Source organism: Onychostruthus taczanowskii, unplaced genomic scaffold (genome assembly GCF_017590055.1).
Source record: "Onychostruthus taczanowskii isolate IOZ18803 unplaced genomic scaffold, ASM1759005v1 scaffold31, whole genome shotgun sequence".
Lineage (NCBI taxonomy): Eukaryota > Metazoa > Chordata > Aves > Passeriformes > Passeridae > Onychostruthus > Onychostruthus taczanowskii.
Genome location: NW_024500461.1, coordinates 8,541,410 through 8,662,956, shown reverse-complemented (window position 1 = coordinate 8,662,956; position 121,547 = coordinate 8,541,410). Strand labels below are relative to the sequence as shown.

General features: G+C 38.2%; 1 protein-coding gene across 1 annotated transcript; it reads right to left on the bottom strand.

The window, feature by feature from the left end:
• Positions 1 to 6,357: 6,357 nt before the first annotated feature.
• ANO4 (anoctamin 4) lies at positions 6,358 to 108,525 on the bottom strand. Its single transcript, XM_041409747.1, has 27 exons — positions 108,396 to 108,525; positions 108,145 to 108,255; positions 102,572 to 102,708; positions 97,395 to 97,553; positions 72,622 to 72,722; positions 72,264 to 72,365; positions 69,464 to 69,508; positions 64,844 to 64,975; positions 55,196 to 55,302; positions 53,281 to 53,336; positions 52,641 to 52,762; positions 46,158 to 46,292; positions 45,324 to 45,420; positions 44,743 to 44,803; positions 37,398 to 37,480; positions 32,018 to 32,158; positions 29,812 to 29,976; positions 26,260 to 26,296; positions 23,763 to 23,874; positions 22,673 to 22,730; positions 19,806 to 19,903; positions 17,326 to 17,468; positions 16,173 to 16,325; positions 14,777 to 14,924; positions 12,236 to 12,355; positions 9,160 to 9,265; positions 6,358 to 6,549 (listed from the first exon to the last, which is right to left on the bottom strand). Exons 1-27 carry the CDS (start codon positions 108,523 to 108,525, stop codon positions 6,358 to 6,360), a joined length of 3,051 nt encoding a protein of 1,016 aa, XP_041265681.1.
• Between the last annotated feature and the right edge of the window lie 13,022 nt (positions 108,526 to 121,547).

Here is a 121,547-nt window from a genome sequence, read left to right as displayed (position 1 = left end):
CTGCTGGGAGCTGCAAGAATGACTTTGGTGGTGGTAGAGGCAAGAGTCAATACTGTCTTTCCCTTCATGCCCTATCTCCCTGTTCTCCTCTGTCTTGCCCTTGCAGAGCTGGTCCTCATGAAGGAAATAATCTATTTACACTTTTTATTCAGTGCCATAGACCAGAACCACAGCCTTCTGCTGCATGCCCAGCTTGCTGGCCTAGGATTGTTCTTGCACTGGGCTGGGCACAGTGCAGCAGAGATGTTAATAAAGAAGATTCCCTTTTGGCTCTACTGGACAAGAGTGAAGGCTGCATCTGCATTTGCCACAGCAGTTCTCTCCAGAGCTATGAGCTGAAACTTTCTTAGTCCTTTGTGTTCTTGCAGTCCTTGTTTTCACTCTGGGAATTCATGTTCAAAGTTGGTTCAAATCAGGCAAGTGCATACTGTGTTTTGGCAGGTGTCCAGAGCCCCTGCACAATTCTCCAGGATGGAGAAGGGATCACAGACAATGCCATATGGTGGAGGCTTCTCCAGGGCTGCAGGGCTTATGGAATAGCCTATCCTCTGGTGGGGCTTCAAAGAGAAGGTTAACAGCCCATCCACATGAGACAGTGCCCTGTGCTGGTGTTTTGGGAGGGTGAAAACCCCCATTACTTTCTTCTTCTGCTTGCTTTTGGGTACAGTGGGGAACAGACTGACCCACTGTGTTGTTTTTGTGAATCAGACTTTTACTGTGTCTATACAGGAGTGTTTAAAATTCTTCTACAACAGCAAAATTAAGCTGGAAAATTAAAACCATTGCAGGAAAGCTGAGCTGTGATGCTTAGAAGGCAGTCATGCTTGGGAATCAAGTGAAAAACTGACTGCATGCCTTAAACACTTTCTAAAAATTATACTGCATTTGTGCCAAGTCCTGAGCTGCTGTAACTTGGAAAATGCACAGTGCTAGCTTAGTTACCTTGACTGGGGCCCCGTAGCATCTAAATCAATTTTTTCCTGTGCCCTTATGACAGAATGCACTTGATGATCTGCTGCATAAGATGAACTGTTAGGATCAGAAAACAAAGGTGAAAAAATGGGCTCCAAGGACCAGACCAGAAGAAGAGGCCAGCCAGACACTCTGTGGGTGCCACCACGGCCATGACTCCATCGGCTAACCCAGCGCAAAACTATGTGGTGATGGAGGCAGATTTCCCCCATGCCTCCTGGAGCATTTTTTTGTAGTATCCAGTGCAGAGTTTAGAGCCAGCCCCTTTTCTCACTCCTCTGCTGTAGCTCTGGTTAAGGTCAGTGCCTAAAGCTACTGTGTGGAAGGGCTGTGATCAAGTGGGTTAGATCCCATGAGTTATATTGTGTCCCTTTATCTGAGATCTGAGACAAACAACAGCATCCTGAATAATAATTCTAGTATTCAGGACAGTCCCAAAACAGAGATATTTTGGGACTATCCAAGTTACTCTGAGACAATTAGCCCATTGACTGAAGCAGCTGGTTATGCTTCTCAAGTCTCAGAAGATTAAGTGCAGCTCATTCACCCTTGTGCCTTGTCTTTGTGACCCAGAAACAGATACTGCATTCTGTGCTGTGTAATACTTCTTCAGCCTTGAAATATAACAGTTAATACTTACCGGGTACTCTCAGCCCACAGATCCGAAAGAGGGTAAGTACTGCTAACCTCACACTGCTGCAGAGTGCTGGAGTGGACTGGTGTGCCTCTGTATACCTGTGCTTGTGAGTAAGCTGTAACAGAGAACAGAACCCTGCAGCAAGCACTTATCTGTGTGCCTGCCAGTATGGCTACAGCCCTCCCAATCCAAATGCTGAATTCCCACCTGACTGTGCTTCTCCAGAGGGTGACTGGACTGCTGTGTGAAACAGCATCAGCATGTTCTTTCTGCATCACTCTGTGCTGAAGTTACTGTGCTGTAGTTGATGCTGCCTTAGATGATCTGTGACTTCTACCTGTTTTGTTCATGAAGACTAATCTTCCTGGCTATCAGACTTAAAAAATGTAGTTTTCTTCTCCGTGTTTTGAATTCACTTAGTTGTTTAAAACAGAGGAAATGTGTAAATTACCATCTTACCTCCCCTTTATTGCTGAAGTCACTATTTAAGCACTGAGCATTTAACTCGAATTTTGGTATGAAGTGAAAGTTTGGGCCACGTGATATTTATTGGTCCACAATTATCACATCAAGATGACTTTTCACTGGGAAGTATATCTTGCTGTAAGCTGTTTAGAGACAAACACCCTTACGCATCACAGGTGACCTAAGCAGCTACCCCATTTCTTGCTATCTAACCTCCCATGACTGCTCCAGAGCTATAAAGTGACACTTTTGGCTGTATTTTTTCCTATATTCGTCTTAATTGGCATCATTAATTAAAACAATTAATTGATTTTCAATAATATTTTCTCTGGGAAAATATACTGTCCTCTGCTAGCTGAACTCCAAGCCAGGGCCTTCCTTGTCTTGTAAAGGCAAGAAAATTCATGGAGTGTCCACCATAGTCCTGCACCCTGATCCTTCATCTCTCCCAGCTAAAAGCTCACCTGATAAAGAAATGTGGGATGCTCAAAACTGACTCATTTCACAGGAGTGGGAGCACTCCACAGTTTCCAAATTACATGCAGCATCTGGCAGGGTCACGAGACAAAACAATTAGGAACCTGTTTAAGTAAAAACTTTAAAAAACCCCAACTGTAAAACCACAACAGTAACAATATTTGACTATGTGAATACACAAAAGAACCACAGAGAGAAAATAGTGACAGATTTTGTCTCTTTTTGGTCTGCATTTAATTTTTACTTCTATCTGACTGGTCAGTTTGCTTGTTGAACAAATAAGGTAAACAGAAAGAAACTAATGAATGACAAGCAGTAAATATTTCATATGCATAATTTATTTTTAAAGTTTATTACATCACATTATACAAGCATTAAACATGGCTTTATGTTGATGATTTTTTAAAGTGTGAAAACTTGACATTCTTCTCCATAGAATTTTTCTATTTACAAATAAACAATCTATATACTTTATATATATATATATATAATATATATATGTTCAGTAATGTAACTCCCCTCAGAAAGATTTAAAATAAAAAAGAACTGATTTGTAAACACAGTTTCTGTTGTAGTATTTGGTGGCTTGAATGTAGATGATGCTCTATGCCTAGATTTTTCTTTTGTCAGAGTATCCAGGTTGTTCATTTACGTTTTTATTCTAAGATCTATAAAACCAGCATGGGACAGAATGCAAAAAACTTAGCAAACAGGCTGAAAAACAGTCCCAGTATACATTTTTTCCTTGGTTTTAAAAACTGGCATGTAACTGCTCATGAAGTACATGCTGCTGTCAAGAATGGCCTATGGAGAACAATCCTATGCTGATTGCAAGATGATATCACAGTAAATCCTCTGATGTGTGCTGTCCTGCTTGCTATGTAAAATATCTGTGTCATGCATTGAAGTTGCAGTTTTTTCTCATTCTCTAGAAGGTACTATTCTTGTGGAGCTGGAATAAGTAAACAACATACAGGACTGTCACATGGAGATTTAAACAAAACCCATCATCAGATCAAGAAGAGAATGGCATAAATTAGTTCTCGAGAGATTAGTAAAATTTCATTTATTATTATACTATTATTTGTATTTTATTTTTCTAGAAAATAAAAAGGGGGCATCTTTCCTGAGTGTTCTGCTATGTAGCTCTGAAGGACTCCAGGGAAATCTGTTCATCAGACCAGCAGCAGAGAAACCTCCATGGGTTGGCTGGTCAAACTGAAGTGACAAAGATGTACTCAGGGTCTGCCAGGGAGGTCAGAGCCCCTTGCAGCATCATAGCCAGCACAAGCTTGGCAAGCAGCCAACCTATGGTCTCATTTAGAGCAGAGTGGGATGCATCTTCTAGCAATGTGTTGTCAGGAAAATTCATCCTAATGCAGCAATCTTGAAAACTACTCGCAAAAGCAATCATTATCTATGGCATTTCTGCTGCACATTATTTGTTTTGGCACATTTTATTGCAGTGGTTTCTCTGGAGTGGAAGTCAATTTATATTCTACTGTGTTTCAGTTCAGTTCTTGAAGTTACTGAGATCTAAATTGACACAGCTGCATCTTACTGCAGGGATTTGCAAAGGTCCATTTTACTCATAGGGGTGACACTGATTTTATGCATGGCTCACGTCTCACTTTACTACTTAGTAAACAGTTTCTAAGCTCTGGTCATCTGTTGGTTTAGACATTAAACAGAGGGTATCCAAAATAATCCAATTATTCATGAGAATTTGGTCTGAATATGATTTTGCACAGTGATCCTGCCCCAAAATTCCCAAGCTGCAGCTGTAGGTGGTGGATGATAAATGCTAACCCATCTGGCATGTGTGTATTGGAGATCAACACTGCCTGATCCCCACCCCCTATTTAGAGAGACAGAAATATTCCTATTTCCCCAATGTCCTGTGGGCTGTGTCCACAGCTGCTATGAGCAGAAGCAAAGATGAACAAATTCACTTCCCCATTAGTCAGGAATTTACCCCACAACCACTACGTGTGCTCCCCACTCAGTCTGGCACCAAGCCAACATAGAACAGACAAATCCTGAAATTCCCTAAGTGCTCATGTTGTTTCATGGGACTTTCAGGCTTGGGCCAGGAGCAGCTGATAAAGGGAGTTGCTATGTCATTTATCCTCTTCAGGTAGGATGGTGGGCTGCTACTGGAGGAGGTTCCTTGCTTTTTTGTGTAGGCAGGCAGTTGTTACAGAGAGGAGGAGGCTCAGATTTTCTTTCTTTCCCTCTCCTTCCTCAAGTCATATTGCCTTTCATCAAAGCTCCCCCCACTCATGCAAATAGCACAGTTCTCCTTTGCAGTGGAATAAAGTTAATAGATCTAATCTGGTGCAATTTGTCTTGGTGCAAATGGTCCTGTTGTCATGTGGAGCTTGAGGTATCCATCTGTAGAATCTTGCATTGTGTGGTCTCTCCAGAAGGGCAATTTCTACTCCTTCAATCAAATTACTTCCAGAACAACTTTTAGAAACAACTGATTGAAGAGCTTTCACAACACTCAGTATTTTGATTCATTACTACATCCAACACTTATGATATCTTCAAAGCTACAAGTCCACTCTTTTGGATTAACAGTCTGGAAATTTTGAATTTCTTAATTAAATCAGAAATTTAAAATTTCTCAATATTAAGGAATTTGCTAAAGGATATTGACAGTGGCTTATTTTGCCCAAGTTTAATTTCCAGCCTGTGTAGAATTGCACTGCATTAAGAATTTCAAGCTGTTTCATACTACACTCTGTTGTTTTGTTTTTTCCCTCCACCCCTTCATAGACAATGGAATGATGAATACAGAAAGTGCTACAAGTGTAGATATTCTGGATGACTGCGTTTTATTCGGCTCACCTTGTTCATCTGCCTTTTTTTGTTTATTTTACTTAGGCAGATAGGTCTATAAGATGCTGTCTGCCATGTGTTACGTGTGTGAGTACACCCTAATTCCTGACTAGGCCTCAATGTGATCTGGCAACACAAATACATGGGCAGTTCTGGGCAAGATGCCCTAACCTGATTTGATTCCTTCAGACACCAGACAGTCCTATAGCTGAAAAGGCACTGTTCAAAACTTTAACATGTATTACTGACTTTTCACAGTGTCATTTCCAAATGAATGACCCTACAGCTAGATACCTCTGGCCACATTTAGATGCTTGGCTGTCTGCCTGCGCTTCTGATGCCTACATTTTTCAGCTTTATTAGGCCAGTTGATCAGACTCATGGTCATGCATCTCCTTCTAGATAATACTTCAGTATTGTTGAGCAATGGAAATGATCCACCTACATGACCTTAACTGGTGGCAAATGCAAACTAATGCAGTTGGGTCCGCTGTGGAAGGGAGCAATGCTGCCATGCACGTGCTGCAGGTGGTGGCCACACACACAAACACTGCCACGTTGCCAAGGCGCAGTCACTGCTGATGAAGTAGCAACTCCATGAGAATGAGCTGTAAGATCACCAAGTTCTGTAAAGCACTGGAATTGTGTAACTGCTTTGAAGTTCAGGGCCTTGAATTTTAGTCAGGGCCTGGGAGCTTCCTGGCAAGAGTGCAGACTTAGTATTGGTCTGATGTGCTCGTGTTGACATCAGCTCTGGAGATGACTAAGCCTTGGAAACACCTCTAATTTCAAAAGGCTTATGACAAAATCCACCCTATTGAAGAGGGGCACACGTGCTAAATGCACACAACATTACTGACTATTTCTTTCAGTGCACTCTCTGCTGTAGAAAACCAGGATTTTTTTTTTTTTTTATCAACAAGAGTTCTTATCTTCTTTTAAGCAGTTTCTTCCTCATCCTGTCATGGCCACTCATTGTGATAAGATTTTCCATTCTTTTTCCTTTCCTTCCTCTCTTTTTGCAGACGTTCTAGCTCAGCTTCATACATCATTTCCTGAATCAGGTACTTCTCTCTCCTCATTCGATCTCTCAGATCTTTTGGAAGATCTGGAATTAAGTAGGAGATCAGATGCTTTATGCAAAAGACAAGGTGCTGTGAACACAAAAAAAAGGAAAGAAAAATGTAAAACCTCAGGAAGAAAACTAGTACTTTTCGTATCTTCTGAAAACCATCTCTTTCTGATATGCAGAGAGATTATATGTTTAAACTAAATCCATTACTAAATTTCAAGATAAAAAACCATGACATTTTTTTCCCCAAAAAACTCCAGCCAGTCAATGGAGTGTGGGTCACAGCAGAAATTATGAGCAGGTGGATTAAAACAAAACATAAACATTTTTTCTTACATGGTGTCTCTTATCCAAAGACATATTCCTGTTTAGCAAACACCACAATTAAATACAAGTTGACTGATCCTTTGTCCCTCCTATTTTAGGCATGACACAGTAAAACTTGAGTTTGACTGCATGAGTGTCCTTTTCTGTTTGATCAAAAATGCTGCTTGAAGATTTACTCACTTCACTTAAGAGGAGGAACAGATAAACAGAAAAATCCTCCATGTCAGAAAGGACATACATTCTAGATTGGAGAAAATTCTTCTCCAAGCAGAACCCTTCTTTTGAAAGCTGACTGAAAAGAGAATGTAAAATGTTTTCCCATGTATTCTTCCCTCATGATAAATAAACTCACAATACCCTAATTGTTGTTTTTTTTTTTTTTTTTGCCAAACCTAAAAAGAGAAAAAAAAAGCCTCTTCTGCCTTTTTAGCCTGGACAAAGAATTCCTTTTGCAGTGATAGGAAATACTTTTGTTTGTTTTCAAAGGAGGTTAAGTTATCCAAAACAAACCACACTCAGAATGCCAAAAAAGGGCCTGAGCCTAAGCAGTTACTTAATTTATGAAAAGCCCTACCTTGAATCCCCCATCTCTTTGTGCAATCTTTATTGTAAGCATGCAGCAATCACAATACAACCATTAGTATTTTCAAATAAAAAAGGTGTTGTTTCTGCTGCAATTACCTTTTTGATTTCATAGATATAGTTAACTTATAGTTATAACTTGCAGTATGAGTGGCTCATGTTGAGAGAGGCAGATATGAGCCAGCCTATGGCTTTGGTTGAGCAAAGCAAAGTCAACTCAGACGTGCCCAGTAACACTCAAAGTTATTCCACAGTTGGTCACAAATTTATTTGGACACTGAGACTTGAACAGGGCTCATTTTTCTTGCCTCACTTCTCTTTGTGCCTACGCTGGGCTGCCTTTATGTCAAGTGTGTATCAAGAGGCCAGACTCTCTTCAGTCTTTAAAATTCGTAGGCTGACCTGCCAAGACCATTCTTGTAGTCCTTTTTGGACATGCATACCCTGACTTTCAGTTCTGACTTCTCATGAAACTAGAAGGGGTTAAGCCCAGCAGGCCGCAATCAAATCTTTCTCTCTTTCTTTCACTTAATATTTCCCTGAGTGCGGAACAGATGATGGAAGAAATGATCTCCTTGGAAACCAGCTGCTGATAAGTTATCCAGTGTAAAGGAAGAAGAGAGCCCAACCTGCAGCGCCATATTCTTTTGCCTGGGAAGGTCTGAAAATTGCAATCATGGGGAACTTGCTGAAGTCCTTGGGCTTCTGCTGAGCCACAAATAATAGAAATAATAATCTAGAAAATGCTTCTTCTCCACCTTGCTCTAACACAAATGCTTCTGTTGTGTTATCCAAAAAGGTGTGTTGAAAGCTCAGTTCAGAATGAAATTACACTCTTCTGTGAGTCAGAATGCAGTGTGTGCTCATGAACATTACATATATGCCAGTATGGTGACTAGAATTTCCATATCTGTGTTGAATACCCCATTGCAATGATTTCAGAGCAGAGGACTGAGTAAAGTTTTTTAAAATCATGTGTTCCGTCTTTGGCTTCTTCACTGTGTAAAAGGAACCAGGATTCTGGTGGGGATATTCAGGCACTTGAAATTAGTCCTTAAGAGCTGCATTTTTTTTTTTTTTGGTAAATCATCTTGTCCCATTTTTCTACCCTTCTGGCTCCCTTTTTAAAAATCAATGTGGGAATACCAGTCATGTGAAGTTGGTATTATCTCCTTTGCTTTGCCTTAAAATACCTGAGATACTGACAATAAATACTAATATTATGAACATAGACAAAGGTGTTGAATCCTTTTCATTGTCATCATCTCTGTGATGCCAACCATTCTGGAGGAATGAAGGTCATTTAAAAAAAAAAAAAAAGAAAAAGAAAAAGAAAAAGAAAAAGAAAAAGAAAAAGAAAAAGAAAAAGAAAAAGAAAAAGAGCTAGATGTATAAATACTGTAACTTCAATTGTCATTGTTCCTCAGTTGCTCAGATTTAATATTTTCTTCTCATGTTCCTTCACCCCTGTCCTTACACAACAGTCAGCATAGAGCTTCCCAACCTAGACAAGTTTCCAAAAAAGTAAATAAAAGCTTCATTTATTCCCCTCTTTATAAAATCACTGCTACAGTTTTCAGTGTTATATTCCCTTTTCTATAAGAACCTACATTCCTGTGACTGTTCAGAAAACAAAGCCGAGAATGCAAACCAAAATGTAAGTAGAAGAAACTAAGACAAAAACCACTTCAACACCTGCCATCATAGATCAGCCCAATGCAAAGCTTCAGAGGGAAATTTGTTTTCTTTTTGGTTTTGTTCTGCCACCTGAATGGTCACTGACCTCAAAGACAATAATGAAGGCCAGGCGTGCTGCTAAGACGTGCCAGAACTGCAGCGTGTAACCGTAGGGCACGGGCGAGTGCGGAGGGTCTCGGTAGTCCCTGTACCTGAAAGACAAGTACACTATGGGAGTTAGCAAGCTCTGCACTGCTGCCTGGGCCAAGGCAAAACCAAAACTCACCTTCTTTTGATCATTACATTCTCTGCACCAAAAATGAGCTCAGTCTATCCTAATGCTGCTTGCTTCTAAGGCTGGGCCTGTGCCAGTGTTTGATTTCAGGTCAGGTGCCTGCTTTTGGAGCAAGTGTCCTTATCACCTCCACTTACCACGCTTTTCTTCATGCAGATGGACTTACTTTCAGCTGAAACCTACCAGTAAGATGCACTCCAGGAGTTCTAATGGAAATTGGGTACAAAGGACCCAAACCAGTGTCTGTCTGAAGAAAACCCCTGAAACAAATACACAGGATGGGAGGTGCTTTGCCCCTACAGCATCTCCCTTGGCAGCACGACATGTGCCTTTCAGGCATCTCTTCAGAACTTGGAGAAGGGTGGGATGCTCTGCTCATTTAAGGGACACTTTAGTCCCTTTATTCAAGGGCATTTTAAAGCTGTAAATGTCCCCAGTTTTGTCAGCCTGATAGTTCTCCCAAAATCCAAATAAAAATGCCCCATGGACTTCACCTGGACCTTAATCAATTAGTTGGCCATCCCTGGTGTAAAACATGTCTCATCCTGACTTCAGCAAAGCCAGCACTGCACCTCTTGGTATATCAAGAGGTGAGGACCATGTGAGAAAGTGATCTAGTGTCTTTTGTCACAGTGTTATTTGGAAGACTTTAGGTCTCCAAAATTTAACTGTAGATATTTATAGGGAAAGTTGGATCCAGGAATACTCCAAGATTGTAGTTACAAACCATGAATCTGTTTAAGTCACACATTCTGGAGTCCATTTTTACTAGCAGTTTGTTAATTCTAAAATAGAACTGTGGAAACCTTATTTAAAAGTAGTGTAAAAATTTTTTGCTTCTTCATCTGTTTCCTAGATGGGACAGAAAACCCATTGTAAAAAGATATTGAAAATACCATAGTAAATAATACAGGTTGATCACTAAGTTAGTTTTAAGAAACTAAAGAAAATGCAGATGAATAAAAGAAATAAACATTATTTAATCTCTGACAATCTGTATTTCTCCATGAAGCTTCACCTTCTTAGATTGCAGAGGGTGCTATACAAACTGAAATAAACTGTCAGCATCAAATCTCTCAGAAATTGCAGTATTTCTAGAATAAGTTCTAAAAACTGAGATGGTCTTTCCTTGTGCAAGTAGCATTCTGACTTCATAGTTTAGGATGCTTTACAATATCCTAAGCATTCCAAAAACAGAAATCCCTGGACCAAGTCCCAGTAGAGTATATATTTTCTTTTTTTTTTTTTTACTTGCTAGGAATCCATTGTTAGGAAAAAATAGGGAAACCTTCTATAAACAACCAGAACAGCACAGCACTATCTGTGTTCCAGGTGATCAGAAGTTAACTGGGACTTTTTTTCACACAAACTGTCTTCCTGGAAAAATGCCTACACTATTACACAGTAGAAAGTAATATTTCCTTACCTGCCTATCAATATCTGCCCTGAAATGCAATTAAAATGACTGATGCTTTAGCAGAATGCATTTTGGTAAGAAGCTGATAAACTCAGATAAAGAAAGATGTTAATTTTCTTTTAAGGGTAGATATACATAACAATTCAGTGTCTCCCAAAAGGACAGATATAATAGCATTCTGTTTAGGGGATATTGAGCAGACATTTTTTTTTTTATTGTGGGATTTCCATCATGAAATTTAAGGAGCAGCAACTTCATGCTAGAAGTTGGGGAAGAAAGGAATTGAAGGGGGGGAAGAGAATGGTCAGAATGACAAAAAATTATTAAATTATGCTATAGCAAACAATGTGGAATGGAATATTCTCACTGTGGTTCTGCTCCACAGGTGAATTCAGCATTGGCATACACTTTCTGCCAAATAAGTTGCAACAATCTTAAATATCAGCTAGTTAAATGGAAGCATTGATGCCACCCCCTTCTCACATTTATTATGGTGTACCACTCAAAATTCTTCCTATTCACAAAAACATTGCAATATTGCAAATACCACTGACTTTTTCTGTATCACAGACCTTTGTCGTATCACAGAGTACCTTTTGTTCTTTAGGCACTTATAAATAAAAGGATATTTTAATTCTTCACAGTGAATAATATTGGGACTAAGTGTATCTGCTAAAGACTACCAGGTCTCATGCTTGTAATGTAACATTGCAATTAAAAAGTGTTAGCTGCATTTGTTTGGTATTTTTGGTTGGGACACTATTTAAGACCTTTATGTAGACCCTTGAGGTTTTTGGCCATTAAATTCACTCATGTACAAATCTGCCATTACAGACTTTTCTCAGACTGCAATTTCTCCAATCTGTTGTTGAGGACAAAGACATGCAGATAATTAGCTGTGCATCTTCTTTTTATTCAAACACAGATATATGATTATTACTAATAATTACACCAGTAAGCAATGACATAAATGTATTACCAATTCAACAATTTGGAAATGCTGGATTTGAGGTTTCATAAAGGCAGCTTATGACAGAGCCTGTTTATGTCTGGCAGACCTGTGAAATACCCCAGTGTGGCCTCTCCTGGGCAACCTTGATTTCCTGTGCATGCCCTGTGATATCATCTCATCACAACTGGGTCTCACTGGTACCTAAGTAATCAGGCACCTGTTACTGGCCCTTTGATACCGTATTTATCCATGATGATTGTGTCTGAATCAAGATATGACACCATGAAAATCTTGCATTAGGAACACCCTCCAGATACCAACTTTTTGGCTTCTCTTTTATCTGAGGAAGGAATCATTCAGGTAACAGCCAAACAGTACCAAGAAGAGCAGAGCCCTGAACAGCACAGTTAAAACTTTCAGTTTTTAACTTCTAAAAATCAGTTTCAACTCCAGATTTATTATGATGCTTCTCCATTTCAATGTCCTAAAGCAGAGAATTAGGTTGACCAGAAACTTACCTGCAATATTTTAATGGGGAACCAGAGAACTCACTTCCATTTGATGTTGGCTCTGAACGGTTTTCAAAGTCAGACACCAGAAATACTGATAAACTGGCATTAACATAGCCAACCATACACCTAGAGGGGACAAAATGCTGTCAGCAGGACACAGCAAGGTTTTTCCATTAACTGTTGTACCCAGGAGGATGCCCTTTGGGTTTCATAAAATCCAAAAGTACAATTTTGATGCTTATTAATATTTGAAAAGGATGTTGAGGCAATATAAAAGAAATGCTAAAGTAGGTCAAATGAACAATAAAAGTGAAGCAATGGTAGATTTCTATGGGAGAAGGAATGGTGAAGATTGGGACTGGTTACTTTTCAAAAGTCACCTAAATGGTGAACAGTAGGGGCAGAAAAAATAATGAGGAGTGTTACAAAGATAATCAGAATATTCCCACTGTTACAGTCATGTACTAGCACAAAGGGACACTAAATCAGATGGAAAGATAACACACTTAAAACAGCTTTTTAGAAAATGTCCAGTTAATCAGAGGAACTCCATTCTAGAAGAACCCAGCATGACTGAACACTGTGAGGGCCAGGCAAAATTTAGAGAACACTGAGTAGAAGTTATGTCCCCTGTTGAAGGGCTGTGGGTGTCAATAGAGGGCTCAGGTTTGGTGTTAATAAAGCTAAGGAGATCTGGCCAAAATGTGTTGTGCTGTTCATGCTGCACTGCCCAACACAGCTAAGTGTAGGCACACTACTTATCTTGGTGTAGAGTACAATGCACAGTAAGGGTTGGGGGATTTTGGTTTTGGGTTGGGTTTTTCTAAATATGGAATTTACAGTCTTTTAGAAATTATATTCAAACAACATCTGGTTTTGTCTCCATACTGATTTCATTTGGAACTTAATTTACTTCCAGTATTTTTCTAGTATCACTGTGTGTCATGTGGATCTAATACCTACAGTTGTTTTTTGAAAGAAAAGAGTACCTCTTTCTTTTAAGCTATTCAATAACAGATGGTGTTCACACCTTAATTTGAGAAAACTCACTATTCCTGTGGATTTTTGAATACCTTCCTGCTTTTGTTACAGTACCTACTAATAACATTATTCAGAATGCTGACATAAACAGTTCAAATACAGGTTAGCTCCTTCAAAATATTACTACCTGACAGCTTCATCTAGAAATTCACTCAAAGAAGCAGCAGAAGTGTGAAAACATTGTATAGAGGTTTGTGAAAAGAAGATAAGATCCAAACAGTGAGCCGAACTGCTTCCCTTGTGCAGAACTTGTTTCAAAGCCACTGAGTCATATTTGAGTCTTAAGAGAAATATTTCTAAAGGTGTTGTTTTTCATCCACAGTGGTCCTGAGAAAATCCTTCCTTATGCTTTCCTTAGCAATGAGAGTTGCTTACAGTATAAAGCCTGTAGGTCTTTATACTGGCACGAGCAGAGGCACATGCTCAGGAACAACTGGCACCAGACAACTTTGCCCCTGAAGGGATTTTAACTCTTCATGAAAGTAAACAGAACGTCCTCCCTAGCCCCAGCTAAAACGCCCAAATCCTTGCAGGACAGGAGTTAGCACATCTGCTAATCGGGAGCTGCCACACCAGATGCCCTTCTTCTGTCAGGATGATTAAATGTATTGACAGTCAAAAGATGTCAAAGAAGCAGCAACAGATGAACTCACTTTCTGCAGCAGGGAGTAAAAAAATCGATCTGCCATATGTCCAATACAGAACGCAAGCTCTCTGTCACTGTCTACTGTTTAGCCTGGGTTTCTTTGCACAGCAGGGTTCCTCGCTAATGGCACTGCCAGAGCATTTGCAAACGGTGTCTGTGTTTGGCTGGATTCAGTGACCTTCCCGGAGCCCAGCAGCTGAGATTTCACAAGTGGCCATGCAGCAACTATCTCATGTTTGTTGATAGCGTGCACATGCTAATATAATCTCAGTGTTTAGCAACACTGAAAGAAAATCCACTTAGGCAGCAGGGATTCAGATCACAAATGTTTCCTGGAAGATTTAATCTAAGAACTCTAGTTTTAGAAGAAAAACAAATTGCTTTTCTCTATAAGTATGTATTGTTGTCTTAGTTGGAAATTTCTTCCTCTTGCTAGACACTACTTTTTAAAGTAATACATGCTGAATATTACATAAGGAAAAAAACCCAGTGTACAAGTTTAAGATGCTTAGCAAATTCTTTACTGATTCATATCAGCATTGCTTCAGAAAAAACCCAGGATTATATCCATGTACTTCCAGCTGGGAAGTATAGCTTGGGCAGCATCCTCTCACACACACAAAATCCCTGAAATAGTTCTGCCATGTTTGCCTTGAAGTACCATCATGGATCACAGTCACTCAGCAACCCATTCTGTGAATATGCAGAGCATCAGTATCTATGGTATCTGGTGCTTAAACACAAACAACACTCTTGATTTAGTGGAATCAGAACATACACAGACAGTAATACTGCATCTATTCAAATAATAAGTGATTTTTGTGCACATCTGTTTCCCCCCACCAAAAATAAAGCCTTACTTTTGTCCTGCTTCTCCTTGGCCAGCACAAGGTCCGTATTTGTAAGCATAAACAAGGCGAGGGATGAAATCTGATGTCACTGCTATGACAAATGCGTTTGTGATAACCGAAAGAATTCCAATGCCTTCCAGGATCCCGTACCAGATGCCTGTTCAACAAGGACAGTATGTTTGCTCCAGGAAAAACCAGAACCAAAGTACTTGAAATACTGCATGATCAGAAGTAGTTTTCCTCACTGCACAAGGTGTTTTTATGTATCAAGAGTCACTGAGTAAAAATAAATTTTCTTATTGAATAGCTGATCACTGTTCTCATCACTGTGAATCACACCAAAGGAAGGTTAAACATACCCACTGATTTAATGAGGCATTGAATTGCCCCTGAAACTTTGCTAGAATGCAGTTTATTGCATCTGAATCAACATAAAAAATGGTATTCTTCTGTGCTTCTATTAATTACCTTATACAACTGGTATTTTACAAATTGTGTCTGTAGTGTATACTATGTACGACTTGTCCAGGCTTGTGCCAGAACCCACATATTCACACTGTTGTCATTTAAAGCTTTAATCAGACACAGACTTTAGGCACGTGGTAGAATGTTCTAAGAGCACAAAGCCTAAGCTTCTCCTATTTCTTGGTGTGGGCTATGGACTTTTGCAATGCAGCTGGTTAGAGATGTTTCCTATTTACCCCTCTGAAAACACCAGGGATTCAGCACTGGGCAGATGCATTTACTTTTGAGCTCTCCCTAAAGGTGCTGTGCTTTTGCATACTGCAAGGACAGAAGAGATTTGTAGTCAAAATAAGTTCAGAGATCCTTTGCAATAGTGTGTGGCTGGATGACCGCAGAGTTATGTGGACCTTGTGTTTAGCAATGTAGGTGTGACTCACTGAGAGCAAGTTTTCTGCTGGGATCCAGACCCACCCTGTCTGACCCACCAGGGACCCGGTGGGCACTTCCCCTGAGTCACAGGGGAGCTTGGTTTTGGCCAGGTAAACATAAAACATACAGGTTCCTTACAGCTCCTATGGTGGCCACTTCAACTTGACTTTCATGTACCATCTGATTGATCTGTCTGGTTATTATATTCAAGTTGAGCAGCAACATGTGTTGGCACAGTGTGTCTGCCACAATAGAGCACCTGCAGAGATCACTGATCTTTTTACATCTTGGCTGTTAAGTCCTCCAGAAAAATCATTAAAATACATTTTCCGACATAGACTATTAATTGCATAAGTAGATTGCTATCAGATACTTGAAGTTTTTTTAACAATCAAGGGTGTATTATTAATTGGGTAGATGACTGAAAATACCTTAATCTGCTCTTGTTTGAAGTGGTCAAAGCTTTGACAAATAACACATATATATAACAAACACCAAACAAAGAGCTCACCTATATCTTTGGCTCTTGAAGCTAAAGGTCTTCTCCACTGAGTAACAAATTTGTAAGCATCAAGCCGAATTTCAATAATATTGTTTAGTAAGGCCAGAAGTGGTGCCAGTGGAAAAGCTGCCACAAAAATGGTTGTGAACCCAAACTGAAGAACTGGGGGAAAAAAAAGGAAATATCACAGAAAAACTCTTAGGATCCAATCCCAAGATCTAAGATACCAAACAGTGTATGCAAATAAGCAGTTTGTACAAGGTATACAGACAATTCTTGTTATGACATACTATATAATGGTCTAGTGGCACTTGTACAGCAAGTCCTTGTCAAAAGTTAGAAGAAAGAATGAAAGGACCCTGGAATGGACAGCACCATCTAAATTTTCTAATTTGGAATAAAGTTCTGAGATGGACAAACTGTGCTTTTAGAAAGGGACATTTTTACTCCAGTATTGACCAGGATCTCTCAATACTTGTAAAGATTAGGGATGAATACATTCCTTTTAATAGTTCAGATGGGAAGCAGTTTGAAATTCTGTTTAAGTTTCCAGAGGTAGGTTTTCAGAGTATCAGATTTCCCATTAATTTGAAAATAATTTTGTGAGGGAGAAAAGAAAAAAAGCAATTATGACATATGCAGTTCAGTCACATAGGGCAAAATTTCATGGTTTTTTAATATCCTTTTTTGAGCAGTTATTCTTCTCTCTTCTGGATAGAGCAGTGCCTTTTTGGCAGTAAATTACTTTGTAAATGTGAGGTAGTAAATGAGGGAGGATTTTAAGCATAAACAAGCATGCTGGTCTTTACCCTGAACTTCAAAGGAAAAACACAAGACAGCTTTCTTTAGAAAAGAGCAGAAAATTTCTTCAGAAATGCATGCAGTCAATGAACTGGGCTCTGGTTTGGAAAAACAAATCCAGAATGGGAAGTGTTTCATAGATTGGAGGTTAGCAAACTATCAGCAGCATGCTTAACTACATTGGTTTGGTTCTTAAAAACTGACTCCCATTCTTCACCTGACCTGTGAGAATGAAAACCTTTTTGCAGTCTCCTTAGCTTCATATAGTGATAATTAAAAGAATTCACCAGCTCATATCAACAAAAAAAACCAACAGCATCAAACTATAGTGAAAGAGAGAGAATGAAGGTTAGATCCATACTCATTTCTAGGTATTCATCAAAGAGTCCATAAGCATTCATAGGCTGCAGATTATAGTCCTTTTCCCACTGTGGGAAGCTTGTTTTTCCATGTGTGCCATACTCTTGCCGTAGTTTTCTCCTGGTCCACCAGTTTTGAATTAGCCTACATTTCAAATTAAATAAAAGAAACAAAGTAAAGAATATGAATGGCTATTTATCACAAAATTGGAAGATGTTAAGTGGGCACAACATATCCTACAAAATTCATTTCCCGATGTACAGGAAAATAGAGCATTGTTAATACACGTGGATGATGACACAGCATAATAGGTATGAAAACAGATGCAGCTGATAAGCTGTAATCCCAGCCTATATGTTGTTAAAATGGTGAAAGGATTTTGACATATCTTCATTATTTATTTACTTATTTTTCTCTGCACAGAATACCAATTCACTTCAGGGTTTGTTTATGTGGCAGAATGCAATGCTGTGTGGAGATAGCTGAGCTCAGTAAATAAGAGTGCTAATGCTCCTTGATTCTTTCCTCTGTGCGTGACCTGGCATCTCTGCACGGCTCTACAGCGTGCAGGGTAAAAGCCTCTGGGCAACCCTGGAAGGGAAAAGGCAACCCTGAAAACGGTGTCTGCAGCCAAATATTGAGAGGAGAAAGAGGCAGAAAGAAATGTCTGAATTACCATGGTGGCTGAGAGATGGGTGGCTGACATGGGAGCCACCTCCACCTCAAGAAATGGGGAACCTGTACTGGACATGGAGGGAAGATGCTGCTCCCAAAGAAATGCACGTGTGAGACCACTGAGAAAGGCAGTGAGCCAAAAGTGAAATGAATTCTCACATCTGAGATAAATACCTTTTCAGGGAGTTGCACTGATTTGGCCTACAAAGGACACCAGTTAAGAGTTATTGTAGAAGAAAAAAAAGCCCGAACCACAATGACAGGTTTTCTCTGAAGCTGGGGTTGGCCACTTTGTCTCAGTAAGAAAAAATGTGATAGATCACCCAAATAATTCAGTCCTTTTCCTGACAGTGCTTCACTTCTTGCCCTCACAGTGGCCTGGTCTGGTCTGTGAACGGCGCAAAGTGACTGCAAATCGTAATTTGATTTGCATAAGGATTTGGACAGCTACTTGTTTTCTTGAATCTTAGAGATTATTTTTTCAATTACGTAATTTATCAGAAAGATTACAGCTTTTCATGTCTTCCTTAAAGAAGTGTAGCTGAAATTGAGTGCAGTTCAACCGAATTCAGGTACAGATTGCAGGGTTGCCTCCAAGTCCTCTCGCCATCCACATTGGGTTGGTTGTTATCAAGTTCTTAGCAGAAAGGTGTTTTGCACACAAAAAAAGAAATGCACCTTCTTGCAGCATTTCAGGGCTAGAAGGTGAACTGAAGGGTCTGGAGAGCAAACACATCTCTCATCAGAATAAGTTGAAGCATTTCACAATGTTGTGACTCTGTCTTTTATGTTGTGGTTTTCCTTGTGACTCTGAAGTGATTAATTTCACCTAAAGCGGTTTATTCCTATTAAACCACTTGTTCTTAAACAATCTCATTGTTAAGTTTCAAGATCTGTATTAATAGAAAGCAGAGAGTTCTAATGAAAACTGGCAAAAGTGGTAGGGAGTGGAAAGGGAAGGATCAATACTGCTGCTACTGTTTCCTCCTGCCCATCCCAACTAATCCCTGCAGCCCTAACAGCTGCAAAATACTGGCAAGAAGTGCTAGGCCCAGGAAAGATGGAGAAATAGCAAATCCCTCTGAACTTTGCAAGGGCAAACTTTCTGACAATGTCAGCTCTCTCTTAGATTTTGACTCTTGCTAATTTCCCTTGATGACCATCCACACTCTCTCTAGCATCAACAACACTGATAATATTAAACGTACATAAATCATATTAAACATGCTCATTAAATACTAATCAATAAGGAATGAACCAATAGGAAATGAGTAATTGCCAACCTTTTAGCTAGGGCACAGCTTCATGTTACCTTGAAAATCACAAGGGAACCTGTCTACATACCAGTCAGTACATTTTTCTCTCTTTCAGAGTGCATGTGCCAGCAGTGCATTTTTTCCAGCTCATATCTGCTCTTTCAGGCATCTTTTATCACCCAACAAAAATAGAATTTAGAACTTACTAGTATAGCTAAGAAATGATACATATAATATTTTTCATGTAAGCAACATAATGGTCACACAGTTACTTTTAAGGAGTTTTAGAACACAGAATACAATTTAACAAAATTAAGTACTTCCCATGTATTACTTATTTGTTAATATTTATATTACACTTTCACTTTTCCAAACTATGTCCAACATGGAAAAAAGCCTCAGGCATCATCTTTGTATCTGGAGTTCTGCATCCTTGGGGGGATTTTCTGTTGCAACGGCTGCTGCATCTTGTTTTTATAAACTGATGATAAGGAGAACATAAACTTAGTATTCTGTGACCTACAGAAGCACAGGTATTATGTTCACTTACGGATATCCCAATTCCATGAAATTATTCCATGTCTGCTTTAACACCATTATAATACCCATTTGCATACAGAGATCAATAAGGCATCCACTAGGGTGGCACTAGAGGAAAAAAAATAAACAAAATGTTAAATAGGAATTATGCTGAGTTTTAAAACATTTATTAAATGCTATAAATGATACTGGATCATTTACTAAAAGGGAATTAAATTAATTTTCCTTATTTTTTTAAAGAAGTGTAACCTCATGGGAACAGATGACACTGTATCATACTGTCAGCATTTTAAGCTTATCACCTAATTCTCTGCAGAGGTCAGAGTCAGCTGAAACCAATGCAGTTTTCACAGTAGTTCTTCTAACGTGCTGTGCAGCTGTGGGCAGGGCAGAGGCAAAGACCACCAAGTTTCTCCATTGATTTTAATTGTTTTTGGGGAGGGTGGCTGTGCATCATGTCAAAGAATGAAGAGAAAATTTCTCCTGGCTGCGCATAAACCAGTTTATGCTTAGAGGATAGACTTAGAACTATTAATTGAGTGCTGTGTAACATCTATGACTGAGTAGACCATGCAAAGCTGTTCTCTTCTCGAAGAACTAAAAATCTCACTGCTGAGCAACAATTCTTAGCGTTTCTTGCTGAGTGCTTGCTTGCTTTAGCAGTGGCTCCAGACCCTGAAGCTGTGGTGCTCCTTTTGGGAGACATCTTCAGATAGTACAAATTTAGGTAATTTTTTATCTGTTATTGTAAAAAGAACAAAGGGATCAAAAGGCTTCAACGCTCAAAAAGCACTTTGTACAATTGGCTTTGCAGTTCCAAACAGTGTAGTTCAAACTGTATTTTAAAATCTTGGGTATTACAGATAAGTCAAAAAAAGTCACTGTCACAGAACTGGAATTATTTCTCTCTAACTTTTAGGGAGACAAAATAATTATGACCTGGAATAAAATGCGACATTAATTTCTTGTACATGATTCATTATCCAGCTCTCAGAAAATGGATCACTGCTGAAGGTTCTGCTGACGTAATTTAGCATTATTGGGATGACTGGGTTGGTTTTTTTGTTGTTTCTGGTGGGGGGGTCTGGTAGGTGTTTTTTTTTTTTTTTTTTTTTTTTTTTTGTTTTTTTTTTTCCTTTTTTTTTTTTACTTCTCCGTCATTATTACTAAATCATCATCCTTCTGTTTTTTGGAATCGGTAGCATGAGTGAATACACCCTGAGAGAGGTGGGTGCAGTGTCAATGAACTAGCAGCAATGTTACAACCATAACAGCAATAATATGTAACTGGGGTCTGAGCATGTCCATGGGCACTGGATTAGTGTTACTAAATGTCTTAGACTTGGCAAAATTCGACAGGTGAAGAGAGGGGTATTGGAGGGATATCTGGACATGGTATTCTACAGCAGGTTAGTTCTAATAAGACCTGGCAGAGATACAGTCAATAAATTTAAGACTTTTCTATTAGATTATTTTTAAAAAGTATTATTATTAGACTCTTTTTTTTTTTCTCTGAAAAAAGCTAAACAGAGACTACTAAGAGTAGCTTCCACCAGCAACTGACCCAACCTGTAACACCTCATTGTTGCACTTTCCTCACAAACCTGGCTCTCTTCTCCTTCCATCTCTTCTCCTGCAGAAAGATGAGTTTCTTTCCATGTTCTCTGATCCCTCTGTGAAATTAATCAGCCCACTGAATCAGCAGAAGACTAATTCAGCCAGCAAAAGGAAGTTTACTGCTGATACAAGGAACTGAATAGGCTCCTCACAGGGTTGGACAGGTGAGAGCCAATGCAGAGGAAGAGAAAGGAGCAAGCCTCAGGGTGAGGAAGGACGACCAGAACTGCTTTCCTTTGACACCAGCAAGTTTTTAGGTCAGCTCAGCCCCAGACAGACTTTGGAGGGATGTTAAGCAAAATTCTGTGGGCCCATTTATCAAGTATTCTTCCCTTAAAAGAACAGAATTCTCTACAAAATTAAGATGGTTTTAATAAAATTCAAATCCTTTTGTTTGTTTTGCTAATATTTGAATGGCCTTTCTTAACCAAAATATTTATGTATCCAGATGTGTTTGGAAATTCAAGCTGGCAGGCATTTTCCACTTACCATTTGTCATTTATCTGCAAACTTGTTTCAATTATTCATCTGTGAAGCAGGAAAGAAACCATGGGATTTCAGTGTGCACACAGCAGCACTGGAAAGTAAATGACTGGTCCAGAAACTGCTGCTGTTCACCTCCTATAACTGTCAAATGGGCTTTGAATTCTGAATGTATTTATTTTAAAAAATTAAAAAAATTAAATTGGTCCTTGAGCAATTTGCAAAGCCAAACTCTCATTGCTTTTCATATTAATTTGATTTTATAGACGTGGGACATTATGCCAGTAGCTTGTTTGGGAAGTTTTTCAGTTGTTTTGGTCAAATTTCACATACATTTTATGTGTCTGGATTTTTAATTTGTTACTTTAGTATTTTAGCTCTCTGGTCTTCAAGGCTAGAAAAGCTGAGAAGAAAGGACTTTTTTTGAAGAAAAAGTTGCCAGATTCATGTTTGATTTTGATTCATTCCAAGGATGAAATATTTCCAATGTGAGGAATCTTTAAACCATCTGATACCACTGTTTGAATGTGACGCAAACACTAGAGCTGCTAGCATTGAAAAGGAAATACATATATATATATATATATATATATATATATATATCAATATGTAGATGCTTTTGTAGCAGATGGTAGTGTCAATAGTTGGGATTAGGCAGCAACTGAAGACCCAATAACACACTCAGAACTGCCTAGGCAGATTTACGTGTCTGCCTCTGCTTGCATCCATGGCATTGTGGGCAGCAGCTAAATCAGCATGCGGTTATGGAACACTCACCTCTTCCAGCCTCCACCGGTTTATCAGCCTTAAGTAGGCACCAGGGTGTCCTGTAAATCTTTAACACAGGAATATAGATCAACCATGTTGTGTAAGCAGTCTGTTCACAGCAGTACAAGAAAGCTCACACTCTTATTTTAATCTGGTATTATCTTAATGTGATGGTATAACTATAAAAGATGTTATGCTGCAAAAAGTTTTATGGGTATTCCTGGAATAATCTCATGAAGGACTAAAGATATTTTTACTTCAGTTTTATTTCAATACCAACACTCTGCTGTTGGATATTCAACATAGGCAGAGCAGAGGGAAAATCTGACTGAAAATACTCATGTCTGTTTGGAAAATGGCTCTCAACTGTCAGTCCATTTCCTTACAACATAAAATGCTCTGTGATGTCTGCCTTCCTGTGAAATCGTTGAAAATTTTAGTTTTCAGTAAAAATAATAATTTTCTAACTATTCTCCCATGTTTTCCCCCAAAGTTTTTCCCAGATGTAAATAATCCATACTAATGGATTCTTCTACTCAAACCTTCTTTACTAAAAAGGTCTTTTTTTAGGAGACTGACAGAAAGAGATATACAAATAATATATATTTAGATAGATTCATAAATACACAAAAATACATGTATATAAAATATAAAATAAAAATATAATATATATAATAAATATATATGTGGAATCCCCTCAAATGGTAGCTCATAACTCACTCTTAACCATTCAGATCATGTAATCAGAGCAGGTCCCTTCCAACTGAAATATCCTATCCTATCCTATCCTATCCTACATTTATCCATACAAATAACACACATAAAACCAGAGTGAAATGACCTGTATGTATAATATTGTGAGATGCATCTGTTTCCAATAGTGAAATTGTTAAGTTAATATTGAGACCATGTGGTGATAGGAAATGAAAACTGCATCTGTTTCTGGGCTTTTGAAAGGAGTATAAAACTGCAATCTGTTCTGCTGGAATTTGCATTTTGATATGTGTGATAATATGGTCCATTTTGTTTCATTACAAACAATTTCATTTCTTCTCTCTACTTCATTTTGCACATATGAGTGTGCAGACATCAATCCTACCTTCCAAGGAAGAATGCTATATAAAAGGTAGAGCTGTTCAGATTGACAAACTGAAAAAGAAACATTTTCAGAGTGAAGCTGTTCTCCCACTCCGACTCGGTACGAGGCTGCTCTGTGAAGAAAATGACCAGAGTTTCAGAGGCTTATTCAGAATATCAATTTCCCTTGGCACAAAGGCTGCACACACCTGTAAGGGCTGGCAATATATTTTTAAATTAGCCTGCTGTTTTCAAAATATAACCTGGCAGAGGAAATTGTTTCCAGAAGCAGCACTCAGCAAGTGATCTTGTAGAGACATAGAAATCTATTCTGGTGCCTGCATACATCTGTATGTTCCCCTGAGACTGTAACAAAGTGGTCGAGGTAATGTGTATATTAAACATCCCACCTCTATTTAAGTGGTCTTTACAGGCTTGGAGTTTTGCTTCCTTTTCTGTATGCCACCACGATGACATTGCCACTCCACCAAAGCTATTTAAATGCCTTTTTTTTTTTTTTAGAGATGTCACACTGAACTGAATAAAATCCTCCTGGTAATTCTGTTTTATGGATTTGCTCACATATATCAGTGGAGTGCCACTGCATGACTCTCCTTCCTTGTCCCAGGGATCTTGTCACGGAAATCCAAGAACAAATATTTCTCAGTGGATGGGCTAAGGCAAACAGGGAAGGGGAACACATATTCTTGCCTTTGGGTACTGTTACCTTATTCTCCATCTCAAGAAATACCAAGACAGAAGTTAACAAAACAATGTCCATGCCAACACACCGGTTCCATATTCTGGAACTACTTTCCAGCTGTCAGGAATTTGTTGTTAGCTGATCATTGCTGTGAACGGGATTAATCAGAGAAGTGGAGTTGCTAATGGTGATTCTGAGTATCATAATGATAGTAATCACATACTGCTTCCAAAACAGCCTCCAGTAAAGTACTAGAAGTAAAAAAAAAAAAGCAATAAACTTGATTCTCTTTACTTAGAGCTGCCCTTTCATTGGGCATAGATGCCACTCTGCAGAAAGGACAAGTTTGACTACAACAAGGCTGCTGCAGTTGAAGCTTTGCTCACATGCCCATCAGAGACAACGGTGATGCTCTGGAGGAGCACAGATGTGAGTTCTGAAAAAGGTAATGTAAAAGATGAAGAAGGACATCCTCAGTGTCCTCAGTGTTGTTTTGCTGCGAGTCCTTCTTTGAGCTTCTTACACTGATGAAGATAATACGGATCAAATCAGTTCTTTAGGCCACCAGAATAAAAATTACAAAACCGTCTGAACAGGATTGGAAAAACTTGATCTGCTGAATTTTCATACAAGTGCTTTCTGCAAAAAGCAGACCTACCTAACAGAAAGTAATCAAGCTTCAAGGTCTCTAGAATGTATCTTACTGTCTGTCCCCAGGCTGTCAGGACATAGCTTGTACAATTCACAAACTTGAAAGTCGTATTTCTCAGCTGTAGCTAGCAGGTATCTTCTCCATGGATACAGGATAGCAAAAATATTTTAAAATTACAGCATACAAATGAGGACTCTCAGTTTACTAAGAAACAAAATAATAAAATTCTATTGTACACAGATATGTTTTGAACACTTTACCAATGACTTCTGGGATGTAGAAAAGCCCAGCGAGCAGCTAAAGTCAATTGTTTCCTTTGAGCATCAAAGCATCAAAATCTGCCTATCTGGTCCAAAATAATTTACTGAGCATCATCAATGTACACAGGTTTCCAGGAGCTCAAAATAACCTCAAACCACTGGTATATATTCAATAATATGGTTTGTTTAATAGGCCTTCAGCCAGAGTCTCATTTCAGGCTTCTTGACACTAAGGAGCCCTTGCCAATTGCCACCAACTACTGCAATCTTTCAAATATATCAGGATCTCCACAGATCCTGTCTCAGCCATGGATATATGAATCACAGCCTGTTGCTACCCCATTGACATTGGATGCTCTCCTTAGAAAACAGGTTTCCTTGCTCTAGCATAAAGTCTGCCTTTGCAAGTGAGCAGAAAGGATCACTGAAATTTAGATCATCATATAGTTTAGGTGTAGGTAGAGTTGATGATTCACCTAGTCATTTTCCCTCCTTACTGCCCTTCTTAAAGGCAAATATTTGATAGGCAATCAGCACCTTAGTTTCAAGTTATGGATTTGTTTTCCAGAAGCGACTCTCCTTTTCCATGTTTACAGACTCTGGAGGTTGCGAGTGCTAAGTCTGTCTGAAAACTCATGCGTTTTCCTCCAAGGTAAAAATTTTACATGTACTTTTAGTAAACAATTTATTTACATTGTTAGGTGGTAGAGGGTTGAAACAAGAACAAAGGTGGATTATTGTTGCCACCACTTTCTTATTAGAAACTTAAGAAAAACATTAATTCCTATAGATTGCAAATTAGTTAAGATTTTTCATATTTATGCAAACATTTTGAATTTTATCATGGTGTATGGACCAATAAATCAGTAAAATATTATTCGATTTTATATTTAACATTACTTACCTAAATTTGTCAGGAAAAGAGCAACTTTTTCATACAGCTGTAACAGAGAACAAACAGTCTCTTAGTTACATGGCCAGCTCAAAAATGTAGAACTACTTTCTAGGGAGAGAACATGTGAAATCTGACATGCAGATGATTTCTCTCATGTTCTAAAACTACATAATAAAGCAGTGATATAATCAAACAATGAAAAATAAAGTTTTTATATCTAATGCTCATGTATATATGATATATGCAGAGGAAATGCTGTCATTGTCCCTATTTTATATACAGAGTGAAAATGGATGAGAGAACTTTTCCAAAAAGAAAAGCAGAAACAGCACGACTGAGATTTTTTTGTTTTAGTTACTTATGGAACATTCACCTCACAAGGAAAAAATCACCCTAGAAGAGCATGCTATGGTATGTTGGATGTGATGGTTATTTGGGGCTTTTTGGTTTTGCTTGGCACTTTGGTGCTGAGAGAAAAGACACAGGGGGGGTCAGGGTTACTTCAGAGAAAATCTCTAGTAATCCCCACCACCAGACACTTCTTACTCTGAGCCAGTGCCATTTTTCTAAATCCTAGGTGGTACTTTCCTCACTTTCAGGTACCGTGCTCTCAAACTCTCCAGGAGACTCCAAACTTTGTTAAGATGACAAAACTAACTTGGAGGGTTTTCACAATCAGCATGTGCAAAGGAGTTTTGAACCTATTACCTACATCACCAACACCATCAGTATTAGAGTAAAGTAATACAATTATTTCCATTTGCTTTAAATTAGTCTGGAGCCTGTTCCTGCAAATTGCTAAATGCCCTTAACTCTCACTGATGCCTGCAGGATTACAACACTCTCATATTTCAGGCTCAAGTATTTACTTACTCCTACAGTGCATATCAGCAAAGTTTATTTTTATTTGCAGTTATCCTTAGAATCTCTTGCTTAAATTGAGTTATGTATTGTTTACAGATCAAACTGCCTGCTTAAGAGCTGAAGTCATCCTGAAATCTCTCATCCATGTTAACAACCACTTCATGCTTAGAATAGCTTTCCACTGCCTTTGGAGTAAATGGTTTTGTTTCAAGTAATGAAAAAGGTAGTTTCTTCTGGGTTTAAAAGTATCTCTTAAGGGCAACTGTAAATGTGCTAAATGTCTGGGTCATTTATATCCTGATCCCACCAGGGAGTGTGGTTTTTTTACAAATGTTCACTGCTCTACAGAAGGGTTTATTAAAATTTCAATTTGTTGCCATTCCATTTGGAACAGTAAGACTGTGTTAGAGATTCTGTTAGCAATGTTTGGATCTAATTGTCTGCTACTGTCATTTATCAGTACTACACTCAAGGGGCCCTGTTTGGGATCATACTCTGTTCACTGTTCATATTTTCCAAGGGCAATATTACTGGAATTAACAGTTTTACATAGCCTAGGTAAAGCTAGTGCTTGTTTCCAGGTCAGGCTGCAAGATTATCTGGGAGACATTATTCTTGAGGGTCATTTTGTTTTGTTGTGTGCTCAGAACCTCTGGTCTGGAATTTACTTGTGGTCTAGACCTTTTCTCTGATGCTTTGAGAGGGTGTCAGCTTGTATCAGAATCACTGCTGGTTTTCAAGGCTTCTAGCAGTGAATTCTCTACTGCTATGCACATCTTGGTCCATTCTGCTTTTATTACTGTATCTTTTCTTGCTCTTCTGACACTTGAGTCACAGTTCGTGCAGGATTCTACTACCTGAATTGCTTCTGGGGATTTTTCTTCTCCCAAAAGAAATCCCACGATTGCCCTTCAGTAAACTACATTAATCCATCATGGGAAGCAAGGGATTATGCTCCTAAAACCTTCCTTTGAAAAACTCCTGCAGTTTCATATTTGTGGATCTTTTTCTTCCATGAGCTATATCCAGATCTAAGGTTGTGGTGTTTTTTGAATGGTGATGAGTATGAGGCTAGAGAAACCCATATTTGCTGTGCTCCATTTATGTGATAATTTTAAGAAATAAAACAAAGTTTCTCAAAAGGCACCTTCAAACAATCTTCCATTATTTAAAATAAAAAATCTCAGAGCTGTTAAATGCTTTGGGAATGAAAAAATTTCATTTGTGTAGTGTTTCTTTTTTGCCGCTTCACTGCATATACAATGACTTACACTGAGAACTGGAAAATGGATGTTGCACTGGCATATATATATAAATTTTTTTCTTTTATGCTTATTGTGTGCTCTAGGTAGAAAAAAGAAAATCCCTAAAACCTAGAGAAAAAACCCAATAAAATAAAAATTAACATAAAAAAGAGAGCTCTCAGTACAATCTCAGACAGAAAACCGGCTTCCTCCTTTCTGTCCTTTCTCAGCCTACAGTCCCACCTAAGGGAAAACATAGGAAAAACAACAGTTCTGGATAGACTGTCTTAGTCACTAATCCAGTCTTGCCTTCTTCCTTCTTCAAAGGAAGAAGCAAAGTCCTGCAGCAAAGACTCTTGGAATTTCCTGCCATATAAAAAAAGACCCATCAAAAAGAATTTTTAGGTTATGGAAATGCTTGGATATTACATAGGAAAGAAAGAAGTCTCTAAGCCAGCCTTGGAAATGAGCAGACCTGAAATAACATCTCATTTTTTCCCTAGGAAGTAAATCAGCATATCTCCTGGAGTGAAGCCTAACAAGCTGTTTGCAGAAGATGCTTGCTATTGTGTAGGCAGAGATACACTCTGGCTCCAGTGCCTGTCTGGTTTGTAGCTAAACCCTCCTTCCCCTAAAAGGCATTTTTATAATGTCAGTTGACAAAACCTGACAGTGAAAGGCCATACATGTCTTGCCAAGAGCAGCAGACACATTGCTATCAGAGCAATATACAGGACTGTCATCATCTCAGTGGAAGGAGGGAACTCATTCCCCATCTACTCTCTTACTGGGACTGTTGCCACATAGAAATTCCATTTTTGTCTTTGTCCCAAGTCTGGTTCCAAACCAGCCACAACAATACCTGCCATGAGGCAGCCCCACTGCAGTGCACCCAGGACATATCTCTGGTGCATGCTGCAAAGGCTTTGGGCAGCTCTGGAACAAATCACATCTACTCAAGCCTTGTGAAGCTTTCAGCTGAAGAGAGTTCTGCTTGTGGACATTGTGTGTGTATTTGCATATCCTCACTGGAAAACTACCATGACAGCTGAAATTGGAATTACTGAAAATAGTGTAAATAAGAATTTTGATTTGTCACTATATTTTAAAAAAACCAACAAAACACAATTAAAAAGAAGAGTCTTAATGAAGTGTACTGAAAACTGCATACATATAAAAGGGAAAGAAGTGGGAGAGGATAAAGCAGGGGTATTATCATGTCTCCCTAAAATATTTTCAGAATATCAAACATACTTTACATAATATTTTGGGTTTGGAATTGCACTTTATATAAAAAGTGAATAATATCCATAAACAATAATTTCATTTCTGGCTTAGCAAGACACTCCACTCCTGCTCAAAAAGGAAATGAAAGTATTTGTTTGCCTGCTGACTGAGATACCTACTGCTCTGGTGGATTTGGTATAACTTTGGGTATGCTAATTTTACTCACCACATTCAGTAGCATGATGATGCAAAAGTTGATGCACACTGCAGTCCCTGTAGTTGCAACCTGAGAGTTATTCCTGATTAAAGCCCACTTAAAGGCAGCAAAAGTGCTGACAGTCACAACACGGTAAATAACAATGCCAAAAACAGCAGCAATCACCACACAGATCTAAAGGAAGAAAAAATCAGAGAGAAGAACCTGAAAACTTCCAGTGCAACAGGAGTCACTTTCTCCCTGAAACTCTCAAAATTAAATGAAATTAAAGACTTTAAAAGTGCATTCTTTTTGATTCCAGAGGAAGGTTTCAACACGATGATTTTTCTTCTTGTTAAGTTCTTTTTATTTCTCAAAATGAAAAAAATCACCAAAAAAAATTTTTAGTTTTAAACATTTTCTTGAAAATGTTCTCTTTCTTAGCATTCTTTCTCTTCCTTAGCATTAATGTGGGAAACAGTATTGCCAGCTCTGGGAATTAGAAATTTTCCTTATCAGCACATGATGTGCAAAGGCCAGTCTCAAACTGCTGTTGCAGCTTGATGGCATCATACTTGGGATGGATTTTGTGGTCTGATGGACTTCACACTTCACACACAAATGTCTCCATTTGTAAGCACTGCCTCAAAAACAGCCCTGCCAAGCCATTCTAGCCATCTGTTTCTTCCTACAGTTCTGGAAAGTTTCTTTCTAGAGAAGGTAACCAGTTCAATTGCCTTTGTGATTTCTTCTCTGATGAAACTTTCAGCAAATGTGACAGTTAGAATGAGAAAGCCACAGCTGAGCCAGGCTGCTTAGTCATTTAATGTTCCTCATGTAACAGCTGAGCTGTATTATTTACTATAATGTGAGAGTCTATGCTGAGAATTGCTCTAACTTGAAGTTTGGTAAGTGTATATCTCCTGTTATAGGTGTAATTAAATATATTCTTATCTAAATTGTCAAAAAAAGTCTTGCTTTCCAACTTGCTGGAAGCCCATGCTATGCCAACAATAAAAATAACTACAGATAAAATAATTTTTGTCCTGTTTTAAGGGCTGTTATGAGGACAATAATTTGTGGTACATGCAATTTAGAGAAAGACTACTCTCTCTGGCACTTTGAGCAAGATCTATCACTAGTCTAAGAAGATTTATGACTAAGTTTGCATAAGGTAAAATACTGCTATCCTTCAAGAAAAAAACATGAGGAAAATACACAAAACATCAGAGTTGTAGCATCAATTCTGAGCAGAGTCTGCAGTCTCGAGTACATGTCCTCAAGGGCTGAGTCAGGGTGTCCATCCACCTGATGTACCAGAGCACAGTTCATCTCAATAATGCTCTTGCCTTTCTTGACCTAGATTGTTTTGGACAATTTTGGAGCCATCAGTTTCTTACTGTCCTCTGCCCTGTTGCTGGGTTAGCTCACCTACCTGGCTCTCCACAGCTCCTGAGGCTGTACACATCTATCATTTTCTTGTCTCCTGGAAAAGCCCCAGTAAATTCCGTGGCAGTCTGTTGATTCCAGACCAGCACTGTGTTTTCAAGCCCAGCACTACCATGCCTGTTGTCATGTGAATAACAGCCCACATCTACTTCACTGAAATTAGTGGATGGGCGTGTTTCTGCAGAAGTGCATGCAGCTCTCTGTTAGGAGAGATTTTGCTGCTCCTTTTAGTTTTGCATAACTAAAGGGATAAATGCATCATTTTAGCAAAGGAACATTGGTTTCTCCATTTTGACTGCACTAGGAATATGAAGTCTCTTTCCTCATCTCCTTAATACACTGAGAAACTAGATTTTATTAACATCACTAAGCACTCTAGACATCCTATTTATGTTCTCTGGGAAGTTTACAAAGAACAACTGCTTCTCCTATGGTAACTTTCCCCATTGCTCTGCACTGTCTATGCAGGCAAGGCTACCAGCGAGCTAATTCAGCCTGCTGGAATTGGTGCCTGAATGTGATAGTGTCACTATTCTGGCATGCGTCACTACATACAGTGTCACAGGTGTAGCCTTGAAGGAAGGAATTAGCTATCTGTGAGACACAGTGAAGAGTGAACCAGTGTAGGACTTGACAGAAACTCAAGTGATTTGCTATGTAGATTTTCAACATGCATAGAGCTTATTCCACTTTCAAGCAGTCATATCCAATATTTACCTACTCTAGTAGCAGAGATAATTACATTTTTTTTCCTTTTCAACTGGTAAATAAATAAAAGTTCTCAAACCATAAAAAATATTCCAGATGCAGAAACGATGAGTCTGCTGCATTTATCTGCAAATGCTTGATAAGGCTCTGGCTTCCCGGATATGGGGTTCATTCGTTCTTTCTTGGAGTATTTGGCTTCAAACTGCGGACGTATTTCCTCCTAAAGAGCAGACAGATAATGTTCACATACAGCACAGCTAGGAAAAGCTCTGTAGGAAACTTCAGATCTTTTATCAGATCACTGTTCTGGGGAATATCTTTGAATTCAGCAGCTGGCACAGCTACTATAAAAGCTGAGCTGGGAAATCAGGTCTCTGTCATGAGAACTAGAATAAATCACTGTACCCATAAAAGTAAGTACTGAAAGTATTTAGTAAAATCTCCAATTAGCTATTCCTCTAAATAATGCTCTTTCAAAACTATGTGGCTGCAAGACAAATCGTTTTAAGATTGATACCACAGAATTTTTCAGTCTGACATTATCCTACTGATACTGGAAATTCACAACTAAGGTAAAAAAAAAACCAACCCAACAACCAAACCTCCTTTTCCCAAGCCTAATTGCTGATTGTTAGGCATTTGGTTACGCTTCCATTACCAACAAAACTTCTCAGCATTTGAAGAAGAATCCATGCCATCTAGTGCTGCTCAATTACTTCTTAACTTGGATAATAGTATTAGCAGGAGCAACTTTCAGCAGCAGAAATGTCAAAGCCTGCTTTGCCATCAAAAACCCTCTTGTGAAATGAAACCTGGGGATTACCTGGGGAGAGCTTTGCTATAAACAGATATCTGTTCATATCATTGCCAGAAGACAGGATCACCCCTGGTGCAGGTGACACTTGCAGCAGTGCTACCCCTCTGCCCTAACATCACCAAGAGCCACGTGTCCTATGCCACCTCGTTCCAGTCTGGCATCCAGGACACTGTCAGAGGTGAGATAAAGCACCAGGCTGAGCAGATGGACTCTCACAAATGCTGGCAGATATTAGAGCACTGTTTGTAGTACTCTACTGTATACTGGAGAGCTGCTCCCTGGTACAAGGGAGCAGACAAGAACCAGCTTACAAATTTCAGTCACTTTCAGCCCTTCAACTGTATGTAACTGAACTCTGAATGACTGAAATGCCCAAACCTTAAATGACTGCACTGAAATAGGTGAATGTTAACTGCTCACACAAGTCTTCAGAATGTGAATAAAGGTAAGATATCCTAAAATCATACATCCCTTTAAAAAAATTGCCTACAGAGGAAGGGGGGAAGAAGTCATGTCTCATTCTCCTCCTTCCAAGTTTTGAAGATGCTTTCTCAACACAGTTAATTTCCAAATTCAGGCAGCAACCTGGTAACAAGTTATAGAAACAAATGAAGAGGCATGTATGCCTAGCTGCAATGCCTCTGTAACTAATTATATGCTTGAGGGAACCAACCCTACCTCAGCTATACAAAAAGGCTGGAGGCAGAGTAATACCTTGTTCTTATTATATTTTGCTCAAGCTGTTCCTGCCATATCAGGGCTGAAGGACGCTGAGCAGACCATAATCTGGCAGAAGGAACAATGTAAGTAGTATTCCTGTGTGCCCAGGGGCATGAAAATCCACAGAGTGTGATAGCAGTGAAGCAGGGTTCCTGAGAATTTTACCCTGTAGATTGCACAAGGGCTCTGCCAGCTGGCTTGTCATAGACAAGAAACCTTTACTTCTCTGCACCCCTCTCTGACACAAGGTTTGATTATTTTTTACAGTCTGCAGTGTGGGGAAGTTCTTATCATACCCACATGTCCTATAATCTCCAGCTGATGCAAGCAATGCAAATACTATTTTTAGACATTCTCAAAAAAAAAAAAAAAATTGGGAATCTGGCATGAAACTTTGTACCTGTTTAATGATACTCAGCATGCCTGGGCAAGTAAACAGTACTGTGTCTGGCTGAGGTTAATGATACAAAGAAGGTGACACTGAAGAAACAGAAAAAGTATGCTACAACAGAAGCCAGATTTCATCTTGGAGTGCCAGGAACTGCATTCAGCTGGTTTCTTATGGCATGTCCATAACAGGCCGTTGCTCTCCATGTCTCCCACCTTGCACCTGGTTTGCAAGAACAGGAAATCCAGATATGTAGGGTTGAAAGAGCCAGGACACTCTCAGCTCATATCCCCAGACTGAGAGGCCTGAACATTGCAGGGGTTGTTGTATTCCTTTCTAGATGAGACTCTAAAGTGGTGAGGAATTCACAAGGTTGCATATCTGAACAAGTGCAATTCTCCTTTCCATCGTCTTCATTGTTTCATTTATTTGTCTCTTCATTTAGAACAGGAAGGTGATAACAAAGAGATAGGAAGCCTTATAAATAGTGTTTTTTCAGTGTATTGTTGCTAGGAATTAATAAATTTCCCTTTGTAAGAAAATCTTATTTTTCAATTTGACAATGGAAATTAAAGGAAGCAAAGGCTAGACACATATTGTTAGTAAAATAACAATCTTCATTATCAAAAGCTTGAGATTGAAAACGTTAATTAGAACTCTTTAATTGATGTCTTTAAAGTAACTAATAAAAGCAGTCAGCTGATTTTTTTTCTAGTGAAAACTGAATGGAAAGCAGAGAAGAAATTTAATTAGCAGTGATTTTACTAGAAAGTAGCACTTTTAGGAGAAAATTTTTTACCTTCTGGAGTCAAAATTCTCATTGAATTCTCACTGACATACAACTTCCCAATGAAACTCCACAGGATGAATCTTTTCCAATCTACATAAAACAGACTGTTCTCCTTCCTTCCCATTTCTCACAAAAGGATAATTCCAACTTTTTCATAAAAGAAACCCTATTGATTTCTGGAATATGAAATATGGAGTAATGTGAATTGCCTTAGACCAGGTATTTGTGCTCTAGAAGAGCTACTCTAAATTTCTTTGCGAAATATCTCCTTTTTCCCCCAAGAATTTTCTAATCCTTCAACAGGTACATTATTGAAATAGTCCCATCCTTCCTAATCCAAGCATATTGTCCTTTATAGCCCAGATGTAGAAAAAGAATGCATAGATTGAAAATTTGAGTCTTGATCACTGGTACAAATATAGCATCCCCAGAAGTAAGTCTGCAAAGCGAAGAGGTGGGCTTTGAACCACAGAGCAGGGAAATGATCTCCACACTTTTTCTCCACACTTCCATCTGGAGCACCTGCTTCCAAACTGTGTCTTTCTCAGGGGGAGAGTGCAGTTCCAATGGAAAAGTGCAGCACTGGATACTCAAGTAGAGGAAGCAGTGCCCATTGGGTTGACCCTGAAGCTGGGACTTGCTTAGCTGTGCTGTAGGTGTGGGCACTGGGGGCTGTAGCATCTTCTAAAAAGATACCTCTGGGAGGCAATCAGCACCTACTCTTTGGATGCCACGGCAAACAAAGGAGGAAGTGATGCCTCAAATGCCAATGAGGTACTGATGTTCTAATTACTGGACACAAAAATCTTTGAGAAGCAGCCTGCTGAGTTCCTATGAGCATCTTTAACCTCTAATTTGAGAAAGGTACAATCTGGCACACTGCTTCTGAAAAAACTCCTACCTCCTGCTGTAGAGATGTATAAGATTCCCTCTAGAACTGAAAGGAGGTGCACTGAATAGCTGTGGAACAGGTACAATCACCACTACTCCTGACAGGGGTCTTGTTGACACAGCTTACTGGAAAATCTCTGGTGTGAGAATAAAAGACCAGCTGACATCAACAGGGAGCAAGTATTCTCTGAAAATTACGAACATGCAAACATCATCCTGCAGGCCAAACTGAAATAATCTGCAAGGGGAATATAAATATGTCTTATTTTAAAAAAGAAAAAAAAAAAGAAGAGGAAAAGAAAAAAAGTGAAGTGTCACATAAGGACAACCTTACCAGGAAATTCAATATTTGTAAATGAAATGATCATAGAAGATTCAGGTGGATGGCTTTATAAATCAGCATAATCCCAAATCCAGATAGGTTAAATGGTGAAAGATGAAGATATATAACATCCCAAACTATAAACATCTGCAAGACCAGGCTTCCTGGGAAAAACATAAAGAGGGTCTCACACTGTACTTTAGTGTTTTGTTTGTTTAATGGCTCCTTCTCATTCCAAGGACACAGAGAAAGCTATAATTGTCACTTGGAAATTGCAATTTGGTACAGCTTTTTCTTAGCTGTCAGCATCAGCAGCAGAGGATTTTTTTGCAACTAGCCATGAGAAGACACGATCCCTGCAGGCCAATCCTGACCACATGTGAACCTCAGGCAGGACGGTCTCAATCCCTTTGTGACTTGCTAGCATTGGCAAGAGCAGCCTGCTAATCTCAGAAGAGTTGAATCAGTATTAGAGTATTTCCTATAAATAGGAAGATAGTCCTGGAGTATCACCCAGAACTGACTGCATATGTGCACAGATAACAACGTTCCTGTTGTTATAAAGAAATCAATTTCCAGTTGCACAAGTTATTTCATGTTACGTTCTTGGGTTATTTTCTTCTATTTAAAAGAAAATCCTACCAGCAATTCCACCATTTCATGGCCTCACTGAGCTACTTTGTCTCATACAGACAAAAATCCCGTTATTAAGAAGTCTATTTCTCTGCTGGCAAGATTGATAAAAAAGAAAATCTCCCAAATCTTCCACCAAAGCAGCAATGTAGAGGTTCACCTTCACTGAGACCACTACAGCAGCCTCTTACCATCACTCCAAGAGCTTCTGTAGACTAAGGAAAGCAGATTTATAAATACCTATATGTCCAAATCCCACTGGAGTAGCACTTTTTCTTCAACACTCACTGAATCTTGCTTTTCTCCTGCATAACAAAACCTTCTAGTTCTATTTAGACCTGAGTTCTCAGTCCCAAGAGCATGTGGTTTCTTTCTGGTGACCACCAGAGAGGAAAAGATTAAGGCTATTTTCTGAAGTTTAGTCTTCCCTAAGGGGATTTCTTGTTTCAACACAGAATGAATTAAGTCCTCTCTCCCTCTCAGATAACCAGCACCTGCAGGTTCAGAAGCTGGTAATAGCCTCAAAAGGTCTTTCCTTCCATCGACACTCTCAGTGATAAACTAAAAGAACAGATAAAAGCTCATTTGCCAAGATTCATGGTACCCTGGGCTGTCAAGAATTTCCAGGTTTCAAAATAAAAATGTATTTCACCAGTAGTGCATTTCTTCCCTGAAATCTCTCAAATTAATTTAGATTTACAAAAGTGAAAAAAGAGGACAGTTTGGCCTGGAGAAAGTTTCTTTACATTCCAGATGAAACATCTGAAGAGAAAAATCCTTATTTCATAGTTTATAAAGATTTAAAGAATGAACCTAAAATAAATGCAAAATAAAACCATACATTTTCAACCAAATAATTCTGTATTAAAGACTAAGGGGTACATGTTTTTATACAAACCTCTTCTTCTTCCCAGTCTATCAAGTCCCAATCATAAGCAATTACTGCTCGCCTTCTTTTCCAAAACTCCAGAAAAACAGTGGCTAGAGAAAGAAGGGGAGAAGATGCAAAATTGTTTTTAAGTCAAGAAAGTGTTAATGACTATCACAGAACTGTTGAATGAAGCTGTTACATTATTTTAATTTCTTTGCATAAATGGGTTTCTTTGAACAGCAAATCATGCTGATGATAAAAACTGCTTTCAAAAAGCATTGCTTTCTAAGGATTAGTTTGCTTGCTTCAAGTATGATTGAGGCTTTAGAGATTTCATTTAGTGCTAAATGAGAATGTTTAATTTCTAACCAACCAAGGGATTGCTCTCAAAGAATAAAATCGTTCCTGTGAGTCATCACTGCTAGATAAAGCAGATTTCTGATGAAGCTAAAGGTTTCTTGGGGCCATTGCACATATTGGAGTAACTTTCTTTCTTTGAAGACCATTTACATTACACAGAAACCAGAACCCAGGGGAAGCACAGTCCAGTGCATTTGAAAATCTCTAGAGTACTACTGGGGAAATAGGAACTTCTGGTTTACACCTTTTTAATTCAACCTTTTTTTTTACAGTACATGAGTTTGTATATGGGGTGTGGTGTTTATGTCTGATAATTAAACATTGTGTGCTACAGCCCTTATTGATAGAGTTCAAGATGGAGTAACAGACCTGCGCATGACAGCTGTGCGAAGATGACTGGGAGTAAAATTAGAGAAAGCTGGGAGGCTGTATTCAGATTCTGAACAGAAGTTCTAACAGTATGGAAATTATAGGGTAAAATACAGTTGCTGCTGTCTGGATGGAATGTGGTGGCATGCCCAAAACCTATTCCACCATGACTCCCCATATATCTAACCTGCAAATTTAAGCACATGGTAAGGGGAATGGAGGGTGGAGCAGAATGGAGACAAAGGTCAGGCTCTGATGTGATCCTCACAGAGAGGGGAACTTGGTGGTCCTTTGCAGCTGATAAACGGCCAGGGGAGACAGGAGAAGGTGTCTTGTTGCTGAGCCAGCAGCTGAGGTGAAATTGTTGTCCCTGGATGAACTGGGTTCATTAAAACCTAACTGTAATATTAACACACGCCTCCATCCCAAAGTTACCCACCTTCAAGGTACGACCTCCACTCACTGGGCATGCACTTTATATTTCATTGAATATATCTTTAAGAGAGAAGTGAGAAAATTTTACACCTATCAATAACAAAGGTGTGTATCACTAGAGCAACTCAAGCTCCATCTAAATGTAACAAATAGTATAAAAGTAAGTTAAGAATGGGGAAAAGTTAGAGAAGACTCCACCATAACTTCTGGGATCGGGGATGGGCTGAACCTGTCTCCTCCAAAGAAATGTCTGTTGGTAATAATTGTATTCTATGCTTGCTGAATGATCATCTTGAGCTAGGTTTGATTGATTGTTAGGCCTTCTCTGGATATTGCTTTGAATACATTTTTGCAGTCAGCTACTGTCATTGTCAATCTTTGAACTTTAACCTGTCACAATTTTCCACTCACAGTGTGTGTATTAGTAAATGTTAAATCCTAAACTGTTGGTGTGAGTCCTTCAAGGGCTCTGGCTGTTGCCAGCAGTGGGCAGTACTTGATCTAAAGTGCGAAGACCTGGGATGGGGGTCTCTCTTTTGCTGTTGGTGTGTGTCCCTGAACAAGTCAGTGGAACCATTGTCTGACCCAGTGGGCAGCTCAGTGGAGAGTCACCATAACAGGACACTGGCAGAGAGATCAGACACAAAGGTGTTGGCTTCCCTGGAGCAATGACAGATCAATCGAATACAAAGGATTTGAGGAAATTTCTGCTTTAATATGACAACTGTGCTTTCATTTTGTGATGGAAAGAAAAATCAAGGAAACAGTAATAGTAAAATATGCTCACAATCCAAAGATTAATACTCAGCCTGCTTAAAGTTACAGTGGTGTTAAACACTTATTTTGTGTAAAGGATGTAGAAAAGTTAATGTTACCACCAATCAATGGGCAGGCTTCCTCTCCCACTGTGAAGTGGAGAGGAAGCCTGCCCTTTATTGCCCACTGAGAAGCAGCAGACTGATAACCAGAGAACACAAACTCTTTGTTCATGAGCTAGCACAGTATCAGCTGTAAAAGTGTCACAATCATCTGGCAATATAATTCACATCCAGTCATAAAAGCTTCTCCTTAATGGGCTGTTTGCCCTACTACAGCATATTGATAAAAATGGGACCTGATACTAAGTACTGACATCAGTTTGGCAAAAGTTAATTTTTAGACAGGAAGAATTATGTTTTATTGTACTAGCTAGTGCAGTGAAAGCATGCTTAGGAAATGAACACTACAAGCAGACAAGGTAAGGTGTCAAAAGCATGTGTAAGGAAGAAGATATTTTTGGTTTATATTTGGTTTGAGGGCATTTTCATATATCAGGCAATTATTTGCCTGCAAGCTGGAATCATGTTACACCAAGTAACACCCACTTTGATTTTAGTCTAATAGAGAGTCATGAGCCTAATGCTTCTGTAAGTGTTTGTAATAGTTGCAGTATGATTGGTTGTGATCAGCAAAACCTGTAAGTGCTAATGAGGCTCCACTGCTACTGAACCACAACACGATTCATTCCTTGATTTTTTTTTTCCTGGTAGAACTGCTTCTCTCCTATCAAAATATTGCATTATTTTGTTCAGGCTAAACAAGTAGTCCTGCACTGTTTGGAAACCTGGGAGGAAGAAGCCTGATTGATTTCTGTGGCTTTGTTTCAATTCCAGAAAGCTGCTGGTAGCAGAACTACTGGTAGCAGTAGGTGCTTGAGTCCCAGCCCTAAACATCTCAGATAAATCTTTGTTGAACAATACATCTTTTCTTTCTTGTTTTTCCCACACCTGGAGTGAGGAATTTATACATATTACGTTTAGCACATTTAGCATCTGTCAGAGTAAGTATGGGAAGTTCTTGAATCGTCTTTAAAGAGTTATTTTCTAATCATTAAGTAGTAAATATGATGTTCTGTACAGTGCTGTTTTAGCTTTCACTGTGTTACACTTTTCTCCCTCTGTTCAGGTCAGTATGCAACTTTTCCTTGCTAGATATTTTAAAATGTGCTATAAATAACTATCTTTGATTGATTCACTGTGATACCGAGGTCTTTTAAAAGCACTGCATTTTCAAATTTCTCGGCTTATTCTCTAATTGTAGTTTTAACTACAAATACCCTATACAAACTTCAGCATTCTTTTCTGACTTTGATATTCAATATGACACAGTTGTATTTTTCCATTTGTGTAAACCAGATACTGAGTTTTCTCAAAAAATTCTGCTTGGGATTTTGCATTTCTTATTGGCCTTAGCTTCCAGATCTTTTACTAGCTTTTCCTATACTACGTTTGTCCTACTTCAGAACTCAACCTTGCAGCTGGGTCCTCAATACCCACTTGTACAAGCAGCTGGCTTAACATCATTTCCTCAGATGCTTTTGTAACAAGTTGTGATCTTATCTCGTAATGCAAATGGCCTCTTGTAGCAAACAGCTTTACCCTGACCTTCACTCAGAAATCCTCTCTCTATTGTATTTCAGAGCACTATTTAATATATCCATCCTGACTCCTAGAATATATTCTACATACCAGGAGTACTGCTGAAGAACATCCTTAAATTCTATCTCCTTGGAGAGCAGATTAATGTCAACGTTTAATGCTAGAGGCAAGATTTGTGGAAAAGTAATATCTTTTATTAGACTAACAGATACATACAGAAAAATTGTTTTATGTTGGCATTTCTTATTGCTTGAAAAAAGTGTTAAATTCTTCATGCCTGTCCTCTTTTTCCCCTCCCAGTTTTGCCTTTCAGCGAGAGTTCTAAAGCTACTTCCTTTATCAAAGGAAATATGCTACACAGGAAAAAATTTCAAAAAGGATATTTCTTGCATCCCTTACTCCCCCAAAGATGTGCACAGAGAGAGAAAATACCACCAGCCTACCCTGTCTTCAGTATGGCTTTAGAAATGATAAATTGCTGGACTTTCCTTTTGAACAGTTACAGAATTTTGCTCCAGAGTTTCAGGAAACATCTAGGCAGTAACAGCTTTGCAATAGGTTTCCCCAGTACCTCCATTGGAAAAGCAAAATCTACAATTCCATCTGGCTTTACTGAAACACGCTGAAGTCAACTGAGTGTCAAATTTACCTAGATTTTTTAAAATAAGAATTACTTTTTCCTTCACTTTAAATGTCAATTTTTTTTTTCAATTAACATCCTTCTCTCATTTTCTGTCTTTGGAAAAAATCTAATTTAGGCAGTAAAAAGAGAGGAACTTTTCCTAGATATGGGAGTTGCTTTAACATCAAGCCAAACATTTCTCAAGGCATACATAGAGAACAAAGTGGAGGTGTTTCTCCCTGCACAGAAACACAAAATACAATATTGCTTCACTATTTTTGAAAGCTTTGAACACCTGAATAATGTCATCAAGAAAAAAATATTTTTCAGTTTCTGAGATGATCGCATCACAGTGAGCATCAATGGCAATCTGTTCACCGATGAAAAAATTTTAAAAAATGTTAGTGATTATAGTGACTCACTTTTTCTGTATAAACCACAAAGATTTATAGCTTCAATCTGTTTGAAAGGGTATTTCCTTTCAACAGAAGATTCAATACAGAAAAAACCGTTTACAAACTAATAAAGAATTCCTTACATGCACTAAAGGGAGACCTTTTGTCCTTTGATAATTCAGTTAAAAATGAAAGTTTCCTTAAGTCATATGGCCACACCTGCTTTTGAAACTCCCCAACAAATAGCTGAGGCTTCTCTCTCAAGATGGGAGCTTACTAATGGATCTAAAGACAATGAAGAAAATAGTTTAGATAACAAAACAGTAAACTCTGGCTAAAGAGGTAACAGTTCTAGCTGCCTTTTCTTTATACTTTCATTCTCTTTTTGTGAAAACACTGAGATATTTATTTAATATGTCATTGTCTGTCAAACTGGATCATCTGGAAGGCTGAACTTTTCACAGCCAATATTTTATGAGCTTGCCAGTTGTTTCATGCTGACAGAAAAAACATTTCCGCAATCAAACTGCTATCACCGATTCTTCTTCTCTTCCTCTGCCATGATTTACTGCCATGATGGCAATGCCTGCAGCTGCCAGTAGGCCTGGTGCAGACTGAAATCCCATTTAATACAGGCAGCAAGCCAGCCCCTAAATAGAGTACCAGAAAATCCCTGGAAAGTGTGACTTCCCTTATTTGAATGTTGCTTTAGCCCTATCTGCATGGAAAATATCTCCACAATCTCACTGTTTTCCCTGCAAACTCTTCTTTAGGAAGTATGTAGACAGAGGATTGCCCCATTCCCCAGGCCATACCCCACACTCACAGCTCCGGCTGGTGCTGCCCCTCTGTCCCTCCTGGCAGCCAGCTCCCAAGCACAGTGTAAGCCAACAGAAGTGCTGGGAAAGCTCTCACCCCAGCTGCTGTACTACAGTCTCTTCTCCAGCAGCCAAATCATCTGGGGACAGCTTCTGTGCTATTTTTGTCTTATCTCACTGTGGACTTAGGTGCTGTGGATGCATGGGTGGGCAGTGCCTCGCTCAGTCCCGGCAGGCTGCTGTGGAGATTCCTGGGGGAATCTGGGTCTGGGGGGAGTCTGACAGTGATGCTGAAGGAGGGGGAAGAAGGACAGGCTAACCAGAGAGAGATGTGCTTCCTGTCGACTGGAGAAAGGAAAGAGAGAGGAAAGGGCCTGCAACATTTTGTAGGCAGGCACGTTCGACCTCCTCAGGCTTCTCAAAGGCAGTGACCACAAGGCAGGACTGGGCATGGTGACCTCTGTGAGGGACTGCCCTTACCTAGGAGCTACTTTCCTTACAGCCCTTGATCTGGGAACTGCTAAGACACACAAACCATGCTGTGAGCACAGCTGTTTTCTGAAAGCATTGTTATGGTCAAGGACAAACAAAAGTACTGGTGTAAAAATCTGCCCTCCGAAGAAATGCTCACCAGCAGTTAGGAGCACTGCCATAAGTGTTCAGCAACGTTAACCCATCAATTTTCCTAGTTAGAGATGGCCCTGCCTGTACTTTGTCTTGGAAATTCTCAACTTCAGTGAACACATGGAGAAAGAGTTTGCAGAAGCTGAGTAAGCATCTAAAAGAAATCTTTAAGGCTTAGAAATTTTTGGTGATTCTTAGCTCTATGTAGCTCTAAAACAAAGTTGAAATATCAAACAGAAACATAAAGACTGCACGATCTATGGATTTTTCTTAAATATGATTTGTAATATTTGAATATTTTCAATATTACATGAAATGGCATAAAAAGGCTTGATTGGTACATGACCTAATTTAATTGGAGGAAGGAACTGAGAGACAGGTAAGCTAATCTATGTTGTTCTGGTGGCTCTCATGTTGCCTCTTGGATATTTCTTGTGGTTCAGTAAAGAGATTTGCCATTTAAAGTTAAGATTATAAGAATTACTTAGGCACCTTTCCAAAGCGGTTGGAGATGTGTGAGTAAGAACAGGAGAACAATGACTAAATCCAGATAGTGCAAGGACTTGGATGCTGTTGTTGAGACCCCTTGTTGAGCCATTTTCTACAGTTGTTAACTTTCTCTCACAATGGCTTGGTAGCAGCTAAGAGCCTGGGCATGTTCAGGGATTGTTTGAAATAATTTTTTGTGCTGCCAGAAATTGCTGGTTCCTCTTGCCTTCAATTCTGCCTACATGACATACTAGGAAAAATAGTTAAGCCAAAAATAGAACATTTCTATGGGTAAAATTCAGCCTCCATGGCAACAGTTAGACCACACTAAGATCAATTTGCCATTCAATGAAATTTTTATTTATTTCATCAGAGCTTTGCTTTCACTGCAACCAGCTTACATGGATTTAAGTTTTACTGCCTTTCTGCAAGGTGGGGGAAAAATGTTAGTCCATTTTAATACTGACACTAGATTGAGCTGCCCTAAGCTAGGAGAAGCCTAGGAGAAGCAGTAATAGAGAAAAGGGCTTAGTACCAATAGATTTAAAAATGGTTAGAAATTCCCACAGAATTATATATATATATATTTTATATATATATATATATATATATAAACTACATATATATTGCATTCATGTTTTTGTTTTAATTAAAATTATTATCAAGTAAAAACATGATTCCACCAATTGCATCTTTCTTTTGCAGAAAGAGGAAAGTCTCAAGCCCATATTCTCTTTTTTAGTGTCAGATAAAAAGTGTGCTGGAAAAAAAAAAGGCCTGTGTTGCATCATATTCTTTGACAAAAAGATGGTGCAATTACTTAATATCAAAATGAAAACTTACCCCACACTGCCATGAAAACAGCAAAGAAGACAGTAGCTCCATTGTCAAAAAGGTGGGTTACCTGAGAGATATATTAATAATGTGATCAATTTGTGATAATAGGCCTTTATTTTTGATTTTTAACCTACTAAAATTAATGTGATCATGAGTTTAGCTGGCCTGACAATCCTGAGGGTACTTCCCTTGACATGTGAAATCCACCTGTGAATTAACAGGACTATTTGCCAGCCTGGCCTGGGACTGACCCCTGCCAACAAGAGATGTGAGCATCATTTCAGACCCAAAGTATTAATTTTATGGAGCCATGCTGAGAGGATGGATGAGAAGATAAAGGCCAATGTCAAGGACACTGTAACACATAGCTCCAGGATATGACCTCTGACACTGCTGAACCTCTGAGTGCAAATTGCATTCAAATATTTTTCAACCCAAATTAAACTGATGAAATATAATGTTAATGTCGGCTGAGCTTGATCTGCCCCTTCAAAATTTCATCTACCCAGGCTCACTAAAGGCAAATGCAAAAGGCAAAATTCATGTTTTGCCAGGAAGGATCTCTATTTGCATAGCCTAAAACATACCTTGGCATAAATGCAGCTGTCTGACAACCTCATGAAGGGGCAGTATTTATCACATATAGGACACATTATGATATCTGTAGCTTGGCAGACTTCTTTACTGGAAAAAGAGAGACAACAAATATTAGTATCTTGATTATTACAACAATCTGCACATCAATCTGTCTGGATTGATAAGCTTTGCTAATATTCAGTTACTTATTGAACAAAACTGGTCTGTAACTGAAGCCAAGATGTTCATAACTGCATGTGTATAATTAATATTTGCTGACTGTCTAAGACTACAGAGTTTACAGTCATAGCTGCAGAGTGCAGTTCTCCAGGGACAACCTAGTATTTATTATGTCTTTACCATTTCCAGCTTCTCCTTGAGTAAGACTGACTTTTGTAGGAGGAGGATGAGGATAACTTCAGACAAAGTTATTGTTGTGATTTAAGTGCACAAAAACTTAGAGATGCAGCACTCAGCAGAAGGTCCAGGGGTACCTTCATCGGAGGAATGCCTCTCTGTGTTGGATCTATGGGAAAGGCCTTATAGAGAGTGAAAATTCCCCACCCTTGTGCTGGCCTCTTAAAGACTAATGGAAGAGTCTGCTTTTCCCCTACTTCATTCTGAGTTGCCAGCACCATTAGCAACTGGAATTGGGAAAGAAGAATTTCCTTTCATCCCAGTTCAGGAGCATAAAACATGGGAAGTTCGATACTGGGTACCTTAAGCCGTCTTTTCATGACTGGTCATTCAACAGTTTAAAATGAAATAATTAACAGCTTGTGGGAAGCTCAAATTATTCATAATAACCAACAGTTGCAATTTATTTTTAAAAGTTCCCACATTACCTGACTTGGCAGTGGTTCAAAGTGGTGACTCCATACAAAAAGACAAACAATCCAATGAAGGCAGCTGGGAAGAGCATCCCTGTGTACCAGCCTAACCAGGCAAAGTACAGCCCAATTTTCTCACCAAAGTACCGTCTGTTTTAAAACAAAACACAGCAAAGTTACCTGCTAATTAGAATAATCTACTTAATCTCGCTCATTAGTAGAAAAAATATTTCTATCATATCTGAAGAGTAGATTAAAGAGGAGAAAAAGCCTTGAACTAAGCTTCTAAATACACACTGAGGGACCTTTCTCAGTAATGAACTTAAAACATTAATTTTAAAATTCAATAACCACAGTTTACAGTTAGATAAGTGATAACCTCCTGAAGGAAACACTGAGTTACTTTTAGAAAGCTAGTTCTTTGTATTTGGGAAATTGATGGTGTGCTTTGATTTTGGCTGTTTCACTTTACTGCCAGAATAACTGCATTTAAATAAATTTTATCCCTAAAGCTTGTATAACAGCAAAAATTATTTGAGTTCAAATTAGTTCTAAGAAATTAATTAATGAGACTTCATTCTCCAATAAAGTTTGTATTCATTTGATTATTTATTTTCTTAGCTTAGTTCCTGCAAAACTAATTGCATGATTCTACTGCAGTGGAAAGTGAAGCGCAAATAAGGTCTATCATCTTGCATTGGTTTGAGGAAAGCAGTCTGAATTAATCCTAATTTATTATTATCCTATATATTGCTCAAAAACTACCAGCAAAGTAGCCAGAAAGTTTTATCTTGCTACATACATATTCATTAGCAATTTTCCTTCTCCTAAACACAACCAAACCTTTATTTATATGTTAGACAATGCATCAAGCACACAAAAACCTGCTGAACTCATCAGCAGAGGAGCAGGCTCATGTACTGTCCTATTGATTTTTGCACAGTAGATTTTAGGGGATTATTTGCAAGATTGGTTTTAAAGAATGTTGCAAGATGATATTCTTGTGTTTCAGACATTTTGTAGAAAACTTAAATTTGCATACTCACTCAATTTGAAAATAGCTGCTGCTGGAAACTCTCTTTTACCCTAATGATGCAACTTCTGGTGTATCCAGAGTATAAGTGCAGTGAGCCAGCACTGCTGGATCCTCTACTCTACCAGAAAACATCACTGGCCAAACTTTCTCAGCGGGAATGGAAAGCCCTAGGACTGTCTCTAGGGCTGGGTGCACTGGAGGACACTTGGTCTGGATTGCACAAAATTAGCTGTTTTCAAGTTGTTATTAAAAATTTCCAGTGTGGGAAGTATCTCTCTGGCCTGAGCTCATGCTCTGATGGAAGGTACTGATCTGCAGTGACTCTTTTCATTTGAGTTTACCCACTCAAGTATTGTCATTTTGTTTTTATTCTTCTGTCATTCAACAGAGACTCAAATTCACAGACTGAAGAGATGGTAAGCTAACACTAGTATGCTCAGTTCTGACAAGGGCAGCAGGTCTGATTGTGGAAAATACACTGCAAACTGCTTTTTAAGACCTGACTTAAGAGTGTAAATGAAACCTTTGGCCTGATTATTTTCCTGACACCTAGGATGTCAGTCTGTGCCTGCACCTCCAAAAATGCAAACTCACATTTGAGCTTACTTCCACTAAGTATGGATGACCTATTTTTCTCCATGTACATAGTTCAAAGTAGTGAAGTCCACCTAACTTTCATCAAGCTTTATTTTTTACTTCATTCCCTACACTCAAGGATAAATGCTTTCTCGTTCCAGCCCTCTAGCTGATAAGTATTAATGGCAAAAATAATCTCCTACCCTGCTGAGCCCTTCAATCTAACCATGCAAATCACAGTATTCTTTTTGATCTAGAAATCAAACACCTTCATCCTAGAAGAAGACCCAAGCAAAGTTCAGTGTGTACATAAAGAAGACTGATGAGGAGCAACTCATCTCTGAAAAGTAAGGAAAAGGCATATGAGCCAGGTTTTAAAAATAAATGAGGGATGTTGATATTACTTTGATACGTATTGGTTTAAATATGAATAAACAACCTCTGTATTCCATTATTGCCCTTTGCAACACAGCTGGTACTCTACAGGCACAGGCTGTACTACTGTAAATTGCATCAGAATCAACTTGATATATCAAGTCTTCTGACCCCAGAGTCTGCATTTTTCTCCTTTTAGTCTCTGCTCAGATACCACTTAGTTAAATGCTATGGAAACAAACTGTGCCACTGAGAAGGTCTTTGGAGGCCTTCCTAGATATTGCCATATTCAGAGCAGTTCCACATTTATTCCAATATGTAATTCAGCTAGTCTGGACCATCATGACCCTCAGGAGGTGGAAAACGTGTAGATGCCTTTGTCACTCCCTTCAATTTGCCCCAAATATTTGTTTGAAGAACAAATTTGTTTCTTCTCTTCTTCTGTCACAATGTAAAGAACAGAATTTTCATGTGGCTTGCTTTAGTGACGGCAGTTCTCTCTGAGCTAGGGCTCAGCAATGTACACAAAGAATTCCAGAGGTTTCTTTCCAGAATGCATCACTGTGCCTGACTTATACCTAAATTTCACCTGTTATCATTCTACTCATTTCAAGACCTCTTTGAAATTTTCCAGTGCTGATAACATCTTTGTGTTCTTGTTAACTTTGCTAATTTATTACTGACCAGGTATTCAGATTAATTATATGGACAGAAAAAAGTTGTTTGAGTCTTTGACGGTTCTCCCACAGAAAATTTTCTCCACAATTAACCTAAAAAGCAGAGACATAAAAAACCCCCAAGCACCCAATAGAACAATCTGTCTCTCTTATCCTTATGTATGCTGTACCATCAAAATAATAATAAAAATGTAATTTCAGCTTCTCAGGTGTAAGCTAGCCTGCTACACCAGTAGCTATACTAGCCCTTCAATACCAGTTACCTTAATGGTGAACTGTATATCCCCTCTACCCATTCCAGTGATAGAGCTATGACTTAATTGGGTCAAGATTTCAATATACATATTCATCAATAAGGCACATTTTGGGAAAGTATTGAGCTAGAAAGTCTAATTTCCAATTTATGAAATGTGATATTGGATTATCCTATGTTTAATGACTCTCACTACAGAATATTTTGCTTTCAACATGCCTAGGAGGAAGTCATGGATCTAGAATGTAGACATATCAGGGATCAAGGCAGGGACCTATCTATTTTCATTAACTCTTTTGCAGGTAATAAATGAAATTCTGTACAGAACTTTCGACACCACAGAAACTAGATCTTTCCAGCAGTGTTTTGGACGTATGAAGCTCTCATATCAGAAGCAATGGGGTGGGTAGGAAGGCTTGACAGGAGACTGAAAGGGAATAGTCAGCCTGTGATCAAGACATTTAATGGAAACATGGAGCAAAATGCAGGTTACACAGGCATCAGTTTTTGTTTCCATGTTCATTTAGATACCTTTACAATCACTTTAAAACCAGTTTTCTCCCTGCATTTTTGTCTTGTCAATTACATGCACAAGCAGCAACAGGAGCAATTTATGCACAATCAGGAGGGAAATAGCAATGCACGGAAGTGTGAAGGAGGTGACTCAAAGTCCCCAGGAATCGCTGCAACTGTTGCTGTTGATTTACATGGTCCCAGAGCATATAAATATAATGAGACCTGTTTCTTTCCAATTCTAATAAATTCTAAGGGTCATAAATTATTCTTGTAAAGTATCTATGGACACTAAATACCAAGAGATGTATAATTAAAGTCATGGTACCACATCTGTTGACTAATAGGAGTGGCTATGCAATTATGCCAACTCTGTGCCATCGTACTGCCACATGTTTCAAAGCAGAGTGGAAGCAGAATCATGCAATTTCCCTCTAATGACTTTTTCTCATTTATTTTTAGTGACTAGTATCTCCATAACAGCCAGCTGATGAGATGAAATGTAATCTGGGAGTTGCCAAACTGGCAGCACAGGAGATGAAAACCTCACTCTAGCATCTAAGGAAAAAATAAAACAGCACTGGAGTATGAACATTTTCACTTACCATTGTGGTAACTTGACTAAGGTAGAAATAGTACATCTATTGATGACACAAAAGTACAATCTACATCTAATTTATTTCTTAGCCTTTCTAAAGCATAATGTCAACTAACATTGTAAGTTCTAACAACTAACAGTGTAAGTTCTGGCCAGATGTCTGTGGAAGAATCAATATCCAGCCACTCCTTTTGTACAGATGATCACACTACACCCTTCAAGTATAAGTCCACATAACTGTTATTATGGGCTAAAAAAAAAAAAAAAAAAATTTTCCTGCTGTAGAACAGGCACTGAAAAAAGCTTCTTTTTAAAGTGTGCCCACTGAGACACTCCCAAGTGAAGTGAACAGCAGGTCTTGCTGGTGTCATCAGTTCTTCAAGGAACAGTCTCCAGCTCAACAGACATGTGAACTGCTGAGAGTGGCTGTACACGTGGAAGACTCATTCACAGATGCTGGATTACTCACATTTCCTTAGCTCCTCCCAAATCTTCAAATCCGCTGAAAACTCAGCAGGAGCTGAGGAAATGTGAGTAATCCAGCATCTGTGAAGTGAGAAGGAAAAGGCATCCCCTTCTCTTTGTTGTCACCCTCCTTCAGTGAATTCACCACAGCTGTGGATGTGCTCCAGGCTGCACATGGCAGGCTGGGCTGGGGCTGCAGCTTTGAACCTGCTGAGTTTGGTGGCTTGTGACTCAGGCTGCTGCCAGTGCTCAGGGAATCTCACAGCTCCCCTTGCCCCTCTCCTCTTTGGGTAAACACCTACTCAGCAACACCAGGACACTCCTGACTTCAGCCAGAGAGTCTACAGCAATTGCCTTTTTATTTTTTTAAAAGATTTTGAAAAATCTGTCTGATGAAAAAATAAACTTTAAAAAAAATATTTAAACCCAGGCTATGCAGGAAGGCTGCTATCAAGATCCAGAATAATCATATCTCTAACATTTCTTATTCTGTAACCATTTATTCTCATACTTTAAAAAACCTTTCAGATGCCTGATCATCAATTTAAACCAAGCACAAGATATTGCCTCAAGAGCATTTCCACAAAGAAGTGATGAAGAACAGTAGCCTTGACCACTATGGAAAAATAATTATAAAACTCTATAGAGATAAGTTGTTTGTACTGTGATAATAATATCTTGTTGTGTACTGGGAAATTAAAAGCAAAAAACCCCTTCAGTATAACTGCTGGCTCTTCCATAAATCAGCGATTTCTATTGTGAAATTTGACAAAAAAATTCCAAATTTCTGTCCAGTGTATTAAAAAAAAAAGAAATAAAAAGCTCTTGGGATTAAATTATGAGATTTAATAAATTATTTTGCAAAGCATTAAAACAATTACGTGACTCAGTAAAACTTTTTATTGTATTTCTTAGTTAGCTTTTTATCCATGGAAATTAAACTCTCTGTTTTATGAAATGGATGGGTTTTATACGGCCTTAATCAGTAACACTGTCTGTCTCCAGGGCTACCCTCTACAAATCTTTCATCTGGAAACAATTTTGAGAATAAATAAGAGCAAAGTTTTCTATTAGTTACAGGACTTATGAAAGAGGCAATTAATAAGCTGGACCAATTGCATGTTGTGGATGACCCTTCCTGATGGTTGATCTATCTTCAGTGCTCCTGATACATCTGAAGACTTTATTAATAGGCTCTTGTAGCTCCATGTTCATCTCTTCAAGTAGAAAAAGCCCATTACTGCCCAATATTAGTTCTGCCATCATGATCAGTAAAGGCTCTGGCTCTCTCTATATGCGTAAGAAATATGTAATCCTCTATTAGTGCATGCAAGGCTATTTGAAACCATTATTTAAAAGGACTGTAAGAACTTGAAATCACATCTCAGCTTTCTCAGCATTTTTTTCTTTGCAGTCTGCTTCCAAGATGAATAAAAATCTGGACAGTGGTGATGTGGCTGGTCTGAGTTAGAGGGTAGTGGTACAGAGGAGACTTCCACCACCAGTGCTGTGAACACAGTAGCACACTCAGCAACTGTAAGCTCTGCTCTGTGACATTTGTAAGCACCCTGAAACTTCATCCAGAGCTCATTCTGTGGTTGCTTTTTGGAAAAAGATCTAGTTGGTGAGAGTCTATCTTTCACCAAAGCCATGCTCCAAGGAGGAACTCCTCCTGTGGACAGCTGTCTAATCAAGTATATCCAGCCTTCACAGATTCTTCTCTTCTTTTTTTCTCTCTTAAATATCCTGTAAACACTTCATTACAAATTATGGTGCCAGGAAACACTGGAAGGAAACTTCTTTAACTTTCAGGTCCTTCTACAAACTCCGCTATAAATATTTCTTTGGATGTAGTGTCACCATGAACTAAATGATTTCCCATGACTTCAGGCTCAGTTTTTAAAACCACACGAATTAAATAAGCTTTTCATGATTTTGTCAGAAGTAAGACAACCTGTGCTCAAAGCATCTATAATGTGACATAGCAAAAGCAGATAAGTCTTACCTTACAAGATCCAGTGGCTGGTATTTATACCACACTCCCCAGGAAGCCCAGCACTCATAGAGCAGGTGTCTGTGGTTTTCTGCTCCGTGGGTTTTTATTGAATTCTTACTTCTGTAACTTCCCTAAAATACAAATCTGGACATTAATGAATAACAGCAGCAAAAATGAATATTTAAGAAATCTCTTTTACTAGCAGCATGGATAACACAATTTATGCAAACTACATACTTGTGCTCCAAAAGCTAAATATGGCATTACAAAAATCCACTGATGTCACTAAGATTTGAGAATATTCTTCCTAAGACTTTTATAATAAATTATATCCAAGTCATAGCCTATAAATGCAAACAAAATCTTTGGAGAATCTCAAAAAGCCCCCCAGAGTGTGATGTTTTTCCTCTCTGAATACATACTGATGTATCAACTCAAAGAGTTTTTACCAAGCAGATCCAGAACAACTCTCTTTACTCATCTCTTTTTGCAAGAAATTCCCCTAATTTTTCCCCAAGGAAAAAAGCATTGCTAAATGGAAGCATGTCAGAGGTAGACATTAATAAGGTTAAGGATAAATAATTACTCAACTAAGAATTAATTTTGTGGGAAATGTCTGTTCAAAAAGGAAAAAAAAAGAGTAAAATACCTCATGAAGAGGAAATGCAGCTTCATAGGAGCCATTACTGAGCAATCGATTCAGACCTGAGAATCAAAAGTATTCAATTATTTACCAACAGGAGCAGAAAAATGGCTAAGTAAAAAGCAAAACACATTTTCATAAACTGGCTAAATGAAGATGGAAGCCAACTGACAGTACATGATGCATGTAGAAAAATTGATCTTCTATACATTTTGATAACTAAGAAATAATACAGAGAAAGACTTGTTCAAATATTAATCAGAATCTATCATTTATTGTGCTAGAGGCTTAAAGATTCATTTGCCAAATCCATCTTCAGTGTAACTTCAGTGAAATTAGAGACTTTACACCAGGTTTAAAATTTGACCTATAAAACATGGTCTAGCAAAGGTATTTAGATGAAAGGCTGCATATCTTGAGAGCTAAAAACTTCAGGGTAGGTCTTGATATTTTTGAATTACAGACCACTAAAACAACAGAAACTGATAATTTCCATATGATAACAAGTTTTTAAAATGTGTTCAGCTTGTGTCTTATGAAAATTGCTGAACAGACAGAAAGGAACAAGACAAACTGCAGCATTACAAGACCAGAAAATAAAATCATTCCTATGTGGCACAAAAAAGTAACCATACAACCCACTCACTCAGGCCATGTCCCTCTTTAATGAGAGCCTGGACAAATAATGTTTGCTGGGATGTTGGTGCTTTTCACTTGGAAGATCATGAAAATAAGGCTGCACTGTTACCAGACAATGCAAAACAAAACATCCACACTAAGAACCTGAAGGTATTTGAACCCTATTGACCAGGAGGCATAGAGTCTTGATTCCTTTCCTAATTCACAGGGGACAGATAGCAGCAAGAACACAGCAATGAGAAGCAATAAGTCAACATGAATAACACTTTCAGTATCTGCCTGGAAAAATATATTTTCTTCCAATGTCTCTGTCAGAAAAGTAAAACTTGTACAGCTGAGCTGGTCTTTGCTCTGCCCAGTGATCAGTGCAAGGTTGTGTTCACTACAGGTACAGCACAAGATGACATGTGAGGGAGATTGGGATCTTGAGGTAGGCAGGGATTGCATGTGTTTGGGCAAGATGCAATATCAGCTCTGCTCAGGGCTATTGCTGCCCTCATCTCAGCAGCTGAGAAAGAAAGAAGTGAAGTTCTGGGACATTTCTCTTCCTCTTCAGGAAAGGTGAGGCTTAAACAGCAGGAAAATGAAATAGACTGCAGAGTTTTATGGAGATTGTCTCTACATTTGTCTCTGTGTGCTACTCAAGCTGTAGGAGCACTGTGTGATTTGGCAGAAGGTGGCCACTGTTTCGTGTTCTGTCTCTCCTCTGTTATTGCCTGCTCTCCTGGACCTGCATGTGTGCCTCTCCAAATTTCCACTCCACTCCCTAATTGAAAATGAAGCCACAGTTATGCATAGCATTCTTTGCACTGAGGATATCAATGGTAAACTCCCTTTTGACTTACAGCAACACCAGAGGCACAGAGTCCTCCATCTCCCTTAGGGATGGGTACGTATCCAGAGAGAAGCCCTGTAGCCTGAGATGTAGAGCAGCACAAATTTTGCCATCCTTCCAAGCACATTTTTGTGAAAGAATAAAGGTTTTCCTTCATGAGACCCTCTGCTTCACTGCTTGTAATCTGTTAATATTTCACGTTTAAATCATCTCTTCTCTTGCAGAGATTATAAATCCCATGTGGTGATGTGCCTGTGAAAGCTGACTGATATTACAGGGAGATGATCCCATCTTCCAGGCAGAGCCCCTACCACAGCAGTGGGTGAGATGTAAACAGGCAAAACCAAGGTGATTAAAAAGGAAGGAAAAGTGTCTGTTATGAGGCCAGGCAGACTTCTCTCTTCTGTTTTTAAAGACATATTTAAAAGCACATTGCTTAATACTTACCAATTTTGTTTTTCCCTTCTTCATATTTCACTCTTTGTAAGATATGGTGTACAATTCTACTTCTTGTAGCATTATTGAAGAAAGTATCTTTGTTGTGTATTATGAAGCTACATGAAAATAAAAAACAAGGGCATCTCAGAAATATGTAATAGCGCATTTAAGGCAAATATTTAGTTCCGTTACTTTTGTAGCACTCTAAAAATCTACAGTATGTAAGCACATACAGGGAGGATAAAAGACACTTGATTAAGAGATGATTAGCCAGGTGAGATGCTGTCAGTAACTGTATTCATTCTCTTACAAAGAGTTACATGGAGAAATCTGGAGAAAGATAGAAGATATTTAAGTATTCATTATCATATGCATCACTTTTAGATAATCCACTGAAAACTACAAAATTCTTGCACAAAAAATTGCAAAAGTGTATCTTTGTAAGTGCAGCAGTAGAATTTCCAGGATTTTTGTTATGCTTTACCATTAAGAGTCAGTTGTAAACATTTACTTGGTAAACCATTCTTACTGAAAACTGTTACTGAATACAATGTTAGATATTGAAAGTATCATATACTCCTACATTTGGTCTTGGAAGGTAAAATACAGTAGAAAATTAGCTCTCAGAGGCCACTTACCAAGTTAAGTATGAATACATGTTCTGTGTTCAATAGGTTAGATGGAATAAATTAAAAAAAAAACAACAAACCCTGTGGATAGGAGGCAATATTGGTTTTCTCATTTCTGTTTTTGAAGAGCTGCAGAATTGAATAAACTGCTAAATAAAGTGTTAAGGTCACAGAGATGTCATAGAGAGATGAGTCTGTAGGAGACCACACTAGACAAATACAACCTTAAATGAGACCATCTTAATCAGGAGCTTGGCATGGATTCACTTCACCTTCTCTTTTGCACAACGTGAGATTCACTGCTCAGTTTTCCCCTCAGGTAATTTTACCCAAATGAAAATTTTTTTCCCCAGAATCAATCTTTACCCATGGGAAATAATATACAGCTTTGCACCTCCACAGTAATTTTGAAAAATGAGGAGTCCAGCTTCTGAACTTTGAGAACTTCATGTTCTCCCTCTTTATTATCAAAATTCTCAGCTGAATTTTCAATACAATACAATGTGTACATAAGATCCTCATGTTCTTCTTCAAAGGCTGACAGTAAAAAAAAAAATCCTAAAGTAAAGGTATGTAAGACTAATTACTCCAAGAGCACCAGAAGTAATAAAAACTGGTTTTCTAGAGATTACTATCTCATGTCTCCTTTGCCACTTCACCCCAGATACTCACAGGCCATTTCTGTGTCTACAATCTACTCACTACCGTACTCAGGACTTCTGGCTTCCTCTCATTTCCCTGCTATTCCCAAAGTCCTACTCATGCCCTACAGTACCTACCAAAGGTAATTAGATTTATGCATATTGCTGACTACCACGTGCATGCTGATTTACCAGTGGGCTAGTACCAAACAGCAAATGCAATTGGTATCCACTGGCCACTGCCTTTTCTGTATAGAAACAGTTTTGGGCCACTATTCCATTTCAAGCTGCTAATACTCAAAAGGTATGTAAGACTAATGTTACAGAAAGATATGTGGATATAAAGATATATCTTTGCCACTACACCTGTATCAAATTCAGCTGAAAGTAATCAGTATGTGAAATAATAACTGCCAAAAGTATTTTGAGAGGAAAAAAATTACTGTATTCATGTAAATCTTAATGCTGATAAAAATTATATTTTATAAAATCTAAACTGTGAAGCAGGTGGAACAGTGTTGTTTTCAGCTGAAGCTGGAACTCTGTATTAGGCTGTTTGTGTAGCAGCAGAAACAAATTAAAAGGCAGGAGTAAAACAGAAATTAATAGCTAGAGATTTTTGCTCTTTATTTTATTTTCTTTTACTGCCTGACTATCCAAGACCTCACCTCCCAGACCGTTAAAGAACTGTGAAGATAACTTCACAGATATCAAAACAGCACAGTAATTCTCATTCTGACTTAGCTTGACTCGTCATGCTGCCAAGTTCTTGTAAGATTCAACTGTGAATTGGATCACCTTATCTGGGAAACATGCAACATGGAACCAGATAGCACCTTAATCTATTTTCCTTGTAATACAAGGTTATTTTGCCCATCTGTTATCACAACTGTCTCATACTGCAACTAGAGATAGCCATTTCAACATCTTTTTTAAAGAACTTGTTTAATAGTTTTGTTTGTATTTAAGAATTTCTATTTTCATGAGTCATGAATGCAAAAAGGCAAAAATCAAGGATTACAGGAACTCTAAAAAACAAAGAAATAATCACTTGTTTAAAGAAACACTTTAGGAATTTGCATTCATTTTCAAACTTAGTAATTTTATTATTATAGCTTTTGATCTCACATGGGCAAGAAGAAATGACCAGATGTGTCTGTGAAGCAGATGCAAACACCTCAGTCCATGAAGAACTCTGCCTATTCCAGAACAGCTGAAGCAGTCCTAAAACACCTGCGAGAATATGAGCTGCAGAGGTTCTGCCCTGCCCAGCCTTGTGCCAGAAAGGGCAGGAGGGGGAGAGGAGAGGAAGGACTCACCATGATCAGAATGGGTCAAAAACATGCCCTTGAGTGTTTTCCAAAGTTATTCATGAAGATAAAGAAGAGATGCTAGAGTTCAGCAAAGGTGAAGAAATAGTGCCAACAATGAGTCCTCTGGATGTCCTGGACAATCCCTAACAATATCATTATTGTGGGATAGAATTGCATGTGGTAACTTTTAAAAAATAATCTTCACTATATATAGAACTTATATATATTTTTTTAACTTATAAGTGAATTCTCACTTATTTTGAAGTCATAGGGTTTTGAAAATCTGCTTTACTCGAACACTCTTTTTTTTTTTTTTTTTTTTCTATGAAATTGACTGTAGAGTAGACCCAGAAAGAACAGCATCACCATAATCAATGGGGCAGGGATCTGAGCACAGGAAACAAAAAGAGGCAGACATGAGTGGAAGGCCTTAAAAGGTTGGGAATATCTCAGGTACTTGTATATGTGCTACAACATCCTGGTTAGACATTGACATAAATTAGGACAATGTCAGGCAGGCTTCAATTTATCTCAAAAGTCACAGGAGTTGCTCTTGGCAGGTGAGAATCACGCAGCTCAGTGTAGGGCTTACCCCTTTCGGCCACCACCCCTTCTTCCCAGGCTTCATGGACGTTTCTTCCCCCCAAATTTTTGTGCTTCAGTTTGTCTTATTTCTGAATGTGGGTGGTAAATCCATATTCACAGAATAACCATCAAAGCTATTCCATGTTCTACAGCATCCAATGAAGAATTCAGAGGAGAAAGATTTTCTCAGTCTGTGAAGAATCTCACACTTCAAATTTCAGTTCACAGGGGCCAGAGCTGAAGACAGTTTCAAACTAGGTACACATAAATATTTATCAGACATTATTGAGCTATGAACCATATAAAGCAGAGACTTTCTAGTGAATTTCTTAAACCTTGTTGCTTTTAGGTGGAAGAATTTCCTCAGCTGTTCTGTTTCTGCTGCCCTTGCTAGATTTTTAACGTGCACAAGGATTTGAATATTCATAAGAGCAATACAGCTTGTTTTCAGGCTCAGTAAGGGTTTACTCTTTATTTATGAGACGCTTCACTGATGGTTTTCATCATTTTATTGCCTCATTTGTAAGACAAAAAACGAGTAAGGATTAATACATGATAATTTTTTTACCTGTGAAGTTAATGTATAGTTAGATAAAGACAGTGATTTGTTCCACAACAGCTATAATCATTAACTTGGTCCTGTAAGTCTTATTTGTGTGAGCTATCCTTACTCAAAAGGAAAATCAAAATGAAGATAATGAGAGTACTTTTCGAAGGAAAGCTTCCAGAGTTGATCCTTAACTAAAGTCCCTTTCAAAAAAGTCCTTCTGGAAATACTGCTCTTACATTTATGCTGTAGGAGACATGAAGAGTCAGTGAAGGTTAATTGCTTTGAAGCTGTATTTGTAGCCTTTTAACTAAACTGTGAACTGGAAATTCCAAACTATCTTTCTGTGGATAGCAAAGCACAGCAAAGTTAACTGTTGTTTAAAGAAAAACCTCAAATTAGTGCAAATTAAACCAAGAAAAAAATTACCAATTAATTCCTGTTCATACATTGTCTTTGGTAATTTTGCAGGTTGTTCAAACCCTTAAAGGGTAAATTTAGCTCTTGAATCTTTGAATACACATTTGAAAAAAAAGTGAGTTTACTTTTCTTGCTTTATTTTACTTTTTATATTTTGGGAATGCAAAAGGCAGGAAAAGACTGTTTTCTGCTTTAGTGACAAGATAAACAAGCTGAAATCTGAGCAGATGTGGCCTGGTGAAAAGATACAAAGGGAGGATGGATGCATGGACAGATCCATGTGTATCTTTGCACTGTGGGATCCACAGACACTGAAACATTTGGTATCTGACACTCGCCATATCTAAAATTGCCTTCTGCTGGAAGCAGTACAAACTAAGAGCACAGATGTTTTTGAAAGTAGTGACCTCTATGTGAGTAGAGTATTCCTTAGCACAGGAAAAATGCCCAACCTTCTGTACTCCCAGGTAAATCACAGAGCCGACAACCAACCTGTTGTTGGCTGAGGTAATAGCAGGTTTTTAGCTCATGTAACATAAAGAAAGTAAATCACCAGCTGTAGAAGCAGCAGCAACGTGAGTCAGCAGTATTCTCCTGAGAATAATACCATACACTTCTCTACTTTATTTTTTTGAGAATGGCCATATTATTAGCACTTGCTGATTTTCATTTTGCTTGATTTTTAAGGCTGCAGCTAACTGTCTTGTTTATGTAAAAGGACATTTTTATTAATGGTTAGCAGGGGGTTTTCATATCACACAGGGTCGAAAAAAAGGTCACTTTGAGATGAAGAATGGTGTAGTGGCTCTCTCTCTTTCCACTTTGGCATCACAGCCTTAAAACTGCCAAAGTAAAATAGAAAGTCTGAATGAAAGAGCTGAATCTCTCCTCCACCTTCCTCTGCCTTTGCCCCAGATCAGTCTTCCCCCCAGATTGCTTCTTAATTTAAATTAGTTCACTTAGAAATATTCACCTGAGATAGAAAGAGGGAACCTTTTGTATTTTTCAGGGATGCCATTCTTCCTTCTATTTTTCATGCAATTAAACCTTCCACAATCAGAGGGAGTAAAAAAAAAAAAAACAACATTGCAGGGCATGTCCAAGTTTGGCAGCACAAAGATTTGTCTGAGAGCAGGATTTGCAAAACTGATTTCCCATTTATAAAAAGCCATTTTAAAATGTATAGTTATTATACTGTAGATGTATTTGAGCACCAGAATGACCATCCTGGTTGAAAACAAGTAGGTGTCCATGCAGCCCTGTGCCATGTCTCCATTTGCAGCAGCTCCCTAATCTATCCACGATTTTGGGGTGAGGGGGCTCAAGAGAACACGGGCACAGATCATCTTGGTAGAGATGGGGTTTGTTAAGATCTATTTGAACATCAGAAAAAGCTTGAAAAGACAAGCTGTCTTTGAGAGACACATATCTTGGAAATCTGGGAAAAAATACAAGACTCATGTACACAAGGGGACATAATACAAGTGAGAAGAACTCCATTAACCTCTGGTATGCAGGGACCTTTTTTGCTTAATTAATCAAGTTACTATCCTAGTCCTCCTAACTGAGTAAATTTTAAATCTTATTTTCACTAAGTAATAAGTATTTCTTTTAAGTGGTTATTCAATTATATATTAGATTAATATTTAATCAGAGAGTTTATCTTCTTTGAAAGAAAAAACAAAGGGGGAAATAGCTCCTGATATAGAGTTTGAAATCTCTAAACAGCAATTAACATATTTTCTTAGCTAGTGTACAGTTATCTCAGAATTTGCAGCTAATTGATGCTGTTACTATTCCCAAGTGATTAGCAGCTGACGACATGAAATAAATAAGATGTAGTAGAAGAACACCTAAGTGTGTCTAATGATAAACATTTTTCACACCTTGTGCATTCTTGCAACAGATAAGTTTCAGAAGAAATACTTTGGTATAACCACCAAAGCTTGGCCTTTTCCAAGCTGTGGTTGCAAAAAAGAGACACTACTAGAAGGCTATCTTGAAAATAACAATTTTGTATTCCAAACAATTAAAAAAAAAAAAAAGGGGCTTGGCAGAATTTCTTTCCTCCAAAAAGAGATTTTCTATTACTTAAGGAATAATATGAATTTTGGTCTTCTCTTGTACTGACAATTTTGAGATATACCCTATGAAGTATGCCATAATGCCTTTAAAAGAAAACTTGAAGCTGTGCTGCAAAAGTTATTAGGCACATCTCACAAATGTCATTCTTGTGTTTTCTTCTGTGGAGGAAGGACAGATGGCTAGCTGTGCCTCTTAAAACAAACTTAATTTTTTTTTGAACGCTGAATTTCTCCATATCTGTCTTTTTTCCATCTGAATGGGAAAGAAAAATGCAAGAAAGAAAAAGTCTATTGATATAATCTACTAAAATTGCACACACTCCTTGTATATCAATATTTTTAAAATACTATTTCCTATGGAAATAAGGTCTGGTCAGGTTTTTTCTTAATTATTTTCCTCCTTAGACATCAAATTGTAAGTATGGTCAGTTATTTGTCTTTCCATGCTTTTAAAAGAAACTATCACAAATGAAGTTTCTACTCAGATCATATTATAAAATCTGCACCAGACTGGAGCCTTCTATGTGGAAAGTGTGGCTAGATCACAAAAGATAAACTGCCTGTTCTTTGGTGACATAAAAGACATCTGATGCTATGAAGAAAGGAAGAAATAAGGAATTTTAGACCCAAACTGCAACATTTCAAACACAACCAAGCACATATGAATATTCAAGGTATAATATTTTAGAAAATGAAAAGTACATAAAACCAGGAAAAAATGAAGAATTTGACAACCTCCAGGTAGGATATGTGGCAAAATCTACTGTGAGGCCATGGAGATCTTATCTGAAAACTAAGGATATGGAGTTTTATGCTTTTCAAGATTGGTTGGAATTTTGAGTGATTTGCTTCATGGACTTTATTGAACACATCTTGGACAAACAATGATTTATAGCAACACAGAAATCCGAAATATTTTAAACTGCCAAAAGTACATATCTTGCTCTTCAGAAATACTTGTACAATAGCCAGAAAAGTCCTCATCAGTGTAATTAAAAGGCTGATTATATATTTTAGGTTCCTGTGGGTATTTCTCAAAGAACAGTTGAATGTACTTCCCACTCATCTCTTCCTCTCACTTAGGATTCTAGATTTGCAGGAAAATTTTATGACTTCCACTATAAACTTAAAAGAAAATCTGTACATAAGTTCTGACAAAAAGCAGACAATAGTGGCATTTTTCAGTGACGACCTTAATACACTGAAAAAGGACTAAAAAACTTGCATTTATTCTGCATTCTCTGAGGACTTCAGGAACTGAACGAGCTACAAACATTTACTTTACTCAAAAAATGGCCATATATTCAATGAAAAGTCTTAAACAGCACTGAGGGGAGCCAGCCGAGCGCTGGTGTGGTACTGGGATCCCTCCTGTCCTGTACCTGTTCTCTCTGAATCAGTTTTGGCTCTACTGTCTGATGGAAGAGGAGGCAGAGTCTCAGCTAAAGGCCCAAGAGTAGGAGATTGTCACTGTTCTCCTAGGCTATAGGATGATCTGCTTGTGGAACACTGAAGTCCACAAGTAACTACCCATGACAATTTTGTAGCCTCGAGTATAATTGCATTGTACTGGTAATATGGTGTGGTGAGAGCACTCTAGCAAAACCTTAACCATCCCAAATATCCAAATGTATGGACTTACCACTGACAAAACACAAGCTAAATTATCATAACATTATTGTAGATGGTAATTCTTCTTTTTAGCATCTCAAGAATTTCAGTGATTATTTACTTTACATTCCTAAAACAATATTGTGAGTCTCTGGGTTAAAAAACTGAAATAGCTACATGCAACTTAGTAGAAAAATATTGAACAAGTCATTGTATTTCAAAATTCTGGTGAAACAAAACCAGCCAAACACAGGAAACAAGGTGAAGCACGATAGGAACACCATTGCTGTCAGAGCCAGCATCTTTTGAGAGATGCAGGCCAGCTCAGCCAACATTTTATAAGACCCCACACAAAAGGATAGGAAGACTACACACAGAATGCTAAGCAGAAAATGTCAGGTCTGCCAGGGAGTAAAGTTTCCAAGCCTGCAATGACGTAGAAGAAGCACCAAACAACAGCAGGAGTGTTAATGAAACTAACATTACTTAATAAACTCTCCTGCCAGTTTACCAACATGAACATGAGCAAGGCAGAAGAATGAAAAAAAAAATACTCCAGGTTCATATATGTCAATTCTTCATTCAGCCACAAAAAAATCTCTCAGAACAAACCACCAACGCCTTTCCTATGTGCAGTAATTTTAAGGGAAGTTAGCAGTTAATATTACTGGTAATAAAAACATTAATGCTGACATCCTAATTTATTAGTTTTTGGTATCAATGCTCTATTCTCAAACTAATTTGCACCTATTCTTCCTCTTGCAGGGCACAATAACTGACCCATCTCTGTATCAAACAGACTTCTGTTGAAATTTCCCTGGAGTTTTCCACCTGTTCTTGTTTTTCTGCTGTATTTGGAAAGATGCCATTTGTGGCAGAGGTTTATTTTACTCATTTTTACTGCAGCTAGTAAATCAAATCCCTGAAAAATTATTCATTCAAAATGAGGTATTTCAGAGCTTTATCAACCTGGATTCTCACTGAATAAAACCACATATTTCAGAATTTTGAGCAACCTATAATTCATCTGTGTCTTCTTTTAGTACCCTCAACAGTGCTGCCTAATCTTTGTGCTTTTGCTCTCAGTCAATGACTGTTTCCCATATCACAAACACTATGACACCCATAAGACATGAAAAAATTTACATTCCTTTACTTCCATATGAGTTCTGCAAGTTATGTGGGGCTTTTTCTCTTCTGCATTTTGCAAGGGAATAAAAGTTTCTTGTAGCCAAGTGATTTCTCTGACATTTGTCCAACACTGGTGCTATTGGTGGAAAAGTGTCACTGCTAGGTTTAAACACTGTCTGAACACTGCCATTTTGCAAGGAGTTTTGCTTCCATAAAATTGAAAGAGAAATGCAATCAAATTGACATTGTCTGTTTTCTTTAGAGCTTTAGAGTTTTGTTTGTTCTACAATCATAACTAGGAATGAAATGCAAGTATCAGTATTACAACAATCAGTGATGAAGGATTAGTTTTGATTATGCTAAAGACATATGGAATGCTGAGAAAAGTTTTAATCACATCTTTAAGTGAAAAAGAACAACTACAATTCTGACCTGAGAGAAAATAGTCATTGGATCCCTTTAAAGATGTAATTGAAATTCCAGTGAATTAAAAGGAACTTTCCCATTGATTTCCTTAGCTTTGAGCTGGACCTTTAATTACTAGAAACCTAGAATAGCTACCTGTCCCTTTTTGTGAAAAAGGGCTAATATGAAGGCACTGGTCCTTAAGATGTGAACAAAGAAATCAATTTTTTCCAAGGTGAATCCAGAAGGAAAAGTTTTCACCTTGCAACTGAGATACGATAGAGTACTCACTGGTGGATCCTTTGTTGGCTGAACGGAGCAGTATAGCAGTCATTCTCCTCCAGATCTGGCAGTGTTTCCTTGTCCAGTTTCATTGGCTTTCTGGGCAACCATCCTCGGAACCTGCTTATCTGTTTCTCGATCCTGCAGCACATGATAAGTATGAGCATTTGTGATAATGGGTTTTTTCACTACACTGTGAAGTACAGGTTGTCAAACCAGGACACTGAATATTTACAGCTAGGAAAGGTGCAATGTTTTTTGACTTTTGTTGAGGCAGACCAAATTACATATGCTGAACTCGATTACTCATAACCAGCTTTCTGCAGAGGAACATTTATTTTGTCTCATCAGAAAAGCAATGCTGATGGTACATGCTGCCATAAATCTTATTGAGCCCAATGACTACTTGGCATGTCTCTAAATGTTTATTTGTCACATTTTCAGTTCGTTTAAAATTCAGGCTTAACCAACATTAGATTTTAGTAATCTAAACATTAGAACAGTGAAGATTGTGACAAAGACCTTTGGCAGCTAAACCCAGGAAGTGACATTACTGCTGTCTGTATGGATTCTTACCTTGCACTTGATGCTATTAAAAATGGGCTACTTTGTTAATTTCTTTATTTCTTGCAACACTACAACCTCCATGAAATCAGAACTCGGGGTGTATAGGCTAACAGGTGACTGCTATGCAGATTCTTACATTTGGAAGATGAAAGCAAACAATGATTGAGCTGGAGAAAGGGCAGATTTAACTACAGGTGCACTCATGCAAAGATACACAGTGAAATGAAAGGAAGAATCACAGCTCATTGGAGAAGACAATCTAAACCAAATTCAAATCCTTACGAGAATGTCATAATGAAAAGCGCCTAAGAAAGATGTGTTTAGCACAGTGAGCCCTGCTCCAAGTCCTAACTACTGAGCCCTGCAAAAATCATGGACTACAAATTATGGAGTGTGCCCATACTTCAGTCACTGGATGAATGTTTCCAGAAGTGGAACTAAAGGACAAGAATTTACTTCCTTTACTTCCTTTGAACTTAAAGCTCAGTTCTGAAAGAAGCTCAAGGACTGGAAATATGGTTGGGGGGGTTGTTTGTTTTATTTTGGGTTTTTTGTATTTGTTTTTTTGTTGTTTTTTTTTTTTTTTTTTTTTTTTTTTTTTTGAAACAACCAACATAAGAACTCTTAAGAGCAGCAAATGCTGGAACCTCTGCACAGTCCATTTGAGGGAGGACAACCCATATCCAGACAGCTGAATATGTGGGGAAGTGATATGAAAATGTTACATATTTTCATTTAAAAGTCATACAGTTTTTCCTGGAATATTCAGCCTTCTTCCACCAGGTTTTTTATCTTGGCTAGGAAAGCTAATGATAATTTTTAAAGATGGGCACATTTCAAAATTGTAAATAAATCAGCTGTACCTGTTTTAATCTCATTTTTGCACTTCCAATCTGGAATAGCGTGATGGGGGGACGGGTGTTGGATGTTGCATATGTGTGCAAATTTATCATCAGGACTGTTTGGGAAAACTGGAATATGTATGTAAACTTATTATAAGATTTAATTACTTAATTAGTCATAACCTCTCCATGGGCAGTGTTTGCACTGACCCAGCAGTTCGAGCACAGGAGGAGGTAGTTTGCAAATGTCTGTGCTGAATGCAGGGGAGGTGTCAGATCCCAAGGCTCTAAAGGCTTGATCCATTGTAACTCTCCATCTGCAGAATCCTGACAGCCTTGAGCTAGTCTGTGTAGGCAGACAGAAATGCCAAGGGAAAGCAAGTTCTCTACGGGGGAAATCCCTGTCTTTTGGCCTCTGGTTTTTCCCCTATAAATTCAGTAAACCCTGGATATATCCAACAGGCTTAGTGTGTCTGGGTATGGAAAAGGGAGGAGGAATTAGGAAGAGGGTTTTTCTAAACATCCTGTTCCGTTCCTGTTAATTAAACTCGTTAGAATTCTCTAAGCTATTAACACCCCTGCCCATCTGCAATCCTTGCCCATTCATGCTGCAAGTCAATGTGCACATTTGAGATATTGCCTGCTGCAGGTTTATCGCACCACACAAGCACAGCACAAAGGGACCGAGTGCTTTCCCCACTTAACAGCAATGCTTTATTCATGCTGGCTTCTCACTGAGTGTACCCAGAATATGAGTGCTTTGCCATTCCCAAGACTCAGATTACTTGGCATGCTCAGTCATCCTGCTGGCGAACGGGTCTGGAAGGTTGCAAAACCTTACTGCAAAGCACAGAACATGCAGTACAGCCTTCTGCAGGGAAAGCAAGCCCCCCTAGTTATCTCCTTGGAAAAGAAAAATGACCAAGTTTTTAAACTCCCTCCAGCTCATTCCAACAGTGCCATCAGTCAGCAGTGCAGGTTTTGTACTCTACAGGATCCTCTCGCAAAAGGAAAAAGATGAAAGAAGGGTGTTGGTGCTAACAAATACAGACACAGAGTGTTAAAAATCTATTTTTTTATAATTTCTTCAAGACTAATCTATGTCTCCCTTTCCACACACTCAGCTGAATAGGGGAACGATGTTTGGAAAGCGGTGTGACCTACACAGGAACAATGGGGTGATGGATAAAGATACATAAAGATACATTTGTGTTTAACTCACACAAAGAATTTCTCATAAAATTTAAAATAAACTGTTTTCTCACCATAAAGTAGGGTAGGGATCGAAATGTTTTTCAAAAGAAAGTTAAGAAAAGAAAAAAATTTTTGAATTGAGACTGATTTTTATGAGTGGGTTTTGCTTTCATAGACCTTTGTGCATATTGTGGCATTAGCTATTTTATTAGTTCAGTTTTTAACCATAATGCAGATGCTATAAGGTGTCTGATATCCCTCCTTTCCTTTAAAGTATGGAAGTTTTGTAATTTGAAGTGTTGAGATCACTAGACCTTTTCAGAGAGAAAATTCAAGTCAGGTTCACAAGTTGCAAGAGACCTGCTCTGGCTTTGCCTTGTGACGAAACTCCTCTCTAAAACAAATTTTGCCCAAATGTCGACATAATGTTTGTATTAACTCAAAAAATGAAGAAAGGCTTTGGGTACTTGTAATCTACACTGAACTATGAGTTGAGGAAATAGATACTTTTATTGAAGCCATATATCTAAGTTTCACATAAGTGAAAATAAAGCTGAATATATTTTATTTTTCCCCTCTGGGGCCATTCAGTTACAGCTTTTCTCCCTCAAGCAGCTATTTATAGACCTGAACATAAAAACTGAATTTAGTGTTCTCATCACTCAGGAACTAAATATCAGAAAAAGATCATACCTCTTCCTATACTGACTTCAAATTGCATCCTGACTCATAAGAAAATTAATGTGAAGCAAAACTTCGTATAACACATATAAATGATGAAACCTTCACCTTCTCCTTCCTATCTAGTGCTTTAGTCAAAGCAAAACCAATTCCAAAGCTAACAGCTGCTATAGTATCTATTGTAAGGTGGGAATGGAAAGTGGGGCAACATCACCAAGTTTTAGAAGATTTGTGTGCATTTATTACTGTGTGCCAAAGAGGGATAAAATGTCTCAAGTCTGCAAAGGGCTCATTTGGTGCTTACTAATATGAAAAGACAAATTCCATAATGTGATATCAGTGCTAGTGCTGTCAAGTTACCAGTACACTGTGACATAACTTAATATCCAAAAAGGTTTTTAATATGCTCATACTGCAGAGTGATCATCCCATGGATGTAAATGTATCAACATTATGTGTAAAATGGTGTGGCTGTTTACTCCAAAATGCAGATATTTCAAATTTAATTTTTCTCTCTTAGAGGTTCTTGGGAATATTTCCACTGACCTCAGTAAATAGAGGCTAGAGCCCTTTGAAAACTGCATCAAGAGTACCATGGCATTAAATGCCACATACAGTGAGAGAGATAATTGAGAAAGATAATTGTAGATATATAAATTATCTGGTTTTTGCCAAGTCTGTATACTTTTTAGGCATTTTGGAGATATTTTCATTTCATTTTCCAAGGTATCAAAAAGAAAATGCAAACTGATGCAGAAAAAGGGTTTCATTGCTTGAAGTCAGACATAACCTGGGCATCAAGCATAACCTTAAAGGTATTTAATAATTGAGTGAAAGCACTTCAAAGATTCTTGGAAAATACACATCTCTCAAACTTGGTTTATTGGCTTCCTATCTACGATCTTTCTAAACATCCCCATGGAGGAAGCAATAAATAAATAATGCCATCAGTATTACAGGTAAGCAAGGTTCATGGACATGAAAAAACCCCTGTAACTGTGGTACTCTAACCCCAAGAAACTCTCTAATGAGCTACATGGAAAGAAGGAGATACAGCACTTGCACTAACATACTGCTATTTCTTTGAAGACTTCATCAGCTGAAAAATATTTTCTTATTCCAAAAAAGGCAAAACTGATAAAATTAATTGCTTCTTTCACAATGCAGATGCCTTAAAAATGCAACTTCTGTTCGGTTTTTTTCTTGCAGATGTCCTAGTGTGTAACTACTCCCTTTATCATTTCTACAAACACAACTGATTAACTTTTCCTTCCAGCTTGACTTTAACCATTATTTTTGTTATTGGGTCCAAATGAGTATAAACTAGCATGAGAACTGTACTCACCTATTCATGAACTTGTATCGGCGATGCAGGTAATAGATTTTTCTCCTGGAAGAACAGCAAAAATGAAGCCAGTCGAGAAGAAAACCCATCGTCAGTTACAGTTTGAACTAGCAAGGAAGGAAAGGAGATTGAAGACAGAAGCCTGTAAGAGGTGGAGGAAGAGACTAAAAGAGAGATTAACAGAACCGTCACCGGAAGCCACACAGACACTGGTGGCATTTGAATTGCCAGAAGGTTATAATTTTCCCCTTGTCTCCTCCTTTTCTGCTATTTGTCATGTGTGGAAGATGGGGATCTGAAGACATTTCTATTTCAGAGTTCATAAACTCTCCCAGGAATTCCATAGGACTGACACAAGTATGGATAAATTATGTGACGTCTACTAGTGAGTTGTTAAAGCTGCATTTGGTGAAACACAAGGGGGAATCACTTAGAAAAGCCAGGAAAGCTGTACCTTACGCTGCAATATGCTGTAACACATGCAGTACCAAGCGGGGTCTGTGATTCCTGTTGGGATAACATCCCTTGAAACAGAATATAGGCCACACAAGCAAATGCACAAGTGCTCAGCATCCCACCAAGTGTGCAGCCACTCCCTCTGCCCCTCATTCAGGCTGGTTTCTGTTCTCAGTGCAATAAGCTGTGTGTGAGAGCAAACAATGCACAAGTGAGCGGACAAGGGGACATGAGCAGACACATGCTGAACCCGCTCCCAGCCTGCCTCCTGACCAGTCCTGCGGTGCAGAGCAACCCCTAACCACCATGTGTAGATCCAGGACTGGGAGTCCACGTCCTGGGCCACTCCCCTGCTGGCTGCTCTGGTTCTTCTCATAGACGCCTATCATACCACAGCTGTCAGGATCTGACACACTGCCTTCAGCACAGAGATCGCATCTTCACGAGAGTTAAGAAAATCTGAGGGCTCTTGAGTGTGGATTTGGGACTCATACTCCTTTCTGGAAAATTTAGGTGCCTGACCAAACTCTGATTTCCTCCTCCAGAGGCTGGCTTTGTCATCCACTGAGGGTGAGTGCTGAATTGAGGTGGTTTCTGTGTATTCTGAGAGGTTCCATTGTGTAATGAAGAACTGTACCACTTCTGGAAAATGAAAGTTACACCACACATGTTCTAAATACTGTAGTAGATGTAGTATAGGAATGCTGTTAGTGCCTTGGAAGAAAATCCTCTAAAATAAGACAACACTAATGCATTATAAATGATTTAAAATTTGGTTAGCATTCCAGATTAGTTTTCAGAACTTTTGAACATTGTTGTTATTAGAGTCCATATCGTGCTGGTGAAGTAAAATTTTTAAAACTATTTCATGTTGACCAGCCTTCTTTGGATAGTGTTATTTATCTTGCTCTACTCAATATGCTCAATATCTTACTCTGCTTGACCTTTCTCAGCAGAGAACAGTCAAAGCTAAGTGTTTCTGAAGATGCCATCCACTTCTTGGTTTTGCTTCCAATATTCAGAGGTATCCACCACTTTTTCCCTCCTGCTTTGAAACAACAAGGATTTCATTCAGTGATGCATGGATCTTGCACAATTCCAGCCTGAATAACCAGGAGAATTAAGCAATCAGCAGCTCTTAAAACAAGGGCTTAGACAAAGGCGTCTGGGATCACACCATCTAGACTTGTGGACACTGTAAAATTTTTTTGAAATGGCAATCTGTACTGTTGCTTTTAAGCAAAAAAATTAAAGAGCCTGCCCAGCAGTCACTAGTGAATTATCATGATTTCCTCTTAACAATGCTGTAGTAATTCTCACTCCATGGATGTGGAAAGAATGAAGCCATGATCCTGAAGCAGGTCAAGAAAACCTCAGTATTTTCAAAGCTTTCTATATAATCTGTATTACACCTACTTTGCTGTCTGCTGAGTGATCAGGAAAGAACAAGCTGCTCCATGACTAAATTCAGAATTCCTGGTGTATTTCTAAATCATGAGACCTCACTCTACTGCCAGAGTGGGGCCATCTCACGGAATGGCACAGAAGTCAAATAAGGCACACTTTTGGCCTAATCCATTGTTTCTATGGCTGAAACACTTCAAAAAGAGAATATTACTATCCTGCAATGACGTGCGATTGCTTTTAGAATTTTCTCTTTAATAATAAAATCATAAGGAAGAACAGTTGAGGATTTGCTGTGAAAATGAAAATAAAATAAATACAAAATAAGCCTGCAATTTTGTCCTCCATACATATCCATTTTTCCTTATGAGCTCTCTGCTGCTACAGGGTGTCTCATACCAGAGGCATTTTTCATATTTACATAAGAAAAAACAAAAGGAATCCTACAAAGGCACCAGCTCACTAGTTGCATATTCTGGGTCTGATTCTTTTCTTATTCAGGAGTAATTCCATTAAAATCAATGGAGCTTTATATTGCAAACCCTGCTAACTGAAAGAAGAGTCAAGGCCTCTCAGTTCATAGGTTGTGGTCAGTTCCAGTGGAAGTCTTTATGCTACTTTAAAAGTTCTGATAAGCAGCAGAGTAAAAGCAATATTTTACATAGCAAATTTCATAGCCCAGCGTGCAAATAATAGTTAATAAATTATAAAAATAACCTGAATTTCGATGTGGAATTAATCTAGTTATCAGTAGCATTTAATATAAGTTCTCTATTTTCTCCACAGAAAAAGAGCATTCATAGCTTAAATTGTTTTCCTATTAGATGAGATACTTATTTACACTTATTTATGGGATACTAACTGCATACTATACAAGCAATTTACAGGTGCATACCAGATACGTCAAACAGACATGCACTTTCTGTGCTGCCTTACGTACCTGGATCTTCTTGACCTCCCATTGATTTCAATGAAATGTCCATTTAAAAAACAGCAGCGCACAAGTATGCAGGGGGTTCCAGCATTGAAGGGGTTAAAGGGCCTAAGGACAGAATACCCCATGAAAACAGCTGCACTGCTACAGCCCATCATAATCTCAAACCAGTATCGTACCAAAATTGTAGGCTTTAACAAGAAACAGCAATGCATGTGGTATCTAAGCAACTCCATTTATATTTCCTAAAGGTGTGTAGTATCTTATAGAAGAGCTTTTCTACAGGCATTTTGGTGTTATTATCACATTAACTTTACAGTATAGTGTGGCTTTGGAGGTTGAGACAAAATACAGCTACACCTACCTGAAAGGCATTCTTACATTCATTAGTTCAGCATATTTGCCCAGGACCTCCCAAGGGGCATGCAGTTTCACAAAGATGATGTCACTGTTTGTTAGGGATGACTGCAAAAGAGAAACAAAACAGCCACCAGAGCTTACTTTTTCAAGTAAAAAAAAGAAAGAAACCGTAGTCAGTGGTCAATGTGATGTGTCACAATCCCTTTTTCTTCTTGAAATGTTGTATCGGTATTTTGTCAATCCATTTTTTTTCTGCTGCCCTGAAAGCCATGCTGTGACTCCCTTCTGGCCTGCATGTGTGCCTCCTTTACATGGAAAAGAGGACATGGAGGGCAGACAGATGCATCTATGGGTTAGCTGAGTGTACATCTCATGAAGAAAACTTTATGCAGGGTGTGCACATCAGCATGGATGCCACCTTACAGAATGTGTCTGGCAAAGACCAGAGGATGTGCAGCAAAGAGGAGAAGAGCAGGAATTTAGCTCTGTTTGCACTCAGGAGGAGACACAGTGCTCTGCAAGAAAACTACAGCAGGTTTGGCTGAAGCTGATGTGAAAACACAGAGAGCCACATGATAATACTGGAAGATTAAATGTTCAAATTCTAATGAATATTAATTAAATTTTCATGAAGTTACATCCAATACAATTTTAGACAATCAAGTGGATGACATTCCAAGAAATAGGTAAAGGTGTACTTAGTAAAAGATAAGGAAAATATGATGACAGAAAACCAGGCAAGAAAATTGTTAGTTTTTGTGGAAGATTTCCTAGTTTTTTAGATGTTGTCCTATATTCAATGTTTCTCACATAGATACAACTTACTACGAGTTCTTAAATCTAGTATTGCTTACCTGGAAATTTCTGTGACTACATAGGTGGGAGGCTGACATTTATACTTTTTACACTCTCCCTCCACTATCCTGATAGATGCTGAAATTATTGAATTTGCATGTCCATGTCCTTAGAGTGGCTAAAATTCTATTACTACTTTATGACATGATAGGAATGAAAACTCCAACATTTAAGATACAAATATATTATTTTATTTAGCACATCAAAAAGCTCCAAATAAACAAATAAAAAAAACACAACAAAAACAAAGGAAAAAACCCTACCCAATCCAATCACTCTAGAGTTAACATTTTATAAACAACTCCAGTATTGGACCATAATGGACATAAAGAGATATTTGTACTAAAAATATTACTAGGGTGCAAATGTGGATTTACCATATAAAGGAATGAGTGACTTTATGGTGCTAAAAACTGCAGGAAAAAAACGTTCTTCTTTGCTGATGAATTTTTGAAAAATATTTCAATACAAAATGACACAACAGAAACAAAATGCCCCCAAGAGACTTGCTTCCAAGACAATGAATTCACTTGCACTCTTTCCCTGACTTTTATGGATTTTAAATCAGGCTTTAATTATGTTTTTCTTTATAGGTACATTTCACAAATTAGCTTTTATTTTCCCATGAGAATTTAGCAAGGAGACAAAACCAAAACTGAATTCTGCCGCTCTAAAAATCTCCTGCAAACTGCTCTCTCAAAGGTGAGGTTAAGTCAGCTGTGGATTGGCAATTTTGTCCTAAGTAGCTTGGATTAAAAAACAAAACAAAACAGAACAAAATCCACCAGACTTCAAAAGAAATACCTAAGAAGCCCGACATACAGAAAGAAACTCCAGTACTGACACACCAATAAAACTGAGAAATGGGGGAAGTTTATTAAAAACAGCTTCTAAACTTAGTGATGGCTGTTAAACAGGAAGTTTATAGTTATTTTCCAGCATATTGTAGTTTGAGCTTTACTTGATATGGGAGCCAAACATGACTGGAGAAGATGTTGTTTCACAAGTGAACACTATCTAAATTTGGTATCTTATGTGTTACATGTTTTCATGCAGAAACATGGAAAACTTCCGAAGGGTTATCACAATACAGATGTTTAAAGAATATTTTCTTACTCTGTATCTTGTGATGTTAGCACATTAAAATGTTTTCAAAATGACAGTCAGCTTTGCCAACAGAAGATCTAACCAACAGGAAACCTAATTAAATACACTTGACAGGTTCAGTTATATTCAGAAAAAAAAGAAATAATAATGCTAAATTATTAATATAAAAATCCATTTCTCTTGGGTTTGCTCATGTTAAGTGCTCACAAAGGAAAGCACTAGGCAAGGCTGAGAAAAGCAAGGCTGGAAAAAACAAGACTGGAAAGAGAATAATAAATCCAGATGGAGGACAAATTGAATGAGATGTCACATTCACCTAATCTAAGGAGTAAATAGCTAAGCAAAATATCTGGAAAAATGATAGCATGAAGACCATCTTCATTACAAAAATACTTTAGTGAATGGAATCTTCTAAATTGTCTTGGTTAGATTAGTATTTAGACTAAGTATCTTTCATCTTATAAATGTTTCAGCTGAGAATAGAGGAACGTTCTTTTGTTGTAATTGACTTTCAAGGGTTGGCTCCTTAAATGATTGGGAGAAGTAAACTCAATTTCACATTATGGGAACATGCAAACAGAAATCAATGTAACATTACTCCCCCTGGAAACTTAAATAAGACAAGTATTGACATGAGCAATCTGCTATAAAGTGATGTCCAGATAAAGAAGAAAGAAAAACAGGAATTAAGGGGACAGGCCAATGGGATAAAACACTTTAACAAACACAGAAATGGAATAAATGTTTGGAACTGACCTGTAGCACCTATCACAATGCAATAATTTTCAGGCCATCAATATTCTAATAAATTGGTTGTTTTGAACTGATTTATTGAGGAGGAATATCCACTAAAAAACCTGATTTTCTTCTGGTTACTAACAAACATTCTCAGTGGTCTTCACAACAGTGTAAAGCCAGGGTGACAAGAGACTTACCAGAATCAGACAACTGTAGACTCATCTAGGGTGGAAGGGACCCTTAGGGTTCATCTGGGCTAAGCGTCTGGCTAAAGCAGGGCTAACTTAGATCAGCCTGCTTGGACAAGACCTTGTCCCATTGAATACTGAATATCTCTACAGGCAGAGACTTCACAGCCTTTAGGCAACCCACTGACTGAAACTGGCTGGAGCAAAGAATATTTTCTGTAGAAGGATTGCTCTCTTCCATAGAGAAATGTTGGCTTAAAACTACCACTTTCTAGATCTGTTTTCCTTTAAAAACACCCTTATTTATTATAAGAACTCTCTTTAATTGTTATTCTCATTGAGAAGCGGTAGCAAGGTTTACTTAGTTTAATTGACCTGATCTTTAAAATAGGTTTTTATGGTAGAATTCAGGTCACCAGAGTCTGGGTTACACATAGTCAATATATATTTTGGCTTCACTGACAAGCATCATTAGTACCAGATAATTGCTGCCAGTCCTAGAATACAGGCAGTACTATAGGTCCACATATTATAGACTACAGTACATTTTATAGACTTCCCCTTCTGGCAAGGCTATCTTTCTATTTTACCATTAAGTTTGTAAAGACATTGCTATTTCCCAAAGAAATCCAATCAGCTGCAAACACATTTAAAAACAAAGCCATATTTTCTTCTCCAGTGTCACTATGTAAGGAGTGAAAGAGACTAAACCATTGGCCATTTATGTAACTCCAAAAGTGGAAACACCTGCTGTGGTGAGCTACTGACATCAACTAGGTCAAGGAAAGCTTGTAAAAGGTCTTGTTCTTCTAAAGCAGACACAGAGCAGTACCAACTGTTGGTTAAGTTGTGGGTACTAAACTCCCATGTATTCCTGCAAGCATTCTAATGTATTTTCAAGGCAGGATTTAAATATATATGTATTTTCTATTGACCTGACTCTGCCCATTCTGCACTTATCATTGTGACTCTGAATAGAAGCAGAGTTATGCTGACATGGAATGTCTCTTGAAAAGCCCATATTTTGCTGTATTTGCAGGCTGTCTTCCAGGATCAAGGCTAAAGATTAGTATGTTTTGTCAAATATCCTCTTGAACATTCTCCTCCTCCTTGCTAATTTTAGCTCACTATCAATAATATTGTCCAATCATTTCAAGACAAAAGCAGCTGTAGGTACTCACCTTGATATAAGCATTTCTTTGGTCTAAAAATTAAGGAAGTTGAGGAAACCTATTCACAGCATATGACATTGCAGAAGGTTAAAATTACGGTGGTTCCAATTGAATGGTGCCATTGTTTATTTGCCTTGAGGCTAATAGGTAGGTATTCATTCATGTATGCAAAACAATTGGGTGAAAAAAATGTCAGGATTTACCATTAAGGTGTTTCCCCTATCATCATCTAAGAGAAAAATTCTCAAGGCTGAGTCTCTCTTCATCTTTAAAAGCCTTCCTCATGAAAGTAAAATGAGATAAGTAAGATTTTGAAACAATTTTAAGATTGGTTGTTAAGATTTAACAACCAGAATTATTGTCATCTACTTTAGGAAGATCCTACAAGGCAAGTTAAAAAGCCAGAAGAGAAACAGTTTACATTTTGGCAAATGCCTGGTAAGACCATAACGCAGGGAAAAACAGAAAGGAGACAAAATCAACATACTTCTTCCAGTAACAATTCTGTCTGTAATCTAGCTCTGTATGATGTCTGAGTGCAGAGTAGTAAATAGTCACTACTACATTTTCCACTGTTTTTGAGAATTACTTAACAGCACAGATTGATTTGCCATGTGGAGTGAATTAAGTGGAAAAACAAAACCCAGCAAATTTTAGTTGATTAAATGGTTCTTCCTCTGTAAAACCAAAGTAAATATAAATTCACGTGGGCAATTCCATGGAGCTGGAAAAACAGAAAGTATATTCTGCCAATACTTTTCCAGTGCATACATTACCACTGGGCAATTATTTAGATACTGTCAGTATATGTCTGGTTTCAGGGAAAATATTGCACACTCACAAACATTAGCCTCCACATTCATGCTTCTGAGGAACCTAAAGAATAGCAGTGCCAATATCTTTCACACATGTACCTTCAAAAAAAGCATGGGTTTAGTGAAAAAGAGGAAACTATTTTTCACATTTTAATTTGGGTATTAAGAAGCCTTTGACTTGCAAGAAACTGTAGGGTAAAAGCAACAAGGATGAAAATAAGAATAAAAAGATAGCCTTATGTAAAATATAGGAAGCTGTTGATAAAAGCAATTTTGACCTGAGGACACTGACATATGAAATGTAGAATACCTTGATCTAAGGTGACAGAGGCACATGATTATGATTTACAGTGATTTTTATCTGAAATCTCATGACAAAATGTGATGATGAAGTAAAGCTTTTTTTTTTTTTTTCTACTTTGCAAAGTACTTGCAGAGGTTCTGCTCCAGTGGAGTTAGTAATGCAGGCAGGTGGCTGCTTCCTGCCAGCATTCAGGCAATGTGTCATCTAATCCAACTCAGAGCAGGTGTCATTGTTACAGTGCTTAATTTCTGGCAGCATATGACAGGATCTCAATTGTGGAACAGAACAAGGGGAAATGCTTGCAATGTCCTTCTATGTAGACAAAAATATGTGAGTGGGAGGACAGCTTCAAGAACAGGGTAGGTTACTTGAGTAGAAGTAAAATGCAAATACTATCTCACTGCTCAAATTCACTGTGCAATGATGAGCTCACAATCTGCAGTAGAGAATTCCTTTAAGATAAGAAATGACATCAGAAGGAAGTCTTTAATTCCAACAAATGTCACCTAAATCTGCAGAATGGGTCTTACAGGAAGGTAACTTAGATGTAGTAAATCAACCATGGAAACAATATCCTCTGACTTGGACTGCACTTCCGAGAGAAAAGAATTAGAAATATCTGCAGCATGACTATCTTAATGGAAAAGGTTGATGTGACTGGGAGGTAATGATAAAACATTTCTTGATAATTCCATCAGTAAATCTGAATGAATACAGGTTAGACCCATCTGGGTAAGATCTCTGTGACAAAATAGCTAATAATATGGATTTTATCTGACAAATATGCTTTTATTCCTCTGGACTGGAAAATTACTATAAACATGTGAAATCATTATTTGCAGATTTAAAATGCAGATAGCTAAAATCTCTGGGCAGAATAATGCATTTTTACCTACGGAAACAGTATTTGGCATTGTCACTTTAATGAAATGTCAGTTATGGGCTCAAATTTTAGATAAAAAGGTAGTACTTTATACAGTGACTGTTGACACCATCAAATCTTTTTGAGTGTTCTGTGGGCCAAAGAAAGGCCTCTTAAGTACATTATTTTTCTTTTGACATCGCAGGCCATTAAAAATACATCACACAATTGAACTACATTTTATAAGGCAGCTTCCTTTGTGATTTATGCCAAGTGTAAAATATAAAGCAAATATTTTTCTGATATGGATTTATTTCTCATTAATAATTTTTTGAAGTAGAAAATACTTACATTTAATGAATTGTCCATTAAATATTCATGTTTGCTTTTAGAGGCTTATTGGAAAAACATTGCTTTGGTAAAGAAAAAGGCAGTTTATTTTTTTGTCCAACAGTTAATTTCACGAACATGATAATTAATGAAACCCACAAAAAATGCAGGCAGACTTATGATAGATGTTCCATACATATAACTAGAGAAAATTGAATAAGCTGCTTATTGCATCACAGAATAATACAGGCCATCTAGTCAAATCTCCTGCTCTAAGCAGGGACAACTAGAGTGGTTTGTGGGGTCTTGAATATCTCTGTGACTGGAGACCTTGCAACCTCTCTGAGCACCAGAGTGTCTTTAGACAGAAAAATCAGAGCTGAACTTCCATGTGGATGCAGAAGTGTTGGCAGCAGCCCAGGTCTGAGCACCTGCCTTTGCTCCAGCAGTGTGAAACTCTTTGATTGTTCAACTCCTTCTGCAGAGTCTTGTTTCTCAGCTCATACAATCAAGGAAGTCAAGAAATACATACATGACCATCAATCTGGACTCCAAAGTCCTTTCACACTTTCCAGGATGCGCTGAACTGCCCTGCAGCTCTCTGTACACCTTTGTATTTGATGGTGCAACTCGAAATTCTTTCTAAAGGCAGACACACATGAGCTCAACAAGAGCACAGATGCACAGGAGACTACTCTTAGGGTCACTGTCAGTTCAGTTCAGTCCACATGACACAAGCCCCATGTTCTTCAAGCCAGCTACACCTTCTCCACATGAGTAACCACAAGCAGAGTGCTAGCCCATGCTGTAGGGGAAGCAGAGGGGTAATGGATATGCTTGTTAGCACAGCTTGTTGTCCGGGGTGCTGTCCCATGCTGGCATGAGTAGGATAACAACGTGGGCTGGCAACACCTGGGTGGGTTTCTGTACCATTCCTGGCTGTGCAGGACACACGTGTGCCTCTGCTCTGCAGGGAAGTCACAGAAATGCACTCTCACTGCTCCTTCTCAGGCTTATACAGACTCTCATTTTCCAGGAAAGAAATAGCAGCAAAGGAAAACCAAGATCAGTTAAATGAAGGGGAAAGATGCACGAGAAGAGTGTGAATCACTCATATCTCTACCAGTTACAGTTACCCATAAACTCTGCTAGTCTGGATGACTAAAATGCTTGTTCACTCAACTAATATCTCAGTTTTCTGTGCCTTACTTATCTTACTGCAATGATTATTAGAACTGGAAAGAGTTTGAGGAGCCATCTTCTAATAATTCATTTCACATTGTTCTAATCATCGCTGCATAACTTTCCTGCCTTCCTCATTTAAAGGCAGAGACATGAGCAAGACATTTTCCCTTTCTTCTTCTACTTTATACAAACTATTATAGAGTTGTTATATTTCTTTAATAAGATGGACAAAGTGAATTTCTGAGCAACTGCATTCTGAAGTCTTCTGAAGGTACTCAAGAGATCTGATACACTAAAAGGATGAAAACAAAATTTTACAAGGAGAGTTGTCTTGTAAATATGCCAAAGCATGTGGTAGAGCAGCCATCTCTTCAGATATACTATCATTACTACAGGAAAGGAAATTCATTCCAAAGCATGTGGTGGTGAGAATAGGCTTGATTACCAATATTTAGTTCTCAATTTGTATTAAAAAATTGGATGGATTGACCTCCTTTTCAATCCCAAACCATGCAAAGACTGTATAAGACTTCCCACAAAAAATTAAATAAAAAACCCCAAGAGATAAAGGCAAATCCATCTTAATGTGTTGTCTTCAGCAAACCACAGTTTCATGTTGATCATAAAAAGAAATCTCACACTTTAGTGCAGAGTGGAAATTTCTAATAATTTATGGTGTCCATTATTTTTCACCTGTCTGCTTACCTAAGCTCAAAGTAATTTGACCTCGATGTAACTAGATCATCTGATAAGAACCCACACATCAGAAACAGAAGAAAACCCCCACTTTCCTAAGAAAAGCTAGAGTAATTAGAATTTAACTAGACAAGGAGACAAGGTGAAATTTTAATGCATAATGTCTCTAAACTAAGGAGGCAAAATTCTGGATCCTTTGTCCATCTGTGTACAAATCCCTTCATTTGTTAGACATGCTTTAAATGAAGCAAGGTCGAGGTATGACAAGGGTAAATTATGTATTTCCTTCAGAATGTTCTAATTTATTGTGATAAAGCAGTGCCCATACATGGCACAATGAATTGTCAAGGCAGACTCCTAAACATGATCTCTGCTGTTGATCAATTATTGCTGGTCCCAGTGTGCCTACTGACATAAGGTGCTGGATGAAAACACCTCCCGTATGACACGGAAGAGCAGAGCAGCACCAGATGGAGCTCAGTATCTTAATGGTTCAGATTAATGTGATAGAGCACAGAGAGGATTTCCTTTCCTAGTTCAGAGCTCTGACATGCGGATTTAATGAGAGAAGTTGAAGAAAACAAACCAGTCCTCTTTTTCTTGAAAGACAACTTCACTATCACATGAGATAATGTTAGTTTTCATCTGATTGCATATGTTGCAAAGAGGTGGTACTAATCCTAAATTTTTGCAGAAAAATTTTGGGTTTTGAGATGCCTATGATGTGTGAAATGAAGGCCACATACGCTGGCAAAGAATCCCCCTTTCCAAATTCACTTGTACCATGGAAACTGCTGAGATGAAGATTCTTTGCTTAATAGACCATACTGTCATTCTCTAGTGATAAAAAAAAATATTTTTGTCTTTCAGAAGCCCCCAGTTTACAAAAGACAGCTTGTTCAGCTTAGGAAAGTAAAAAATGTCTTTTTTTATCTATTGAGAGATAAATAGTTCTAGGAGTTCTTTGTTTGTTTGTTTTTATTTTTGTTTTTTAGCATTTTGCCCATTTTTTATAAGGGCTGTGCCTCTCAGAGCTGCAGCAGAGAATTCACAGCCCATAAGTGAAACAGGTGTTGCAAAAGAGTTTTTAGCTCTGTGGTACTATTCAGATCCTTTTATTCAGTGCAAAATTTTTGAGCAGAATTGAAATTCTCATCTATTGTACCTCTGGAACATGTATGCTTACAGCAATTTGTTTCATTTTCTTCTCCAGGGAAGTAGAGATACATGACGTGGAAATAAAATCAATATCTCACTTCACTTAATAATCCCAGTTTTTCAAGCTCTTTATAGATGCACTGTGATAGACATTTTCTTCAATTACAGAGATTACCTGACAGGAAAATTATAATTCCACTAGATAATTTTTGAAATAAGTCAATATGGCTCATACATGAATGGCTCTATAGATAATAATCATTTTGTTGAAAGGAATTTTCTTAACAGCATGGCATTTTGGGCCCAATGAATATTATAAAAGATATTTTAAAATTGGAGGGAAATTCCATTAGTGTTACATCACTAGAAAACAGGGAAAATTTTATAAATTGTAGAACACTATCTCAACAAACCACCTCTTAGCGTATTATAATTACACATACACTGCAAGCTGTTGTTCCTGTCAAATATTTAAAGTATAATGTACAGCATGTCAGAGAAATGTAGCGTAGGAATGTGCTTTGCATCATTTGGTGCAAATTTGCAGAGTCACTGTAATTATTTGTGCTGTAGAAACACACATACACCATCATGTATAACCCCTTTTGAATGTCAAGGCAAAGTGGTGAATTGGTTAGGGAAGAAATTATGTTAAAATTGTATGGCACATACCTCTTCTAGTTCTTAGTACTAGGGACTCAGCTGGTGAATTTCTTTTCTAAAATAATGTTATGGTCCTACTGTCCACAATTGCCATATTGATCTTCAAAATTACAAAAGATAACTAATTTCTTCAGCACAATATTTAAGAGTAACTCTCCCTCCCCCTTTCTGTGTCTTACACACACATATCCAGAAATACAACTGACAAGTACTTCTCTCAGTGTTTCTTTCCTCCTCGTATCTGTTTCCTCCTCCAGAATCCCATCTGCATCTTGCTTGCTTATCTCCTGATCAGCCAAAGTCACATTTCTCTGCCCAGGTTCCTCTCACCACCACAGAGGGCAGCCAGTCCTGCCCACCACCCTGGCTGCGTGTCATGTACCATGGACCAGATCTCCCAATATCAGATCCCTGCCAACAGCAGCCTCTGGAGCACAACTAATTACAGAGCTCTATTTTTTAAAACTTCAGTTTGAAAAAGTAACAGGAAGTAATTTCAACTTTTGAACTGGAGGAACCTTGTATAAAATACACATATATTAAATTTCCCAAACTACCAAGGCAACAAGATTGTGGGGATTCTTGCTTTGCCCAGATGGTATTTCAGCACAAAATGGGAGAAAACTGGAATCTTTGAAATCTTTTTTTTTCTGGCAGATTCTAAGTGAAGGGCTCATCTAACAGAGATACCATCTCCCCTTTAAAACATGAAAGGTTAACAGGAAAATATCAAAATACTAATAGGGAAATAGCTCTGGGTAACAACTGAGCAATCATCACCACTGTACATTGTTGGTGGAAAGTGCAGTGGCAGCAACACTGACAAGAAAATAGAAAGTCTAATGTTGGAAATGTCACCAAGTGCCTAAAGTGAAGCTCTTATCTAACATATGAATATTTTTAATGTATAATGAAGAGGAGAGGAAAATGGGGGAGGGGGAAACCATGCTCTGTGCTTAGGTAAATGTGACACTCATGCTACACTCTAGTGTCTGAAAAATACATTCCTGTAGAACAAAAGATAGTGAGGTGGCTGAGAGTTAAATGCAGAAAAGATGAACACAAAAAATATCACTGTATGAATCAAGAAGAGAAGCCAGAAAGAGAAGCCAGAACAGGGTAATCTGCATGAAGATTAAAAAAAAAATCAAATTAATGGCATACAGGACTCAAATTCCCTAGTCTTTTATTTTATATAGCTATTCAACAGGGTGCAAAGTACAGCCTGAGTAAGAAATAGATGGATTAATTAAAGAAAAATCAGAGCAGGATGATTAGAATGATAAAGAGTTTTGGGAAACTTGACCTAGGGGAAAAAAATTGTTCAAAACACAGATGGAATTCAAAACACCAAAGAAAATGCTAAGCAAAGACCACAGTAACATTTTAAAAATAAGTAAGAAATAGTTATGAATAAGAAGGGAATGAATTGCACTCCATTTTCCTTCTCAATCGGGCAAGAAATAACTGGATTAAATTGTAGCGAAGGAGGTTTAGGTCAGATCCTATCGAACACCAGACAAGAATTTTGAGGACTTGGCATGTGGGGCTGTAAGGAATATAGGAGTGGCTGAGAGTGCTTAGCCTGGGATAAAAGGAGAAGCCCTATATTATGCTCTCATGTAGATATTACTGTAATAAATCCTGTAAAGAAGGCAGAAATGGTTCTTTACTTAAACTCTTTGTGCACATCCACACACACATATTTTGCTTTTACCATGCTAAAATCAATAAAGAGCTATTTGATAAAAAACATAGAGGACTCAGGCAAAAGTGGTATTAAAAGCACAAGTTTCTTCAAGCACATCCAATATCCTTCAGAGTTTCAACAGTATCTGTGTGCTCCACTTACTGTGGAATATGTTATTATTTTACTTAAAATTGCTTTCTGAGATCTTCATTTTTATAGTCTTCAAGATCAAAATTTAGCTGTTAAGGGCACCAGCGACAAATCTTTCCTTTGTTAGAGGTATACACTTAAAACAACTCAATCTACAAGAGGCTAGGAACTCAAGAGTGACACAATGAAAGAGATCAGTGCTTTTGGATGTTGGTAATAGTTTGTTGACAGTGCTCCAGGACTTTCTGTGGAGTTACAGTGTTTGTCAGCAGTTTAGAGAGGTGCATATGCACTGTTTAGTAGACACAAATTCTAGGTATTCAAGAAAACCTGATACACACTCGTGTTCCCATTTTACTTTTAGGAGTTTTAGGAACTGATTGTGATAATCTCTGAAGACAGGATAAGGAATGTAAGTGTGAGTAATCTGTTCATGTCCAAGTACATCCTGATAAGACCTGAAGCCAACTGTGGCTTCTACATCCCAGGCTGTTGAACTAATTTTATTTTTTAGTAGTCAAATGACACAAAATTCTGGTCCAGAGACCCTGATTGCAAAGGCTTCTGTTAGATAATTTCTGCATCAAGATTCTAGTCATGAGTTTAAGAAATGATTCTTTCTTTTGTGTGACATATTATCCAATGGAAAACATCCTTCACGCTCTACAAGTAATTTGCAAAATTAATTAAGAAGATAGCATATAAAAGCTTTGCTAGTGAGGCATGTTTAGTCCTTTATGGACATTCCAGTGACCAGCTGTGATGCCATGTAAGAGAGAACAGTATTTTGTTGCAACACCAAACGGAATAAGTTTTATGAAAATGGAGCAAATTGGACAAGGTTTCTAAACATTTGTCAGGAAACAGGTAAAAATTTTCACTTTAATTTATTTTTAAAAAATGTCCATACAAAACAGCATGTTTTGTATTTCACTGGATTATATCTGTTTTCTCTTTTGTAAAGATAGCCTTTTTAACATCTAGTACAGCATTTTCATATCAGGTTTTTAATACTAAATCTGTTTAAATGAAATATTTTCCCATATTCAAAATGTTTCGCTTTCCTCAGCTAAAACTCTTTGCAGAATCTAATCTATTCTAGTGATTATTAATTGCTTGCCTATCTCTTTTGCTGCAGTCTGTTAAGACTTTCTCCATAAATACAAAACAATTGTTTCAAGATGTTAAGGGCTTGCATTGTATTTCCAAAGAGATTTCACAGTCACATTTTTATAGTGGGAGCTATACAATGAGAAGGGGGCTTTTCTTATATATCTGCCATGATTTAATGTGGATATGCCTCTGCATTTTGATTCTAGTGTCCTTTTATGTTTTCTCACCACCATTCTAAATTCCCAACTTTCCCAAAACTCTGAAGTGCTCACCTTTCCCAAACAATTTTTATGTTGTGCCTTTTGGCTGGAATAATTTGAATAACAATTCATATCTCCTACTACATTAGTAGGAGACATGAATTGTGCTTCCTTTCATAAGACAGACGGAAATCCAGCCCAAGATGGAAATGTAAATCGGCATGGCAAGCAGTCATCAATTCCCAGTCAAAACATCAAAGAACAAAAAATGTCAAATAACAGAAAAAACTGCAGTAACATTAATCCATTCCATAGCTTGGGGGTTTTAGAATGGAAATTTTCAGTTGTCACACAATTCCATTAGTTGCATACTTTACATTATAGCAGTACTGAGGATGATTTTCCAGTCCACAGATCTATTAATGTAAATCTATAGATACTACTTGGACAGTGGGCAAAAAAAATGGCTTAGCTTGAGTAGTTTATAGATATGGTATGTGACAGGTGTCTGATCCAGTTTTCCCTGCTGGATACTGATATTTGTATCAAAACACTGGCACTATCATATCTCTAAGGCCACCGGTCCTGAGAGATTCCCTGAAGGCTTTCTCACAAGGAGCAGACACCACAGGTGTGATTCAGGGCAACTAAGTTTAGATGTCTGCAATGGAGAGGAACAGGCACATTCAAGGTATAATGAATTTGTTCTATTTTCCTCAAAATTAGATGAACTGATGCACATAAGGGCTTGTTCCTGCCTACCTAGTCAGATTATGTACATTGTCAACAGCGACACTCAATACGTTGGGTTTTTTTTTTTCTCCTAGGGCTCTGCAGTAAAACCACCTTATTTTCCCTGAACTCCTGTTCCTCACCACCCACATCAACTTCTGCAGTAACAGAGACACATTAATTCCTACAACTGCACCTTCATGGGTGCCTCTAGTGCTCTGCTCAGCTGTCTGGGACACATCACAGCAGCAGCATTTGATTCAGAATATTTTACAAGGACTTGGCTGCCATCCAGTTCCCCCATTCCACCCTATTCATTCTTCCTGCAGAGAAGACATAGGTAAATGCAGATCTTTAAATAACAAAGCCTCCCATCAGTGTCCTCTGTACTTTAAAAGTTCTCTTGAATTTGGTCAGTACTTTCTGTATTCCATTACTTGAATCCTTCTCTCCTGTGAACTTCTGAAGCTAATGATGATAAAATCCATAAATTTGCACAAGAACATTGACCTGGAATGTTCTAAAAATCACAGCATCTATTCTCTCAACTGCTGTTTCAGGACATTTGTTTAATCCAATCTAGTCTCAGAAAGTCACAGTTTCCAATAGCGATAGCGCTCACAGCACAACTTCAAGAACTCTGGTGATGAAGGGCCAGGCTGTTTTCTATAGAAAACCTACAGAATTCTACATAAAAAAACCATGACCATCCATGGCTTTTTAGACCATGATCTAGCATTGGTGATGAAGCTGACCTTCAGACACTCCTTCCCACCAGCGCTCTGGAGCTTCTCCAGATTCCTCAGAAAATCAGGTCACAGAATAGATGATGAACTTATAAGGCACAAAAAGGTGCAGAAATCCAAATACAAAAAGACAAATTTCTTGAGGAGAAGAACATGAAGTTTGTGTATTGCAAGACAAAGTATCATGGTTTCCAGATGTACACGTCTCCATTTTGTTCTTCGCCTATCTACATTTTCACTGTGGAGGGTTTATTCTTTCTGAAAGGTTTCAAAGTTTAAAAAGGTGTAAGGGATGGTTTTTAGACAAAAAAAAAAAAAAAAGGGAAAGATTAACGTTCTTATATTTTGAGAAATTTGAGTCAATCTTGTTATAAATGGAAAGGTCTATTTGAGTCTATTAACAAAAACAAATTATAACTAAAAGAGTAGTAAGTGGAGTACCATGAAGAGCTCCAAGAGGAAACAAAAGGGTTTTCACACTGTTTTGTCTAAAATGTACTCTTAGAGATTCTTTCAAGAGATTTCAGATAACAAAATAAAAGACAATTTGTGCACAGAAGAGAGTTTTGTAAACCAGATAAGACTTTAAAAAGGAGGACATGGCTGACAGAACTTACAGTTAGTATGGTTATGTCAGAAGCATTTTTGCCTTAGGTCAGGCTTTTTTAAACTTTATTTACAACACTACTTCATTACCACTCAAGCAGCAAGAAACAAATTTGTAAATATGCAGTGGATAATTCTGCATTTCATTTGGGCCCAGAAACCCATAAACTAAAAGGTCTTTTTCAAAAAAGCTGAGCCCTGATGTAATTAGTTCTATTTTGTTCTGTTCCCACAACTGAGATACAGTTAATCCAAGGCACAGAGCACCAATGCTCCACTTGCTCCATCACTGGCTTAACCCTTATGACAAAGAAAATCAGACAATGAGAGGGTCTGGAGTCCTTGTGCCAAGAGCAGTGAGAGAGAGAACTGCCCCTCCCAGGTTCATGCTTCCCTCTTGGCACTACTTTCAGGGGGGCAGCCCCACACCACCTCAGGCTTTAGGGGAAGATGCAAATGTCCCCGAGATGAATCATTGCTCTTTGCTTTAGATGCATAATGCTGTAAATACTGTGCTGTCTTCTCAAAACAAGTTCAACACCAAAATCATTAACATAAAATGAGAACACAAAGCCAATTGCTGGGTTTCTATATAGTCTGTCTTTCTGCTCCCTAGAGACAACTTAAGATTTACTTATTAAGCCATTGCTGTAAGGGAGTGTTGCAGCAAACCAGTCATGCCACCTTTGGGCAATGAGAACTCTCACTGTGCATTAAGTGATTGTAGCCTTGTGCATTATGCTTATTCCTGATGCTGTTGGCAGGTGAAACAACAGCCCCTTGAAAATAATTGCAGTGTAAGACCAGCTATTGTAAAGGGAAAGGTGACTTTTGACATATAGGGGACAACTCATACATAACCCTGATAATTTTTTCTTAATCTTTTCCCTGTCTGGTTTTTTCCTTCAAAAGATTTTTGATGTTCTGATTTGTGGATGTTGATGATAGTAAATTCTTTGACAAGAAATTTTATCTGTTCCTGAAAGAAGTATGTCAGGGGCTTTTAAATTCCTATTCAGTTATCTATGTATTTTCTGTATTACCTCCCTATTCCTTCAAAGAGCCATATTTTTTTTTTGAAAAGTAGATCGAGTTTTCAGCAACATTTGCTTAGTCTACTAGTTTTACAATGCCCTGTTAAAGGCTGGCACTTGCCAACTCAGAAACATATTCATTTATGGGCTCCCTCAGATAATCAAGAAATTTGTCTTTAAGAACTGCATTCTGAAATTTGAATTCAGACCCTATCTATCCAGTCTTTCATTTATGTCCTCATTTTTTTTTTAAATTGCCATTGTGCTGTACAGTGGACATAGCATCTGAAATCTAAAACTTTTCCCTCAGAAGTTCAAGCAGCTGGAAACTTCTCCACTGTTTAGTGACTGTGATTTTTTGGTACAGAATACTCCCTGGGAAAGGACATTGTTCTGCTTGTACCAACACATATTTCTGTAAAACATTTCTGAAAAGAGACTCTTTTTGCTATGTGAATTAGATAATAAGACAGTCTGACTTCCATTTGCTCTGTCTGAATTGGGATGAAATGAATAGCCCAACGTTTAAAACTAAATAGCTGGAAGCACTTTTGTATGTAATGCTTGTGGTAAGGTTTGCATTTCAGTTTGGTTCCCTTTTTGCAGGCATAATTTATGTCGTGTTGATGTCCCTGTCCCTGATTTGTGGATGCAACCAGACACAGTGCTTAAAACACTAAATAACAAGCTGCACCTGCTTATAATATTAGTTATGCTGCTCATGAAAATACAGAGCCTGCAGGCTGCACAATTTGTACTGTAAGTTCATTAGCTGTAGATATTTACATATGGAATAATAGGATCAGAAAAGTGAGACACTGAAACAACTTACTAGAGTCCATGAAAGCTACGGAATTTTTGACACTGGTCACAGTAGTGGAATAACAATGAATTACACCTGTGGTGGGTTGACCCTGGCTGCATGCCAGGTACCCACTAAAGGCACTCCATCACTCTCTCTTTTATCAGGACAGGGGAGAAAATGGAAGAGGAAGCTCATGGGTCTAGATAAGGACAAAGATAAATCACCCACCTGTTACTATCATGGGCCAAACAGACTCCACTTGGAGAAATTAGTTTAACATATTATCAATCAAATTATCAATAGGATAATGAGAAATAAAACCAAACCTTAAAACACTTTTCCCCAGCCCTTTTTCCAGGCTCAGCTTCACCCCAGCTTTTCTCTACCTCCTCCAAGACAGTGGTATGTAAGGACAGGGAATGGGGGCTACGGTCAGGTCATTACACTGCTCCTTCCTCCTCAGGAGGAGAACTCTTCCCTTGATCCAGTGTGGGGTCCCTTCCACAGGAGACAGTGCTCCACTGACTTTTGAACGTGGGTCCTTCCTACAAGCTTCAGTTCTTCACAAACATCTCCAGCACGTGTCTCTTTCATGGGATGGAGTCAGTCAGGAAGAGATTGTTCCAGGGTGGGTCTCTTCCATGGGGTCACAAGTCCTACCAACAAATCTGCTCCAGCATGGCCTCTTCTCTCTAGGATGCCACAGGTCCTGCCAGGAGCCTGCTCCAGTGAGGACTTCCCACAGGCTCACAGCCTCCTTTGAGCATCCACCTGCTCCAGTGTGGGGTTCTCCACAGGTTACAGGTGGATATGTGCTCTCCTGTGGGCCTCCATGGCTGCAGGGGCAAAGGTGCCTCACCATGGTCTGCACCGTGGGCTGCAGGGGAATCTCAGCCCCAGCAGCTAGAGCACCTCCTCCCCTTCCTTCTTCACTGACCTTGGTGTCTGCAGAGTTCCTCGTACATATTCTCATTCCTCTCTTCTGGGTGCTGGTCTGCAGCAGGCTTTTTCCTGTTTTTAAATACTTTATCACAGAGGGGCTACCGTTGTTGATGGGCTCAGTCTTGGTCAACAGTGAGCTCATCTTGGAGCTGTGTCGAAGAGACTCTGACAGATGTGAGGGGAACTTCTAACAACTTCTCACAGAAGCCATCCCTCTAGCTCCACTTACCACCAAAACCTTGCCATGCAAACCCAATACAAGGTTTCATCTTCCCCAAAGATCAAGAAAGCCTAGTTTTGTCCAAATGCCAGTTTGGCCTAAAGGAACCCTGTTATCCGTAGGTGATATCCTGCATGTTTCTTGACCTACCATGCATGCACAGTAGGGATAATCACCACTCTCACTGTTGTCCCAGTGCTTCCTATTACATATCTCACATGGGCATGCTCATAGCTATATTTCTCTCTGTCAAAAAGCTCAGAGGACAGCTGACATAATTTCAGTGGTGGAAGCTTTCCCTAGCCACCCTTTTCTCTAGTGGATGGGTGCTTTTGGTACATGCAGAGTAAGCTCAACATGGCTTTTTTTATGAGCACAGAATAAAAACTATCAGTCAGGAAAAGATTTTCCAGCTGACCTGCAGCTTGCTCCTGGCTACCACACAAACTCTCCTGGCAAGTTGTAAAAAGGCAGTTGACCATAGACTAAGCACTCTGGTTTAAACTGTATGTCTGGTTGATTAAATTACATCTAAAACCTACAATAAATTACAAAAAAGTTATTGTTCTTTCAATAACTGGATAAGCTGAAGTCATAACTGAAAAATAAACTTGGAATCAACTATAAAGGCACTGAGATTTTATTGTGTGTGGCTCAGAGAACAAAATTACACAAGCTACATTTATAAAATGCTTTTTCTAACTCAGATCTGCAAGTACCACTTGGAGTCTGGAAGTCAGCTCAATTCTTTTCTACCCATGAATCACAATCAGAAAAAAACCATTTATGTAACAGGAATCTCATGAACAATTGCACTGATGACGCACAAACCAGAAAAAAAGCAGATCAGTCTCTCAACTGTTTTGGTTCTGCAGTGCTAACAACAACAACAACAACAACAACAACAACAACAATAAGGAGTAGATGTAATTTTTTCCAGAAAGTTGATAGTATTTCATTAAGTTCAGAAGCAATAGCTGTTGATTATAATGCCTCTTTCACATCATCACTCTCTGAACACAGTTAGTGCTCAGAAGTTTCAGTCTTTGAAGTTCTTAGCTTTTTCTTGTTCTTTATTTGTAAGTTTTAGCTCACTTTGACATGGTCATAGGTCTATTTTCCTTTTGCACTCAGGGATGTGCTAAAAGTCACTGCGATACTCTGTGTGCTCTTTCTGTCATCTGTAATTTCTCTCAACATTCATCATCTTGAAAGCAGGCTCCAACTTGCTGCTAAATATAAGTATCTTACTGAATACATGTTTCTAGCTTCTTATGTCCTACCTCGTTAGCACAAAGTTATAGCTACATTAAAAGAAACTGCTTTACACAACTATTACTAGCTCTTCAGGAACCTATCTACTTCTGCTTGCAAACTTGACAAGTCATGAAATAATAGTATTCTGTAATTATATTGCATCAACTACTGAAAAATATTTCAAAAAATAACTTCTAGGGTCATGTTAACATAACTTAAGACTCAGAGTATACCCACTAGTAGATATTTGTTCATACTACACAACTAAAGCTTATACCGTGCTTTTCTTGTTTGTCCTTTTGCATTTTCCCCAGAGAACACCTATTATGTATTTCTACTGCCTATTGTATACACCAGCTGTGGTTTTGCTGCCAGATGTTGCACCAGAAATGTCAGCTGCTGCTTGAGGCAGGGAGCGAATGCAATTAGAGGTGCCCTGGTGACAGCTTGGCACTTATGGTGGTGAAGTTTAACTTTCTAATCAGGCATGTAGCACAAAAACCCACACAACTTGGGAGTCTTCTGAAAACTGGACTAGCACTACACTGACATCATTTATCAGGGAGATGCAAAGATCAATGTGCTGGCAGAAATCCAAATTGTTTGGCTGTTACTTGTAAAATATCTGAAGCTACTTTCTGAAGGACATTCTGCATGGAGTAGCTGTGAGGAGTCCAGCTTTCCAGGGCAGTAAGGAATGCTATGGGTTTAAATTAGTTAATTGCTTTTATATTGAGACATTTGTTACCGTAAATATACAAAATAAATAAAATAAAAGACCTGAATACTATTTTCACTACTCATGTGGTTAGTTCCCATTTACTACTCTTCTATCACTCACTTTCTACTTGTCTGTCAATTGCTTTTTCAAGTAAACTGCATGAAATCAACTTATAATCTATAAATTAAAAACTTTGAACACAATCATTAAGCATAATGTATTAAGTCAATTTAGTAGTAGAAATACTCTGTATGACATAGTTTGGTATAGTCATGAGAAGTAGAAAAGCCAAAAAAATCATGCCATGTTCAAACTAAATGTAGTCTGTTCCTAGGGCTACATGATCAGATCCTAACCCAACATCAGGTTCATTTTGGATAGACTGTTCTTAGTCAAATGCAAATTACTTTATATTTTTTTCTCTTATATAAATTACTCATGCAAGTGTGGTCTGTGTTTGTTCATCCAGCATAAATTTCTCACCTCTATCCTGCATTTGCATTACTTTACAGTGCAGTTTAAAAAGTTTGCAAGTGAATGAGTAATATAAGTTTGCTGCTGCATGTTGGCTATCTCCCTGCATGACCTATTATGATAGTATAGTTTAAAATATCTTACTGAAATATTTCTGTGGTGCTCTATTTGTGTTCCAGAACTGTGTAGATACTCTTGACAGCAACTGAGTTCTACCTGGTCATTTGGGACAGGTAAACAGTAATTCATGCTGCAGGTATAATTTGGGAGAAGGGTACTTCTCCAGATTTTGGCTAAGAGGTTAAATTTATAAATACTTGTTCTTGTGATAAGTATCATGGGCTCAAAGTAATTCTGACTCTTCATTCTCTCTTGAAAACGCAGGTTTTCCAGAAATTGCTGGGCCATAGGGATGAGCATTTAATTTGGAATAACAGACGCTATCTATATTTTCTCTTCACATAAATCTGATCACAGGTAATTCTCTTCTGCATGTCAGTGGGTTGATCTAAGTCTCAGGTTTATCTTGTATTAAGATAAATTTGAAACATACCACCAGAATGTGGACAGCAGCACCCTGTTAACCTTTTGCCCACCAGCTCTGGAAGGGATGAGTCTCATGTGATATTCACAGATGGCATCAGTGCCTACAAACTTACAGTGTGATTGGTACCTCATCTCCCAGAAGTACATGCTGCACTTGGAGACTGTCCTCTCCATTTTCCCCACACAAAAGTCTTTTTCAAGGAGTATTGGAAAATGAGAGCAGTAGGGTCATTGAGGATCCCAGAGCCAGGATATCATAGTCACTTATCTCACTTGTGAGACATCTCACTTGTGAGACATTGGAAAAATAGAATAAATCAACAAAGGAAATGTTTCACCTGGCTGAAAAGAAAATACAGTCTCTTTTCCAGGAATTACCTACAGTTTTGATTACCTTGTTTGAACATCTCTGCATGTGATCACATGTGTTGGATGCGGTCTGGAAGTGCCTGGCTGTGACAGGGTCAACACACTCATGCTATCCAGAATCAATAGACACAGAAAAGCAAGGGAAAGTATCATAGAATGACTTGTGCTGTACCACTGAATTAGCATTCACTCTTAGAGTGTTGTTTTCAATTTAAAATCTTTACTATTTAATTTTATTTTTCCAATTTTTAATTTTTTTCACTGTTTAAAAATGTTCTATTACTATTTTTTCTCCATGCCTTTTTTTTTTTTTTTTGTTAAAATTTTCATTATTTTAATTATCTGTTCTTTGGTCTGGGATCCCCTCATTCTTTATTACTGTATGTACTGAGCACCAAATCTGGCTTTCAAGGCAGAGTGATGTGGTACAGTTGAAGACTGTGAGTGTGAATTTGTTGGGGAATAGCTGCAAAATATTATCACCTTTTTCTAGAGTCAGAAACATATATCTGTTCAGACCTTTCTCAGTTACATGATCTTGACATTGTGCCTGAAGTTATTTCAGCTGTTGTGAATTCGTTTCAGATTCACTTTCTCATTTCATGCTGCAAAGTGAACACTGCTCCCCACACTCACCACTTCCTGGGAATTTCTCTGTGCTGTACTTGTCAGGGAGCCACTGCAGTGCACTTCTCCCTCCCTGCAGTGAGGCATATTGAAATTGCAGTGTGGATAGCTCTGTAAGTTTTCCTCTCTGCCAATGGTTTCATGTTAAAAGGACAGGGCTAACACAATCGAACACCAAGGTATGAACAGCCGGTAGCCAAAGGAGAATGGACCAACAACCACAAAAAATTCACAGGAGGAAAAAAACTTATTTCAGTCCAACAGTTGCTACCTATTGCCTCTGAATATGTTCTGTGGCCAAAGCAATAGGCAGTTTTCTCGTTTCATCTGGGAGCAAACTTTTTTTCAGTGGAAGCAGTATATTGCATGTGAACAACTTTAAAAAAATCCTGCAGTTATAATTTTCCAGAATTAACACTCAAAATGATGTGTAGTCTCAAAAATAGGAGAAGTAAAAATAAAGAGAAATAATTTAAACACTAGGTGATCGCTCAGCTAAGTTTAAAGCTAAGTGTTATGCGGCACTGTTAATCTCTGGGGATGGGGGAGGGAGTGTACTAAGAATGTACTTATTTCCTTCAGGATTATAATTTAATTTAGAAACTAATGTGATCACAAAATGTACATGCTAGAGTTTAGTTTTAGGTCAGAGTTACATGTTAAAAAAGATTGCTACCTTTGATTTTAAAAACATTAGCCTGAGTCACGAAGCACAACCTCATTTTGATCATTCTGTGTTCAGAAAATATACAATTACTGATGCTGGCAAGAAGTCACACCAAGGGCAAATGAGATTAGTAAGAAATAAAACTGCATGTCACTAGCAAAATAAAAACTGAAATGAATAATCAAATTGGCAGATCATTCACGCAGCCTAGGCAGCAAAATCCAAATAAATGGTCTTGAAAGCCAAAAAAAACCCTCTATAGCAAGCATTTAAATCATCAATTTGAAAAAATTTTCAGCACAGAATGTTGCAATAAGTTTCATAATACTTAAAATATAAAGTGATTTCATAGCTTTCACTGCTGACCTTAGCACAGTAATAAATCTGCAAAAACCACAAAGTAGGAAAAATGTATTTGAAACCATTGCACATATGTTTTAATAGGGAGGATTCCTCCTCCATTTGTTTTCTACACTGTCCAAATTTTAGAGACTTTGTCAGCATCTCTTCTGGTGGAAGCAGGTCAGAATTCTAGGATGTAAAGGTGAATAGCTGCAGCAACACTCCCATGTTCTTGAATGTTGGGTTACAACTCCTATAGGCAGTAGCACTTGTAGAGGAAACGTAATAATGAACAATCTCAGCCATTGAAAACATCTGTCAATTACTGCATCACTGAAGATTATGATTTCCAGCTTACTTGAAAGAATAGCTTAGGGTAACTTTCAGTGTAACCAGTAAAATGCTCTTAATACACTTACATACACCAATACCCATGTTCAATCAAAAACATTTTAAAAAACGAAAAATTCTCATTTTTCTGTAAAGGCTTCCCTTTTTTCCCTCCCCAGTGTTCTCCAAAGAACTCTATATGTCAAGTACACAGACAGAATCTTTACACATCTACCAAGAATTCAGTGAAAGAAAGGGAGACAATGTGTAACACCTACATAATTGATCAAAGCCTATATCTGTTTCCATCACTGGCAGCATGACAATGCATATTAGCATGAGTGTGAGTCCGCCAGGCACAAATAAAGCTAAACAATACCTGTTCTGGATGGAAGTGAGGCTTAAGCCCTGCTTAAGCACATTATCAAAGTTTGAGGAAGTTCATAGGCTTGGCAAAAGAGATATGGTCTCTTTAAACCTTGCTGCTGCTACCTAACATATCAATGCATTTTAGACACTTTGCATTAATTTATACACTCTTGTCCATAAAAGATCTACTGATTTAGGACATTATGTTGGAAATAATGTAGATATAAATGATTCATATGTACTGCCCAATTATTTCAGTGCTTAGGGTTAAGACAGAAGGAGAAACTTTAAGCTGTTTTCAAACTACTAAAATACTTCTCACGTTGCTTTGCCTAAGCTGACAGATAAAGGAAGGCAGAGATCTAGTTAGGTCTCTGGAGAGAGTACCAGGAGCCTCAGCAAAGAGTGGAGCACGAAGCTAGAAGAAAAATTAGGTGCAGAAATATGGATTGCACTCAGTAGAATTCAGGCCGTTCAAACCCAGCACTTGTTTTTTGTATTGCACAGCACAACAGATGAAATTTTGTGGCCTACTTGTGCATAAGGTTGAAAAAGATGACTGTAATGGCCTGTTTTGGCCTTCAATCCCTGTGTCTGATTTTGCTTTAGGCTACACTTTTGCACTCCTCTGGCCTATATTTAGGCATGCTTAAAAGCATTTTTCTACTGCTACAGCAGAGTGAAGAGTTTCAGAGTAAACAAATCATATCCCCAGATTCTATATAGCTTCAATATTAATGTTTTTTTTAAGGAATATCTCTTACTTCTTTTTCCATTTGAAGTCCTTCTGCTCTGATATTTCTCTCAAATACTTCTCTCTTCTCTGTCTGTGGATTAGATTTTCTATACACAAGGATGTAGTCAATCCGACATTTCCCATCTCTAAAATACAGTCCATTGGTTTTGTTCTTATCAGGTACTTCCTGCAAAGAGAAAAACAAGCAATTCAGTAATGTTAATTTGTCATGATAATTGCTGTATTGCTGTTTGCATCATTGGTTTTCAGTAATACTCAACAAGATGTTCAAGTTTTAGGCCCTTCGTATCGTGCTTTTGACTTCATCTGGGAGGAAGATGAAGACCCCTACTTAAGGGGATCTTAAAGGGCATCAGGGGGTCTTAGGAAAATGCTTGGACATATGGGGATGGGATAGAAGAGAATAGAAAACACAAGCAAACCTCCCTCCCTCACCACTCTCCATAAGGTTAGGAATAATTTCTTACTAATAAAATAGAGCAGAGAATAATGTTACTGAAGTGTGAATTTAAAATTAAGAACTTCATATGTCTGAGTGTCTTTGTACATGTGAAAAGAGTGAACATTAACATTATCATTATATTTTACTGTAGTGAGAAACACTAAAACCTGGCACGGATATTTTCATTACTTTGCCCCATAGGATGCAGACAACAACATGAAGGTTCTGTACTGACCTCGCCATACGTCATCAAACTAACTACTGAATATTCCTTGCTTAAGGAACAGCTGAGGATGAATTTATTTGGATTTGTTTGGAAAGAATTACTGGTGTTAGGTGTGGCAACACACAAAATCATTAAAAGCAATAAATAGTGTCTCTTTCCTTTATTAAAAAAAAAAAAAAGGCTGTTTAAATGTTTGGTCTGAGAGAAAAACTCAACTTGATTTCACTGTTAATAAGAGGATGAACAGGTCATTCTCCTGAGATGTAAAAGACCAAACTGATGGTCTTTTTCCAGTAAGTCATAAGATGAAATTCTCTACAGAACCTTCTCACAATTTAACACTACTTCTACATTATACAAGTTCTGCCCAGGGTTTAAGCTTTCACTTTCAACCCAGTTGAAATTGCATGGCAGTTTGCAATGGTTGGAGCCTTTCATACAGGAAATGTACACTGTGAAGGATACATGGGACAAACAGCACTCCCTCTGAGCAGTATAAAGGGCAAGGACCTTCAGGAACCTCAAGATCAGTCCAGCTCTAAGCTGAAGGGGAGATTAAGCTAATTTACTTCTCTTTCACCAAAACTCACTCTGCTATTCCTGTCAAAAACAGTCCTGCCCTATAATATACAATCAAGTCTCTGAAATAAAAAGAATATTTTGACTTTCACGTCTGGGGGAAGAAGGGAATTTTCAAAATACTTTCTCCATAAGAGAATTGCTTCTGAATTTAAATTACAAACACTATAATAGGAAAAATTATTTTTAGAGGAAACGCCCTCAAAACAATTTTCCCATTCAAAGAGTTTAGTATAAGTTATCTTTCTGATTCTCAGCAGGCATTTTGATTAAATAGAAAAACCAATGAAAGTATCCCAAATGTCGCATCCCCTTGGTACATCCAGTTCCCTAAAGGAAGAAGGAAATTTTTCTAGCATTCCTTCATTATAGTGTCTAACTCCTGACACAACTTAGGGCAGGCTTAATACAGTGGAACAGTTCTTAGAGCCCAAAAAGAAGGCAAGAAAAAAGATTTAATCTCTAAGGAAAAAACAGTAGCAAACTATTTATATCTATACTGCATATCATGCTGATAAATGATATTATCAAGACATGAGAAGTATTTTTCATAGAACATTAAATGTGAAAACAGCTCAGGAGGCACATTTTATCCTTTTACATTAAAAATCTCTGTCAAGAAGACATAAAAAAAGCCCCAACAGCCCAAAGGGTGTTTAAGGTTATTTAAATAACGGAAGGGTGTAGCAGGAGGTTTAGAGGCTGTGGGTCATCTTGGTGGTCCTGTTGTGATTTCTAACCCTCCTGGCAAGCCTCTTGTTCAGTAGTTAGTCAATATGTGTTTTGAGTGTAATAGGAAAGGAGCTGTAGAGCAAAACACTCCATGCTGAGGATCTGCTCTGTGTGCTCTGTAGGCTTAAGAGCTCACTTTGGGCCCACTGTAATCTGGTCCAAAGGACTTGCTCGATTTACATCCATAAGGAATACAGGTTTAAAATCCAGCACTGCTCTGGACCACCAAAAAAATCATGGGTAGGGGCAATTGAGAGATCCACTTCAAATGCACACTCCTCATCTGAACTCAGACCCATTCTGAGAGTACCATAAGGAATGTGTCCATCTCTACATGCAGGAGTGACTCCACTGGAAAAATTGATCTGCCCCTTCCCATGCTTCTTTCTCTGAAGAAAATTGGCTTGCCCTGCACTGACTCATCAGTGAATGCAGAACCTTATATTAAAGAGTACCTGCGAGATTCAGCCAAGGTATTTGGCTTGTTGGACTTCTTCCACTACAAATATGACTGCCAGGGACAATTACTTGTCTTGGACTTGTGAAACACTACCAGCTACAATATTGTAATTTTTCACTCAGAAAGGCAGCTTGGACACCCTTATCTGTACTTGAAGATCCTTTTCATTTTAGGAGCACTGTATGTCAAAGCCAGGTTGATAAACCCTATTAGACTATTACAGCCTCTGGGAAGGAACACTTTCTCTGGCTTTCTGTTACAGACTCTAAGACAACTTTATAGATTGAATCTAGACTTGCAAGAACTCTTGAGGATCTAACAAGATACAGAGACAGCAAGAGCTGGTTCAGCAGTGTCAGCTGCAGGACTTCTGCAAGATCCAGGTATTACAGGCTTATGCTATGCCAGACATAAGTTTGTCCTACCTTCCTCCAGATATTACACCTCCCTTACCTGTGTTACAACATCAAAATCAGTTTTCCTAAACTGATGAAGAAAAAATATATAGCACTAGATCTGAATATATAGCACTAGAACCTGCTGGTTTTTGGTGAAAAAGTGGTGTAGTCACATATGTCAAACCTCCATTCTTTCATCTAAAAAGGGATCCTGGAAGAAAATAGAACAGTGAAGACTTCACTCTAACAAGAAGCTCAGCATTTCTGTCTATCTTTATGGCTGTACTTATATGTGTTGCATAATTTGCACTTGTTTTCCAAGGAATACAGTAGTTTTTATATTCTCATGTGCTCAGCTGGGAGCCATCAGCATTCAGACGTGACTCATATACATGAATATGCTAGGAGAGCTTTAGGCCAAAGGGCTTAACCAAACATATCCATACAAACCAAACAACATCTGAACAATATATCTTTTCCTTCTAGAGTTCAGCAGGGACCAAGTATGTCGCCCTGACTTTGTAAGACTTTGTTAAGCCTTCTGATGTTTACATTCTTTCAACAAACTTTCTCACACACAGTGAGAAAGTTTGTTGAAATAACCTATGTTTTACATTCTTTCATGGAGGTGGAGAGAACTGATGGACCCTTGGTCTGTCCAGTGGCATTGGAGAGGTGGCACTGTCCCCCTCCAATCCACTGTCACCTTTGGAAAACTATAAATGTTGGAGTCAGAAAATAAAAAAGCTTCTTCTTTTTTGTTCCCCTCGAGAGCAGCAGTGTCTGTGTCATCATTTCGTGCCTTATCACAACACCAAGTACTTTGAAACTCTTTTTGGTAGACTGCAGCATCCCTTAAGTCCCATTAAGACTTCCAATTTTAAACTTTTTTTCCACCATCTAATACCTATATGTGACCTACATTGCTATTTTCCTCAGCCATAATTACAAAAAGACCCCTTAAATCTTCTTATATTCCTCAAAGGTTTTCCCTTTTCCTTTAAGAAAACAAAAAAGAACACATCTAAGAGAAAAAAGAGGTTTTGAGATATTGTTCTTTCAATATTATTACATTAACAGCAGCATGTCCTTGTGATCATTTTATGTTATTTTTTCCTCTTTAACTTGCAAAAATCATGAGCCTTTCATGTTCCTTTTTGTTAAAGACCATATGGTACATGGTCCCAAAATTTCAACTCGAGACTATCATGTCAGATTAGCCTATTATGGTGCAAGCAGGCAAAGAGAGTCCTTTGTACATTGTATGGGAAGGTAAGGAAGGGCTATGATTAAAGAAGATGAAATTGTGAGCAAGGTCAAACATATTCAGGGTGCCCTGAATTTTGTTGCTTTAATTATCTGTCTAAACATTCTAGGAGTGCAGCTCTCTATGGGCTGAATTTCTAGAACAAAGAAAATCTCTATCTCTCTCCTCAGCAGTGTTACACAAAAGAATTTGCACCACAAAACCCTCTATCTCCTGAAAAAAATAATCTCTAATTGCCTCTTCTAAACTCTATCAAAACTAGTAAACAAAAGAGGGTCAGAGCAGGGCCCTCAGCAATGTCCTGTGGTTTTCCACTCTTTTTTAATTACTAGTGTGGTCTCTGCTACTTCTGATCTGTTCCAGTAAGCCCTCTGCCAAAAATTCCTCTGGCACAACTTGCAGGTGTCATCAGACCAGTCCAGTAGGTAGCCTAGATGTAGCTCCATTCCTGAGGTGGAGGAAAGGAGAGAAGTCCCTGATCTCCTCACTTGCTGAGGAAACAATCCTAACATCCACGGGTGTCAGGGCAGTGGGAGGCAAAATTAAAGGACATATTGTTCCTTTCTTCACAAAAGACACAGGAAGAAATTAAGACACAGATTTTCATCATGGGTTCATGACACTTTGCCTGGTTTAGGACAGATTTTAAAAGAGACTAAATTCTGAATATTTCCTCCCTGATGTGTTCTCTGAATCACCATTAGGCACCATCAGGTGGTAATTTTTCTTCATTGGAAAGGAATGTGTCTCACCCAATGCTTCTCATGGGAGTCGTAGATAAATCCTCTCCACACTCTTTCCCCTTAAAGGATAAATATAGGGGAAACTTTTCCAGCATTTTCTAAAGCATTGAAGCCTTAGATTTATATAGATTTTTCACAGAGGGTGTATGAAATCAAAACTTTTGAATTTGAGATATTTTATATTTCAGCATTATAATCTTAGAATGGAAAACCAATTCTCATGGGAAACATTAGACACCATTTGATGAGAGAGAATGAGATTTTAAATCAAAATACATTTATTACATCTTTATAATGGGCATGAATAAATATTGTATTAATAATTCTGTGTCCTTACCTCTCCCACAACTTCCAACCTGCTGGCATCATCAGAAGTACTGGTCAAGTTACCATGGTGAAGCAGGGAATCATCATCTTTGGAAGGGCTGTTCACACCTTCTAACTCATCAAAAAAAATGTTGACATCCTTAGCTACTAAAAAACAAAAATAAAAATATACTTTCAAATCACTACTGAACCAATGAAGACAGCAAGTATAACCCAACAATAATTACACTTTTTATTTCTGGTATAAGAATATACCGTGTCAATTTTAAAATCTGATGAGCATTGTTGGAATGCTTTCTTCTTCAACGAGCCACATAAAGATTTAGGACACCACAGCCCCTCTCTGATGAAAAATAAATAATCTGCTCTCACAATAAAACAGACATTAGCTATCTTCTCAGCTTCTTTTGGGGCAAATGGCTTAAATGACTACCTTCTGGATTAGTATTTTCTCTGAAAGTTTCTTAGGAGGCAGAATTTTAACCTACTATACAAAGTATGAAGTTCAAAGTTGTACAGACCCATGGGGCAGCCAGAGGCAGAAAGCCTTAAATAAATACTGTTTCTTGAAAGGCATCGAGTAAACAAACCTGGGCAGATATTTCTCTTTTCACAGTTTGGCATGTTTTCATGCATATAAATCTGACACTTTCAGATCCACCTACCACACACCCCTCAGTCTTGCATCAAGCAATCACTTACATCTACAGATTTAAGCTGTGGTAAATTAACCCTGATAAAAAGTACAGATATGAAGCTCTGGAGTGACTGCCAGATGGGAGGAGCAGGACAGGCAGGTTCACTTTGCACTCCATGCACTACAGGTCTGAGGAAAAACATGATGAAGAGATGTGTGCCAGGAGAAGAGAAATGCCTTAGCTGAGGACCATGCTTCAGCTGTGGATGGACTCAGCTGTGGATGGACTCAGCTCTCCAATCTCATGCCTCATAGGCAAAATCCAGAACTATGAAAGTAGAGCTATAACTGTTAGAAGGGACCCCCAAAGGTCCTAGCTACTGAGCCTCTTCCACTGACTACAGTGGGAGCAAATATTTAATAGTCTTGACAGAAATTAGTCTAACCCTCTATCCTTATTCACATCTCTTGCAAGTTTGACTGACTTTTGGAATCATTCTTCTTTTGTGCAATAAACTCCTGTTGCTTTTGCTTGTCATCAGCTCCCCTAATTTAGTGACAAGCAATTGTAATTCCTGTTGGTGAGAATCTATAGTAACATCCAAAATGCTCTAATTGCTGGCAGCATCTTAGTTCCATTTCTAGCTACTGGCTGCAGGTGTAAAAATCCATTCCCCCACTGTGGAGAGACTGGATAGCTGCCAGAAATTAACAGCCACTAACTGCTCCCAGTGTTCATGAGCATTTTGTGACCTCCTTTACACAATTCCCTTCTTCAGGGGTCATAGCCCAGTTTCAGAATCCTTTTAAAAAATCACTGATAATATTAAGTCCCCAGTCTCTGCAGGTGGCCTATATTTCATGCTCACAAGCAGGAGAGCTTTATCCATAATATTAATACTTAAAACAGACATACAATGCAATTTAAATATACTACTTTTTCCCTGTCAATAATGAGCATGGGGAAAAGTTTCCTCCCTTTTTGTACATGTCTTTTAGAGCATCTAAAGTCTATTATTACATCTGTAGGTAATAAAAAAAGAAAACCCTATCAAAATATTGAAGAATCCTTCTTCTTCATTTTCATGCATAAAATAGGGATAAGGTTAATGAAAGACATTGTATTCTTAACTACAAGAGTTTTGTTTGGAAAACTACTAAAAGTTTCAGAAACAACAGAGAAGTCCTCATGTCAAAATTAAACCACTCTAAATAGTAGGGTAATTTGCTAACCTAAGCAGCATAGTTTGTAAAAGAGATTCTGAGTTTCTGGTGTTGTTTAGTTATATCTGATGAGAGCCTGCAGCTCCTCAGTGTCACTGTGGCTGCCTCCAACTTGTCCTAGGGGAAACTACAGAGGCTTCACAGGAGGCTTAAAAGGCAACAAAGAAATTCCAATTTGTCGCACATGCAGCAGTAATATTACAGATTTTTTCCCCCATCTTCATTCATTCCAGTCCACAAAAATAATACTAGAGATGTTTATAAAAGAGAGGTGAACTGCCACAACAAAGCACAGAACAGCCTAACCTGATGTCCTTCATTGTCCCTACTCTTTCAAAAGTCAAGACTAGAAACATTCCACCCTATCAGATAACAATGTGGATGTAGATAATGACCAGATTTTGCACACATGTTCATGTGAGAAGAATAAATCTCTGTATTCAACAGAAAGAGCAACTGAAACAGAAAACATTTTGAAATGCTTGAATTTCACTGAATTTAAACCCATCAGTGCCTCCATGACAGTGACATGTGAATATGTATAGGGTTACAACCTTAGTACAATCTCAAAACAACTGTGGAAAAAGCCTCTCCCAAAAAATTAAATAGTGAAGCTTTCTGAAGATTATTCAAGATACATTTATCTGTTGTAGACAGCATCAATAAAAGCTGTAAAAATGAAAGTTTTACCTGTTCGCTATACTCAAGGGAACTTAAACTGTCTTTGTTCTGACATTAAGACTGCTTTGGTTTAAAAGATGAGGCCTCTGGGATATGCGAATTGCTGCTTCTTGAAGTGATGGTAATGCTTTGGGTTGCAAAATTCATAGTTTTTAAGTGAATGTTTTAAGATACAGAACTTGAGTGTAAGATAGCGAATGTGTCAGTAGCCTTGAAACACTGAATTACTGGATTATTCTGAGGATTTATGAGGAGCCAAAAAAAAAAAAAATTTGGTTTCAAGATCATTTTAAAATACAATCCATCCCAGCAGTGAAGAAGTCGTGGAAGCAACTCTCATGTGGTTAGTGAAATTAGCTACCCGGGCTTGTCCAGATTGCCTGCATTGGAAAATTGTTTATATCAGAGATACACAGATAACTGGCATGTTGGTTGGTCACTACCGAAAATATGGGCCCCCAGCATTTGCTGAGAAAATTTTTCTACCCCAAGTCTCATTAAATTCTTAAAAATAAATTAATAAAATACTGTCCTACAAAACCAAATAGACAATTTATGTAGCAATTCCTGTTCGCTTTATATTAGTAATGGTGACTGTACTTCCAACATAACTCTCCTGCTGCTTGTAGGTATCTCAGCCCTTCCACTCCAATGGACTCAACACCTCATGGCCAATGTTGCTAAAAGGATGATCAGGGTTCCATCTTTCTCGTCCCCTTCAGACCCTGATGTGCATATACTCACTAATGTCCTTAATAGAATGATATATAATGGCTTTGTTATATACATAAATATTATTTGGGAGACAGACTGGTGCTACTGTACAGTCATGTATTTTTAAGCAGTGAAATTTAATAGGAATACAGGGCAGCACATGCATTGCTACAGGAGATATTAAAAATTCTCCCTCTGGTTTTAGATCAGCTTAAATATGCAAACTCTTTTCTCCCCATCATGTTCTGTTTTGCAGAAAAAAACAAAATCGAAATTACTTGATAACTTAAAATCCCTTGAAGAATAAAAGGGGGAAAAAAGTGGCTATACAAATAGTTTTATCCCAGATAAAGTAGAACTACAATTCTGCAAATTGGATGCTGATAAATTCTGAGCAGGTGGCCACACACTATCTCAGTGGGTCCACAAGTCACATCAGATCAAGATGCTGATATAAGGTAGGACGCAAAAACAAGATAACTCCTTTAACTTTCTGAAGGTGGATGCTGAAATTGAAGTGCCTAAAAATAAGAACTTTCATTAAAAAATGGGACCTGACCGTGTTATTGTGTGAAAAGATGGAAACATGCTCAGAGATCATGCTTCTGTTTGCTGTCATTTTATTAGCAGAAGTCCCACCAAACCAACAAATATACTCTCACTTTGGATAATGCTAACTGAAGATCAATATTCTAAGCTTATCTTAGCAAGAAAAAATTATTTGGTTTCTAAAAGCATCATTAGTCTCTTTCAAATTATCATTCAATGCTAAAAAGTGGAAATAAAAGTATCATTGACTGTTCAGAGCAACTACCCTAGAAGGAATATTTAGACATGTTTATCCCAATTAAATGATATTTGCAACAGACTGCAGGTGACAACACTCCCCTGGACACACAACAAGCCTCTGCAACGTGGATTGTACAGAATTCCTTCTGTCTGTGATGAAGGAGATGTAGCTAAAGGACATGGAGGTTAACTTCCCAACAGCACCTGTGTCTGGTCTGGATAAAGGAAAAACACTCTCTCCAAGGCTGTAAAAACTGCATCCTTCTCAAATGGATTGTGAATAATCCATAAATCAAAATGTTAATTCTTGAAACACCCCCAGATTCAATTGCTTATCCCTGTTTAGCCGTCTTGTCTATTCACCTCTGAAAGACTCTGCAGAGCCTTTTCAGCTTCTGCAGTCTGCATCCCGACTACCCCCAGGCTGAAATCTGGGCTGTGCTGGTGTGCAGAAGGGAGAAGACAAAACTTCACATTAAGATTTCTGATGGGAAAAGCTTTTTAAATCAGAAAACATGGAATTCATCCTGAACCTGTTGCTTAAGTAATAAGGTGAATAAATTTCAAATTATTACCCCCATCATCATACTAACCTGTGCATTTTCCTTCCACCCCCAAACTAGTACCACCACTAAACAGTCTGACTCTACCACTGGCTGGTTCCTTATTCATGTAGCAAAAATCAGGCAGAGTCTGGGTTTTTACACATTCTTATTCATCCTTTATCACTCTAAAATGTAAGCTGCTGTTTTTCACCCTAGAAAACTGCTATACCAAACACCCAGTTTAAAATCAAACTGGAAAATAAGGAAGCCAGGAAGCCCTTGCATTTTGACTGTTAGCCTACATAAGAATTTCAAACTATTATGAAATATTCTCTCTGAAATTCCAGATTTTATTGGATTCCAGATTTGCATCAGTTTTGGGTAGGGGGGGTGTCTTCCACAGTTATTAAAAAGAGTAGCTCTACTTCTATCACAAGTGCTGAGATCATTCTGCAGTTGGACTTAAGAAGTGTGAACCAAATTAATTCTTAGTCCACAGCCCATTACAAATAAAAAGAGATAATTTTGTGCAGCATCTAAGACACGCGGACCTTCACTTGTTGTGACAATCTCATGACTCTCCCAAAAAATACCAGCTACAGACACGTGAATACAGCCCAAAACTTTGGAAGAACTGGAACTTCAAATCCCAACTGCAGCATTTTAATAATATTATTAGTTCACACAGCTGCTCAGGAGTGCAAAGCATTGAATAGGCTACCAGGAATCTTACTATTTCTGATTATGTCTGCATAGAAAATATATAGTGCTGGAATCCTTTGGCACACAGCAATTCAAATCTTACTATGACTTCTCTGATAGAAAAAAATTTCTTACTAGCATTCAATAATCCATTGAACTTCCTGAGAGATTTTAATAATAGATACTTATCATTCAGTTCATCACTTTGTGTCTGCCTTCAGTTATAATTTCAATACATCTCAATTGAATCTTCTACTGTAAACACAATTTTGTATCCAAGGAAGAACTTACTTTCTTGTATTGCATTAAGAATTTCTGAAAAGTCCACATCTGTCTTCTGTATGTCTGGTTTTATCCATATTTGCGTTTCCAGCTGGTTAACCTGCAAATCCTCTCTTCCTTCTGAAGAAATTGAAGAGATTGATGGGGTTTGTGACAGTGCAGTAGAAAATCCAGCCAAGGGGCTTCAGGTGAGGAAACATACATATTGAATGAAGGTATTTCCATTTTTTCTCCTTAGCAGAACTAAATTTTCTTCAAACCAAGGAGCTTCAGACAGAACATGGACTGATTTAAAGCTAAATAGAATGAAGCAACAACATTCTCTGCTATCAGTAATGATGCAGAGTCTCCACTGGCAAGTCTCTCATTCAGGTGACCATATGCTGCCATGCCATGAGCATCACCTCACTATACCATCTACAAAACTAACTGCTGAATGTGATAACAAACAAGAGATGTTGTTGCAAATGACACAGGAACAAACAGACTAAAATAAAACACGCACACAAAGTAAGTTGCAAGACAGAAAACAACCATTAGGACAAAAAGAGCATGGACAGAGCATTTCAGATGCAGGGCACCGTAAGATCTCATATGCCAACCTGATGGCGTGACATGGTCTAGGAAGAAGCCCATCACTGGAGTTCATTTCATATGGATTCACATTGGTATGTAATGGTTGCTGTTTAAAAGCATTGCAGAAAAAAACTTATTCTGGCAGGTCATAGTTTCAAACCTATTTACGCACAAAAATAGACACAAGATTTGCCCATTTCAATGCTCTTTCAACATGAGCAAAGAAAGCAGAAAGTTTTGAAAACAGATAAAGGTGTCTGCATATCAAGAGCAGACACAAAATGGGCAAAAATGCAAGATGCTGGCTACAGGGTACTTGGATACAGACCAAGAGAAAGAGGGAACTACTGGGAATACCTCTGGTTTTTGAAGAATAGCAGGAAAACCTTTCACAAAGGCATCTGTTAGATATGATGTTCTTGAGTACCTAAAGCATGAAGTCAGCAGAGACCTTCAGTGATCAGGGAGATATCTAGGAAAGGTATTCATCACAAAAAGGCTGAGGTGGAAGAACAAATCTTCAGGTCATTTAGATTATTGTGCTTCACTAGAAGCTATCACTCATGCTTTGGAAAGAAGCATTTTCCTTTCATCTACAGCCTGCCTATAGCAAGCTGCTCTTATTGTGAATTCTGGGCTAGCCCATTGTATTTTCCCCTTCTCCTTGCCAAATTACTATGTCACTACTGCCTTGATGGGAGCAACAAATAATATACGTAGGCCCAAAATTACTCAAAAGTGTTTAAAGGTCCTTCTTCACTTTTTGGAAGTATAGATCTCAAAATGGGTGCACTTCGACCAGCTTCATCCTTTATTATTCTTCAGTGTTAAAATATTATAAATTCAAATTGTCTCGTGCTTTCTTCAGTGTATTATTTTGTTCCACAGCAAAGATTTGCTATTAACATCAGAGACAATTCTCCTTGTAGATTCCTGCAAAGTGATCTGTCATAGCAGCTGCAGGAGTCAGCATTTAACAATGTATAACAAAGAGAATTTCTTAAGTGAGACAAGTGATTATTCATACAATAGCAGCCTAAGGAAATCTGCAGATGACCTCAGAGATGAGAGGCTAAGATTTGCTCCAAAAGAGATTTCTAAAGCCTAAGAAAAAATTCTCCAGCTGCTGAAAAATACATACAAACAATATGATGGAAATAGAAAAGTAATCAATGGACAACAATTCAGTTAAGCAGCTTTGCAAATTATATCATTCAGTTTCTTCTTAAATACTCAGCTACTACTTTTAACATATACCATTTCATACTTGCATCCTCACATTCAACAGCCTTTGTTCTTCATTTCAACCCTAGTCAGAACAAATTAATGACAATATCGACAAATATAAAATACCCTTTGTTCCTTCAAGCCCTCCATCCTTGTTCCTCAGAAGAGATGAAGGCAGCAGGATCCCTGCAGCACTCCAGCAGATCTGAATTAATTGGGCCAGGGAGAAAGGAAGTGGCAGTCAGCTATGGAGGTCCCAAAGTACTGATATGGACTATCTAACCAAAAACCTGTTAATAAAATTAAACTCTTGGAGAATTTACATAGCTCACTTCAAAGCTCCTCTTTAAATAATAAAAACCAAAATGCCTAGGAAGGGGTCAGAAAATGACCTGCCTAAAGCTGACTGTATTTCAGACAATGAAGTCAAGACAATTTTGCTGCATTTGAATTTCCTCTCCTGTATTTGATCCACTTGCTGTATAGGGAGCTTTCAGCAATCCACAGAAATGACAGTGTTCTATGCCTGTCTGATTCACAGTAGCCTTAATATCTGGCCTCACTGCACACGTATCACATTAACAGCATCAAGTCTGATTTCAGTCAAAATTGTAGGGGTAATCTTCTACCGATCATTTGTGATAAAACACATAGCTAATTACAAACTTGCCTTCACCAACACAAGGGGAAAAATGTGTCTACAAACAAAACAGCTTTCAAATTAGGGGTTGCAGGAATGCTTTCTTCTCCCATGACCTTAATGATGTCAATAAAGACTTGAGTTAGGGCACTTGGGCTTCTATCCTCCTCCCTCTCTGTCAGCATCTACTTTTCAGGTGGGACTACTGCATTTTTTTAGCTGAGAGAAACACCACCTATGTGATGGGCTATGGACTGGCCAAATTAATGATTTCTGACTTGTCAGACAGAGGTTTTAAACTAGTAGCTCTTTGGAAAAAGCCACAGTGACCTCATCCATGTTCCAGAGATGTATTTTCTTTACCTTACCGCAGATCTCCAATACTACATGCAAAGACAGTATCTGATTTCACCGTTGCTATTGATGGATCACTAACGTGCCTTTAGCATTTCCTTCTTGCTTTAGCAGCTGCTGATTTGTGCTTTATCAGTGACATATCCCACTGAGTAAAATCTAAGCAATATTGTCTGAGAGGATGGTATAAATTCTCTTTCCACAGAAGTATGAGAAATAAACACATATAAAAGTGAAGTAAATATTAGATTTTAAAAATTTTATGGGTTTTTTTTTGGTAAAGACCAGTCTCAACTTTTTCTCAGCTTATTGATATTTTCTAGTTCAACTGAAATAATATTTTAAATTACCTCATGGTAATTTAAAATTTATTAATTTGATTAATCTGATTTATTCATTAATGCATAAAGTTGTGCATAAAATAACATATTTTTTCCTTATTTGTCTTGAAATGTCCCAATTAATTAGGATAGGAAAACAAATGAGATTTTTAAAAGACTTTTAATTTTTAGAGGCTAAATGAGATGGCTTGTTCTCAGTCAGAATTTTAGCATACTTCTAAATATAAAAACGACCAAATGTATCAGATAAGTGATTTGTTTACCAACGTAGTTAATACGGTATTGATGTTAAATAAGGGCATTCCAACTTGTAGTGGAAGAGATTTTGCCATGTGGGTGGATGCTGCTTTCACAGAGCCATCTACCTCTAAGAGGGTCATACTTAACAAGAACAAATATAATTCTAACATGAGCAGGTTTGTTTTGCTACACTAAGTACTGCATGTAAGTTCTACAGAGAAGTTGCTCCTTCTTAGCAGGGCCTTTAAAGCAAGCTGAAAGCTGCTGTGCATGGTGCCCTTTTCACTCTAGGCAAACCCGTGTCAACAAGAGATAAAGAATCATCCCTTCAGGCACATTTTTTATTGGCTTCTTCCCGTGAGTTCTAGGCAGGTCGTCTGTGTCAAAAGCAGAGTTTCAAAGGGAAACTGCATTAAGCATTTCCTACACATGTTAGTCAGGGTCTGCATGTGTGTGCACAGCACAGATTTACTGTTCTCAGTTCTGGCATTTCTCACGCCTGTGACAGGAGTGGAAAAAAAACGCACAGCACAACAGGCCTTCCCAGGATCTGCCCCATGACTGCATTGGACAGCGAAACTGCAACTGATGAAAACCATTTTGGTTAAATTATTGCTTCAGAAAAAATCACAAGCTGTTCTATGAGTCACAGAATGTATGCAAATATATATTAATATACACATGTCTTCCTAGCAAGATAAAGTTGGCCTGAAAGCAGTAGCTCAGAGATAGCTAATTATTTCATTAAGTGAAGGCTGATGTGCATCATATCAAGTCTTTCAGAGAGAGCTGCTTTTGCTACATTGGTCAGAAAGTGTTTTCTGTCAGAAATCCTGCATCATGTTCTTTTTTGTTCCTCACCAACCAGTATTGCTATATTCTTTCTGCCTAGGCATCTTTCTCTCCCACAGCATTAGGTGAATCTGTACACAGCAAATGTACTTCAGTGATTACATTAGATAGATTTTAATATATCAAAAGTATTTAATTTTCTGTTTCTGCCCTTAAATCTGTCATGTTCAGTAGTGCAGAGTTTCACAACACAAAATTATCATTGCTAAGTATGTTCTCAGAGCAGGAGGTAGAAACATGTCTTGTGTCCTGCCTTGAGCTTCCTCTTCTCTGGACAGAAGAAAAAGTCTTTTTTTGCAAACTGCAACTTTGGTTCACAAGCTCAGTACTTGACTCCTTGCTGGAAAAAACTGTTACCCAGGAACTTTCCTTCCATCCTTGCACCTTGCCAGCAGTGCTAAGCTTCCTCTACCTTACAGCTTCAACACAGTTTCAGATTTCTGCAAAGGATGTGAGGTGTGTGTGGTGAGTTCCCTTCTCCTTTCATTTCGATGCTTGTTTCCAGTTCTGGGCTCCTTTTGAAGGTGGCAGTGGGGGTAAGGACAGGAAAACTCATATGTTAATTCTCTGTTTCTGAGAATTTGCTGGATAATTTTTACATTTAATGCAGTGTAACATCAGAGTAAGACCAGCTGTCTGCCACATCTACACATGCACGTGTAGTGACAAACTGGAATATCTTAAAGATGTCAGTTTTTCACAATATAAGGTGCTTACTTCTACTAACGCATGTCACAGGATTTGCCCCATCTAGGTACAAACATCCACAGTTTTGGAAAAATTTTAAATAGCTGATAATGATATACATTGAGAGGCCTTTGGAGACTTCTGGTTTGAAACAAAGTACTCCATAATAATAACATTAATACACAATGTGTTTCCAAGACTGAAAAGTTTGGGTACACTGTGGAATTTCTTGCAGACCTTTGAAAAATTTCTGACCTGGTAGATTGCCACAGATATCTATAAATACATAAGAACTTTCATATAACTTTTGATATCCTTAACTGGTTTATCAATTACCTTAAAAGAGAAGTGCATACTCTATCACTATTTGGTGTAGTTAAACACATCTTCTAGTATGCAGAAAACAATATTTATCTCAATGGTTTTCACATTGTTTATGAATAAGATAATGTGTCTACCTGTCAGCATCCAAGTGGAGTGTAAAAGCAAAAAAATATCTTTTAGTTTTGAAAATTATTGGAATAAAAATATAGGTCTTTTTCATTTTCAATAAGAAAGTCCAAGGAATATTGGGAAAAAAATTTCTAGCCCCAAGTCATTCTGGCTAAATTGAGGCACCTAAGCCATAGTTGTCTGTGCATGGCCATGTGCATGGTCATGTCAAAGACACAGCAAGAAAAATACTGGAATTATTTTTTTAAAGGAAATTTTAAAATATATTCCCTTTGCATTGTAATATATGACAAATGCAAGACATGATATATGTTTAATTTTTGTTAGAACAAACTCTTTTTCTTATCTTCCAGAAGAAGCAGTAGTGAAGGGGAGATTTCTGAACATATAATATTACTAATTTATCACAGACTATGGTATTTTGATGGCATATGGTGTCCACTCTCCCGTCCATTAAACCCTGGCTGGCATCAAACACAATTTGTGCCATTTAACTGGAGATGCAGGAAGTTCTATGTTCAGCACTTGTTCTTTCTCTTTCATGCTGTGAATGTCTTTTCCAGAGACAACCATAGGAAAAATGGACAGATAGCCCTCGATGCAAAGCAATACCTTGAAAATATCCTCTACAGACACAACAGCCTGAGCACCAGACTATAGAGACAGGGTCCTGATTGCCCTCAATTCTCATATTTCCAATTCCACCACTGCCCAGAATGAGCTGTGGGCATGAGTGCAGTCAAACCCACCAACGCTGTGCTCCTGTCACCAAGGGGCAGGCACCTCCTAAGCAGCGAGTTGGAACAGGACAACAACTGCAGAGAGGTGAAAATCCACGTCTGCCACGTGGGCAGAACCTGCATGGGCAAACTACTGGGCTGCTCTGTAAAAGCCCACAGCTCCTCTTGCTCCGTTCCCCATCTATGCTCAGAGGGTGCCTCAGTGTTCTGATTATTGAAAGAACACAAATGTTCACGCCGAACACAAGCACATCCCTGTGCCTAACATTTCCAGTCGCTTTCCTCTATTTGGCCCCGGTTCAGACTCTTCAGCAATCAGTAGAGGAACAGAGTTGCAGACCAAGCCTTTGGAATTACCTCTTAAAAGGACTTCAGTGGTTATACAAAGAGACAGGGCACCAAAGTGTTCCTCCTATGGGGAACAAAGCTACCCTCTTCAAGTGTCACAATGCCTGACGTGGGTATTCACAAGATATACTCTGAAAATGGCACAAAGCCACAGAGTATAACTAAGCAAAGACATTTCTCCACAGTTGTATATTGCAAATAAGGATCTTGAAAGAAATCTAAAATCTAAACACTTTGAACAATTCAGTCCATTTCCTACTACCCTTATTTCTATAAAAATCATTGTAAGAATGATTCTTACATTCTCCTCTTTCCTCTTATACTGTGAGCACAAATATAAAAACACAACTATTAAAGATCACTATCACATCTGTTCAAACACTCATCTGTGCTTGAAAAACAAACACTTGTGAATGACAAATCCCTTTACCAATATCAGGAGTCATCACCAGGCAATTCATAAAGGGGAAGAGAAAAACCTTTGCTGAACAAACAGTTTATTGCAAAACCCTCACCCAGTTCTTAAGTCAGTAGTTTATTGATGAGACAAACAGAAAATCTGGCTGCACAGGGAACAACCTAACAGAAACTTTCAGTGCACCGAAGATTTACTTCATTATAATGTGGGACATCAAGACAGCTTTAAAAAGACCCCAGGTGTCTCTTTCAGGTGTGTTTTAATGTAACAACCAGTTATACTCACATTGTACCACAGCACTGCCTTCACAGTCTGCACATAACCTGGTAATTAATTCTGGCAGAAAGTACCAGCAGCTAAACCATTTGAGGAATTTCAGCTGTCCTCAGACTGCTGAGGAATGAACATAACATAGGGTTGTGAAAACAGTTATCCTGAAGATAGGATAGCAGAACAGAGGTCTGTGCAGGGCAGGATCCTATTTCTGACACCAAATGCTTAGCCAAAGGGAGTAAGAACAGTGGAAGTACACCCAGTCCATCCCCAGTCTGTCTCTTCCAGCTTGGAAAGATTTACAGATTTCTGAAGAGGAGGGTTTCATTTGGATGATAAACATTCCCAGCTACCAACATCCCTTTTCCCACAAATATACTCTCTACTATACTTCCTTCTATACTCTCTGTCACTTTTGAGCTAACAGGTCATCATCAAATCCCATCCTCCCCTTTTTACTTACCTTGTGTCCAGTTTTCATGAGCTAGAGGCCCTGATCCTTAGTTACAGCATCATAAGTCCTTTCCCAGGCTAGGGCCATGAAGCCCAGAAATCCACTGTCATCACAAAAAGTGATGTCTTTCTTACTTCTGTCTCAGAGAAGAGCTACCATGCAGACCCTATTAAATATACCTTCCTGTACAGAAAACAAACACAGATCAATGAATCCCACCCTAGTCTATTACAGAGAGAGGATGTGGTTCTAACCTACCAGCCTGGGTGCGTGGAGACCTAATTAGGGAGCAGTTATGATAAATACAATCATTCAGTTACAAACTGGAGTGGAAGAATGGAACCAATATTTATAGAATATTTTGTAAAAATATTCTTCCTCAAAATTTTAATTTGTCTTTGACAGAACCTTAAAAACAGCAGGAATCATGCCCTTCATACTGGTGCAGTTGGCCTTTCTTATATAGCCTTGCAACCTACTGTAATTACCAAAATCTGCAAAGGAGAAATAGTCACTTTGACATTAAAATGCATGGAGTAGTATTGGGCTGTTCACATAAGATGCCTACCCAAAAGAGATTATTTTCAGCAACTGGCACTAAGCAGAGTCTCCCTCACAAGCAGTAGGAGAGTATTAGAATAGCAAGGGTCATAATTTTCAGGCATTCTGGCAACACAAAAGGTGCAGTTGAAAAAATATACAATTTTGATGACCCTTAAAAATCTTTCATCAGTGTAATAGGTCCTGAATTCCTTTTCTGTGTTTGGTGCATTCCTAAAGTAAGGACTGAATAAAGTACCTAACTGTAGTGCCATCTCCCTTTTTCTATTTTAACCACCCAGAATGTTATCAGTAATGAAGACCTCAAAAAGTCATATGCTTTGTGCTCTACTGGACCTCTAAAGCATAAAATAGTAGAGAACTGCTCTTCAAAGGATGGGGACAACAAATATTGTGCCTCTGTGAAGATCCCAACACGCAGAGGGCACATTTGCTTTCCTGAGACATCCACCCACACAAGGCACAGGAACATTCAGAGGTCTGCATCACCCAAAGGAAGTTCTCAGAAACAAAGGACAGATTAGAAATGACATCACCTTTTTTGCTTTGCTGCTGCCCTTACACCTGCTCTAAGCCGTGATGAGTTTTATGCAACTCTTTAGGGCTTTTGAGTTTTTTTGGCACCCCAGTACATTGGTTGGAATTTCCAGTGGGTCCATTAGAAGCCTAGAAGCACTTACCTGTAGCATGTCTACTCATCCAAGGAATACACCCCTCCTGCTGATTTGGTTTTCTTTTGGTTGATGTTGGGTTTTTTGTCCGTTGGCTGGCTTTGGGTTGCTTTTGGTTGGGTTTTTGTTGTTGTTGTAATTTTGGTTTTGTTTTTCTTTTTTTTTTTTTTTAAATTATTGAGGAAGGTCTGGCTTAATTTTGAGATATCAGAATGAGCTAGAAGACCTGGTCTTAGGAAAGAGGTCTTACTACCTTTTGGAATGATACAAACCTTTTGTAGAAATTAGCAACACTATGCAGCCCTATTTTAGTCAAATCCCTTTTCTGACTTTAAAAGCATCTCTGCCAAAGTAGAAGCTAGTTTGTTCCATCTTTTGACAGTCTTCCTGCAAGAACCTTTCTTTGGAATATATGTAACATATTTAACATTAGAAATAGAGTCTTACATAACACTAATCCCCTTTAAGCAAGAACTATAGAGCTAAGAAAAAGCCCCATTTTTCAGTCAAGCATTAAAGGAACATAATAACTGATTATTCAAGGTCTCTCTCACTGTTCCTTGAATTATAAGGGGTTTTTTTTAGATTAAATGGGTCATTACTTTCTCAGAAACTTTGCAAAATTTTATATATTGTCTATTTTTTCCAGAATAGAATGGTCAAGTCATTTTAAAATAGCTATGTTACACTGGCCTCAGGACATTCATTATAACTTTACTCTGGGATCAGTGAGTTTAGTCCTAAGCCTTTTCCTGTTTTTCCCCCTTGAAAGGAAACTTTCTGATGGTAGAACAATCAGGAACGTCCACAGAGAGTGGCATTTTGCAGCCTTTGTGAGGTGATTGCATCTTGTAAACTGACAACAGCCAGGAGAGCTGAAATCTGAGGGTGAATTGTACTGATTTTGAAGTAACCATGCAAAATTGATTGCAGGGCTGAATGAAAGTTTGTTTTGTAACAGCAAACAGGAGAGTGATCAAAGCAGAAAGGAAAAAAAAAGTCTTTGAAAATAATTAAGTTGAAAAGCACATAGCACCCAGAGAAGCAAAACACCCTCAAAGTCACCACTTAAAATTATTAATATTGTTTTTGAAGCCCCTTATTGAGGGCATGCACAGGTCCCTCCCAGATAGTTTCAGTACTTGTGCGTGTCACACGCAGCACAAATTGATACAGAGGGATGCAATTTCTGCCTGCATCAAATACATTTAAACTGAACAGATAGCATTGAAAGACAGTGCTTTTTGTGCTAGCATTTATTTTTTTTTATTAGCATGCTTTTTCAAAAGTGTTCTCCAAAGTGCTAGAATGAACATTCCGGACGACTTGATACCTTAGGACCAGGACTTTTCAAAGTGGCTTTTGTCACAGAAAAGTAAAGGGCTGAATGAAATAGGCTGAATGACTAAGCAAAGTGATAGAAGATTTCAAGCTCTGCATCATCTTCTAGATAGTTCAGCTCTTAATTTCAAAGTACTGCATAATCACCATGTGGTGTCCTGCCACTCAGTCTGGTGACAAAAGGTCCTCATGGTAATTGAGGCAAACTGTTCCTCTCATTAGGAGCTTTGCAGAGGCTGCAGAGCACCCAGAGGCAGGAGAATGAACAGTCTGTGTTCAGCAGGGAGTGTTCACAGATCATGGTTGAATTACCAACATGGGGGAAATTCTGCTCCTTGCATCAAAATCACATTGCTTTGAACACAGGCTCTAGATAAAGGGATAAGGCAAATATGCAGGCTGGTCTCTTTGACATTAATGTCCAAATTAAAGTCCTTCTGCATAGGAATGATTCTTTTAACATGTGGGGGTTGTAATATGAAAATTAGCTAAATGAGGAGAATACTAAACTTTTTTTGAAATCTGCTTGCATTTTCTATGCTTCATTCCACATGACAGAAGTTCCACGTACACCCAGCAGAAGGCATATTGAAAAGGATTGTTCCCTTAATAATGTTAGACAAGTAAGATAACAGCATTACTGTCAGTGTGAATTCAAATTTCCAGATGAATTTACATCAGCCATCCCCATGCCATGCATGCATTTGCTGCCAAGAAATACTTGCACAACAGAGCTTCCTGTCAGAATTATATGTGGGGTTTTAGTCTTTTAATCTAGGAGAGATGCATGCCACATGTCCTGCCAGTCAGCAAAGAAAAGAAAATGTGATTTAACTAGCAAGGCACATCTAACTAACACAGATCCTCTAAAAACCATTTACAATCAAATGTGAATGCTAACAAGCATATGCATATTTTGTGATGAGAAAAGAATATATTTTGCACAGTAAATTATCATTGCTGAAGACTTCAGTCCTACATCTTTTGATAATTCAATGTCAATTAATTTGTGACCAAGCTTATTAAACACATTTCCTTTTTTCCTTTGTTGCTAGTTTCAAGAACTTGCCTTTTTACTTGCCTCCCAAGTCAGTTTTTCTGTTGGCCAAGCCCCCTAGTTCTTCTTTCTTATTTACAAGCTCAGTAAGTACAGTCATCAACAAAAATGCTACAGACTGATAAGCAGTAAAAGAAGAGGTCCCAAATATAAAGAAAAACCTCTCCAAAGCAAACATACCTTCTTTTATACTTCTAATTTATCAAATACTTTTTATTACAAAAGGCGAGAGAGTACAAGAAAAGTTTCTCAGTGAATTCCAATGACCCCAGCAGACTTTCACCATAATGCCAGAAACCAGTCCTTTCAGCACATAAAGGTCTTTCAAGTATCATGGATATGCCTCTATAATTTCAGGGAGCAAGGAATGTCCTTTCCAAAATGTATAGTTCTTTGCCTTTAAAAGAGATCTTATTAAACAGTAAATTTTTGAAAGCAGAATTTTCTAGAATATTTTTATGTGTTTCCCAGACTGAAAAATCTTTACATGTTAACTAAATGTTGGAAATCAATTATTTCAAAGACAACCTTTCCTTCTGCTTCTGTATATTGCCTGCAGTACTGATTTGTATAAGTGATATAAGTTACAATCTACATCACTGTATATACACTAATATATCTAAACCTCAAAATGCATTAAGGTTTTACCAGAAAGACAGAGAGAAAATCTTGCCACAGAACCTCTGAATTCCTGTTACTGCAAAATGGATAACAAGTGTTAGGAAATGTTGCAAGTAGAGAATGACTAAGAAGATTCCAGAGTTTGACACAATGAAAGAATTTCTTTACTGCTGCTTAGACATATTAAATAAGACACTTTTTCCACAACAAATTTAGGGACTCCTAGAAATATGAGGTTTGACAAGTTCTGCAGAATCTGAAAATAAAGGAATTTGTCACCAAGAGAATGAGGCAATGTAACACTGTCCTGACTTGGAATAGATTAATAATGGAAAGAGCAGACAGAAGCCCAGAAACCAAAGTACTGCCTGCTGCACAGCAAAGGCACAACGCCGTCAGAAGGGAGGTGAGGTGTTTGCCATCCCCAGATTTGCCTAACCATGACATTGAGGGAATGGACTGCATGACAGCTTAACCCCCTCTAGGCTTGTTTCATGCTGCATTCTGTTGCTCTTACAGAGAGCCTAAATGATGATACCATTGCTTCCAAAATGAGCCTCCTGTGTGCAGCACAGACACGACTGTTCTACACTGTCTTCAGGAGCGGTGTGCCAATTCTCTGCAGCCAACAATGGCTTTGAGCTCTCAGCTTCAACAGCCTTGTACTCCACTAGCTACAACACACCACAACTGCCCATATAGATGGAAGAGGATAACTAGATATTTCTCAAAACTAAAAATATGCTGTCCCTGACTTTGGAAAGAAATGTACATTTGCCTTAATGCCATTACATCTAAATTCATCATCTGATTGCTTATACTCATCGTTGCTTTCCTTCTTTTAAGAGAAAGTTCCCTCATATGGGTGCACCTGCAGAGGTGTCAGGAGCCTTCCCTTCCTGATTAATAGCCTTTTTCTTCTACTTTTTTCTCCATTTTCCTCTGTGTTTTGTTTCAGTTTCTTGATACCTTTATATCTGCTTAAAATCCAAGCTTGCAATTTGTAGTTCTGCTCATGGCTGAGCAGTGCCTCTTTGCAAGCTTGCACAAAAAGAAGTTTTAAAATTTTATTTATTTTTAAATAAGGTACAGTACAGAACACCCACTGTTCCCTAGCCACTCTAACACCCAGATTAATAATAGAAGTAATGAGCCTCAGGCTCCTTAATAGTTAGAAATAAAACTGGCAGGGAAGTAACTGGAAAGGAATGCTGGAACAATGAACAGTATCTATTGTTTCTTGTTCTTAGCATACAGCTACCTATGAATTTCATTCAAAGGAAACTACTGTCAAATAAATAGAATTCATTATAGGTAATAAAAGTTGTCATTCTTGAAAGAAGAAACAGTGCACAGGGAAAAAAGGTGCTGTGAAGAAAACAGTAGCAGTGTGCTATCAAAGAACAAAAATACTCTCAACCTGCACTTTATCAAGGATCTTTTCTTTCCATGGTCCTAGTCTCTTTTACTGATAAGAATTAAAATGCCATTTTTAGTCCTAGAAATACCTCCTATTATGCCAGACTGCCTTCATGTTTGGAGTTTTTGCTAACTGGAC

What these genes read in the sequence shown, in the direction of transcription:
- ANO4 (XM_041409747.1), bottom strand. Translation starts at nt 108,525, where the DNA reads ATGGCAGCATATGGTCACCTGAATGAGAGACTTGCCAGTGGAGACTCT. An exon ending in CGATACAAGTTCATGAATAG is followed by an intron (nt 64,976 to 69,463) that starts GTGAGTACAGTT and finishes CATGTGCTGCAG; the next exon opens with GATCGAGAAACAGATAAGCA. An exon ending in TTCAAGAGCCAAAGATATAG is followed by an intron (nt 14,925 to 16,172) that starts GTGAGCTCTTTG and finishes CTTGTTGAACAG; the next exon opens with GCATCTGGTACGGGATCCTG.